A 144,179-nucleotide genomic window follows, 5' to 3' on the forward strand; every position below is an offset into this window, starting at 1 on the left:
ACTGAGTCCTCCCGAATGGAGTGAACAAGGAAACAAAAACAAAATTCTTAATTGCGTTGTGAATTGTAATATTTGAACATGCCAATAATAAAAATAACACAAGATGTATGCAGCTAAAAAAGGAGAATATTAAATAGATAATAATAAACACCTGATTAGCTAAAACTAAATCCAAAACTATGAAAATAAAAATAATTCAATTGTTGATTAATTTTTATGCTAGTTTTGAAAACAAAAAAATCATGATTTCCTGCATTTCCGACGCCGCCTACAAACTTTTCAATGTGCTGTGTAAATACATACCTATACTTCATATCAGCCTGAATGTATGCAACAACATTTTGTAGTATGCGATTTTTAGAAGCCTTATAACTAAATTTTGATTCTAGTACTCGGTAAAATACTCGTATATATGTACATGCATGCATAGCGTTGGTAGCATTTGTGTGGTGCTGTGCTTCGCAGTCAGGATGCTTAAATGGGCCAATTATCCTGCGCGCACGGCCACTTAACTTAACCACTAACACACATTTAAAATTTATTTTGTTAGTCTCTTTCTTTTTTTGTTTTTGTTTTGTCATACACTCAATCTGCTCTCATTTTGTTGCTTAAAAACGTAATTTGCATTTAATTATTTTGAATTTGTGTTTACTTATTTATTCATATTTTTTTGCAATTCTAGTGTCCTTTTTTGTTTTGCTTATAAAGTATGCATGCCATTACTTTATTTTTTGTTGCGGCATTTTGCTTTTATTGTTGTCATCAAATATTTAAATTAATTTCATTATTATTATATTAGTTTTGCATTATTCATATAATTTGTTTATCATTTTTTGCAATTTTTTCATATTTCCATATTTCCAGTTTTTAAATGAAATATTTATTTTAATTTATTTCTCCTTTTCACAATTTTCATTTGATAAGCAAAACCAATTTTTATTATTTGCAATTTATTTAGTTTTGTTGCGGCTTTTTGTTACTGCAATTTAGCACTTTTCCACTGATGTTAGTTTGTATGCCGAGCTTGTATTTCATTTCGCCTGCATTCGCTGTTGTTGTTGTTATTGCGGTTGCTGCTATGAGTATTTACTTCGCTGTTGTTGTATTTGGTTTGCCATCACTGAGGTTGTCACTAATTTATGTGCTGCCACGAGGTCACAGCTGGCGCCTTGTTTGTAGCCCAGCAGCTGATGCTGAAGCTGCTGCTGCCATCGCTGTCGACGCCACCGCAGCAATTGTTGTCTGACTCAGCGACAAAGTCCCCGCCACAGCAAGCCGAATGCCAGCAGCAGATATTAGCAAGATACCATCTGTGAGATCATCGAACATGGCGCCATGGCACACACCTACCGCCAACAACGCGAATGCCATACCAATGACCTCGCCTATGCCTATCCGCTTGCTGCTGCTGTTACTACCGCCGCCGCCAGTGAGTGCTGAATTGTCTGGATCGCCGTTGATGCGTTTCGAAACCTCCAGGCCGAGCAGATTTGGTGAGATGGTGGTGGGCGGCACTATGCTCAGCAGCAGACGTTGTTGCACGTTCTTGTGGAAGACATGCAGTATGGAGACTTCGCAGAGCAACAGAATGCTCGTCGTTTGGTATTTGGGCACCGTTTGGAAGAAACCCTGTATCACTTGGCTGTGTGGATAAATTTCAAGGGACGAGTAGGTGGCGGATCCCTCAAAGGCGACATGATTGATGCGCTGGAAAGGGGTTTTGTAGATCTGTGGAAAAAGAGAGGGCGAGATCGAAGGAAACAAATTAAAGTTCATGTTAAAGTTTTGATATGATTTTCAGTATTTCAGATACTCCTTTCGGCAGCAAAATATGAAAATTGGGCGCTAAGATTAAAAAAAAATTAAAATTAATTAAAAAAATATTTATTAAAACCTGAATTAGCTACTCCGAAAATCGAAAAAACTAAAGAGAGCATATCTAACCTTATATAAAATAAACCGCTAAATTGAATGGCGTACTCAGTTTTTTCATGTAACAGACCCCAAAGTTGCCCACACGGCCGAAAATGGCCGTTTGGCACTTTTTTCAGGAATATTCAAATTCACTTGTTAGGACTGACCTGGTAGTATTAATTTTAGCAAAATCAAAATACTCAAAATCGTTTTTAATGTAGTCTCTAAAAATGTAAACTGCTTTAAAATCGATTTATATTTTCACAATTTGCATATTCTGCTGCCGGAAGGAGTATCTCAAATACCTTTAGCAAAAAAGGGCATCAAATGTAAAGGCATTAGTTCACATTTTACAGTTTACTCACCTTGCGGCCATTGATGTACCAAGTTATGTTGGCTGGCGGATAGGATGGTCCCACTGTGCAGACGGCCTTGAAGTTGTCGTTCGCCGTGATGACTTTCTTGTCCACCTGCATGGCCGGCTCATCTTTGGGCAGTTCGATGACCTGCATGTGTGCGGCACGAATATCGGTGTGAAAGACCGGCGCATCCTCGGACACTTCGCATTGATAGTTGCCGGTTAGTTCACGGTTTACACCCTTCAGCGTCACAGAGGTGGCATCTGAATTTGTAAGCTGCAATGAGTGAGAAAAATATAAAATGAGTTAATTATTTCGGCTTTGAGTGATGGGTGGCGACAGCGCGATCTGACAAAGTTTCTTTCTTGAATTTTGCCAATATGAGAAAAAAAATTGTACAATGAAAGTTGTTACAAACTTTTCATCAAGTCAGTGTCGGATTTAACAAATTCACTGACTGAGGTTGTGGCAGAATTTTGAGCTGAAGTTGAAGAATTTTGAGCTGAAGTAAAAATGAAATTAGAAGAGTTGGGTAGAGATGGCAAGACGTTAAGTTGATTTTTTGGTTATAAGGTTAGCATACTCGTATGCAGACACTCGCACAAGTTCAAGTAAATATTAGAGACCAGACATTCAAAACATCATTATCTTTTTTAAAACATACAAACATTTAGCTTTCACTTGAAAAAAAATAATTCAGTATCTCAAAAACAAAAAACAAAAAAAAAAAAAATGAGAAATGAGAAACGGAGTGTTAGATCGTAAAAGGCTTGGCAAAAGCACTGATATCCACACAAAAGCACCTTGTTGTTGGTAGAAAAAAACATTTATTTCTTAGTAACATTAAACGGTTTTGGTAGTTTTCACTTAATATATAATAAAATACGAGAAGTTGTTTAAAGTATGGGAATATTTAAAATTCGGAAGGCCTGGAAAATGAAAGCCCCGCTATATTATCAATAACGTAAATTCCCCATATATCGATAGGAGCGGAGCCTGGACGCAGAAACCTGTTGTGTCAATAGACATAAGATCGGATCCACTTTGCAGAAATGCTAGGGTCGAAATCAGCGAGGAAGAAGAATTTTATAGGGTTAGCGAGCGCATATATATGTTTCTGATATACCAAAAAAAAAAAAAACAAAAACAAAAAAACTTGGTAATAACCTTTATCGTGCCGTTGGGCATGTGTTTGTCCTGGTAGTCTATGCAAGTCCTGGCAACAGTTGCATAGGTTACCTTTGGTCTGGCTAAATTTTGTCAAAAAAAAGGTTGTCTGTAAAGTCGGTTTACTGACGATAGTTTAACGTGACAACGTCATAAGAAAATATTGATGTAAGGGTTGCAATTTTCAAAACAAAATTTTAATTTTATTTGTTTGATAGATATTTTGTATGGATATAGAGGAGGAGGTAAATGGAATTGCAATGGAATAGGTCAAGTTACATTTACACAAACGTGAAAAATGACGAAACATTTATCAAATTCATGAAAGATATGTTCAATTTCGATTGTGCATCAGACGTTAATAAGTCAACAACACTAAGAGACATCATCATCGATTTGACTTTCTCAAGACACATTACACTTGAAACACTCCCTTTCATTTCCTTTTTTTCCTATCATCGTTTATTCTCAACAGAGAAATGGTTCATTACCATGCACACAGGAAGAAGGTATATGCAAACACAAGTATGTGAATTTATATACAAATGCGCATATACATACATATACATACATATATATGCTCACTCAAGTAGGACAGAGCCAGATGTCGAACGTTGCCGAACGCGGGGACCGATTGTGCTCTTTGTCGTTCGTTCCGTGCTCTCGCTTGCAGTTCAAGCATTTTAGCTTACATTTGCTTGCGTACGGAATAGATTCGTATATTTGATATGTTCATATGATTTGTATGCATCTTTACATATAGATTTGTTCTTTTTGAAAATTGCGCGAAATTGTATATGTATATGCATGTTTATATACATATATTAGTATACAACATATCTTATAAGGTATATGGTAAATATTAATATACCATACATTTTTTCCTTCATATATAATAAAAAAATTAATAATTATAACATTAAAACAACAGGTATTATTAACAAACTTGGTTTTATTTTAAATTCTTCAAGTAAATCAAATTAATAATTGAGAATAAGAAGACATATGCAAATACAAATACGTGAATTTATATATGTACATATGCGCATATATGTACATACATATATACGCTCACTTAAGTAGGAGAGAGCAAGATGTCGAACGTTGACGTTCGTTTGCTTTGTCTTTCGTTCCCCGCTTTTGCTTGCAGTGCATTCAAGGTAACGGCAATGAGCAAGGTAACGACAATGAAGAAGGTAATGACAAATGAGCAAGGTAACGACACATTTTTTCGTGCGTGCAGCCGGCTAAATCGAATTATAAGACGTTATCACGTCAAAATATCGGGAGCTGTCCATTAAAAAGCGCGCTTTACACATACAAGTATGTCTGATTTTTTTTTGCTGGAATGTTGGTACAACTGCCTTTTATAGGGTCGCAGAGTTTGAGCGTGATCTGTCAATTAGTGAGCCGAAACGCAAAAAACGACTTCAGAGTCGGTGAAAAGTGAAAGTCATCCTACTAGTTTTCTTTGATTGTCATGGTGTTGTGCACTCGGAACTCGTTCCAAATGATTCTACGGTCCAATTAGTGGAAAGAAAACTCAAAGATCTTGCACCATGATAACGCACCGTCTCACAAGGCTCATATTGTGAACACCTTTTTGACCAAAAATTCGACAAACATCATCGAACAACCACCGCATTCACCGGAATTAGCCTCCTCCTTTTCCCAAAACTTAAATTGCTGCTCCGCGGACGCCGCTTTGAATCGATAGAGGCACTAAGAAGAATTCTCTGAAGGAGCTGAAGCAGATCTCTTCAAACGCGTTTAAAAGGCCCATTGATGTCTGGACTAAACATTGGCATCTCTGTATTGTTTCGAATGGAGCCTATTTTGAAGGCATCAAAATAAATTTTGATGATTAAATTAAATAAAACATAATAGCGTTCTATTGAACAATTCCCGGTACTTTTTGACAGAATGTATATGTATATAATTGGCGCTTAAGCCCTTTTTTGGTGTTTGGCGGAGCTTCTCCTCCTGTGGCCTCTCCTCCTTTGTGGCGTGCGGCTTAATGTTGTTCCACAAATGGAGAGACCTACACTTTTAAGCCAACTCCGAACGGTAGATATTTTATATGAGGAGTTTTTTCATGGCAAAAATCCAGGAGCACACCAGTTACCCCAAAACTTATTGAAAAAGAACTTTATGAATATTTTAGATTGTAAAGGGTGGTTAAACTTCAAGGGCCGATGTTGAATGGGAACGACACCTAAACGTCAAGTTTTTTTCTGCATTTCATTTGATATTTTTCAATTCCAGACTAATATCAATTTGAACATTGAAAAGATACACAATCGAGCAAAGCGTTAAAGTTATTCAGGTTTATTATGAAAACGGGCGTTCAAATTAAAATGCATATCGCGCACTTCGTGATTTTTTTCGGTCAATTTAATCGTCCAAATGTGCGTACAATCGGAAAAATTGTAGAAAAGTTTGAGCAAACCGGGTCTGTAGGAGATTTGAAAACACCAGTGCATGCTCGTACAGCTCGTACTGCAGAAAATATTGCTGCTGTTCGCGATAGTGTGGTTGAAGAGCCGTCCACCTCAACTCGTCGTCGTGCCCAACAATCGCACCTCTCCCGCTCGTCGTTGATGAACATTATGCATAAAGACTTGCATTTACACGCTTACAAGGTGCAATTGACTCAAGAACTAAAGCCTCTTGACCATTTCAAGCGTCGTCAATGGTCAGAATGGTGGCAGGAAATGGCTACAGTGAATGACCAAATTTCGATCAAAATCTTCTTCAATGATGAGGTACATTTTCACCTCAGTGGATTCGTTAATAAGCGGAATTGCCGCATTTGGGCGAATGATAATCCAAGAGTGATTGCTGAAAAGCCAATGAACCCACAAAGAGTGAATGTTTGGTGCGGTTTATGGGCCGGCGGCATCATTGGGCCGTATTTTTTCCAAAATGAGGCCGGCCAGACTGTTACTGTGAATAGTGTTCGCTATCGTGAGACGATAACGAACTTTTTATGGCCCGAATTGGAAGATATGAATGTGGGCGATATGTATTTGATTCAAAATTAACACCGGTCCTTGAAATTTAGCCACCCTTTATAAGTAAAAAAAAAAAGCTTTGTTCAAGTTTGGTTTTTATTTTTAGACAAATTTATTAGTGCTCTTATTCAACGAGTGTCATTTAATTTCACATTTAGTTACTATTATAAAAAAAAATAAAAGGGTCAACTAAAAAGCTTTATACTAATAAAAAGTTGACAATACTAAAAAACCAAAATAAAAAAATTGCGTTTTGAACAGAAGGTGCACAAATCAATTTTTTACACAATGAGTACGCTGCCTTCGTCATGCCGTGTATCTGATAGGGCAGAAGGCACACATTTTTCTTTTATTGGTTTGTTTTGGAGTTGAGTTACCAGGTGTTATATTCTCAAATGATTCTGCTAAAATATCTTGGATGTTTTCAGGTATGGTTGACTGCACATTGGGTTGCTTCAAGCGCTGTTTCATATGCGGTGTCATCTGCGCATTGTGAAGATTCTTCATAAAATTACGATGCGATAGGGGTTTTTGTTCTCACTTATCATATGATGAGCATAGATCTCATAACTGTTCACAAAATCAATATTTAGTATGCCAACGAACATACACATAGGCTACTATTGTTTCGCAAATTTCCTTTGTGCACTATATAGGGTTGCCAATATTCGACGGACCCATCTGGCAACCCTGTATCTTTTGGCAGAGACGTGATGCTCTTTCTAATCCAAAGAGGCCAAATCAAAACCGACCAAGGCGTCGCCAAGGACATCCCAAAATCGCCGTTCTCAGCAGTTGGGCTTTGCTCGGACCACTTTACAACGAATTATCCGCATTGATTTGCATTTATTCCTGGTTGTGGTTTACTAAAAGGAATTTTGCATCTTCTATCCAGCTTTCTGATTTTTAAAATCTCTAATCCAGAAGACTTCTTTTTTTATGACAATTTTTGGCAGATAATGTGTCAGCCGTTTTTCTCAGTGCACAAATAAAATACTGCGAATATACTTAAAGTTAACAGTTCCAAAGTGAATAAATGATTTTCTTGCATGCCAGTTCCAAGAAAAGTATTTATGTAGACATACATATGAAATGGTAGCTTCAGATTTCGCTTTACAAATCAGACTAGTAGCTTTAAAAACTGAAGCTCCTTCGAAGAATTTTTTTATATTTTTAATTTATCTTCTCTCAGTTTGTGAGCTGAATTATCTAAGTTACTATTTAATACCAGTTGCCAAACTGTTCTGTGAAGAAAACGCTCAACGCAAACATGTCCAAAGAGAGGAAGACCGCATGAGGTGCAAACCTTAAGCAGACAATCTTGTAACTGCAGACTGAGAATTTTTAGACATATGTAAGTTTGTATACATAAATATACATTCTGTCAAAAAAGTACCGGGAATTGTTGAATAAAAACAAAATGTTTAATTACCAAAATTTATTTTATCCCCTTCAAGATAGGCTCCATTTGAAGCAATACACATACGCCAACGATTAGTCCAGTCAGCAAAGGACCTTTAAACACGCTTGAAGAGATCTTCTTCAACTCTTTTAGAGAATTCTCTTTAATGGCCGCTGTCGATTCAAAGCGGCATCCGCAGAGCGTCAATTTAAATTTTGGGAAAGGGAAGAAGTCACAGGGGACTAAGTAGGTAAGTAGGTGGATAGGGTAGTTGTCGTAGCGACCCACTTAGACCTTTCGCAGGTCAGGATTGTGAACTTATCCTTACCCTGCGTGTTCCTTTTCAACACAGGGGACTAAATCCGGTGAATACGGTTGTTGTTCGTAAGCCACGCTAAGGTCACGAGCTACTTCCCTCAAACTTAAATGATGGTTTTGTCTGTCTGACGTAAGGATTGGACCAACCCTACGCTCTATAAGAGCTACAAAATGGTTTCACGAAGTAAATTAAATGAGGTTTCTATGTGGTCCACAGTGGTAGCGCAGCCTATCGTAGCAGTTACGCATAGACCGACTACTACCATAACCAAGGCGGCCACTCTTTGCTGCGGCTCTACCTGATATGTAATGTAGGGTAACGTAAATAAATATATATAAAATAACTTAGTTATGAAAACACAACATTCCACTGGCCCTGCACTTGGCGCGATATCGGTGCTTAAACTCCGGTTTTCTTGTATGTCTACCAGATTTGGAATCGGCAGCCATCTACAGTATTTTGTCGTTTATCTGAGATGCGAAATGGTTACACTGCATTGGGAATTAGAGCGGGAAATTGAGTCCAAACTAGTAATATTAGAATGTACCGCATGGCCTAATTAGGCACCCTCTGCAACCAGAGTGATAACCAACGTAACCTAACCTAAGATTGTTGTTGTAAAAACATTAAGTACTATGCGCAATCCTAGAGAATGCTGCTGTTTTGACAGTCCTTGGGCGGATATTTATCTGGGTCACTCTGGCAACGTAGAACCGACTGTCGTGGCAGGGAGTTGGCATGTGATTTTTAAAGAAATCCCAATCACAGGTCTAATTATCGAGTAAATTTTGAAAAAAACATCGATATTGTGTAGTTAATATTTATGCCAAACTTGAGCCAAACCGGACTATAAATCCCATTTTTAGAGAAATCTCAAAGACAGAGCCAATTATCGAGTAAATTTTAGAACGAAGTATTTGCTTTGGGGTAGCTTATGCTTGCATGTTTCAAATTTTAACCAACTCAGACCATAAATACGCCATCTATTGGCTTGAAGGCAAAGTTATCCTCTGGATTTGAATTCAATCGGCTGGCTACTTTTTCAGTTTACCGGCCCCAAATATACGCGGAAAAACAACAAAATTGCTTTATGTAAGAAGAAAATATATAAATATGTTAATATGTATTAATAGAAAATATGAAAATTCTCACATATGCTGCACCAAAGTCTTCGTAAATTGCACAGTTTTACTCGTAAATCGGCTTATTGATTTTATGCATTTCTTTAAACCAAACACTTTCTCTTTACATATTAATATTCCAGTACATAAATATGTGTATGTATGTACATTCACAACTTAATGGATTTCATTGTTTGTTCATTCGAATTATTTCAATTAAATAAGAAACTCTCACAAAATTGCAGTTGCTTTTTAATTGCAACTTGAATTGCTGCTGGCGCACTTGTTTACATACACTTTTGCATGCGTGCAAGTGTGCGTAAGTATATATGTAAAAGAGCAGCGCATATTTTCATATATTTTATGGTTTTAAAAATTCAGCCAAAACTGCAGCTGCAATATCAAACACGCAACTTGAGGTGGCATTGAATGCAGAATTTACTGAAATAATAATAATATTAATTTTACAAAAAAAAGTGTTATTAATGAACGGACGCATTGAAAGGCGCCGCAGGCAAACTTGACAACGCTTCGCTGCTTTCTTCGTCTCTCGCAGCAGCTCTGCCGCTACTGCTGTCACTGTTGCTGTTGCTATTGCTGCTGCTGCTGCCTTCGGCTAAGTGGTAGTGCATGAGTTAAAAAAACAAGAGAGCATCAGTCGAATGAGCAGCATGTGTGCAAGTGCAACAACAACGATACGGAAAAATTATATACCTGCAAGTTGTTGATATTTACCGTTTGTGCTGAGCTTAATTGAGTTGAAATTTAAATTAACAATTCGTCCATTGTTCTCCCGCAGTTTTTGTACTTCTCGAGAAAGTATTGCGAAAAACAAAAACAACAATGAAAAAGACTTGCATATTTGCAGATGATTAATTAATGAATAAACGAAGAAGAGAGTCGAAAATAAGTGGTAGAATGAATAAAGCGTATCAAAGAGATAAGATGTAGAGTGAGGAGCGCCTGATTCCCGAACTTGCCGAAGTAGCCCGGAACATTTGCGACGTTTTTGGAGAAGGTGTCATAGGTGAGTCTACAGCACAGAAATGGTTTACAAAGTCCAAAAATGGCGACTTTGACACGTTGATGACACGTCCCACAGAGGAAGGCCTTCTGAATTCGAAGAAGAAAGTCTCAAATCACTTTTGAAGGAGAACGGTCACCAAACCAGTCGTGAATTGGTAGAGAAAATGAATTGATTCTCAATAACCTTCATTTAATGAAAAATTGGGAGCCTGGGTGCCTCACGAGCTCAACGAAAAAAAAAAAGAAAATCGCCTTCAAATTGATTCTCAGCATCTCGCCCGCCATCGAGCAACACGCGATCATACCATCATACCGTTTTGTACGTAATCGACACGGGAAATGAAAAATGGTGCCTGTACATCAATATGAAGCGAAATCCGAGAGTCGCGTCAAGCCGGTCCTTCATATGTTATTACGTATTTGATGGGACTAGGAGCGCATGGTCTACATTGCTCAGCTACTCCGCGTGAATGAAGCTATGCTACTGAAAACACCTGATTGACATGGTCAAACCATGTTGTCGTCAAAGCCGCACTCCAAGAGCTCGAATGGGAAGTCCTTCAGCATACGCCGTATTTTTCAGACCATACACCGGCCGAATACCATCTTTCCCGCTCCTTGTTGAACCATATGAAGGGCATTGTCTTAGATATCAAAGAGGCCCTTAAAAACTGGCTCGACAACTTCTTTGACACCAGACCAGTCGATTCTTGGCGAAACATCAACTTATTGTAATTGATTAATATATTTATATAATTAATGTTTTTTGGTTAAATGAAAGTAAATGCGCTACGAACTTATTCCCTAACATAATTTATAGAAAACTGGCTGTTGGTTTATGCAAATATTTTATGGCTCAAAAGCATAGGTAAGGGAATTTGAGTTTGTGATATTTTACAAACAAACTTTTGTTTACCCTTTCAAATTATAAAAAGTTGGAGATTTATTTTTGTTAATCGTTTTTTTTTTTTTAATTTTGCACTGTCTTAACTTAGTGTCTTCGTTGTTTCACATTTTTTGTTTTTTTTTTGGCTACTCGCTTTTTATGTTACATTCAAAAATTACTATATTTTATGCATTTCTATATAATTATTAATTTCGTGTTCATTACTTTTGTGTTTGATTATTGAATAATTTCATTTAAATCTTAATTATTAAGTTGTTTGCTTGTTAATGTGTTTTATACTCACTGTGTCGATTTTCGTTAAACTTATAAGTAGGTTGATAGCTGTAGGTGTATACAGATCATCCGCCTACCTTGCAACCGCGCATTAGATACTAACCTCAATGGTGGTGTAGAAATTGAAAATTCCCAATTTTTGTTTAAAAAATTCAGAATTAATGTTTTTTCCGGTGAGCCATTTCTGACAAATGTTTTAAAAAAATCACATTTGGAAGGGTTGTCATATGGCGGCCGCCCTAGCCGAATGGGTTGGTGCGTGACTACCATTCGGAATTTAGAAATAGAACGTCGGCTCGAATCTCGCTGAAAGATCAATATTAAGAAAAAGTTTTTTCTAATAGCGGTCGCCCCTTGGCAGAAAATGGCAAACCTCCGAGTATATTTCTGCCATGGAAAAGCTCTTCATAAAAAGTATCTGCCGTTCGGAGTCGGCTTGAATTTGTAGGTCTCTCCATTTGTGGAACAACATCAAGACGCACACCGCAAATAGGAGCAGGAGCTCGGCCAAACACCCCAAAAATGGTGTACGCGCCAATTATATATATATGGGGCATTCTTCGCCAACCGGACACCCCCATCTGCCCAGAACAGTTTTTATAAAAAAAATTTTTCCCTATGCCGAAATAAAAGCTTATGTCATGTACTTTAATTTGTCATGTGGCACTTTTTAAATATTCAAGATGGACGACGAATATTGACAAATATGTTGGAAAACACCAAAAAAAATGAAGTAGTTTGTTAAGAAAAGTAGAGAGAGAGATTCTGGTGCAACGTTCGACTGTTTCATTAACAGCAATAGTTCTTGATGTATTTCACATGTCAAACGGTACAGAAATAATTTGAACAAATTATAGAAAAGTCTAAACGAATAAACTATTAAAAATAAATCTGTCAAACAGTTCTTTTTAGAACTATTATCGCATCTGTTGTCGATATCGCTAAACTTCGTAAAACATTGTTTAACAGTTTTATTGACAGCACAAGTTCTGTATATGTCTTAATCGTTAAACTGTCTGGAGATTATTATAAAAAATTCTGAAAGAATAAATTAATATCTAATACCTGTCAAACAGTTCTTTTCAGAACTATTATCGCCTAAAAAATGTCGGGAAAATCGAGAAGAGATCGATGCATTAATCCCTTTAGAAAAGTAGGGCCATCTTGAATATTTAAAAAGTGCCACATGACAAATTAAAGTACATGACATAAGCTTTTATTTCGGCATAGGGAAAAATTTTTTTTATAAAAACTGTTCTGGGCAGATGGGGGTGTCCGGTTGGCGAAGAATGCCCCATATATAAAACTTTTGAACTAATACCAAACAATTGGCTTGAAATTATAGCTCTATATTTACAATTACCTCATGCCAGAGACAAGAACAAGTTTTTTGATATACTTTTCAAGTTGAATCTAAAAGATTACAGGTGTTACAGGTGAATGGAGTTCGCTATCGAGAGATGATTAACGATTTTTTATGGCCGGAATAGGATGTTATTGATATGTACAACGTTTATTTTCAACAAGACGGCGCTACGTGCCGCACAAGCAACGATCTTTACTGGAAAAGTTTTCGGACCGTGTTATTTCTCGAAGAGGTGATCACAATTGGCCACCGAGATCTTGTGATTTAACACCTTGTGACTCTTTTATGTGGGGTAACGTGAAAAAGAAGATCTACGCCAACAGTCCAGAGTAGATTTAAGACCTCAAAGATGGAATTCGTGAGGCTATCGAGGACATATGGCAGCCACTTTGCAATTTGGTTATGGAAAATTTCATGAAAAGGATATTGTCCTGTAAGCGTGGTCGTGGTGGTCATTTGCCTGATGTTCTTTTCCACTAATAACGGCGTACCTTCCTTTGTATAATGAAATAAACATACGATCATTTTTATTAAAAAATAGCTTTTTTCTTTGAATATGAAAATAACACTTCTTATTCGAAAACCCTATATTAAAGTTGGTATCGGTAAATCAGCTGATTTGTTTTTTTTTTTCTTTCGCCGTGGCCATGTGGCTTTTAGCCCAGAATGAAACAAGGCAAATTCATTCTTTGTTTTCTACTTTGCCAAAACTTTGATTTGACAATCAAACGTAAAAAACATTGTTGTTTGTGTAGTGGCCTAATGTATCGCACACAAATCGCATGTTTTGACTAACTTAATTCAGTTTTAAAAATAAAGCATGCATATTTGGATAAGCCAGTGTGTAAAAAAACAAAACTAAAATATTTATTGTATCAACTCTTAGAATTTTCAGTATATTTTCGATGCAATTTTTTCTTTCACTTCTCATTTTACTGAAGCTAAATATTTCAATCCATAGCATATTCAATTAATCGTGGTAAAGGGAATTAAAAATCAATTTTGGATTTTGAATTTAAAGTCAGCCATTTCCATAGGATCCCATGCCCGCATATGTAAATATCAATTCATGTATTTAATGCTCTGGAAATTAAATATGTGTAATTCGACTGTTGCGGTATTGGTAAACCATCTCATCTGCATATATGTACATAAATGCATGCGAGGATACACATACATACATATATGTTGACTCGCGTCAATACAAACCCTGTAGGGTTAAAAACGCTTGTTGAGGACTAGTACGTATTTGTCGATTGGGAACCACTTCCGAGTGTGACGGTGCTAAGGCGAGAAGGTAAATGCAAACAATCGCCGTAATCGCACGCAAAAATCGTGGCGTCCTTGTCTATGCATAAGGGGTAGTCAGACGCGCGGAAAAATTATGATTTTTAATCAATTTCAATTTTTTTTGCTAGTCAATTGCTTACTTAACAAAAGTAAAAATATAACATTAATACATCATGTTTCGACTTGACTTCAGCAAAATTTCAAAAATAATTAGAATTGTAAAAGTTATGGCTGTTTGTGTGGAGCCCGTTTCTCCAGAAGTCCCTTGGGGTGATCATCACAAGCCTTTGGAAATTCAACTAAAATAAATCGTTCAAGAGAAATTAGTTTTAAATACATAATCTTGTGCCTGATCGAAGATTTGTTTTCAAAATCCAGATATCCAGATTTTCGAGAAAAAAACGACAATTAATTGCCTAAAAAAATCGATTTAAAAAAAGACAATTCTTGGGTCAGGCACAAGATTATCTCTTAATAAAACATATTTTATTTGCCCGATTGATTTTGGATACAATTTACCAAGCGGTTTTTAAGTTACAGTGATCACTAGTTCAAAAAACATAGTTTTGAGAAAAATGCATTTAAAGTTTTGCTATCGGCTTCGGATCACCCGGGCGCTCATTTTTAATTGTTGGATAACTCAAAAAGTATTTGTCCCATTCACTTAAAATTTTCACACAATATTCTCAATATATTAGTCCTTAAGAAAATGCAAAAAAAATTTATGTTTTTGAAAAATCTGAGTACCCCTAATCCCATAATAAGAGCTCCGAGGCATTAATGAAGGTTTCGCTATCATAAGAACAACGAACGCTACCACTGGCTCAGGCGTTCATCAGAATCGCAATCACAATCACAATCACCCAAACTGTTTTTCCCAAGACTTTTTTCCCAAAAGTCATTCTTCCCAAAACTTTTGTTCCCAATAAAATAAATTCTTTAGAGGAGTTCTACGCAAAAATACGGTGGATTGCGTAGCCGGAGCTGGACTGATGAGGGTTATTTTTTTGAAGCGCGGCCGAAGGCCGCCCACGCGAAAAAGAGTTCTACGCAAAAATACGGTGGATTGCGTAGCCGGAGTTGGACTGATGAGGGTTATTTTTTTGAAGGGCGGCCGAAGGCCGCCCACGCGAAAAGGAGTTCTACGCAAAAATACGGTGGATTGCGTAGCCGGAGTTGGACTGATGAGGGTTATTTTTTTGAGGCGCGGCCGAAGGCCGCCCACGCGAAAAGAAGTTCTACGCAAAAATACGGTGGATTGCGTAGCCGGAGTCGGACTGATGAGGGTTATTTTTTTTGAAGCGCGGCCGAAGGCCGCCCACGCGAAAAGGAGTTCTACGCAAAAATACGGTGGATTGCGTAGCCGGAGTCGGACTGATGAGGGTTATTTTTTTTGAAGCGAACTGTGAACACTGGACAATGACTTCTAAAAAATTGAATCTCCAGTGAATCTAAGAGTATTCGAGCGAGAAGTGCTGCATAGGTTGTTTGGTCCCCTCCAACTGCAAGCTGATATCTACCGGGGAAGAATTGCCGCAGCCATGTAAGGGCGAGAGCATCGCGAAATACGTCAGGTTCCCACGGCTGCGATGGCTGGCTCATATTGTGTGCATGAGAGATGTCCGTCCCCAGAAATCAGTCGCTTCATACAACTCCGTAGCTTCTAAAGCACGTGGACGTCCAAGACGAAAATGATTTGAAAAAGTTCTAATGGACCTGAGGAGACTGGGTAATAGAAACTGGAGAATTATTACTGAGAATCGAGATGCAAGCAAACGAATCGTGAACGAAGCTAAAGGTCAGACCGAGCTGTAATGCTGTGCGATAATGAAGTCGCACGAGTTCAGCAATACATTTAAGGATAGCTCACTCCGAACTAATTACTTTGCCAGGAGGTTGCCAGTTCTGTTTTTGCGCGCATTCGATTTTTGTTAAACCGTACTTTTAACGGTTTACTGAGTGTTAAATTATCGAGCCGTATCAAATTATCCTGAGACCGAATTCCTTAGAAGCCTATCAGCTCGCTGATAGTGGCTTTCCTACAGGGAACTCGCTCAGTTTGCTGTGAATTATTGTTAAATGCGATGGATTAGGCTTCGGTAGAATTTTATTTTGAATAACCACAACTGATTACACATAGCATACGATTTCACTGTAGTAATTTCGAGTTCGCCTGTAAGTTAATTATTTCGGGAAATAAATACATAGATTCTATTTGATAGATTTTAACTCAGCATATGGCTGTCAATTCGAAAGCTTTATAATAAAAGGAACATACATATCGACAAATTCACAACGAAATCGACGTTGTCGTGGTCAGCAAAGTAAAATTAATGAATTTGCAAATTTTACTGGATTAAAAAAATCCATTACTAATTTTCAATGTTGCATTATTACAACAGCACAACTAACTGATTAACTAACAGGTTGTGAGATTAGCACCAAATATGCAAGTATCTGTGTGTGTGTGTGTGTGACTATTTGTGTGATAAGCATTTTGTGCTTCGAGTCTGGCGCAGTTGTTGCCGGTTGTCGGAGCCGCACGCTGGTTGCTGGCTATAGATAACATGGAAATGATTCATTATCAGAAAATACATCGGCTTATAAATATTTAATTAAATCAACAAATATGCGAGTGTGTGTGTGTGTATAAACTTATTGAACTATTCTGAACTTTTGGTTTTATTTTTTGGTTTTCAATTTTGCTGATTAATAAATTTAGTTTTTTTTCGCATCTTTTATTATTTTTAAATTACCAGTAACCATTAATCTTTGATTAATTTTTTCTTGCTTCTATTTAGAAAACAAAATAATAAAAATACATTTCTTATCATAATTTTTATTTTGGCATTGAAAGTTTTAAAGACAAGGTGAACTAGTCAAGACTTAAATGCAGTAAATAAACTTTCGAATATTTCATAATTCGAAGTGAGTGCTTTGAACTAAGATTTGAGCTAAGCAAATCGATTCACTTTTAAGTACAAAAAAGGCAATAACTCGTGAGCACACATCTAGCCCCGCCCTGTTAGCTTGGAGAGAGTGGCGATGTACACAAAGGAAGAAGGCGTAAAAAAATTAAGTGTTGCGTAAATTTATTGCCCTACAGATGCGTGTTTATTTATCCAGCCCAGAGGCACACGTCAAATTCGTTTCAATAGCCGGCTTCGAGTTGGAAATATGAAGGAAGTTTCATAAAACCATGGTGCATCTGACTTCACGGGAGGAATTCCCTCTTATCAGAAATTCATCGAGCATAAAGGGTCTTTCAAAAGAGTTGCCTAGATGCCAGTAGTGAATAATTTAGGTGTACCCGCAAAACTAATACGGTTATGCAAAATGACGTGGCTCAATATCAGCAGCGCCGTCAGAATTGGGAAGGACCTCTCCGAGCCGTTTGATACGAACAGAGGTTTCAGAGAGGTACTTGGCTTCAACTGGTGTTTCCAACTCTCGCCGATTAGCAGGAGAAAGAAAACACTTGCGCGCTATGTTAAACTCGTCCAAAATCGCGTAAGGGATTATCGCGCCAACTATGAAGCGAAGAAGAAGATTAGGTTGTGTATAAGCTACGTGAGGCAAGTAGCGTTGTCACTTCAAGCAACACGAGATGCGTTGATAGTCTGACATGTACAGCTACAAAAAGAATTTGGCCAAAATGGTACGTCAGATGCTCAAAGGCGCAACTTAATCGGCCAAGAAAAAGCGCCTCTTTGTGAGTTGCCTTAATCACAAGACACTGTCTCGACTATTTTAGTAGATATATGAATTAGGAGGAGAAAGATTCTGTCAGACTTCTGCTCTGCGTAGCAGGCCACTAGGTTTAGATACAAGGAATGCAAGAGCTACCAATGTATCAAGAAAAGGTCACAGATTGGTGCGGTTTATGGGCTGGTAACCTAGAATGTGTGCTTAGGAACACTTCACTGCTTCAAATCGTTTTTCATGCGCTGAACTAATTTTGTAAAAACAATGCAAAATGTCACAAAAATTAAGGTAAATTTTGCGTATAGAAAATTATTAAGCGGATAAGCGATTATCGAAATGCTTTAAAAAGTGAACTTTGTTACGACAACAGAGCGAGAATCCAAGTTTTAAGTGAGAAAAGGAAGCCTCAAGTTGAGATTGCCAATTTGCGGTGACAAAAACCCACACCAAATAAATGGAAAAGTGGAAGAAAACGCTTCCTTAGTGTACAGGAAGACCGAAAACTTATACGCGAGTCTCTCAAGGATCGTCAAAAATTCTCTTCTGCCCTTGCAGGTGCTCTGATGGTAGAAACTGGAGAATCTGTTAGAGCTCGAACAGCTAGACGAGGGTTTCTAAATACAAGCAGATTTAGATGAATGCAAAGCCTGAAAAAAGGTGTGGCTTTAAGAAACAAATGAGATAAATCGTTTGCAAAGGGTTCTGATGGATTGATTGAATGTTCTCTGCTCTTATGAATCGAATTTTGAAACAATTTTTCAAATTGAGCGATTGATTGGCCACCAGTAGGCAGCACTCACCACAATGATTTGAGTCGCTGTAACCGCAGATGGGCGCTCTACAATCGTTTTGATCGCGTCTGGCGTCAAGGTAAATGTGAAATATTATCGGAAAGGTATTCTGGAGGGTGCTTTGAAGCCGTGGGTAGACAAACATTTCGGTGGCAGATCATGGACGTTTCAACAGGACTCGACACCGTTTCTCAAAGCTCGAGTGAGCCAAGGATAGCTAAAAAACAACGTTACGAACTTCATAACATCCAAACAATGGCTCTCGAATTCAATAGGCGCGAATCCAATTGATTATTGCCTTTAGGCCATTTTGAAGAGCAAAGTCCAAACTAAAAGATTCACCAGTCTCGAGGCGCTGAAAAAGGCATTGTCTGCGAGTGGGCCAAAATACCTGCAAGTCACATTCGGGCAGCTTGCATTTCGTTTCAGGACCGCTATAGTCAAGGCAAAATGTGGTCATATCGAGCAAAAGTAAATTGATTCTTAATTTTCTATTATTTTCACACTTTTTTTTACTTTGAATTGAATAAAGTAATTAACTAAATTAAATGTATGACCTTTTTAATAGGTACACTTGGAGTGGCGGTCCCTGAAACACAAATTTTATTTTTTTTCTTTCCCACAGGTATTTGGAATGTGTGACGCACGTGACGCGACTGGTTGTCGAGGAATAGCATCCAGATTGCGTGGTACCCACATTGTAAAATATCGTCAGATATCTGATTGGGAATCATGCAAGGTGGTGCAAAATTAATCATCCAATTGTGTTTTTTAATAATAAAATAAATTATAAAATTATTAATAAAAAATTATTAATTAAGTATAAAAATTATTTTGAGTGTTGGAAGTCTTTATTTTGACCTTGACGCACGCGCTCTGTTGCATGTTTTTCTGTATACTGCAGCTGGTCACAAGTATCAAATATGAATGGCGTAAGACGCCACTTGCAAAAATTATAAATTTTCCGATAGGATGATTAATTTTGTGCCACCTTGTATAAATTCCATACGCAATATGAGTTATTTTATTAAAAGTCCACGGAAATTCCGATTAAGTTCTACATAACCAACAACTTCTTCAATGCTAAGTGCAAAAAGCCAAACAAATATTCAATCTTCAAATGGCTTTTGTTGACTCAGTTGAGTTTATGTGGCCTTTCGTTCAACAAACTACCGAGGAGGCATATTTTTATAACACTCGTTGTGAAAAAAAGAAACCAGCGAAGAACTCAATTTTGTTAATACTTCCTGTACATAATAAAATCTGCTAGCCCGTTTGCAACAACTAATATTGTAAGAAATGATGTTAACATTCGTTTTTTCGGCATATAAAATAAAATAAAATAAAAAAATTGAAATGAAAACTAAACCAACAAATATTGAAGAATTTTCCTCCTTATCATTGGCCTACTTTTGCGCCTAAACTAACTCGCAAATCTTTCTATGCCAACATTTCGACAGCATCAACAACAAGAAAAATAAAAGCCACAACAAAATAAATACCGCAATAAATGTAACAGTAATAAAGTTGCAAAAACCAGAAATATTGTGTGCCACATTTCTAAGCTTTAATTTACAGTTGCAAAATAAGCACCAAAAAGTAGTCGCCAAAGGATTAAAAATTTGAAAAAATATACATGCCACACATATAATTAAAAAAAAAACAAATAGAAGAGATGGGTAAAAACACAAATAAAAACAAAAAATAAACAAGTAAGGAAGTGCTGAATTCGGTTCGGACCGAACTTTAGATACCCGCGCACGTTTTAGTTAAGTTTTACTTGAGCTGGACTTAACTGGACTGGGCACTACGCTACAAATTGCGCAGGACAAAGTTTATGTATCTATGAACTTAGCAACAAGTAAGCTGCACATAAATATGATAGATACATCTTAAGTATTGTCAACAATCGCTGAAGACAATTGCATGCCTGTAGCCATGCCATTAGTAGACAGACATAGCCAGAATGGAATATGGGTTGCACTAACAGTATACTTGAATTTAATAGAAAAGACTTAAGAATACTAGTAGGAGTCCTTTTTGAGAAGGCATTGGGGAAGCATATTTTTACTTTTGCAGAGGCATCCAGGATGTAGAACAGGAAGAGACAATTGAACACCTTCTATGCGGTTGCATGGCTCTGTGCAGAAGAAGGTTGAATTCGCTCGCAATCGCTTTCCTGGTTAGCATCGCGGATGTTGCCGAAATAAAATTAGCTAGTCTAAGTAGATGTGGACTTTCCATAGCATGGTTTAAAGAGGACCAAGTGGAGTGATAATGGGTACCAAATGAGGCCTCTAGTTGGCTCAGGTGCGTTGTACGACAGCCACTTTACCAAACCTAACCTACTTGAGCAGGTTACTAGGTTTGAGAATCAAACAATAGACAATGAGATTTGTTGCTTATAACAGTTGAGGGACGTACGTAAAACCAGTTTTAGGATATAAAAAGTGGCAGTCGAGCTGAATGAGTTGCCGGCAATGAAACACCTGGAGCATCTCATTCCTGAATCGAAATATGAATTACTCCAACGAATAATCGAGGAAGAAATACAAGGGGAAAAGGATCATAGGGAGAAAACAGATGTGCTGGTTGAGAAACATACGCGAATGGATAGTGTTGACGATGATTGGGGAACTCATCCACACGGCCCAAAACAGAGAAGCATATTCCAGTTTTATTGGCAATATAATTTAAATATAAAAGTGTAATATAAATAAGTTTGTAATAAGACATAATTTTATTAATAAATGTGACTGCCAACATCCATCAGTGGATAGGCAGTTGAAGAAGAATGAAACATGAAATGACATGGTAATTAATGGGACTTTAAGGCTTCTAAAAAAGGTCGCGATGCCTTCCACATCTCTTTAGAAGCCACAGCGTTTCTCTTTTACAAAATTTGGTTCCAGAGTAACGGAATTAGACGGATTCATATTCGTTTAAGGACAGTCATTTCAGCAGGGTTGGTGCGTGACTACCATGGAGCACCAAATGATAGAACAATTTTTTCTAATAGCGGGAGCCCCTCGGAAGGCAGTGGTATAATCTCAGAACATCTTCTGATCCGAACGTATTTCTGCCACGAAAAACTCCTCAGCTCATAAAAAACCATTTCTCTTTCGGATAATGCAATGGCATAAAATTGAAGATCTTTGTATTTGTAGAGAAACATCAAGACAAATAAGAGGAGGAGGTCGACCAAACACCCAACAAAGAGTGTAAACTCCAATTATTACTATTATTATATTAAAAGTGGGCGTAGTTCTATCCGATCTCAATAATATTTAAGTCAAATCAAGGGAAAGCAACACGTGTACCAAGTTTGGGCGGATTTTATTAATAATTAGTGCACATATGACTAAATTATTTACTTTTTCGAGCTTAACTCCTAATCCGTAATTAAAAAGATTACCCATACAAAATGTCTGTCCCGAAATCTGAGGATATATGGTAATATAATCTAAATATGTGGTCGCAAATAAACATATTAAGAACAAGACAAAGGATCAGCTTAGCCTTTCAAGAGAGGTATTCTTGAAGGTCGTAACTTATAAAGGGTTTTTCAATAAGGGCGGGTAGATGTTGAAATGGAATAAAACAAGCTGTGTGTTAGTTATTGACAAAATTATTTTTTTATTTGAAAGGCGCATATATGCCATTAAGTGTGGAATATGACATCATTCAAATGCCCGCCTCGGCTTCATACGGTGGAACCGATCCGAGTGGTCCAATTTTCAATGACTCTTCCGCATAGATCCGGCTGAATTTGAGCGATGGCCTGTGTTATGTTCACCTTTAGAGCATCGGTCGATTGTGGTTTATTTGCATAGACCTGAGACTTCAAGAAACCCCACAGGAAAAAGTATAGCGGGGTCAAATCGCATGACCTTGGTGGCCAATTCACATCACCCCTGCGAGAGATAACCTTACCCTCAAATCGTTCATGCAGAATGTCAATCGTGGCGTTTGCTGTGTGGCACGTAGCGCCATCCTGCTGGAACCACATGTCGTCTAGGTCCATATGGTTCAATATGGGCCATAAGAAATTGGTTATCATCGTTGTGTAGCGCTCGCTGTTGACGGTGACCGCCTCACCAACGTCGTTTTCAAAAAAGTACGGACCAATGACGCCGCCGGCCCAAAATCCACACCAAACGGTTACCCTTTTGAGGATGCATTTTCACCTGGTGCACCTCGTGTGGAGTGGTGTCGTCCCATATGAGGCAGTTTTGTTTGTTAACACTGCCATTCATCCAAAAATGCGCCTCGTCACTAAAGATGATTTTTCGCCCAAAACTGGGGTTCTCTTCCAAACCATTCGAAACCCAGTCAGCGAACAAACGGCATTATCTATGGTCATCAACTTTGAGCTCCTGGGTCAGTTGGATCTTGTACGGGTGTAGGCCCAAGTCCCGACGCAAAATTCAACTAGTGGAAGTCTGCGAAAGGCCAAGTTCTTGTGCACGGCGAGGAATAGACTGCCTCGGGTTCTGCTGTACACTTTCACAGACTGCGGCAATGTTCTCGGCTGATCTTGCGTTCCTTGAACGTACAGGTGTTGGCTGATTGTTTACTGACCCGGTCGTCTCAAATTTGGCCACCAAACGTTGAAGAGTCGACTTTGAAGGGCCACCACGTCTACCGAAAAATGGGCGCAATGCGCGCAACGTTTGCGTTAATGAACATTCATTTTGATAATAAAGTTTTATCATTTGAACATGCTGTTCAATCGTGTAACTTGCCATGATGATTTGGCATAAACAACTGAATAATAAACAAAAGTTTGACAGATGTCACCAAAATGGATGCCACAGGGTGCCAAAATCGACCCGTGCCAATTGAATAATCCTTTATAACCGGTCATTGGTTATTTGACAGGCATTCCTTGCGACTACCAAAGAAAACATGTTTGTAGACATAATTCCAATAAAATTATATATTCATTTAATAGAAAAATGTATGTGCCTATAGACGCCTTGGCCTGTTACTGCTTATTGTGAAATGTAATCAAAATTCGCATGTGAATTGCTACTATAATTTTTTGCAACCTCAGTAGACGTCGCTTAGAGATTCCTCCAACTGTCTGTTACTAGCAGAAAATTGTGCATTTAACTTAACTATTGCTTCTCTTTACCTTTTTTTCATACCATTAATAATAAATAAACAAACCAAAAACACTAAAATATTCCTCTGAAATCATGTCCAAAAAACTTTTCAGCTGACAGCTGATTGCCAATTGTGCAGCTAATCTGGTATATGTGAAGGGCGAGCTAAATTTTATTGAATATATTGGTAATCACAGCATATCTGAATATACTTTAAGTCGTTATCAAGAAGTGAGCATTGAAAAGTGGGCTTTACTTTTATTTCAAGGCAAGCTGCGATCAAGACCCTGTCGTCGCCATATTGCAGCTCTCTTCTGGTCAACTCCAATAAGAGAGATCAAACATCTCGAACGTGCAGGACACATTTCTCTTATCTGGGCTCCAAGGCATCGGAACATAAAGGGAAATGTGATTGCCGATGAGCTTGCTAGGAAGGAATCGACAGAGGGGCTATTAGTTATCCCCATATCAGGCATCGTTGTCCCCTTGACCGTTGCTAAAGAGAAACTGCATAATTTCTTTCTCAAAAAAGCGCAAGATAGATGGAGTTCTATCTTATCTCGTGCTATGTCAAAAATACTTTGGCCTTAGTGCGACAGAAGCAGGACACTTGAAGTGCTGGGAATTTCCAAACTCAGAACAGTGTTCACCGGTCACTGAATGAACGGAACTCATGCGAAAAAGCTTGGATTTCCGTACAACCCCCATTGCAGAAGTTGTGAAGACCCGGCACAGCAAGAGTTTGTTGAATGCTTTCTTTGCTAATGTGTGGCTTTGGGGGATAGAGTGGGCCAGTTCTCTAGTCTAGATACTTTTTCCCTTCCCTACTATGTCAACAGCACTGGATTCCTGTAGACGTTTTTCTTCATATAAGTTTTGTAATTTTTGGCAGGTAGTGGTCGAAATTATGGTATCAAAACGGCACTTTAGTGCTACTCATAGTAATATATCCGTGGTACTCTTGCAATCTAAACTATATATGCACCTACTTTTATTTTTTTAGGTTCATCAGTTTTACCAAATTTTAGTACTTTTTTCAGTTATAACAGAGTTGTCACGCTTTTTTATTTTCTGGCAATTACCATTATATGGCAGGTGGGCGTGGTTAGCGACCGACTTTGCCTATTTTCAGCAACAAACTACCTCGGGCACTACCATAATTTTTGCTCGAGTTATCGGCACAGACGGACGGATCGATAGATATGACTAAATCGACTGCTGTGTCATCATTCTGATCATTTCGACACACATATTTCATATATCTATCTCGATTCCGCTATGCTGATACATACAACCGTTATGTGAACAAAATTATAATACCCTTGGACACCAGTGCGCGGGTATAAAAATTGGGAACATTTGAAACTCATTCGTCGCGCACGTTGAGTGAAGTAGCGTGCCAGTAGTTATTGTTGTTGTTGTTGTTACAAGTGCGCTGTTTTATTTATTATTGTCGCTTGCATTTGATGTTAGTTGCTGTACTTCTACGTCGTTATTTGTTGTTCTTAGTGGTGATGGCGGTGACGGTGTAGGTTGGTTGGTGATGCTGCCGTTTCGGTGATTCCGGTTTTATGAAGTAATAACTTAACTGCGAGGCAGCCAGGCAAGCACCAGCAGCTAGCAAGAGCAATCACAGTAGCAAGACAATAACAAAAACAACAGTGACAAAAACACAACAGTGACAGATTTAGTTGCGCACAAAAAACAAAGGCAAAAGTAAAAGTTAGAGTATTTGTTGCAATGAGGCACAGTGACTGCCATAAATATACGTACAAATATGCATGTATGAACGTATGTATGTGTGAACGTATATAAGTATGTATGTATGTTTGTTTGTGTGTGTAATAACAAAATGGCAAACAATGAGTTACGAGCAAATTGCAAACCGGCAACTGGAAATGGGCAGCGAGCAACTTGCAACACATACAGTCGAAATGAATGTGCATATGAACACTCACATGTATGCATACAGATGTGTGTGTGCGTGTGTGGCGCAATTTTAATTTCGGTTGCAGATATTCAGCAACAGCGCGACACGCTATGCTTGCCAGCGCCACTCCCAGTGCCATAGTGGAAGCCAATAGTCCACTTGCGACTACCGCTACTGCTTGCTGCTTGCTGCATGCAACACTTTATGAATTATTGCAATAGAATGCCGTGCCACAATATCTCTCATCTACAATGAGTTCACACACACACACATATATATATTCATATGCCACATATGCACGTGCGTGAGTGTGTGCGGGTTAGCTAGAGTTGATATATTCGCAGGAGCAGCCACTGTGCGGACTTACCAGCCTAACTGTGCCACATTATGTCGCTGCAAGCTTCCGCCAACCCAACTGCTGGTCAGGACTTGCCAAATGGTCACTGATATGGTGCACAGGGATGGCGATTGTGTAGCTTAAAGATAGCGAGGGAAGAGCAAGGAGGAGGAAGTGGTTGTGTGTTGTGAAGAAGGCAACCACGAGTTTAGTCAATGAGTGGCTTCCTGTGTGGTTGTGGTGCGGTGATCACCACCGAAGCGTTACCAGATTTATATGTGTACAGCTATTTTAATATATATATACAAACATACAAATACGAATGCAGATTCACCCACATCTATATAAATATAGACACGAATGTATGTGTAGATCCCATTTATTGCCAAGCCGGAAATTTTTATTGTAGAAAAATTTGAGTTTGAAAAGTGTAAAATTTTAATATGAGCGGAATAGGTTTTCGGAAGTGCGATGAAGAATTTTGAATTGTGTGCTGTGTTGAGTGGGCCTGTGAGTCTCTGTGTGTGCATGTGGTTGGAATCGTTACTTACTATATTTCATTCGCGTGAGAATGCTGATGCGCTTGCAAGTAATAAATTAGAATATGCAATTTAACGGATTTTTAGTGTAAAGTACGGACATAAAAATCACGAAATGAGGCAGCCATTTTCATGGTTGATAATTAAGTATTTTATGCGCTGGCATCCCCACCCCAAGTAACAGGTCAAAAATATATTTTAAATATTGGGTAGCCTAAAACGTTTGGTAGTTAATAATCGAAACGCGCCTTCAAACTGTAATAAAAACTCGCTAAACACTAATGACTGACAGCCGTTTAGTGTGAAGCCTTCTCTTCCTCTCGCTTCTATAAATAGCGAGAGTAGGACAGCTGCGGCTCAGGTGCTGAGATAACAAAGAAGTCGGGGTAGTACGAAGCCTTTCTATTATACACTACTGGTTTTTAAGGGAACCCCAATCCTCTCATTTTGCGTGCAAACCACCTCAGAATCTCTTGACTAGCTAGCACATCTATCCAGTAATTTTCCGCAATGTGCCTTGGGACCAGGAACATGAGAGAGCTTAATTTCAAAGTATTCGTATGTGTTCGTATGCTATTCAAAAAGGCAGATCTGTAGTGTTTGCACCGACAGCAAAGCTGACCTTAAGACATTAGGCAGCTCTCTAATGACTTCAAGGGTAGTTGAGTCTTGTAAATCCAGGCTCAACTATGTCGGTAGACATAATATCCTGATGCTAACATAGGCCCCGGGACACGTGGCTACCACGCGTAACGAAATATCTGAGTCTTTAGCTAGAATGGACTCTGAGCTCAACTTCCTTAACCTGGAGCCCGTTCTGCCACTCCCTTCTGCAGCCATCAAAGACACGGTTAACAAACGGTATACTGATGTATTAAGAAGCCACCACAATGGCTCATTAGCGCCACATGATCTACTCAGATCTCCAAAAGTCATATATCTACAGCCGCCCAAATCTGTTGATGTAATGGAGAAAAGTTCTGCGATTTAGGTTGGCGCACTGCCCCAGGTACTGTTGAAGAAAGGAGCACCAAGTGACCTCACTCGTCCAGCTGCCAAGCCCAGAAATTTACAGAGGAAGTGCACAACAGTTTAGTTCTCAGAAAGATCACCACAGCTTCTGCAACGGAGGTTAAATGGTAAACCTAGCTTTTCTGTGTGAGTGCCGATCGTCCAAGAACCGGTAAATACAGCTACAAGTTTGGAAATTGTATGGCATAGAGGCCCCAGGACTTTATAGGTCTATTGTACTGGGGCCAGAAGGTTTTCGAAATAGCATCCGAGGAATAAGTTGTGCAAATCCCCTTTAACAACTGTCAAGTGAATGCCGTTGACCGGGTGAGATGTCTCTGAGACCAATTCAGTCCCCTTCCTTGCAAATTCGTCCGCAGTCTATATTCTTATGTCCTGGAACTCTGATTATGGAAATGTTACCTCCACACCCAACAAATTTGACCTCCTTCTTACAGGAGTTAACCAGTTTGGATCTGTCCCATGGCATTGCCAGAGTCTTGATTGCGGTTTGGCTATAGGAAAAAATGTTAATATCTCTCTCGCTCCTATGTTCTGTAAGCCTTTTGTATGCCTCCAGGATTGGAAAGACTTCTGCAAAGAAACTAGTATTCCCAATTTTAAGGAAATAAATAAATTGGATGGATAGAGAAAACCCCTGCATCGACTCCCGATTCCATCTTGGAACTGCCAGTAAAGACAGAGTATCTGCCAGTAACGACAGAGAGATCTGTCCGAAATTTAGAGAAATACGGTGTTAACTGCCATACTAGCATGTTCCTTTAGAGATTGCCTCCAGAGCCCGACCTCCTTTAACCTGGTTGCAAGTATTTCAAGTATCAGACAGACTTAACCCTCCTTTCAATCCAATCTGCAGAAGCTGTCAAGCAGAGGGGGTAAGAGAAAGTCGTCTTTACTACTTATGCGAATGTCCAGGTTCAGCTAGAGCACGACTTCGCTCTTTCGGTAATCCTCTCGTACAGGAAATTCTTGAAATCTCAGACATGAAGATAAGAAATTTGCTGCTATATTTGGATCTCAAATAAAAAAAATAAAAAAATAACAAAAACAACTAACGTAACTAGGCAGCACACGAGAACAGTGTTAGTAAAACGGCGCTAGTCGCTATTTAGGATTATTTCAGTAGGAACAAAAATAATTACAACAAACCGGAATAGCGTCAAAATAAAAAATTTAAAGGTCGTATGTTCCTGAAAGAGCTGGAAATTAATGATTTTTTCTCAGAAAATATTACGCAGACCTACCACATATCGTCCGAAAACGGTCCTGCTAAACTTTTTTTGAGTACCTACCAAAATATCGCAGAAAGTTTTGAAACAAACTTCGAAAAACTCATTATGAGGCATCGATCAGGTGCATTTGTTGTTTTAAACAAATCCAAAAGTCTACATTTTGTACTTTTAAAATATAATTTTTTTTTTATTAAATAAAAAATTCTACAATACTTGAATTGTAATCAAAAACTGTCTTTCTTATATTTGGCAATTTCGACCCATTAACTTCACATACGTTTCTTTTTATGAGAACAGGACAAAGGTTAAATGTTGTAAATGCAAAATCCGCATAAATCACAAACTAAGGATTCTAAAAATGTTCGTTATAGTTTTGGACTTCTTTATCATAATTTTTGAACAGTTCTCGCGTATGCCATTTTATGGCCCATATAATTTTAGTGTGATAACCATAATTTTTTTAGCAGCCATTGGCGATGCAAGGTAAATAGAATGCTTCAAATCGTCAATAGGGTAGCAAGACATAACTTTACAAAGTATTCGATATTTTACTGATGCAATTTATACAGGCGATATTCATGGAGTATTGATGCGACACTTTTACTTTGTATACATTCGCTTTGGTGTAGGTCCTTTATCTGCAAATATTTCTGATGCAATATGCATAGACTTCGAAAATCAGTGAAAATTATTTATGCAGTGTTTCAAAATGCATTTGAAATTCGTTTGAGTGATGCTATGTTAACGGTTTCATGTCGAAGAAGCGAGCGCGACATAAGAAAAGGTTTGGAATTCTTCATTTTTATTCACAGAAGCAATTAAAAGGAAAACTGAAGAAAAACCCATTCAAAATGTATTTAACAGTTTCATATTTGATAAAACCTGTTGTGTGCCACAACATTGTAGAGTTGAGCATTTTGGCACTGACCATTAAATTGCACCTCTTCTTATTGGTTGGTGCGATAACCGCTTACCCGATTGGACTTGCATTTCCTCGGCTACCACCAGCTGGTACCCCATTGAATACTTTCACAGCCAGAGCGTTTGTATCCATTCGGATGTCAAAGAAGCTGCTGGATCTTTATTCGTTGCGCTATGTCTATATCGCGGCTGCCGTAGCCGAATGGGTTGGTGCGTGATTACCATTCGGAATTCATAGAGAGATCGTTGGTTCGAATCTCGGTGAGAGCAAAATTAATAAAAACATTTTTCTAATAGCGGTCGCCCCTCGGCAGGCAATGGTAAATCTCCGAGTGTATTTCTGCCTTCTGCCGGCTTGAAACTGTAGGTCCCTCCTTTTGTGGAACAGCATCAACACGCACACCACAAATAGGAGGGGGAGCTCGGCTAAGCACATAACAGAAGTGTATGCGCCAATTATTTATTTTTTTTTATGTCTACATATATCGCGGTAAAGCTCTTTCAGCTCATTGTTCAATCGCCTGCGATACTTGTAGTCGTCAATGTGAAAAAGTCCACAAATCTTCCGCAGAATCTATACGGAATCCACCCGCAATATCCGCAGGTGTAGTAAAAAGTGAGATGTCTGAATCTGATTCCACCTCACCCTCCAGACAGCTTCTGCAGAAAGGACTTGAAGGAATCTCAAGTCTCACCGCATGGATACCTAACAGACAATGTCCGGTAAGGATACTTACCAAATTCGAGAGCTGGGACTTTGTTAGTCTTAAAAGTTCCCCCGAGAGCACCCGATCTACTCGCTGCCGGAAATATCTCACGACTTTGCACGTTTCTGGCTAAGTTGACGCCAAGCCCATTCTTCCAGGAGTAGGCCAAGGGATCTGCAATCCCCTTCTTTGGCGATGACACCGTCTAGCCAGCTCATCAGCACAACAGTTTCCTCCTATAATGCGGTGTCTGTGTTCCCGGATTATTGAAGTATTCATATGCAATCGAGAGAGAAGTAAAGCATTCCCTCTACTAATTTCGAAGGCACAAACCACGAGCCCAAGACCCAAATTGCCGCTTAGCGGTCGGAGTAGAAATTTACGTCCTTTACAGTTATTACAAAAGTAAGCAACCAATCCACTGTTTCCTTAATTGCGGCTACCTCCGCCTCTATAAGGCCAATTACAATAAATGGATGCAGAACGTGAGTTCCGGCTCTTTTGAGCGGGAAAATTTTGACGAGCTTTTTTCGTCCTGCACGAGAGCCTGATGGGTCTGATAGAAGAAAGCATAGCAATGAGATTGGAAAACTGATAAACGGATGAAATCTGAAGATGCTTCGTGAAGGCGCAACGTCTTCGATGTAGGTAGGACACACATCTCGAATGCAGGGCAACATAATTGCAAATAAGACTTTTAAGTCTTGTATTTTGAACGGCCACCAGGAAGGTGGACAGATTATGTGTAAGATGAGCTGTGTAGTAGGAATTTACGAAAGGGTCAAGCAATGAACCGAGACGTATGGAGCGCAATAGTTAAAGAAGCACTGATTCGCCCCAAGCTATAAATGATAAAAGAATCGTCGAAAATGCTAATAAGGTCAGGAATTAAAGATGGGTTAGGAAATGCTCTGGTGGAATGACAGGGCAAAGTTAATATGAACATTTTTCTCCGTATATTTGAACTGCTTCACTTGCTAAATTTGTTTGCACCGTAGCATTTAATGCAACCTCTTTTTTTCCCGTATGCTGTGTGCTAACAGTGGAGAGTTTTTAATATTGTAATGGAACTCACGCGACCGTAACATTTTCCGTAACTATAATTTAGTCGGGAAGGATTTTAGCATGAGAGCCACGCGTTAGAAGAATTAATTGGAACGCATTTCATTATTTTTTTTTGTTAATTATTTTTACTATTTTAATTTAAGATTTTTTTTCTCTACGGACGCTGCCTCGGGCACGGAAAAAGAGACGCAGCAGAATGAAATTAGTAAATAGAAGTAGAGTGCCCGGCACACACAGGCCACACACACACACATCTGCATATATGTAGATGTAAATTAAAATACCAACACAACTTTAAAATGTTAAATGGCATTTGTAGACATTTGACTTTGGTGGCTTGGTTGGGATTTGTGGCAGGCAACAGTTTCCTGTTGTTGCCCTTATTGTTGTATCAACAATTACTAACCGCACGAGTTAAACAAAAGTTGCTGCACAACAACAATAACAACAACAACATCAACAAAACAGCATAAAAGGCTGGAAAAAAGCTAAAAGTTTCACACACACTTCAAGTGGCAACATTTCATTTCATATGTGCGATGCGCTCAAAAGCAAACACATGCGCGCCTGCACGCACACATACACAAGTACGTATACGTGGTGCGCAGTAACGCTAATAAATGCCGGCAATGGCGCGCAGTTTCAACTTAATGCAAAATTCCAGCCACATCCGGTGATGTCAACAACTTTGCTAACAATAATAAAAAGCAACAACAACGATACTTGCAGCAAAGGAAGTTTGTGTTCAGGAAGCGTACCATGCACCGCTTGGGTGTATTGTGGGTATTTCGGATAAGTTTTTGTTTATGTTTTCGCTTGTAATTTTTATTAATTTTTTCTCATTTCCTTTTCTAAGTTTTTAATTTTTAAAAAGTTCAAAATTCAGCGGTGCTTTTCTAACGATGCAGAAAGTGTTGAAGTTGCGTGAGTATGGATCAGCTTGAGAGCTTCCTAAAATTTTAGCGCATACAAAAACAACAAGAATTGCTCGTAATGCATAATAAGAACAGGGCATCTAACGTTTTTAGTTACTTCATCACTTACATCCATCAGCAGTTTAAATTTTATGTGAAATTCCATTTGAGTTAAAGAAATATTCTTCGACTTTAAGTAGTTGTAGCTCATGCAATGGAGTTAAACAGGAATAAGTACATGCCCGTGTCTTCATATACAGGGCCCGCCATCTATCGTTACGTATTTGATCTAGGTATTGTTTGAAGAATGGTAACACTTAGCTGTCATCTGATTTGACAGAAAATTAGTTTTATTCTTCCGCTGAACGAAAATGGTTGTGTGTACGCTCAAAGAACGCTGGGAAATATTGCGACATTACTTTGAAAATCATGGTAATGTTGCAGAATGTGTACGACAATTACGTACGGCAATGGGATGAAGCTCATTTCTATCTCGGCGGGTATGTTAACAAGCAAAATTGCCGCATTTGGGGCTCAGAAAACCCGCACGCACTCGAAGAAAAACCGATGCATTCACAACGAGTCACTGTTTGGTGCGGATTTTGGTCGAGAGGCATCATTGGTCCATTTTTCTTCGAAAATGAGCGAGGAGTGGCCGTAACCGTCAATGGAGAGCGTTACCGGGTCATGTTGAACGAATTTTTGTTCCGAGAAATTGAAGAGGAGGAGGAGAAATTGAAGGTGGCATTTGGTTTCAACAAGATGGCGCTACTTATCACACAGCAAATGCTACGATCAATCTCTTGCGCACTGTCTTCGAAGATCGCATTATCAGCCGAAATTCTGATATCGTTTGGCCGCCTTGGAGCTGCGATTTGCCGCCGTTGGATTATTATCTTTGGGGCGCCGTCAAAGACCAGTGTTATGCCAACAAACCAGCAACAATTGATGCACTGAAGACCAACATACGCGATGTCATAGCTGAAATACAGCCGCATACAATCGAAAATGTGTTGAAAAATTGGACCGATCGTATGGGATGGTGCATGGCTAGCCGAAGCAGCCATATGAATGAAGTTGTGTTCCATCATTAACCGGAAGGATTGTACTTCAAAATAAAAAAACAGTTTGGAAAAATATTGAGCAGTTTCTTCCTTATAACATTTTTAATTCCGTAAAGTTATATGGCGGACCCTATATTTATTCTTTCCACTCGACAGAGAAGATTAAATTTTTCATTGCAGATAAATATTTCTTCTTCATTTTCGGTATTTAGTTTTCGGTTTGAGCAAAGAAGGCGACATGACATTGAAGCGTGTGGGAGATATCTCTTGCTGCTGTTGAGAATCAAAACGCACTCAAGTAATGTGGATGAAAATATATAACACCTTCAACAAAAAAAAATTAACAAATATCAGCTCGAGCTTTGAGTCGTTTTATACTGTTAAACACTGTACGGAAATTGGATGAGCTACAAAAGTGAATACTCAGATTTTTTTCAGAAACCAGACAAAGTGTTTGAACTTTTTATTACATTTTAAGCCGTCAAACATCGGTGTTATGCTTTTTATTTTATTTACAAATAATGAAAGAAGACGTATTTAAATGAAGGAGGTAGATGGTTAACAAACACAAGTTATAAGCCAACCCAATTTTTTTATTTTCCACTATTACTTTTAAAATTTATAAAATCTTGATGAGAGGCACATTTTTATTTCCCAAAAAATCAATTATTTTTTAACTCAAGTATAAATTATTTTTTTTTAATATAAACAATTAATGCATTCGTGTGCCCTTAGAGGATGGTTCAACATTCACCTGGGCGTAGCCAGGACTATTCTTTTGAACACAGTTCGAGCAGTATATCAAAGTAGGGGCTTCTCTCAAATATCTTCTGGGTAGCTTCCGAACGCCGATCCTGGATATCTGGTTGTGCGCTGGATTCGGGACAGTCACGCATAAATCATTTGCCCATGAAAACACAAGGAATCTCTCATAATCCCTACTCTCATGAGGCCTTTGCACGTTGGCGAAGGCGAGTATTGTAAACGATAGAACAGTGAGCTGTATGAGCTTTACGAGACCCGAAACAAAGCACAGCGTATAGAGATCCAGTGGCTGCGGTGATTGGGCAATGTCGTCCGAATGGATACGAACGCTCCAGGTCCGGCTATAAAAGTATTTGATGTGATATAAGCTGGTGGTAGCAGAGGAAAAGGCAGGCCTTCTTTACGATGAAGAGTTGATGTGGAGAAGGAGTTAACTTCAGTTGCTGTGTCCAAGTGGCCCCGGTTAGTACGAGAATGAAACGTCTGGCGCGCTTTGTTAAACTCTTCCAAAATCGCGCCAATTGAAGAAATGTTAAAATAATCGTTTATCTCGAAAATGGTTAAGTTTTTGGACATGATATCGTAAACCAAATAAGAAGAAACTATCCAAGTAATAATATTCTTAAATATCTGGGACGATCTTCCGATATATATAATATTATATTATATTATTTAATATTAGCCCGGTGGAGAAAAATCAACTACGCAGTTTCAGATTCAAATCAGATCAGGCTAACCCCACCACGGGACTGCTAAAAGCATTTCATCAAGGTGAGGCTGCGTTTCTGATTGTTACAGACATTAGTTACTTGTGTCCAGATTCCTCTCCTAGATGCGTATGGGAATTATACCCTATGAATAGACTTAATTACCATGATACTTTGTGACAAATGGGGCAACGAAAAGAGTCTGTTGGGGTTCGTCTTGGGGCTTACGTCAGGCGTTCTGGCTTGCCCTCTGATGTGAATACAGTTACCTGCACAGGAGATCTCCGGTCACTTTCGCCTTGCTTCCGCTTAGCGTCTCGTTCGCCATTTTGACCCTACTGGTGTAGCGTACAGCAGAATAGTAACTGTTAAAAGCGTCTTTCTTTTACTTCTTTGAGGTCCTCCAATATTTGCTAGCACACCATGAGTGCGTAATTTAGTCTCATTGTCTGGCAAATGGTTATTTTTAGATGTTCCTTGAATGCTAGCTTCTCATCGATATGGACTACAAGACACATTACCGATGCCTGGGATTCGTTATCATGCACTCTAACCTCTATCTCTATCTCTATCTCTATCTCTATCTCTATCTCTATCTCTATCTCTATCTCTATCTCTATCTCTATCTCTATCTCTATCTCTATCCCTATCTCTATCTCTATCTCTATCTCTATCTCTATCTCTATCTCTATCTCTATCTATATCTCTATCTATATCTCTATCTCTATCTCTATCTCTATCTCTATCTCTATCTCTATCTCTATCTCTATCTCTATCTCTATCTCTATCTCTATCTCTATCTCTATCTCTATCTCTATCTCTATCTCTATCTCTATCTCTATCTCTATCTCTATCTCTATCTCTATCTCTATCTCTATCTCTATCTCTATCTCTATCTCTATCCCTATCTCTATCTCTATCTCTATCTCTATCTCTATCTCTATCTCTATCTCTATCTTTATCTCTATCTCTATCTCTATCTCTATCTCTATCTCTATCTATATCTCTATCTATATCTCTATCTCTATCTCTATCTCTATCTCTATCTCTATCTCTATCTCTATCTCTATCTCTATCTCTATCTCTATCTCTATCTCTATCTCTATCTCTATCTCTATCTCTATCTCTATCTCTATCTCTATCTCTATCTCTATCTCTATCTCTATCTCTATCTCTATCTCTATCTCTATCTCTATCTCTATCTCTATCTCTATCTCTATCTCTATCTCTATCTCTATCTCTATCTCTATCTCTATCTCTATCTCTATCTCTATCTCTATCTCTATCTCTATCTCTATCTCTATCTCTATCTCTATCTCTATCTCTATCTCTATCTCTATCTCTATCTCTATCTCTATCTCTATCTCTATCTCTATCTCTATCTCTATCTCTATCTCTATCTCTATCTCTATCTCTATCTCTATCTCTATCTCTATCTCTATCTCTATCTCTATCTCTATCTCTATCTCTATCTCTATCTCTATCTCTATCTCTATCTCTATCTCTATCTCTATCTCTATCTCTATCTCTATCTCTATCTCTATCTCTATCTCTATCTCTATCTCTATCTCTATCTCTATCTCTATCTCTATCTCTATCTCTATCTCTATCTCTATCTCTATCTCTATCTCTATCTCTATCTCTATCTCTATCTCTATCTCTATCTCTATCTCTATCTCTATCTCTATCTCTATCTCTATCTCTATCTCTATCTCTATCTCTATCTCTATCTCTATCTCTATCTCTATCTCTATCTCTATCTCTATCTCTATCTCTATCTCTATCTCTATCTCTATCTCTATCTCTATCTCTATCTCTATCTCTATCTCTATCTCTATCTCTATCTCTATCTCTATCTCTATCTCTATCTCTATCTCTATCTCTATCTCTATCTCTATCTCTATCTCTATCTCTATCTCTATCTCTATCTCTATCTCTATCTCTATCTCTATCTCTATCTCTATCTCTATCTCTATCTCTATCTCTATCTCTATCTCTATCTCTATCTCTATCTCTATCTCTATCTCTATCTCTATCTCTATCTCTATCTCTATCTCTATCTCTATCTCTATCTCTATCTCTATCTCTATCTCTATCTCTATCTCTATCTCTATCTCTATCTCTATCTCTATCTCTATCTCTATCTCTATCTCTATCTCTATCTCTATCTCTATCTCTATCTCTATCTCTATCTCTATCTCTATCTCTATCTCTATCTCTATCTCTATCTCTATCTCTATCTCTATCTCTATCTCTATCTCTATCTCTATCTCTATCTCTATCTCTATCTCTATCTCTATCTCTATCTCTATCTCTATCTCTATCTCTATCTCTATCTCTATCTCTATCTCTATCTCTATCTCTATCTCTATCTCTATCTCTATCTCTATCTCTATCTCTATCTCTATCCCTATCTCTATCTCTATCTATATCTCTATCTCTATCTCTATCTCTATCTCTATCTCTATCTCTATCTCTATCTATATTTTTTTCCCTTTTCTTTACATTTCCCTTTACCTTTGCCTTTAAATTTACCTATTTTAATTTTTATTTTTACCTTGATTTTTGTCGATTTCTTCATCTATATTTGTATTCATCATTGCCTTCCTCTTTGTATGTAGTTTTTTTTTTATTCCTTGATATCTCTTGTCAAATTAACAATAAACGTGAGCGATTCTTGTGCAATTTTTCGAATTTCATGCCAGGAACATCTTGATTGGTATTCCGCGTGTGTCGATCGCACCCAAGTTGCTCGTGGTCGTCCTCTTCTTCTGGAGCCTTGTGGATTTCATTCTAGGGTCATCTTTGCGATGTCATTGTCTTCTTTGCGTAAGATGTGCCCAATCCAACGCCATTTCCTTTCTTTGATATCAGCTGCTGAAATATTTAAAAGATTTTCGTTGGTGATAGCTCTTGGCCAAAATATACGGTCCAGGCTATTGCATATGGTATCTGTGACTTTCCATGTTTCGCACGCATAAAGTAACACTGGTTTGATGCTTGTATTGAAAATTCGCAATTTTGTTTTTGTGCTGATATGTCTTGTTGACCAGATTCGATTCATCCTGTGGAAAGCGTGGCGGGCTTTGTTTATGCGGGAACTTACATCAGCGTCCGCTCCACCATTTTTTGATACTATGCTGCCAAGGTAGCAGAAGTTTTCGATGTCCTCAATTGTAACCAGTGTGCCACCCACTTCAAGCGTCAGTGCGTCCTGGTTTGAAGTTTCGATACGTATAAGCATCGTTTTTTTTTTTTTGAAGTTTACTCGCAATTCAACTTCGCTTGCATATCGTATTAAGGCAGTAAGTTTAGCATGTCCTTCAGACAATTGTGTGTATATCATCGGCATAATCCAGATCACAGAGCTTCTGATATGGGCACCAATGAATGCCCGATGGAATATCGATATTTGTTTTTCTTATAATGTCATCAAGTACAGTGATAAACAGCAGCGGCGACAAGACACAACCTTGACGCACACCATTGTGAATACTGAACAACACGCTCTTTTTGCCTTTGAAGAGTACACTACACACAGCTCCCTCATAAAGTTCTTGAATGATGGTGACGATTTTTTCCGGTACTCCATTAGTCCTCAAAGAAGACTAAATTGCGCAGGTGTCAAAAGCGCGCTCAAAATCCACAAAGAGTAGGTACAGTGGCGACCTCCATTCTGCTGGCTGCTGTATAATTATACGCAGCGTGTTAATATGATCTACACACGATCTTTTGGGGCGAAAACCATTCTGTTCGGTGCGCAATATGTTGTTGAGAACTGGGGCGATTCTCTCGAGAATGACAAAAGCCAAGATCTTTATTACAGCATTTAAAAGAGCTATGCCACGTCAATTTGCACAGCGACTTAAATCGGCCTCTTTCCAGTCGATCGGGATGGTGTTTATTGACCAGATTTGAAGTAAGAGGGGACGGAGTAGTGGGGTTATTTCATCAGCACCGAATTTTAATACCTCAGATGGTATTCCATCCGAGCCAGCAGCTTTGTTGTTTTTAAGCTTGTGGATTGCGGTTTTTTTTCTCAATTATAATAATATGTTATTCTTAAACCGCAGCTTTAATTCAATATCAATATTAAAGCATACATTTAGGGGCACGTATAAGAGTTTTGGCATTTGGATTAGTCCATTTTGAAATTGGTTGTTTGGCTTTATATTAAATACTACATTTCCTTTTTGCTTCAAATTTCAAAATTGGCAGCATCAATTATTATGATTTCTAACCTGCCTCATTCAGTAACAAAACTAATCGTATGAAAATGAAATAAAAAATTACCGAAATTTATAATTTTCAATGTTGCAATGCAACAACAGCAAAACAAAACAAAAATAAGTCATTCACTCTTTGTTGTAGTTTTAACGAATGTTTTTGTGTTTGCGTTTGTGCGGTCATTGGCTACATTTTTGAAAATTCAGCAATTTTGCAAACTTTTCGCTTTTCACCACTTTTTGGAATGAATATAATGGAATTTGCTCATTAAAAATGATTGCGCGAAAAATTTTGAGTGGTGGCCATACACAACAATGTTTATTGTCATTAGAAACAAATATTTGAACAAAAAGTGAACTAAAGTGGCAGATGGAAGCCAACAAAGAGAATTCCAGCTACACACATACATACATACATATATTTATGTTCGAATTATGCCAGCGGGAGCGAGTGAGCAAGAGCAATAATTCGAGTTTAATTTAACACTGCAGGAAATATTATATCATTTTCGGTTTCATTAGAAATTTAATTAATTAAAATTGCTCAACGATGACGAAAGTGAAATATTGCGCGTGTGTGTGTGTGCGAGTGCGTTTTGATATGATGCCTTTTTTCCTACAACGCGTTAAAATGTTTTAAATTTTAATTGGCGCAAAATGGGTAGTGAAAAATGTTGTGCAGTGAGCGGAGAAGAATAGTAAGTGCTGGCGCAGAGGCAGAGGCAGTGAGTTATTCATTTCTGTTGCTCGCATGCGTACATGGATATAATTAAAGGAGTGTATGCATAATTAAGTTGGCATACAAGTAAGCATATCTCACACACTTATACTAACAAATCTTCCGCGCGTGCATGTGTAAAAGCATGTACACTTCCTCAAGTACTTCTCTCTTTCATGATATTCACTTAAGCTTCTCTCATTTCATTTTCATTTTATATTTTCTGCTTAAGTTTTTTTTTCGTGAGCAAAATTGTGCATTGAAGTTGCAACCGGCAGCCTGAATGCACTTGACGACGCGTGACAGACAACTAACGAATCAGCAGCAACAACAACAAGCGTCTTACTTCAACAGCCAGACTGACGTTTGAGTGCAGCAACATAAGCAACAAGCACGTAAGCATTGGTAGTGACAGCCGCAGCAGGCACACACACACACATATGAATAGTATAACAACAAAAACAATGATAGTAGCAGCGAAATCGGCGAAAGCCGCTGTCAGTAACAGTAGCTGCCATCACTGGAGCAGCAGATACCTGCTTACTTACATCTGTTTTGTAGAAGCGTCTGTGTATTTGTGTTGATATAGCAACACTTGAGAGAGTATATACCCCTAGACTTGCGTATGAATATGTTTGTGGGCATGAGTGCATATACATAGATGCGTTTACTAAAGGAAACACTGGCCGCAGCGGATATTGGGGTCAAATGCCCCCGTATAAACTCAAGAATGCTCAAACTAGGCAATAATTTATGAAGCTTACAATGCTTTTTTTGGTTTTCTTTGTTTTTAGAATAAACTGAATGAGGAAGCAAAGCGGTGGCTGAACTTAGCTGAGGATCAGTGCTCTGAAAGCAAATTGTCGCACAAATTTAATGTGAACGGGGATGCACGAGGATGCTGTTAGACTATAATGCCCAAGGCTCACACATTCAACTCCTTCTTCTTGATTTACTTTAAAACTTCTCTACTTCATAAGAGCAGGCATCACATTCAACTGAAAGAAATATTCTTGTGCTAGTAAAGCTTTCAAAAGCTGGCTATGTTTGCCATCAAAGAGGAACCGCACATGGTCCCAATGGTATTACTGCGTACAGAAGCTATTTTCTAATAAACTAAAGGAAGTTATCTAGAATTTTCAAAAAATCGATTTTTTTTTTTGATATTTCGAAACCTGACCCTTTAAGTATTTTTGATTCCACAGTCGTTTTAGCAGGTAGAGTCAGTTTCGTCACGCGGCGGCATCAATGGTCGCATTTTCTATTCTCAAAACTTTAAGCTCAATTTCTCAAAACTACTTCTTTCGGCCTAGTGTTGTCAAAAAAACAAAAACTATTCAACCGAATTGTCTATCATCCGTATTAGAATCATGTTATTATTTCAATTATTTCGTATTTTTTGATTAAAAAACTGAAAAAAAACCGATTTTTAGAGTGTCAAATTCAAAACCGCGCCATTTGCCAATTTTTTTTTCTAGTAGATGGACATAGCTGCAGTCATTCTGATTAATCATTTTTTTGGGTTTTTGTGTTTCAGATAAATAGAAGAGCGAAACTGGACAACAACGTCCAGGTCCAATTTTTCGGGACGGTCAACTTCAGTGCCATTTTTTAAATTATTGAAATTAAAAACAGAAAATTTTTTCGTTTTTATAATTATGTAAAAGAAGTTAAATAAAACGCCTGACAAATTTAAATATCGTTTTTAATTTTTTTATTCTAAAGTCTGAAAATAGCCTGAATTTTTGAGCTCTAGACCACCGGGACCCCTTTAATCATTGAATCTTATTTCACAAAACTCGACAAATTTTTTGGGCTTTTTATTTCTTTTTTCTTACATCTTTGCTCACAATAATAGCAGCGCAACTATTGGAAATTTTGACTATTTATTTATCTTATTTTATTTATATTTTTATAAAACATAGCATATATTACAACAAAAACTTTTTAACTCAAAATTTAAAACTTTGGCACGAAATTTAATAAAGCTTATACAATTTTCATCATCATTCCAAGCATTTTACAATAAAAGAAAGAGATTCTGGGTATACACTCTGCAACCCACGCTATTTTGGTATAATAACAACAACAACAGCTTCGCTTTATTCAGAAAAGAAAGAAAGAGAAGCAATACCTACTGCTTACTTAAACTTTGAAGAAATCAAATTTTCAAAGTTTAAGAAAGCAGTAGGTATCGCTTCTCCGAGGCTTTGCTTCCTTTTTCGTTCAGTGAGACTTTTACGTGGCAGGTTCCAAACCTAGCGCACAACCAGATATCCTATGTTGCTTAGCCTTGTCACATTAGCCCGCTTTCGAACGGATGTTTGGAAACTACCCAGAGGATACTTAGGCGAAGCCCGGAAGTAGGCAACTGAGCAGTAAAGTCTTATTTCGACGAATAAAACTAACACTCTACAAGGCTCTCATCATATCTGTCCTGACGTATGGCGCAGAAGCTTGGACGATGACAACATCCGATGAAGCGACGCTTGGAGTGTTTGAGAGAAAGACTCTGCGGAAGATTTTTTACCTTTGCACGTTGGCAACGGCGAATATCGCAGGCTATGGAACGATGAGCTGTATGAACTTTACGACGACATAGACATAGCGCAGCGAGTAAAGATCCAGCGCCTACGTTTTCTGGGTCACGTCGTCCGAATGGATACAAACGCTGTAGCTCCTAAAGCATTCGATGCGGTACCAGCTGGTGGTAGCAGAGGAAGAGGAAAGCCTTCTTTGCGTTTAGTTGAACTCGGCCTAAGTCGTGTAAGCTGTTATCGCGCCAATCAAGAAGAAGAAGAAGCTATTGTTACATGGGTTCCTGGATAGTGTGACATTGAGGGGAACTGCAGGGCCGATGAACTAGCGAGACTTAACACCAGGTTGACTGATGAGTCCACATGAAATGACATAGGCATAACGTGACAGACTTGTAAGCAACTTATTTTACAGGTAACTGTAAGAGCACCGAGTAAAAGACGACGGAATCACCTGACAATTGTAGTCGACTCTCAATGTTAAACGTATAGAATCTTTGCTAAGCCAAAATAAGCATATCCTTAGCAAACTGGTTTCCATTGTAATACCGCACTCTCTAAAGCCTCCTGCAGAAGCGGTCTAATTGAGGAAGAGCAACAGACGATCTTGCACCTTCTGCGCTGCTGTTCTGCTCTATCCAGACGTAAATTCACTGCTTCGGATAGGCAATTTTTTAATGAGTTAGAAGATCTCAGTACGGAGGAAATCAGTGGTTTTTGGAGCAGAACTCAGAATAAATGAAAAAAAACGAGCCGCATTGTGAAAAGACTAATAAAATGATTTCCATCAGGATAATGTGGTGGCCTTTACAGAGTTGTTTTTGAAAAAGTTTCTGGCCATCCACCAAGTCTTGAGCCATCTTATTCGCCATCGTCTCGTTCATAGTGTGACTTCTGTTTGCCGTCAGAGGTGAAAGCTTTATTGGAATTTATAAGGTTTGAAACTTTTGAAGCAGTGAAGGGGAAAACGCCACGATTGCTAAACGAGCTGACAGAAGCAGAATTCAAAAATTGGAAACTTAATATGAAGTGTTTTAGGAATCTAAGGCACGGTAAGCAAAGGTTGCCCCCTGTCGCCCCTTCTCTTCGCCATCGTTCTAGATGACGTTGTGAGCCAATTGACCCTGAAAAACTAATCACGCTGGCACGCACTGTTGGATTGGAGGTCAACGCCGCCAATACCAAGGCTATGAGAGTCAACCAGAATAAAGCAAGCCTTTAATGGTTGACGTGTGCACGTTGGAATTTTTCTGAAGCTTCTGCTACCTCGGCTACACTATCACGACAGACGGCTGAGCTGATGAAGATTTTAATTGCAAGGTTAAACAAAGCAGACTCGGCGTTCGGGCGAATACATTCAGTATGGGCGAGTTCGCAAATCTCCAGGCGCTCTAAGTTGCGAATATTCAGGTCATGTGCGAAATTAGTATTATTGTACGGAAGTGAAACATGGCTGCTCTCTACCACCATCACATAGGGGCTACAGCCTTTCGTCAACAAATGCCTTCGCATCATCTGTAGAATATTTTGACCAAACCACGACGCGTTGCGGAGACCAGTGAATGAGGAACCAAACCAATGGAAAATGAAACACAGAAAATGCTAATGGATATGCGGCACGCTTAGAAAACCACCAGGCAGAACGAGAATGGTACTGGACTAGAACGCGCAAGGGAGTAGAAGTGGCGGTTGGCCAAAGAATACTTGGACACATGGAACGGCGTAGAAACAATAGCCCAGAACCGTGTACGATGGAAAAGTCTTGTCGAGGCCCTATGCTCCCGAGCGGAGTGAATAAGAATATAAAAAAATAGAGGAAATCAAAATAAAGTATTGGACAGAGTCAGTCTTGTTAATTAATAGCCACACTTCGTATATCTCAGCACACTTTTACTGCAGTCTGCCCATAAATCAGCACTTGATGCCTCTGGCTTTAATAATGATTTAAGTGCATACTTACATACAAGTATATATACACACACATGTACACACATATGCATACAACAATCATTCTGACGTTTGAGCGCGCACGATTTTCATCTGACAGTGGCGTTGACAGCGTTGAGATTTAAAGTCAAGCGCTTGAACAATTCTTACATACTTACATATGTGTACTGTTATCTGTATGGTTGAATGTGCCATATGGAAGGCGCTCATTCACATCTCTGCAGTGGGCATCCTGACGCTGAAGTTGACGCCGCCGACATCACGGAAACGTCAGCTACAGCAGGTACTTCACAGTGCTGGCACCTTCTAGTGCGCGCATAAAAACGGCCATCAAAGCACACATACACACATACATACACTTGCTTACTACTACATGCGCCGTTATCTCTTTTAAAACGTACTAAGTATTTAACATTAATTAATTGTTATTAAGCTCTCTGTAAATTACTACTTATTTAAATGGTGAACGGAAGAAAAATTGCACTCATTACCGCCTCGGCTGCACAGCCATTGACGACCACCGTTTGCTGGCCAGCCAGCCAGCTAACCCTCACCACCACCAATCAGTTTTAATCAAATCAATGAGCGTTAAACTTGACGTTGCACTGGCTGCGCTGATGTATTTTATCGAGTGCCATTCCAATCTCACACTTGCTCGTAGCCCTACGGTAGGGCCACCCGCGGTGCTTCCGCATCAAAGGCTTGCCACATCTTCGATTATTCTTAATTACTAGCTTGATAGTAATGTTCGCTTTAATGAAAAACTTCAAACATTTGGCGAGGCATGCACACACACACACACATAAACACATTCTCTTCTTACACAAACACACACACACATGCGTATGGCGCTTAGTGGAGTGGGTGGCGATGCGCTTTTGTTTGGGCGCCTGCCTCACTCAATTGACAGCGACAGCTTGGCGCTGTTGGTTCAGCTGATGGTGATGCAGATGCTGTTGCTGTTGTTGTTGCTGTTGCTGCTGCTGTTGCTGAATGCTGGGATGGATATCCTCATCGCATTTTTTTTTTTACCTTTTCCTTTGATTTTTTTCTTACATTTTCTGCGATTCTACTTTTAGCATGCGCAAAGTGGAAATTCCTCTGCCGGGAATTCACTGCTCCACGCTTACTTTGTATTATTTCTCATTCTTCTCATTCGTTCGATCTCAGCTTAACTGCATCCACTTGTGCTTCAGCGGAATTCCGCACTGTTACTTCTTTCGTTCTCCTCTAAGCATTTTCGTTGCTTTCCTTACGCACTCGAAATGACGGCACATTGTGGACAATTTAAATCAGACTCATCCGTTACTGCCAATGCCAGCAGAAATGCAATGCTGGCACGCGCGGTGAAGCAGCGGTATTTTAAACCATTAGCAGCGAAATCCTTTCGTACCATACCACGAATTTCCCACTTCTCTTTCTCAGTTTTTCTCCATTCACTGGCGCGTAATTTTTTGTTGCTGTCAACTCTTCGCTGCTCCACTTTTTGTTCACTTAATATAATCAATCATGAATTCTGTAAAATTTTCATCCTTTTGCCGCATCCTCTGCACTTTCTTACAATTCCTTCAAGTTGTGTATTTTTATCACATGCCGTCTCTTCGCTCGCCCTGATCGCCAATGGTTTCGATGTGGAATGAAGCGCGAAATATGGTTGTTTAAAAATTTCATAATTAAAGTAAAAGTGCAGAAAAACTTGAGCGCTTATAAGGATGATGTTGGCATAGCCAGATGATTGCAATTCGTATGAAAGACTCTTTAGGATTTTACTCAAAGGTTTTTTCTTATTTTTCCTATTACAGCAGCATTTCGAAAGAAAATACTTGAATGTAAAGTGCAAGAAATAAGCTGAAACATATGTAAAGATAGAAAAAGTTTACAATGAAGTTCCGCTGCGCAGTCAGTTGGCTGCATCTTGGACGAGTACAAGCGAGCGCAGGCGTTACATGGGTATTTGCTTGAAGAATGGCGCATATAACGCAGACAGTTAAGACTAATGAACTTTAGCTTTGGTGTTTTGGAAGGAAGTATAAAAAAATAATTCGTTTGTGCGAAAAAGCTAAATGGACGTAGTTATTGCAGTTGCAGCTGTGCGCAATTCACAATTTGTAATTAAAATGGTTTTCTTTTTTAGACTCGTAAATAAGAAATTGATTGGCTTCAGCCAGAATAGTAAAGAAATTAATTATTATTTATTAGCAATGACACAAAGCGTTGGATAAGTTGCAATGCAAGCAAAAAAATGTTATACAAGTGTAGGTTATAATTTTGTGGCAGTGGCAGAGCAGCCACCTCACTTAGATCACGTAAGCCCATTGCAATACCACTGAGTAACACGGAAACCTCAGTTTTTATTCATCATAGAACCACTTAACGCTTGTATGCAGTGTAGGATAGGTTTTATTCCAACACCGGATAGTTCCGTGAGAGAGTTAAAATGGTATTTTCCTGGCAACCTTACTCTACTCCCAGCTAAAGCTGGACAATTACGAGGAAGTGTTCTACTGTTTCATCCTCTTCCTCATCTCTACAACTTCTGCGGTATTTATGAGAAAGTATTCTTAGCCTAGAAGAGTGCCTACCTAACATCTAATGACCGCTGATACAAGTCACGACCTTCGAGATATTCTCTTCTTCCGATCTTTTCTTATCTACTATATGCGGCCAAACTAGCCTGGTTGTAAAACAAGTATTCTCTTCTCTCTATGACCTTAAGGTATTATTTTGTATTCTTAATTTGCAAGTTACCATAGGGTTTCCAATATTGGCTCTATTTTCAAGAAGTGGAAGATGAGTACCCTTTCTGGCTAACTCATCGGCCTTACAATTTCCTTCAATATCTCTATGTCCCGGAACCCATATAAGACTGACCTTGAAGACAGTGCTAATATCATTTAGAGCTGCCTGGCATTCCTACGCAACCTTTGAACTTAGCATAACTGTCTCCATTGTGTTGATGGCCACCTGTCTATGCGAAAATATATTTAGTCTTTGTTACGGCGTGTGTGCTAAGGTATATAGTTACCTCCTTTATCGGTAAGACTTCTACCGGGTAGACGCTATGGTAGTCCGGATGACAGACAGATAATTCATGTCTTACTTCTTTTGAAAAAAACTACGTGTAAAAACTTATTTCCCCTCTCTGCCTTTGAAGTTTGCCACTCTCTTCTTAACGGGATGTTAGTTTTGAATAGCCTGTTGAAGGTGCGCTTAGGGAAAGTGGTCGATCCGCCGGGTCTTCCGCAGCGCCATACCATAAGTATTAAGTTTAAGCGCTGACGCGGCGGCCACGTGTTTTCCTACTAGATTTAGAGCAGGCAAGTTGACTGGCGCCTCGCGCGCTTTATTAGAGGTGGTGCGTCGGTGATGCATAGAAAGGCAGGTCTTTAGACCTTGCTCAGCAGTTTCGTATACCTTGTCTTTTGAGTTGACAGCCACCACACAAGTATTCCATAGGCCGAACTGTCGAAATGCCTCTGTGTAATTCGAGGTGTTAATCCCCATTTCATTCCGATTATTTTTGGTATATGTGCAATGTATTATTGGCTTTTCGAATCCTCTTCTTCTTTTTCTTCTTATTCTTTTGTTATAGGTCTTCACCTGTTTTTCTTTACACAATTACATAGTTATAGATTACAAAGTATTATTAAAATTCAAAATGACGAAATGATATTGTTCTTCCGCTGATGTCGAAATCCAGCTTTCTCACTACCTCTTTGGTGCTCTTCCAGGTCCGCGCTTTCCATATGGTATATAATCCCTCGCTATTTGGATAATTCTGTCGCCACTAGCTCTAGAAAGGTGATCATTCCAAGCTCGTCTTCTTGTTCTTATAAACTTCACTACGTCATTAACGCCAGTTTCGTCACGAATGACCTCGTTTCTAATGAAGTCAAGACGTGGTTTTCCTACGATGGATCGTAGAACTTGCATTTCAGCTGTACGCAGTAGCTGTTTTGTTTTTTCGTTTTCAGGTCGTGCTTCGGCTCCTTAGGTCAGGATTGGTCTTATTACAGTCTTGTATATACGCGTCTTGCTTTCAGTGATCATATATTTGTTTCACCATACAACATCCTTAATGCAACCTGCAATACGTGCGCCCTGCATACATCTCTCTCTGACTTCCTTAATAATGTCGCGGTTACTGGATATTTCGAATCCTATTCTCAATAATAGATTTCCACGTAAGTTTCTTACGAGTCTAAATCTTGCAGTACTCCCCTATTCCTTTTATTTGAATATTGAGAGCGTCTACCGTGGCCCCCTTAGTACATGTTTCGGGATCGCAAAGTACATATATAACTTTTAATGATAGTAAATTCTTCTTCCATAAAAGTATCTCTTGTGAATAATCTGATGCTAATTGAGAGCCGAAATGTTGTATGTCATGCAGATTTTGCAAAACTGATCACCGAGGAGTAACATTTCTCTCATTCTTATCAATAGAATACCATTCCTTCCCTTTTGAGTTCAAAATAAAGACCACCCTTCTTTAAAGCCTCGTCATTACATCCATAAGTATCTCTTCTTCGAGAGTCGCAACAAACTGAGCGCGCCCTTCAAACAAAACTCAATAGGAGTACGCTTTGACTGTTTCCCTGACTCATTCTAAAGGAGGGATAGACATTTAGGCATTTATTCAAAGCGGTGATCACTCAAAACGCGATCCTTATCGATGTGCCATTGCGGTGTTGTCATTTTCCGAGTAAGAGATCTTTTAGCACACCATCATGCAGAAGGCCCTATGCTAGATAAGTAGGTGGAATGGTTGACGCACCAGTCCGGCAATTCCGTTTTGATACCATTTTGAGACTTCCAATGGAAAGATATCTACAGCTAACCAGAGCTGTTGATGTAAGGGAGCATCCAGTAATTTTAATCATCCAGATGCCAAACCCGGACATTTACAGAGAAAGTGCTCAACAGTCTCCTTCTTGGAAAAGTCCCCACAGCTTCTGCAATTGGGATTAAATGGTAAGCCTAGCTTTGCTGTTACGAGTTTGGAAATTGAATGGCGTAGAGCCCCCAAGGCCTTTCTGCGTCTATTGTACACTGGGTTCTCGAAATATCTCATGAAGAAATGGAGCTCCGTATGTTCTCCGCTTTCTTGGGAAATAAATTGCGCAATTCCCCGGATGAGAGATCTCTGAGACCAATTCATTGAACCCCATCCTGGGAAGCTCATTTCCGTCTATGTTCCTATATCCTGGAACTCAGATTAGAGAAATGTTACCTGCACACACAAGAGATTTGATCTCCTGCTAACAGGAGTTGGCCAGTTTGGATCTACACCGTGACATAGACAAAATGTTAATTTCTCCTTCGCTCCCATGCACCTTAAGCATTCTGCATGCAGGATCACAAAGACTTCTGCCTGAAGAACACTAGCAGTATTCGGCAGTTTTCTGCTCCGACTCCCGTTTCCATCTTGAAATCATCAGTGAGGACAGAAGTGCCAGCCTCGGTACAGATTTTCCCCTCGTTCCAATCCTGCCTATTTGGAAAGATTGCCCTGGCACGAACCTCAAATTCCAGTTCGCGAAAAGGGAGATCTGTACGAAGTTCAGAGAAATACGGTGTTAACTGCCCAAAAATACTACCATGTCCCTTGGCCTCTTGAGGCCAACCACCTTTAAACTGACTGCACTTTGAGCAGCGACGGAAATAACGTAAAAGCCGATGGGAAGTAAGTGCAAAACGCCCTTAAGGGCAGCTCTAGAGCAAATTCTACGTGCTCCGGTGATGCCAATAAAAGCAGTTCTTTGCACCCTCCGGAGTTTAATGATATTATAACCCTTCCGAGGAGCTTCCCACCAAACCAGGCTTCCGTACATTGAAATACAATTTTCTATGATATACAAGGTGAAGTCCAAAACAAACAAGACTGGTGTCATACAAATGTTTTTGATTCCCCATCTTCTTAATGAGTTAGTGCGTTCGAAGTTACGTCTCTAGCTGACTTCCAATGAAAGCTTGGTGACATTCGGTTCAATGGAAGTGAAGTTATTGCGTCTGAAGTGTCAGTATGTTTGTGCCATCGGTGCAAAAATGAGTTTCAAACAAAGAGCTAATATCAACTTTTGTTTTAAAATCGGTAAAACCTGTACCGAAACATTTGAATTGTTGAAACAAATTTGTGGCGATGATTGTCTCTCTAGTGCCAGAGTTCATGAGTGGTTTACACGTTTCAGAGATGGTTGTGAGGACATAAATGACAATGAACATACAGGCCGCCCAAAATCAGTAATCACCGAAAACTCCATCGAAATTGTTCGTAAATTTATCAAATAATGAACCGAAATCATCGTTGAAATTCATGGAATCGGAGTTGAATATCTCCTAAACATCGATTTATCGCACTTTAACTGATCGTTTGGGCTTACGAAAGGTCTGTGCACGTTTCACTCCACACAAGTTAACTGAGGACCAAAAATGGCTCAGACTTCAACATTCGAAAGACCTCATAAAATCGTTTTTGGAGAAGTCAAAAATCAAGACGATGCTTATTTGTTTTTACGATTCCAAGGGAATTATCCACAAGGAATTCATGCCAATGGGCCAAACTGTCAATGCAATTCTCCGTCTTGGCGTTTTGAAGCCTTTGTTGTTCGTAGTCGCGGCTAAGATACATATGCCGGAAATCATAATCAAAAATATTTCTGGTTAGCATTATCATTTGAAATTGTCAAGCTCAAAAATGCCCGATGTACATTTTGACCAATGATTGCATTCTGTAATTTTTTCGTCCTGATACGAATGACGAAAAGAGACGTCCTTTATTGGGTGCGCAAATGTTACATAGGTATGCGTGATACACAATAATAAATATCTTACATGAAGGTAAATATATACCAATGTTTATTAAAAATTAAATTAAAGTTCAGCGTTATGCCAAATTTTGAATTCGCAATATGCATCTCATTTCATGATTTGTTTTGTTTAGGTCAAACTTATATTAAAAGTTTTAATTATACAAATACAAATACAAAAGTTTTTACAAATATGTGCATATGGGCGAAATACGTCAATGCACATTTAGGTTAATTGCAAGTAACTCAAGGACCCATAAAAAATGTGATGATGTGATGAGTCAGCGGGTGTACATGTATGTGTTGTGCATACGGCTCTGTATCTACCTACACGCATACATATGGATGTAAGCGCTTATTTCACGCAAATGAGTGAATGTTATAACTTTGCTTATTTAAATGTGCAGCTACAAGAGTACCGAATAATTAAAAATACCACGAATAATCGTTCAAAAATGCTATAAAAGTAGAGGAAGGGATGGGAAGAAGCATTCGCTTTTACAGAAACGCTTTTCTATACGACTATTTTCTCTTTCTTTTTCTTCTTCTGCTGACATATGGCAGAACCACTAAACTGTTGTACGCGATCGTATGCATATGATTTAGGAATGCCAAGCGCGGTACCCTGGGATCCATGTATTTTTCAGGTTTCGGCAGTTTCGGGATTAATTCGGCACCCCGAAAACTTTAGAATATTGACTTGAAGTAAGTAGAAATTGGTTTAGCACAAAAGAAACTCGTTTTACAGTACCCCTTGATTTGAAAATTGTATTACTAATATTTCCAAATCAATTAACTAAACTCAATACACTTTCGTTTAAAAAAAATTTATATAAAATCTCACTAAAATAAAAATTTCCTAGCACTTAAACTTTAAGTACCAGGTGACGCAGTATTAGTAATTCCATTTTGTTTCGGAATAACTTTTTTACTAACAAAACAAAAATGATTTTGAGAGATGAAAATCTTTATTTGGACCTTTACGAACTCCAGCGCTCGTCTGCTTGTGTGTTTAGTTCACAAGTGTCAAATGTGATACATACACGATGCCGTTGCCAATAATAATGAGTCTTCCTTTGGGGTGATTAACTTTGCGCCACTTTGTTTAAACAACTCGAAAGAGCAAAAACAGATTTTGTTACAACGAAAAAACCAACAAAAGCCGTAACTAATTTGAATAAAACTCGACAAATGTGCAGGATATCTAAAGTACATAGTATCTGACAAATCCACTGATGATAGTAGTTTTGGTCTAGTTCATAATAAACGTGAACGGTTGTTTTCAAGTAGCGATGAAGAGTTGCAAAATTGGTTCTTATTCCTAATTTCAATTTTTGTATGATTTAAACTTATGGATTGAATTTTCACTGTAGACTAATTTTAACTTTTTTAGTAATAAAAAGAATTGTTTTTGTTTTATAAATACTTATGAGATATGGATTTCATTATTACTTCTTTTGCATGGTTTTTTTGGAAAGAATTCAGATTTTTTCTATTCCACATGATTTTCTAAAAGTTATGGAACTTATTGCCAAATTTATTTTCTAAGGAAGATATCTGCCGTGTAAAAACAGAGTTTTGTGTAGATGATTTTTAAGATTAGCTTATCTTAAGTGTTTTCAGTTGTTGGGTTTTGATTCATATTAAAAAAAAAATATGTCCGTAGATCAATACTGCGGAGAATGCCGGAATATTGATATATATATTATATATATTGAGTCCTGCCATAAGTTCTGTTACAAGTTAAGTCCGCTATAGATGTGAAACTATAATATAATACTTTTTTTAATGAAGTTAGCTTTATTAAATCTTAAATATTAGAGAAAAAAACCTTTTTTTCATTCGAAATGGCCACCATTTGCTTTTACACAAGCATTCAAACGATTAGCTACGTCGCTGCTCCAACCAGATATTGTTTGAGTCTCCCAAAATTTCTGCGAGGTCATCGCCAGGTCATGTCCTCCAATTCTGACTAGAAACTGTAGTCCAATATATTCAGACGGCTAATCTTCTGCGGCTATGAAACCAGAAATATTGTTTTTGAGCCACTGCATGATGGTTTTTGCCTTATGGGCTAGAGCGGAATTTTGCTGGAAGATCCAACGCTCTAGATTGAATAGAGTACTGCTCAACTGCTTCACCATGCCTTCTAAGACATCCTCCTGGTACACTTTTGCCTCGGTATTAACCCCCTTTTTGCAGAAATGAAGACAAGACACTCCTCACCAAACCATTTTGGAGGCTGGATGGTAGCGACGCTGAACCCTTAGCCCTGCCATATTTTGCGCCTTTAGAAGTTTAAGCATAGATTTTGTCGTTTTGCTTATTAAAAACTTCTCCAATAGTGAACATTTTCTCATCTGCGAAAAAAATATTTTTATGGCCGTTGACCGCGTGCCACCAGTGAAGCTGCTTGTATCTGTCGAGTCTAATTTTATTCAAGCGCGTTGTGAAATTATTAGCAGTTGAGCGATGGAAAGCTTTCATGCGGAGGTCATCTGTAATTAGTCTGGACATGGATCTGGTCGATACATTAATTTCTCTGGAAATGACTTTTTGCTTTCTAAGGGGATTTTTGCGAATTCTTTCTCCAACGAGAGGACAACCACTTCTTTTTCTGTTTGTCCTTTCAGACGTTTGAGAAAAACCTTGATTGTGCGGTAAACAAACATTCTCGAGATATTAAGTTCTTTCAGCAATTCGTAAATTTCATTCACACTTTTACCACATTTATGTAATGCAATCACTTCAATGCGATTTTCTTAGCTCCTCACTCCATTGGGAAACTTGGTATAATTTACGAGTATAAAATTCATACGAAATTTTTTTCTATGAATTCGTTCTCGCCGTATGCATTGTAAAATTTGTCACAGAATTTATGGCAAGGCTAAGTATATACATACATTTTTGGCCGAAATTTTTCTCAGATAGTTTTTGTGACTAGCTTTTTCATGACCGTCATACACTCATAAGTCTGTTATTGCCTGCAGACTGTTAACTAAAGAACGACGGAGCATCGGCTTTTAAGGGTGAACCGAAAATGAATCGAAATCCGGCCGATTTCAGCCAAAGCTGAGCCGAAACTAAGGCCAACATTTCAAAGAGTCAAAGTGATAAATAAGCATTAATTTTTTAAAATTCCAATATTTTTTAAAATAAAAAAGCAAGGGAAATTAATCACATTAATTTGAACTCATAATATAATTTAGGCCCTATGTTACATACGGGAATAAAGGATCAAATAATATATATGTAATAAATATCAAAAAAACTGAACATTTAGCATTTATTTATTTACAATATTACCCATAGCGCAATAATTTTTTATCGTAATGTAAAATCAATAGCTTTTTAGCATTTTCACCTTACTAGCGGCCCCGTATACCAGTATAGAGCTCACCTCCCGCACAGAATACTTGCTCACTAGGCACACTCGATGGAGGATCAGATGATCTTTCAAGAATAAAATATAAGCTGTGATACCAGCATTCTAAATATGTTACAAGAATTAAAATTGGTAAAATTCGAAAAATGTAAAAAAATAATCAGTCCAAGTTCGGCTCTTGACCGAACTCGAATCGAGACTGAAATGCAATTCGTCGCCAATCGTAGCTGAAACCGAGATTGAAATTCGGTCGTTCTTTAGTGGTTACCATAATATTTTATTTTCCAACATTTGCTGCTTCATGCCCACTGTGTGCATCAAACTGGCGATGAACCCTACGGCAGCCACGTACAAATCACTTTGGCTGCGATGGCCGCGATATAATTACAATGCCCATAAAATATATTGCTAATTAACTGGCGCGTTACACCGCTCATTCGCGAAAACTTTATTATACCCGCGCACTTCTGCACAAAGCTATTATAGTTTTGCTCACATAACGATTGTATGCAACAGCATAAAGCAATCGAGATAGATTTAGAGATATAATATGTACAATATATCAAAACACTCAGGATGAGGAAACGAGTCGATTTAGCCATGTCTGTGCGGTCTGTCTATTTTAATGCAGCTTGGTACAGAGATTACTCTTTGTCCAAGGCAGGTAGGTATTGAAAATGGCCGAAATTGTTCAATAACCCCGCTTTATTTGATGGGCCTTTTATAAATAATGTAAAATTAAATAAAATTTGGTAAAAGTGATAAATCCAAAAAACAAGTAACCGTCTTAGATATTATTGAGATCGCGAAAAAGTTATTTAAACTATGTTAAAACTAAATTTCCGGCTGTGCCTCCGATATGATGAAAAGCTTTAACTATAGTACTGTCTATACTAAAGTCTATCACAAGAGATTGCCCGCAAGGGGGATTACCCTCTCCTCTTCTGTGGACACTGGTAGTATGATAGATAAACTTTTCCACAAACTGAAGAATCTAGAATTCCATACTCAGGGTTATGCTGATGACCTGGTAGTATACATAGTGGGCTGGCATGAGGAGACCCTCTCTGACCGCATGCAACAAGCACTCAACATGATAAACAAATGTTGCACAGACAAAGGGCCCTCTATTAACCCATCTAAAACTGCGCCAGTGCCGTTCACCAGGAAAAAGAACATTAACATCAAATGCCCTATCCTAAATGCATCGACTCTTCAACTCTCCCCAGAAGCGAACTACCTTGGTATAAACCTTGACCAAACGCTCACTTGGAACTCTCATTTTGAAATAGTTACTGCAAAAGCCACAAGCGCATTATATGCCGGTACAAGATTTTTTGAAAAAACATGGGGTCTAAGCCCTAGAATGATTTAAGGGACATTCACTACAGTTGTTAAGCCTATAGCCACTTATGCTTCTATAGTATGGTGGCCCAAGGTTAAGTAACGAAAGGCGGCAAATGATCTCAACAAATTGTACCGCCTCATCTGCGTCGGTATAACATGAGCAATGGAAACGTATCCAACTGACGCATTAGTAGTGCTTTTATGCATACCACCGATTCACATCTTAATTAAAAAAGAAGCACATTTGAGCGCCTTAATACTAAAGGGCAACTCCTGTCTAAAAAGGGGCGATATGAGAGGGCATCTATAGATCTTAGAAGACTTCCATCACACTCCCATTCTTCACACGGTGGATACATTAACTCCCGAACTCATTCTCTTCAGGAACTCACAAGTTCTCATTAATGAACGTGCAGCCTGGAAAAATAATTCTATCACCTACAAACCCGGATCACTGATATGGTACACTAATGGATTAAAATTAGAAGATGATAGAACAGGGGCGGGAATAAATGGGCCCAAATTTAAAAAATAGATTGCAATGTGTCTCTACCCAACTATCTTCCAGGTAGATATACACGCCATTGAGATATGTGTGAGGGAATGTATCCGTAGAAAAATGAGAGGAGCTCACATTTATTCACTTTGAGATAGTCGGGCGACTTTAAAAACCCTTCAATCACCTCAAAAATGGTACATGACTGCCTGAACCTTCTTATATGCTCGGAAACTTCAACACAATACTATTGGGTTGGGTTCCTGGATACGAAAGACACGGAGGAAACGAAATAGTGCACCAACTAGCAAAAAAAGGGGCAAATATGACTCTTATTGGTCCTAAACCTTTCTGTGGACTTGCAAAGGTCCACATCAACGAAATACTCATCAACTTTCGTTGAACACTGGCGAAACTCTATCGGTCAGCTACAAAGGAAACAATTCCTAACCCCGGACAGAGGAATTTTTGTGAAACTACTTTCACTTGGCAGAGTGGACTTAAAACCCTTAATTGGTTACTTCACTTAAACTATTACTTAAACAAAATTGGTCTGATACCAATGCCGATTCTGTGAAATGGACACTGAAAACTCAGAACACATTATTTGCGAATGTCTTGCACTGGGCAGAAAACGGCTACAGCATCTTGGAGGCACCTCCATACTCATAAGTACAATACACCCCAGAATGTGTTACAATTTTTAAAAAGCCTCAAAATATAAAGTATAGTACTATCTATGAGTTGGTTTGATTCCAAAAAGCTAGCCATTAGAACTCCACTAAAATGTGCGCGGGTATATAAAATGCGTTCGAACCGAATTAGCCTCCCTTAGATGTTTTTTAGTTTTTTTCAATTTATTTCCTATATTTTTTCATTGCTAACACTGTACAACATTTTTGAAGTCATCGAATGTGCACTCCGTTTTGACTTCAGTTTCTGAGAGTACTTGTCACAACTAACAAAATTGCGCTTGGGTTTTTTTGTATTAGCTCGGATTCCAATTTTATAGTGTTTTGAATATATTTTATCTAAAACTTTATTTTGAGCACTTTCTTCAATGAAAATGTAATTTTTCTCACTTCTATATCGCTTAAACCGATTGCAATTTTATTTTCCTTTCTTCAACATAAATGTAGGTAGAGACTACAAAAAAATCTGTTAAAAAAACTACATCAAATGCCTTAAAAATGAAAAAGTAGAGAGAAGTTAATGTCTATATAATAGTCTAAGCAATCAAAATTTTCTTTTTTCTTTTAAATATTGTAAAAATGATTTTTATCAACAAAAATTAGTGTATTTAAACAGTGTTAATGTGTATCCAGACTACTATTTTAGTGTGAATACTTTTAAAGAATTTCGAATTAAAAACAATATTTAAGGAATTTAGTCAAATTAAACATTTTTGACGATAGATGTTATCAAATTTTTCATTCGGTTTTACTATTACTATTACTATTACTATTACTATTACTATTAATATACTACTCAACGCTCTTTAATCATCAACAAATATTTACTCTTTAATTTTAAGGTTTATTATTTCATCTTATAATAAAAAGTTTCCATTTATTTTACTACTATTTTATATTTAAAATTTAAGATGTTACTTTGTGAAAAACACAATGTTAGTCAGCGTCCATTGAAAGCGAAGTGGACCTTCTCGATTTTTTCACTGGTCGTTCACATTGATGGTCTGAATCTGCTTCTTCATCTAAAGTTGATAAAACATTTAAGGGCATATTTCTTTCATCATGTCCTTCAAATCTAGTGTCTTCGGTACCTTTATCTTCATATTGAGATACCTTATGACTCCACCAACACACTTCAGCAAGTAATGCATCCAGTCTTTTTCCTTTGTAGCGTTTTTCCATTGGCATGGTAACTTGATGAAAACGTTCTCCTTGTTCGTCTGATTCAGTAGGCAACTGTTTTAATTTCAATGTCATGGATGCTTTGATTTCATGAAAATAATGGAGCATTGTTTTCACCAATTCCTGTGCCTTGTCTTGCTGTACACGATTTTTTCCTAAAACTTCCTCGATTACAGCTTTCAGTGCGTTCCAAGCTTTTCGGAAATTGTCTTCGATGAATTTCTTAGCAATTCCCAATTTTATATGGAGTGGTGGCAATAGTATATCTAAATTTGGTAACCAATCGGGGTCTTGAAAATTTGATGCATTTGTTAAACTGTTTGTTGTCATCCAAGCAGACAAAGTATCCAGACTTGGAGCTTTAGGGGGTTCGAAATCAGCAGAGAGTGACACTGGAAGGGAAGCAGTGAGAGCAGCAATATATTTTTTGTTTCTTAACTTTTTTTTATTATTCCCAGCAGAGAAATTGATACACGCATAGCATCTGGATTCTTCATGCCCGTTTGAGTCTTTTACCCAGATTACGGGCTTGGAAAACTGCAACTTTGCTCTTCGTCCATGTAACCAATGTTAAAGATTGCTATAGCAAACATTACATACTGTATTTGGCGTAAAATCTTCACCACTTGTATCAAATTCATCGAAATATTTCGTATAGGCCAATTTAAATTCTTGAGGAAACAAATTTTTTCGTTCTTTTCCTTCAATTTTAGGCACTATATGACCACACACATAACAGAATTCATTTATTTTCGGGCACTTGTTATTTTCCATTTTCACAATCGAATTTCTTAATAATACTAAGTACTAATACAAGTGCACTAAGTACAGAAAAAAGATGTTAAAAAAAAAGACGAAAAAAATATCTTAGTCGATGAGTTGCAAATTTTTTCTCTCTTTTCACTAGAGCAGTAAACAAACCGTTCCGAAAAGCTCTTTTCGTACGTGATGAACACTGTACGTACTGTACTTTATGTAGCAACTACTTATAATAACGAACTCAACTGCTTGGTAACAAAAGCACGGGAAACATTAATGACAAAAGGTTCGAAAATTGTTAATTTCTCGATATTTGTTCAATTTTAAAGCATTAGATACAGCTTCAGCAAACAACTTGTTCGACACTTTGCCTCCTCAAAGAGAAAACATTGTGATGGTGTCAATTTTTGATTTTCCAAAAATAGTTTGAATCAAATCCTTCTTATCTAAAAATGAAGTGTACGAAGTTTTAAGCAAATTTGTGTGTGTGTGTGTGTTTGTGTGTGACACTTTTTACTAAACCAAATATTTAGAAAACGATTTCAATGAAATTTTGTCAGAGTTATTGCCCTCAAAAAAATCTAGAAACGAAAACAGGAATTTTAAGAAATACTAAATCAACAAATTGTGAGCAGATTTTTGTCGCAAAAATAATTTTTGTCTTAAAAATAAGTTTTCTATAAATTCTTTATTTATTCTAAAAGAAATTTTAATTAGTAAGTCAAAAAATTAAATTCCTTGAATAGAAACGAATCGATTGACTTATATAAAGTGTATATTTTACCAAGAACTGTGAGAAGAATTACGTTTTCTTTAAAAGAAAGACTGCTCAAAATCAAGTTTCAGAGGAAATATTCATGACGCAATAAAATTAGAATCCGAGCTAATCTAGAAAAACCCAAATGAGATTTTGCTAGTTTCGATAAGTACTTTCAGAAACTGAAGTCAAAATGGAGTGCACATTTTATGTGTTGCACTGTGTAATCAAACAGAAAACAAAAAAATATGCTTTATTTCTATCTACATTGTTTTGTAATTACAAATACCAAAAAAAAATATATAGAGAAGTAAGAAGGGAAGTATAAAAAATATTAATTTGCTTTTATAAAATTTGGATAATTCTACTAATTCGCTGTCAGCCATTTTATTGTGTTGTTGTTAGACGACAAGAACGAGGGAAAAGGGTGGCAAAAATGGAATAAGTGCCAACGCAAGAATGATTGTAAGTATTTATATGAATTTATGTGTGTGTGTGTGTCAGAGTTGTGAAACAGTTAGTTACTTGCGCTCGTCACGTTCAATGCAATATTTAATTAGGGCGAAATTTCACTTATGTTAATTACCTATGCAGTTGCAAAGTTCTGAAAAGGGTTAAGTTGAGAGCGCGAAGTAAGGGATTACATACAACCAAATACAAATATATATATACATACATAATATATAAATGCTACTCAGCAAACAATTCTAGTTGATGAACTGGTATTTAATGGAAAAAGCCATACTAGTCCGAAAGTGACTAGTATTGTACCAGTTGCAAAATGTCTAATTAGATTTGTATCCCAAATAAATATTCTTCTAGAATTTTTGTTATTTTTTTGTATTTTGTACTCGTTATGATTATTATGAGCAATGTTTAATAATTTTTATTTGTATCAAAAAGTAAGTATTAAAAAGCAGCAAAATTTTGATATATGGAATTATTAAAAATTAAATCAGTTTGAGCCGAACGTGAAATTTCAACTTAAGAAAAAATGTTTTTTTTAATTCATAATAAAATATTTTTAAAACGTGCATTTATTAATTTTTCTTAATTTTTTTAAACTGGTCCAAAACTAGTTTATTTGCACCCCAAATTGAACCAGCTCTGTACTTCCCTCTTATGAACTAGTTAATTAACTGTTAAACGGTATGATGCTGTTATATAGGCCGACGACTGACACTTCTTAGGTCATCGCCATGTAAAAACTAGCAGTTGCTAGCAATCGAAAAATATGGAAGACGAATTACTTCAGCTGTGAACCAAATTAGAGTGGTAAAGTAGTTCGGAACTTGTAGAGTTGGCAGCAAAGTATTTGTGTTAATTTATTTAAATGCATAACACGACCAATACATAAGGCAACTCGGTCATCAAAATAGTAATTTTTCTATCCTTCAGAATTAACTAAGTCTGCACTGTCATGCAAAAGTAAGTGAATGGGACTGATATACAATCTGTGTCAGAAGAAAAGAATCAGCCTTTTTCTTGTATATTTCGTTTTGCTTTTTGCTGCATAATAGTCTCACTTAAGGGCTACGACGCTAGTGCTAACTCAGGTTAGTGTCGTTCGAAACTTTCTCGTACCAAACAAAAATTAGTGAGAAAAGCGCGAAGCGTTTTGAGGCGGTATTTTTATGCACGCATTCGAAAGGGCCAAAATTATCTTACGCCGCCGCTGCAAAAGTGATTAAAAATCAAAAAAGTTTGACAACAAAACAGGATAAGGTGATCCTCCAACTTTTTAAGCGGGACCCTTTTTGCGACTACGCCAAGCACGCTCAGTTCTTGCTAAAAAGTGAATAGATGTGAGTATCAACACCATCGAACGACGACGGAAGGAGGCAAACATATCCTACTGTCCCGTCCCTACTGTCCCACCACTGCTCTCAGAAAAACACATTGAGAAACAACAAAACAAGAAAATGGCGTCACAGTATTGGACTGGCCTTCCCGGTCCCCAGACGCCAACCCCATTGAAAATGTATGGAGAACTATGAAAACGCATCTTTCCGGAAGGCCGGTCTATAATTTAAAGCAACTCGTGCGTCAAGTTCGCAAAAATCTAGTCCTGTTTGTCGAGGAGCTACTCAGAAAAGCTGGTTCAAAGCATGCCGAGAAGATATCGGGCTATACTTGACAATGCTCGTGGTTTTGTACATACTTTCATGTAAAAAAAATTTTAAATATTATATATTATATATCGTTTTAACTTCATGAATAATCGCGATTCGCGCAGACTGCAATCCTGTCCATAGCTTAGCTAACTTTTTAATTAACTCATATTAACATTTTTAAATATTTCTTAGTGGTCATAATATAATACTACATTTGAATACTTTCACTTCAGAAATATCTCTGGGTTATTGGAGTATTAGATTCCTAAAAATTGATGCCTATTAATTGACGCTTACACCCCTTGTTGGGTATTTGGCCGGTATCCCCTTTGTAAAGGCAAATCAATTTAGGGGTATTACATTTTAAATTGAAATAAAACAACGAAAATTCAAATTGATTGAGATTGCCCATCTTTAATATTTTTATGTAGAACCATTCATAAAATATGCTTACTTTTTTAAAGATAATCCCTTTCAAATGTTGGTCACAACGTAAACATCAATCTTGGATGATTCGCTGGAGAACTTCGGTAGGTATCTCGTGAATAACTTTAATAATGCAGGCTTCTAATGCCTCAATCGAAACCGGTTTATCCTCAAAGTATTTAAACAAAATAAAACTCCAAAGGTGTGATATCACACGCTCGTAGTGGACAATCTACAGGTCCGCGAGCAGAGATAAATGGCTTACCGAAATAACGACACAATAAATCCAGTGTTTCAGGGGCTGTAGGACAAGTAGCGCCATCTTGTTGGAACTGAATGTTGTGCAAATCACAGGCTTCAATTTCCGGCTTCAAATGTCGTTTGCCATGGCGCGATAGCGTTCGTTATTTGTTGCTACATTGGCGTCAGTCTCCTCTTTGAAGAAATATGGGCCGATGATTCCTCCAGCCCATAATCCGCCCCAAATGGTTATTTTCAATGAATGTAATGGCTGTTCTTGAATGACTTCAGGTTGATTTTAAGCACAAATACAGCACTTTTGCTTATTGACGTAGCTATTAAGCCAAAAATGGGCCTCATCGCTGAACACCATCAGTTGGCGAACATACTTCGGCGAAAACAAAATTTGGTATTGCATGCGAATGAAATAGCATTCTGAAGAACTGATAATCTACCACCAGACAGCAGGAAGCTTGAAACATTAAGCGAATTCTCGATTTTTTTTTCAAAGAGCATAGCTGCTTTTATTGCAGAACACACAAATCGAGTAGCCCTCTCAGAAAATATCAACAACCAGTTCTAGGCCGAAGTTATGGGAATATACAGGGCCCGCCATCTATCGTTACGGATTTGAACTAGGTAGTATTTGAAGAATGGTAACACTTAGCTGTCAACTGATTTGACAGAAAATTAGTTTTATTCTTCCGTTGAACGAAAATGGTTGTGTATACGCTCAAAGAACGCTGGGAAATATTGCGCCATTACTTTGAAAATCATGGTAATGTTGCAGAATGTGTACCAAAATTACGTACGACAATGGGAAGAAGAAAAGCACCGAATGAAGCGTATGTGCGGAGCGGGTTACCGGGCCATGTTGAAGGAATTTTTGTTCCGAGAAATTGAAGAGGAGGATATTGGTGGCATTTGGTTCCAACAAGATGGCGCTACTTGCCGCCACACAGCGAATGCTACGATAAATCTTTTGCGCACTGTCTTCGAAGATCGCATTATCAGCCGAAATTCTGATATCGTTTGATGGGATGGTGCATAGCTAGCCGAGGCAGGCATATGAATGAAGTTGTGTTCTATCATTAACCGGAAGGATTGTACGTCAAAATAAAAAAAAAACAGTTTGGAAAAATATTGAGTAGTTTCTTTTTGTAGCATTTTTAATTCCGTAAAGTTATATGGCGGACCCTATACAAGTGCTGGGGCATACTGTTTTACATGTATGTATGACATTATCTCCAATTTGATCGAATTGAAAAGACGATGCCTGAGAAAGTATTTGTCTTTTGTTGATGAAAGTAAGAGAATTAAATAAGATCAACCAGAATAGAATCCACTTTTTGGAGTCCGGAAACTGTCCGATGAACACCTCGCTTGGCTGCTCAGTTGAGTGTATAAGCGACTTTTATGGAGTTAATACCTATGAGCACCGTGCATCGGGCATCAACTTATGTTGAAGCTCAGGTATTTAATTGAACAAACGAAAATAAGCAACCCCACAAAGTCAAATTGCCGCTGTCCTACAAATAAAAATGTTTCTTTTTTATGTTTTTGATTACCACCATATGGAAATAAAAGCATTTCTGTAAAATTACTTTAAACTTGTTTTAAATTTTTAAAGCAGCTATTTATTGATTTGATTTAATTGCCTATCGGCAAGGTTGCCTTGAGGAGAACTTAAATTTGTTTGTATGAATTACAAATTGTAGGAATACAAAAACCAAAACGCATTAGATAATGACTTTGCTAACCTTTTTCGGTCCCTCTATCACTAAAAAAATACCATATCTTTTCCTCTATCATAGCAGGCAAAAGTAAGAGGCTGAAAATCGTGTAGTAAATTTCTAAATTTTTCTTTTTCTTCAGGGCTTAGGGGTACTTAGAAGTCCAAAGAAATGATGATTTTCAATAATTTTTTTTTGCTAGTCAGTTGCTTTATTTTACAAAAATAAAAACATAGCATTAATACATCAGGTTTGGACTTGGCTTTTTCAAAATTTAAAAAAGAAAAATTTATTGTAAAAGTTATCGCTGTTTGTGTAGATCCCGTTTCTCCAGAAGTCCCTTGTGGTGATTATCACAAGTCCTTGGAGATTCATCTAAAATCAATCGGACAAGAGAAATCAGTTTTATTATAGATATCTTGTGCCTGATCGAAGCTTTTTTTTTTAAATTAATAATATTGCGGCCTCAGGAAATATTTTTCAGATTTTCGAGAAAAAAACCGACAATTATATTAATTGCATAAAAAAAATCCATATTTTTGAAAATATAAAAACCGTCTATCAGGCACGAGTTTTTCATGTTTTTCAAAAGCAGTATAAATTTTATTGAAATCTACCAAGCGGTTTTTAAGTTACAGTGATCACCGGTTCAAAAAAATCACCGGTCGAGAAAAACACATTTAAAGTTTTCCCATCGATTTATGTAGAGTTATACGAATTATTTAATTACTTACACTGTGTCATCTATTCATGGGCCATATAATAGTTCTTCAACCGTTATAGCAGCTTTCAATATCAATTTCGTATTGCCTATGTAGCATTCCTCTTTTTTGAGTGTTATCGTTAGCGCGGTTATCTGCCAGTTTCATACGTGCAGCATCCATTTTTTAGCATACGAACGCTCCGGAGCGTCCGAGCGCCCTTTGTTAATTCTTGAATAACTCGAACAACTTTCGTATTTGTCGAGTTCACTTCAAATTTTCACATAATATTTTTAAGATATTATACTTTAAGAAAATGCAAAAATAAATCCAATTTTTTTTAAATTTTATTTTGCCAGCTTATCAACTCTTACCACTCGAGAGGTGAGTCTCACTCACCACTTTCTTTGGTGCGGAAATCGAGGCGCTGTGTAAACTATTTATGTTTCCCTATGTGGCGATTGATATTTGTTTATGCTTGTGATATTTTCTTTGAAGTTCGGTCCTAAGCACTGCTTATATAAATTTACAAAAACGACGTAATGTCCCTTTCAAACTACCGAAATTTATCTTGCCTGAGATTAGCGCGGAACGCTTCGAGTTGCTGGTTAGTCCGCGCGGACATGGCCTCCCATGCAAAGGATTAACTTTCTGCGCATTTACTGATTTTCACTCGAAAAAGTTCCTACTTGAATAATTTGTATACCATAATAAACAGCCAATCACGCAGTTGGTCGAATAAATCAAATACTCCAGTATCAACAACAAAATTTCAGCAGCTGGTCAATAAGAAGAAGGCAAAAGAAAAGTAAAAAGCAGATGCAAAAAGTGAAGCATTCAAAACAGCCATGAAATCTGAAAAATCGTACGCTACAAATACTTCTTATAATGAGTGAGAAAAATATAATTCCTCATTTGTCTGCTTGCGCATAAAAACAAAAAAATTAAAAAAAAAAAATATATAAAAAATAAATAAACATCTCTTGTTATTTGCCAAGGTCTTTTTTCTTGATTTTTATCTACGAGTTTTATTTGCGAAGAGCTTTTTTCCGATTTCGAATTTATTTGCTGCACAAATATCCCACGCCACCCTTCAAAAATCTCTCCAACCACTCGCTCAGAAATATCAATCATCCACTCTTCGAATGAATTGATCTACTGCCCCACAAAATTCACGTACATAAATATGTACATAATAACTTGGGTGGAGGCGCAGGGAATGAGATTTGTGTTCTCGCGGATGTAAATGAGAAAGCAATTATGAGCAGTCGAATGAATTCTGTATTGCATTTCAAGTGTCGAACTCATAAAAAACTTTTTTTTACGCGCGCATTCGCTCATTAAAGCCACGCTTCTGTGGTGGATGCAGCAGGAACAGGAGCACAGTTGCGTAAAGAACAAATGTTTGCGCATTGGAAGCGCATTTTGCACTTTGCATTTTTCGTAAAATGTCGATTGTATAACTTTTGTTTTTAATGTAATTGTCTCCATCAATGACGACTGCTTTAATTGCTGTCATTGTTGGCTCTGTGGATTTTATTATTATGTGTCATTTGAGAGTGCACATATACATACGTACATATTTATCAATAAATGTTTAATGGGCATAATTGGCATTTATGCTATTTATAATTGAACTATTGAGATGCTTAATGAACACCTGAGGTCGAAGTGAAAAGCTCTCGCCTTTATTGTGCCTGTAAATTATAAGAGCCGTTTTAACCGCAACTTGATTACTATCTCGAAATAAAGATATTCAATTTGGCAGACACTTAACTTTACTCTGAAGTCGAAATTGCATGTGTACACTAAGCGAAATAGCTAACACATGTGCTGAAAAGTCCCGAGCCTAACAAAGAAAGCACTTTTTTTGTTCAAAATTAGCTTTATTCGTCAACGTAATTTCCATGAAAAACAACGAAATCATTCCAGCGCCGCTCTAACATTTCAATACCACTTTTGTAGAACGATTTATCTTTTGCCTCAAAATAAACCTCAAGTTCAGCGATAATCCTTTCATGCGAGCCTAATTTCTTAGGCTAGGTAAGGTTTTTGTGGCAGTCAGCTTAGAGTAGCCAAACTCACTTGGGACAGTTACAAAAGAAGTGTTCTACTGTTTCTTCCTCTTCCTCGTCTCTACAACTTTTGCAGTATTCATGAGAAAATATTCCTAGCGCTTACCCAACAGCCAATGTCCGGTGACACAAGCCACGACCTTCAAGATGTTCTCTCTTGAGAAGTTAAGCAACTCTTTTTATCTTCTCTTATCTATTTGCGGCCAAATTAGCCTGGTTGTAACACAAGTAATTTCTTCACTCCATGAACTATTGGCTCCTAGAGAATATTGCTTTTTATCCTTAACTTGCAAGTTGTCATAGGGATTCCAATGTTGCCTCTGTTTTCAAGAAGTACCGTTTCTGGCTAGCTCATGGGCCTTGTAATTTTCTTCAACATCTCTATGTCTCAGAACCTATATAAGGCTGATCGTGAGGACAATGTAATATCACTTAGAGCTGCCAGGCATTCCTAAGCAACCTTTAATTTTAGTATCTCCATTGTGTTGATGGCCGGCTGTCTATCCGAGAAGATATTTATTTTGTGTTACGGTGTGTGTGTTACCTCCTAAAACTTCTACCTGGTAGACGCTACAGTAGTCGGGAAGTTGGACAGATAATTCTTGTCATAGTTCTTTAGAAAAAAACTCCTTATCCTACTCTATTTTCTAGCTTGGATCAATCCGTAAAACAATTTACTTCCCTCTTCTCCATTGTCTTTGAAGTTTCCCACTCTCTTCTTGACGGGATGTTAATCTTGCAGAGCCTGTGAAGGTGGGTTTAGTGAAAGAATTGTAGATTTCTTGATTTAAACTCCTCATAGCATGTATGATAGTACGGAAGCGTGACTGAACAACCGGGTGTTCCATAGCGCCATATTTTTAAGCCGAAGTGCTGAAGCGGTGGCCACGTGTTTACCTACCAGATTTAGAGCAGGTAAGTTGATTAGCACCTCGAGCGCTTTATTAGGGGTTTTCCTTAAAGCGCTGGTGATGCATAGAAACGCAGTTCTTTGGATCTTGCTCAGCAGTTTCATATAACTTGCATGTGTGCGATGCAATGTTGTCTTTTTGAACCCTATTGTCAATATGAGACGTAAGTTTTCTGTCTAATAGGAAGAAGACGTAAGACTGATAGGTACGAAGTCCTTAGGATTAGTGTGTGAGGACCTGCCTGCCTTAGGTATGACGGAGACTTTCGTCTCTCTCCAATTTAGTGGAATGCAGCCCCTAGCCTAATTTCTTACTGACGAGCATTTTTTTAAGTCTGCGAAAAGCCAATAGTCATTGGGAGCCAAATCTGGCGAATACGGTGGGTGTGCGAGCAATTCGAAGTTAAATTCATGTTGTTTTGCTATTGTTTTGATTGACTTCTTTTTGATCAACAGTAAGCAAACGCGGCACCCACTTTGAACAGAGCTCTCTCATAGTCAAATGCTCATGCAATATAAAGCCAACAAGTTCTTCCGATATCTTTACGATGTCTGCTAATTCACGCAACTTCACTTTTCGATCATTCAAAACGATTTTGTGGATTTTTTTGATGCAAATCATCGTTTATTGTTGTTTCTGATGGACCGGGGGACTCCAGTTTTCAAGTCATTGCATCGCTTGGCCTGTATTTTGGTATTTTTTCCCATCAAGAAGTAGAGTAAAATTAAAACACGAATTTCTTTTTGATCTATTGCTTTGAAAATAACTCAAATTAACGTCACTCTTAGCACAATACCTCACGAACTAATGAATAGAACATCATGAAATTTTAACAGCTGCCTTTTTAAGGTTAGTACTAACTGCAAAAGAGGTGAATGCAATAAATCTAGTGCCATCTATGTGCTAGGCACTAGACTTTTCAGCCCGTGTGTTATATGGGACAAGCCAATTTTATAATTTTTTTCTAGAATGGCTGCATTAAATTTTTTTGTCGTATAATGTTTTAATTGAGTGTTTAAACTAGCGGTAGTCTTAAACTATACGCTTGAACGTTTCTTGAAATTTGAGTTTCGTGAAGGACATTTCAGGTATAAGGGACATTTGACATTTTAAGAGATTTCTTAAGGAAAGGTGAAATTTCGCTTAATGTTACGAAGAGCGAAATGTAGTAAATTTTGAATGCAGATTCGAATTTCAAATATCGAAATAGATTAGCTGAACCGGAGCTGACGCCTCGCCACAAAAAGTTGGATTTGAACTCGCCTAGAATCTTAAGTTCTGGGATAATGCATGACAATTCATCAGTTTTAGCGTGAAATATATTTTTATCTCGATCAATCAGATGATTGTCAGATGTATTGGAGAGATATTCGCGAATCACGGCAAATGTGTCGCTCCCGAAACTTGCACGGTGACTCTCTTATGACCTGGAGTCTTTTAGCTATTGTGGTAATACCCCACTGGGTTTAATTTCGCATAAGATGGACGCAGAAAACTACGACCTGCACGTAATTACGTTGGATAATGTTTTATTGAATTTTGCCGAAGAATTTCACGGTGAGTCTTGGACGTAACAGCAGGATAATGTTCCAATCCACAGCGTTAGGAGTGCAAAGGAAAATATGCCTGTGGCCCGCAGTTAGTCCAGAGGTAAGTCCAATGAAAATGATTAAATTTGTACAATAAATGTTAAATCAGTTGACTAAGAGCTTCACCTGGCTGTTGTTCCGGGAACTTTTTGATCAAGGTGGTATCTCAGGGCCGACCACGGCTAGACTACCAACTATTTAAATGGAGAAACCATCTCACGGGTTCTCTGTCTAGCCTCATCTCTAGCGGAAATGTTTGAATGTAATTGAAAAATTAAATTACATGAAATGCAAAAAAAGTCTCTTCAAATTTTTTGAAATGATGAAGATTAAATACACGCGGACAAAATTTATTAGTCCGCACCTAAATATCGCCGGTGAAAAACAACTGCCTTTAGAAGAAAAACACCCATCAATTTATTGTAATGCAGATTGAAGCTGATAATCTCGTGTGTGGGCGCGAATTACATTCCACGCTACTGATTGCTCTTAACTAGAGAACAGAAAAAAACAACAACGGCATTTGTAGTATGAGTGTATGTATGTATGTATATAAAATATATTTATGAAGCGAGTCCTGCTTCAGCTCACAATCGAAATTAAAAACAATCAAAGACAAATTCAATGCATATTTCACAAAGGAAATAAATTGGTGGCGGTCAAGGATGGCAATGTCAACTGTGAAAAGAGCGACGGCATACATAAGTAAAGCGAGGAAATGTCACAAGGAATGCGCATTCCAAGGCATACAACAAAGAAGAAGTAAATGCGACAAAGTGTTTTGTGACTGAAAGCGACGACCGATTTATTTTCACATTCCAAAGCCAAAACTAACAAAATGACTGCGCTCACACACACACACATATATATTGTTTGGGGGTGTTGCTGCATCTACTTTGTCGTCTATTTCTTGCAAGCATTCTCGGTATTTACTTGTTGTTGTTTTTTTGCTCTTATTGGCCATGTCGCTGCTACGTGTCATCGCATGAAAATGGAAATTTCTTGCGAATAACATAAATATTGAGTCACAAAAACAACATCAACTTAACGCTAGAACTGCAATGATAAAAAAGTTAAGTAATATTTTGTTCAGCGAAATAGCAGACGCAGCAGGCTACGCGCTGTATAAGCAGGACGGTAAATAGGAGGTAGATTAAAAAATGTCTACAACTTACATCGACATTAATGCCAGACACCGGAAAGACCAGCGTGGGCGGTGACACCTTGGGCACGTAGCGATAGAATTCCTCGGAGCCGAAATACCAGCGAACTGAGTAGAGCGCAGCCTGAAAATATTGTGTGAGAGCAGAAAAGAGTATGGATGAGAAACGAGCAAGCACAAAATGAAAAACAAAAAAAAAAACAGTTAGGAAATATGAAAGTGGAATATAAGTAAAAACAAGTGGAAAACTACGCAGCAGGAGCATTGAACTAAAGGAGCCACTAAGGCCAGTGGCATGTGCCAGCAGGCAAGTGGTAAGGAATTAGAGACGAATTACCGTGTAATTATTTTAATTGAGAAGCTCATAGTGAGCAGCATGCAGCGAGCCAGCAATACCAAGACATATAACATCGAATTAAGCAAGCGGGCAGCGGGTGGAAGAGCGCGCCACTAAACGATTGCAGGGCGAACGTTACCAAGTGACAGGCGAATATTATACTCGCAAAAGCAGCGTTGGCATGTAGCATGCGACAAGTGACAAGTGGCAAGTTATGTTTACGATTTCTAAGAGCACTTGATTATACTTGCTGCAGTTTGTTGCGCTGAATTTATGAAAGGAAGAAGTGCCACATACTGTGGGGCATGCGCGGGGGTATATATACGTATATAAAGCAACAACTACATATGCAAAGTGCGTTCTAAAGAATATATAAATCTTTAAAAAATAGATAAAAGTATACTTTAATTTAAAACAACGAGGCACAAGTCCAATCTTAGGTGGTCAGTTTTGTTCGGCAAAATGCGTGGGCATTTTTTTATGGCTTTCGTACAAAATCTTTCTCAAAACTCTTTACTCCCATTGGAAAATACATTTTTACGAAGAAGTTGCATTCGCTCAATGTCAAGTCAGCTGAAAAGGACACTTTCGCTTTTGTTAAAAAGTGGTCACCAGTGTTGCTCGCTGAGATGTCGCTTTTCGCTCAACATAAGCCAATTTCAGTTTATGCAATTTTCCGGATAACGATTACCGCACCAAATGAATGAAAGCGCGAAGATACTGAGTGATTTGTGAGCACCGCGTTGGTCTGTTATCTATAGTTCATATCTACAGACTACTTTGTCGAGAATTCCATGAGAACACATACGTTTTTTACACTATGATGCATATTCAACAAACAAATTACGAAAAAATTATTATAAACAAATTACTTTAAACAAAAAAACAAATTTGAGAAAAAATTATATATTCAATATAAAAAAAAATCAATAGAACCTTTTCTTTTTTTTTGTACAAAAACTTATTTTTGGTTTTTATGTATAAATTAAAGACGGTAGTAGACTCGCTAGAAAAATCAAAAACAAAAAATAAAAGTTGGAGCAAAATTAGTTAATAAAAAACCATTGAAAAAAAAGATATTTTTTTTAAATAATAAAACAACAATTGGAGAAAAAATTAAAAAAACTGTAGAAAAAATATTTTCTTTTTGTATAAAATAAAACAATTGGAGAAGAAATTATTGAAAAAATTCGAGACATAATATCTCCTTATAAAAAAAAATTTCGAGAAAACATTATATTAAAAACAAAGTAAAACGGAGCAAATTACAAATTATACTAAAAAAAGGATAAAAATAAAATTTTTATAAAAACAACAAACATTGGAGCAAAATTATTTAAAAAAAAAGTTCGAGAGGAAATTATAAGGTTGTCAAAAAAGTATTTCCGCAAGCTTGTCTTTGCAAGCGCGTAGTTCTAGTTGTATTCGTCGCATCGGTTCACACTAGAGCCTTTTGGAAAACTCTTTTCACGTGCTAACACGTGTTTGATTAATTGTTGTTTGCTTTTAGTCGTTCGTGAGTTATAGCGTCGCAAACATGGAGCAAAATAAAGAGAAAATACGGCATATTTTACAGTACTACTACGATAAAGGTAAAAATGCATCTAATCCTGCCAATAAAATTTGTGCAGTTTATGGACCCGATACAGTTTCCATTTCCACCGCACAACGATGGTTTCAACGTTTTCGTTCTGGTGCAGAGGTGATCGAAGATGCGCCACGGTCCGGAAGGCCTGTCGATAAAATCGCTGAATTGATCGAAAGAGACCGGCATAGTAGCAGCCGTAGCATGGGCCAAGAGCTGGGCATGAGTCATTAAACCGTTATAAACCATTTGAAGAAGCTTGGATTCAAAAAGAAGCTCGATGTATGGGTGCCACGCGACTTAACGCAAAAAAACATTTTTGCCAGTATGGATGCATGCGAATCGCTTCTGAATCGCAACAAAATCGACCCGTTTTTGAAGCGGATGGTGACTGGCGATGAAAAGTGGGTCACTTACGACAACGTGAAGCGCAAACGGCCGTGGTCGAAAAGCGGTGAAGCTGCCCAGACGGTGGCCAAGCCTGGATTGACGGCCAGGAAGGTTCTTCTCTGTGTTTGGTGGGATTGGCAGGGAATCATCCACTATGAGCTGCTCCCCTATGACCAAACGCTCAATTCGGACCTGTACTCCCAACAACTGGACCGCTTGAATGCAGCACTCATGCAGAAGAGGCCATCTTTGATCAACAGAGGCCGAATTGTCTTCCATCAGGACAACGCCAGGCCACACACATCTTTGGTGACGCGCCAGAAGCTCCGGGAGCTCGGATGGGAGGTTCTTTTGCATCCACCGTATAGTCTGGATCTCGCACCAAGTGATTACCACCTATTTTTGTCCATGGCGAACGAGCTTGGTAGTCGGAAGTTGTCCACAAGAGAGTCCTGTGAAAATTGGCTCTCCGAGTTTTTTGACAATAGGGAAGCGAGCTTTTATAAGAGGGGCATTATGAAGTTGGCATCTCGTTGGGAACTCGTCATCGAACAAAACGGCGCATATTTGACTTAAATCGCATTATTATAACCAATTTTATGAACAATTGAAAATTCAATAAAAATACCGCAAGACTTTTTTGACTACCTTATATTAAATATATTTCAAAAGAAAAAAAAAACAAAAATAGAAAAAAAATCGAGAAACAATTTTTTTTTATAAAAACCAAACATTGGAGAAAAAATATATTAAGAAAAAATTCGAGAGAGAACTACAAATTATATTATAAATAAAAACAAACATTGGAGCAAAATTATTTAAAAAAAAGTTCGAGAGAAAATTACTAAATATATTTCAAAAGAAAAAACCAACAGCAGAAAAAAATGGAGAAACAATATTTTTTATAAAAAAACAAACATTGAAGAAATAATTCTATTAAAAAAAAATTGGGAGAAAATTACAAATGAAAAAAAATTCTAGAAAAATATTTTTTTTAATAAAATAAAGAAAAATTGGAGAAAAAATATTAAAAAACAATCTAGAAATTAAAAATTGTATTTAAAAAAAAAAACAAGCAAAAAAAGAAAAAACTTGGAGGAATAATATTGTATTTTTTATAAAAACAAAACAATGGAGAAAAATTATATTAAAAACAAACATTCCAGAAAAATTACAAATTGTGTTAAAAAAACAAAAAGTCAAAAAACAAAAAAATATGTTTTTATAAGAAAAAACATTGAGAAAATTACAAATTATATTTCCAAAACAAAAAAAAAACGAAAAAAAATGAAAAAACAATATTTTTTAATGAAAAACAAAAAACATTGGAGAAAGCTATAAATTAAAAAGAAAAATGCAAATTATATTTACAAAAAAAACCAAAAACAGAAAAAAATTGGAGGTAAACGTATATATTTTCTTATAACAAAAAGTTTGAGAAACAATTTTTATCAAAAAAGTATTTTGTGACAAAATTAAATTAAAAAAACAAAAATTTGAGAAAAACTTATTTTTTTGTATAACAAAAAATGTTGAGAAACGATTTTATTTTAAGAACGAAAATTGGAGAGAAACATTTAAATAATATGAAAACATACATATAATAAAAAAAAAATTGCAGAAAATATATTCAATTTGTTCAACAAAAAAAAAAAAATTTTTGGAGACAAAATTATATTAAAACAAATTGGGGAAAATTAGGTGTAAAAAAAGGAACATTATATAAAAACAACATTATTACTAACTATAAGAAACTTGGAGAACTACTTTTTTTTTTTTTGGATTGTGAAAATATTGGGGATGAGAATAAGTTTTCGCTCTTCCTTTGCCAAAGTTACGAATTATTTAAACAATCAAATAATACATGACATTATGTGAGGTATGTGCCATTGGGAGCGTAAAGTATCTTTCACGCAGCATACGGATTCCTCTGACGAACAATTCGAATTCTTTTGATTTGATCCATTCATTGAGCCAGTTTGCGATGCTCTCGTAAGAAGTGAACCGCTCTCCAATAAGGGGTGACTGCATTGATCGGTACAGATGGTAATCCGAAGGTGCAATGTCTGAGGAATACGGAGGGTGGGGTAAGATTTCCCAATTTTCTCCCTCTAAATACGTGTGATCTGACGTTGCCATGCAGCAAAATCACTTTGTCATGTCGACCGTCCCATCCTGGCAGCTTTTCTTTGAGAGATCAATTCAAACGCATTAGCTGCAGTCGGTAACGATCGCCAGTGATGGTTTCAGATCATAATAGATGACACGCTTCTGATCCCACCAAATGAACAACATAACCTTTGAATATTGAATTTGAATAAATATTTTTTTTTGCTGTTGATGGACCTGGTTCACCTGGCAGGCTCCAACATTTTCGACGCGTAGGGTTATCATAATAGATCCATTCTACATCGCCAGTGACGATGCGATGCAGGAAACCTTTTCTTTTTTGCCATTCAAGAAGCATCTCACATATCACCAAACGTCTCTCGATATCCCTCTCTTTCAATTGATGTAGTACCCAGTTACCCGTGCAAACGTTTACCGGTGGTTGATTTGCCAACATCCAACTCTTCATACATATCATCAAAGGTTCGACATGCTTCTTTATCCAATAATTGTGGTAGTTGAGTATCTTCACATCGAATTTTTGCGTTGCCCCTTCGCGACCTTTATCACTCACGTCGAAATTGCCACTTTGGAAGCGTCGAAACTACTCATTACGAGTTGTATTTGATGCAGAGTGATTACCGTGAATATTGATCAATATACGACGTGCCTCAGCTGCACTTTTCTTTAAAAGGTAATAATGAAGCATGACTTCCACAAATGCTGTTTTTTCGGGACGAACGTAGACATTTTTGACGTCAGATAAAAAAGGATCTTCACGCTTCAAACGAATGTGAACTATTGCGCTCGAGACCTCACATATACACCTTCAAATCACCAGTATACTACTAAAGCGAACACAAAACTAGTATCAGCAGCGACACCTCTTTTACGAAGGCGGAAACATGTTCCCATATCATCATTTTTCACATGAAGCTCGTTTCCTTCAAACCAGAGTTTTTTGGATTTCGAACTTCTCTGGAGTTTTGACGAAAATTCCACATTCCATCACCGCTCAAAATATTCTAGTATAAGTTTTAATGTACCGTGATGAAATTTTTGGGTATACAGTCAACTTGTCATGCCCGTCCTATCGTATGACGCAGAAGCGTGGACGATGACAATATCCAATGAGGCGTCACTTGGAAAGTTCGAGAGAAAGATACTGCGGAAGATTTTGGAACCTTTGCGCATGAGCGAGATTATCGTAGGAGAGAGAACAATGAGCTGTATGAGCTTTACGACGACTATCAACTTTTGCGCAGCGAACAAAGCGGCTTCGTTGGCTAAGTCATGTCGTCCGAATGGATAGAAACGCTCCGCCTCTGAAAGTATTCGATGCGGTACCAGCTGGTGGTAACAGAGGAAAAAGCCCTTCTGTTCGTTGGAAAGATCATATCAGACTTGGTTTCGCTTGGAGTTTCCAATTGGCGCCTATTAACACGAGAATGAAACAACTGGCGCGCATTGTTAAACTCGGCCAAAGTCGCGAAAGCGAAAGCAAAGAAATATTGCAACAATTAGCAATGTTATCAAAAGCTCTCAAATTCTGTCAGCTGAGAAATAAAACAATTTGATTCAGCAAGCAAGTAGTATTTATACATTGCTTTGCAGCGCAAAGTGGTCAATTGAAACGTTTCTCAGTTAGATTACGTTTGGTTATAAACAGTTCTAGTTACTTTGGAACGCACTCTGTATACTGTAAATATATATCAACATACCTGTCCAAGATCATATTGGCACGAAAGCGTCGCAGCATTGCCCATTATCACCGCTTCCGGCACGAAAATCTTCAGGTCCTTCAAGCAGTGTGCTATTGGACGACATGGCGTGTGAGTAACCAGTTTGCAGCAAAGTAATGGAAAGAAACAGAAAAATATGCTACATTAGTAAAGAAAGTGTTTATTTTAAAGCATACAAGCAAACTTGTTGTAATATATTTTATTTTTTTTAACTTTAACTTATGATGTATTAGTAAATTTTGCACTCTATGTTTTTCTATGTGTCTACTTTTTGTTTGTTTAAAAAAGTCTGTTGAAGTAACTACCAAAAATTTGAGAGAAGTAAAAACAGTTATGCATTTTTCTCTCAGAATATTATTTATATACCTAATAATACGAAAATGTATATTTAATTAAAAGAAAGATAATGGTGTACAATTTCTACTTATACGTTCCGTACAATTCTCCTCGTAAGTTGAAAGTTAAACCATCTTTAAATTTTAATATAAATTCTTGCTACTAATTTGAGATGCAAAAATATGCTATTATATATATAATATAATATATTTTTTTCGTATTAAATTTTACTGCTATGCACGATAACGGTAAATGCGATTATAGAAATTAATTAAGCTTGAATTATGTAAATTAATTTTTATTATTGCGTGCCAACGCAGTGTGGCGATAAAAAAGATTGCTGAAAAAAAAAAAAAATTAAAATACCAACACATGCATACCCATAAATGACGCACGGCCGCTGTCACAATGGGCGTGTAGGCGTCAGTAGCAGCAACATCGCAATTTGCGCCATTGCAGCGTCAAAAGTGGAGTGACATTAAATGCAGACAACAAACGACTGACAATTTGCAACACTTACAGAAACACACACACACATACATATTTACTTACGTATGTATCAGATTATTATGCGGTTTTGTACGCTCATAAGCCCACAAAATGTGTACTTGTAGCAACAATAATTAGCTAAATTGTGCGAAAAGGCTAATAAAAAATTTAATAAAATATGCGTGCGATTGGGAGAGAGAACAACCACAACGTACGAGTAATATAGAGGAAGGCAACATGAAAAAATTACAAATTCTGAGAAATACTATTAAAATAATTTAAAATACTAGCAAAAATTGAAAAAATCAGCAGCACATACTTATTCGTATATATGCGCATGTGTTTCTGTTTGTGCAACATTAGCAGTGGCTTGCTGCGTTTGACACATAATTAAGTGGCTTTCATGGGCAGCTATTTGCTAAGCTTCTATAGGCATGTTGGCGTTGTCATCGGCCCTAACCGCGAAGCAAACGAAACCTAATACGTCTCAGGCACACAAACTGTGGGTGTCTAGCAGCCCATTGATTGAAGGAAGAGAACAAATTTTAAGCAAATTTAAAACGTAACAACTGATGAAATACTCTTTTCATTTCGCCAATATTTTTTTTTCTTAATTACTAAATATTTCATTTTTCATTTTCGTAGCCTAAAAGAAAATTTACAAAATCAATTACTAACTTATTTGCCTCATAGCTAGCAATTGCACACTTCGTTGGGTGTTTTGATCCAGGTCCTCCTCCTATTTGTGGTATACTTCTTGACGTTTTTCTACAAATGGAGGCACATACAGCTTGGCGTGACTTGTAAGCGTCAGGTTAATTTTTTTAACAGCTTTTTCCTGGCAGAAATAGACTCAAAAAGCTTTGCTATTGTCTGCCAAGGATTTCGACTAGCAATGGCTTTCGCCTGAATATCAGTAGCTTTCATTGAATATGTAATCAGCTGGTTAGTCTATGCGTTTATGTGATTTTGGGATTTTAAAGCTGAGTTCAAATCATTATTTTCATATCAACGCTTGGGGTTATCATTATAGATCCAGTTTTAATCACCAGTGACGATGCGATGCTGAAACCTTTTTTTTCTGCCGTTCAAGAAGCATCTCACACGTCTGTCGATATCCATTTCCTTCAATTGGGCACCCAGTTACCTGCTTTCTGGACCACTCCCATCGCGCGCAAACGTTTACCGATGGCTCTGTCGGATTTGTCAACATCCAACTCCCTAGACATACTATCATCAAGTCTCCCCATATATACTCTTATCAAAGTACTCCCCATCAACTGCAACGCGCTTAAGCCAGCCTTTGATCCAGCTCTCGAAACATTTCTATTCTATTCTATTATCGGTATAACCATCAGAGTCGTCTTGAATTTTTCCGTTTTCCAAATAGAAAAACAAAAAACGCAGTTAGCCATGTCAAATGAATTCAATGACTGTTGGCTGATATTTGTTTCGTTCTTGGTCAAAACTTTCGGGACAATTATGTCACTGTGCAAAATCCACGAGTAGTTTTCCCACCAATCCTTTCTCCTTTGACCAATTACTTCCTTAAACGCATCATCTCTTGTATCACCCAAAAAATTGTCCTTATTAGGTGTCCAATCTTTTTTCAAAAATTCGTGGTGTAGAATACCGTTGTATCCCATAAAAGCTATGAGCTTTTTTGACTGAAAATGACGAGGTTTTATGGCCTTGGTTCACTTGGAGCTTTCCATTCACTTGGATTGCATGTCATACCCATTAACCCACGATTCGTCTTCAGTAATAAAGCGTTTGATCAATTGTGCGGTCGGATTCACCCTAGGAAATCATGTCTTAGCGATATCAAAGTGGTCCCTGTTTTGCATGAAATTCAGGTCCTTTGTGATAAACTTTTGAACAATACGGCGCAAATGCAAATCATTAACTCCAATGTCCTCAGTGGGTGCATTAGAAATATCAAAGTGTTTTGCCAGCTCTCTGACGGGGAATTTGCGATTATTGATCAACTTTTCCTTCATTTTATTGATGTTTTAATCAGTTTTTAATGCCGAAGGCCTTCCACTATATTCGTCATCCTCAATGAATGATCTATTTTGAAGTATTCAAGCCACTCGTAAAGAAAATTACCGAAAATTCCTACGGTTTTCGCACCATTAAATCCATTTTTAATAAAAACTTATTATTGGAAATTCAAATCCATTTTTTGATTTACTCAAGACGGCTTAACTTTTACAAAGGTTAAATAATGGCGATAAATTTTTTGTAGTAAAACCAATGGTATTCACAGATGTAGCAACCAACAAAAAAAAACAGAACTCAAACCAATTGAGCTACAGCGTCATCTAACAGTTGTTCTAGGAACTTAAGGCGATCAAGTTGGTATGCGCCGGAATAGCAGTGCGTTTTTTTTAGTGTCCGTTAAGAGTTGAGCACAGGGAAGTAGCTGGCGTGTTAAGTTTGTGTTTTACGAATCTCCTTCTCAACTTCTTTATTGACGTTGTGAAAATGAGAACAAAAATCTATATGAGTCGAGTCATTGTTCCCTATTCAGAGCGGTAACAAAGGTTGAAAGAGCAGTGTAGGCACTGACGGTGATATCTAAAAATTCTAATATAATCCCGATAGCGCTAAAACAAATCAGTAGTAGGTGGAACAAAGTTGAAAAAGTGATATCCTCAGCTTTGAAGGCGAGGATATCCAAGTTGCGTCTGAAGGAAAAGTTGATCATTTGTATGCGCTATTTGGAGCGTCATTTAATGTGCATATATTTCTGCTGGGCTAATAGTGACTAATTAGTTCGATGCTAACGTCTTTTAGCAGCTGTGGGCACACAAGTTTTTGCGATCAAAATTAAGGATTTAGGATTTAGATCTTGCCGAACATAACACGCTGGTACATTCCTCATTCATTTTGTAAGAGTTTTCGCCAAAAAGGGCATTTGAATATTGGGGAACCGATCCTATAGCCAAACATAAAACCGAAGTCATCCTTATGACATGAGGTCACATGCCACTCGAGGTCAGCAATCAAATAGGCAACACGTCCTTAGTGACCCAAAAAGCAGTGAAATACTTAGGTATTCAACTTGACTGCAGGCTTACTTTCTGGGCCCAGATACGGCATGTGGCTACGGAAGCAGCAAAGGTCACGGGTATGCTAAGTAGATTAATGGCAAGCATCGATGGGCCACCACAGAGCAAAATAAAGCTTATTATGGCGGCCGCAAGCTCAATTCTCCTGTACGGCAGCGAAGTATAGGGAATTGCCAAAACTGCAAAGCCAAGCGCAAAGCACTGTAGGCTGTGCAACGAACAGCGGCACTCAGACTTACCTCAGTCGGCACTATCTCAGGCGCTGCAATTTTCGTGATCCGCGTGCAGATGCCCGTCGAACGAATAGATGCGTGGGACTCCAAGAAGAAACACGTCACGATGACGCTGAACACACGTTTTTTAGTTGTGACAGATGGCTCGCGGAAAGAGATACTCTGAGGGAACAGATTGGCGACATCACGCCGAGCAACATAATAAGTAAAATGCTCGAACGCGAGGACAGCTGGAATGCGGAAAAAATATATATAGAGAAGGTACTACGACAAAAAAAGATTGACCTCGGTAAAGTGCAACAAAGCGAAGCCACACAGATAGAGACACAAGAAGACGAGCCTATAGCATAAAAGCTGCCTACAAAAATGATGGCCCCAGATATGGGTGAATAGAATTGGTCTTTTATGGATGCCGCTATTTTAAATCGTTATGTGGTGCAGGGAGATGCCAATGTGACTAAGAATTTTTGCTAATCAGTAGATTATTAAGCTGATGTTCGTTGGTTTCTCTGACTTTTATTTGCATGCAAGATTATTAGACCAGGTTTTGCCAAATACATTTCTTTTACAAAACTATTAAAAAGTAATTAAATAAAACGTAAGTTACAAAAATAAAAACGTAGTAAATATAGAGGAAAAAATTGTATGTTCTCCACGAGCAATCACTGGTTTTCATCGCTTTTTACCTACATGCGATGCTTTCAAAGTTGGAAACAAGCAAAAGCAAATTGCGTACACTACAATAAACATTTTAAATAAAAGCTTATCAGCCATTAATCGCTCGCACACAATAACTTATATGTGTACTTGCACACATACACGTGCAAATAAAGGATTAACTCGTCACTTGCAGTGTATAAATTGCTATGATGAGCGCCACGCACACACACACACCCATGTACATACAAAACTCGTTCGCTGCAAGTAATGAGTGATAAAAATATGCAGATTCCTTCATTAAGCAACACATTATGCAATAAGCAAATGTCGCTTGCAACATTGCGGCACATGCCACATTTTAACAAATTGGCCGTTCTCATTATTGGCAAATTTAAAGCAATAAGGCAACAAAAAAAGCAGTAATAACAATAATAAACAACAAAATGCAGCTAATGATAACAGTAGCAGCGACAGCCATAAGGCAGTCTAGTGGTATGTGTGTGTGTATGTGTGTGTGTGCGTGTATCGCTGAGTTAATGCAATTGCTTGTACATTTAATGTGTTAATTTCACGCTTACGTTTCGCAGGAGCGATGCATAAAAAACAATGGACTTTTATGGCAAAGTGCGCTGATACGTCGAGAATGTGGCATGTGCGGCATGTGCAACACAATATAAATTCAATTCAATTGCGCGATTTCCACTTTACTCGCAGGCGTACAAAACTTAATTACTTCGATACAGCAATGAAAATGAAAATAAAAAAAACGAAATGAAACCAAATAAAATAAATTCAGAAAATTAAAAAAAAGACTACCATGCGACTGTAAGTGGGGCTTAGTAAGAGCGTGGGGAAAAGGGGCATTATTAAAACACTCGACTGTCAATCGCGGAGTGATAAAATGTGAAGTACGCTTCAGAAATAAATATCAATAAGAGGAGATAGAGTGAGAGAATGAGAGAGATAGAGAACAGAGTTGAAAGGGGTATTGAAGTCAATGGGCTGTTGAAGTGAAAATATGGAATATTTGAAAAATGGACCAATTGAGAAATTATTAAAAGAAAAGTAAAAAAATATGGAGAGCGGCGCTGTATGACACCTGACCACCGATGCTGTCACTTACAAGCCCTGCACACCCAGCACAACACAAATGCACATACATTTGCATAAGTAAATTTGCATTCGCATTAAGTGCCCCCCATTTCGTTCCACCAAAACAAGGCAGCCGTCCATGTAGGGGTTTCTCAATAAGAACTGGTCAAAATGGAATAAAACAAGCTATGTTTGAGGTATTCATGAGATCCCTATTTGCTGTTAAAGTCCCATATGCACCGTTTTTACCGAAGACTTTATTTGAACAAAAAACAATAATTATATCAATCAGTTAATCAATTATATATTCGCCGTTGCTGTTTACAACCTCTTCCCACCTCTCGACCAATTTGCTGATGCTGTTCCGCCAAAAGTCGCCTGGTCTGGTGTCAAAGAAGATATTGAGCCAGTTTTAAGGACCTCTTTGCTATCGAAGATGACGCCCTTCATATGGTTTGACTGGGGGCGGAAAATATGGGAATCGGTGGGTGCAAGATTCGGAGAACACGCTGGACGGCGGCTTTGCCGACTTATGCAACATGGGGCCTGGCGTTGGCGTGAAAGACTATGACTTGCCTATGTCGAGGAGGTGTTTTCAATCGGCACGTGGTGTAGCTGGGCGATATAGAGCTCATTATTGATAGCGGCATCCTGTTTGACCATTCCCCAGTGCCCCATACCTCCGTGACTGTGGATGATTCTCAGCTGTTGCGTTTCTTCTGGAGCTACCCACTCCTTTCTTTGCTTCTTATTGATGTACATACACTTTTTCTCATCTCCCGTGACGATTCGGTACAAACCGCACTTTTTACGGGTGCGTGTTGCTCGATGGCGGGCAAGATGCTGAGAAGCAATTTGAAGCCGATTTTCTTTGTTTTTTTCGTTGAGCTCGTGAGGCTCCCAGGCTCCCAATTTTTTGGTAAATCCCGAACGAAGGTAATTGAGAATCGTTTTATGTGCGCAGTTCATTCTTCCTCCAATTCACGACTGGTTTGGCGACTGTTCTTCTTCAAAAGTGATTTGGCGTTCTTCATCGAATACCGAAGACCTTCCGCTGAGGGATGTGTCATCAACGTCAAAGTCGCCATTGTTTAACTTTGCAAACCGTTTCCGTGTTGCAGCCTCGCCTATGACACCCTCTCCGTGCACGTCGTAAATGTCGGCAGCTTTTTGACCTCGATGAAAAGCAAAGAAGAGCAGATGTCGAAAATATTGGTTTTTGTCTCCTGGGAGTTCCATTTCAGAGCCTAAAAACTATAATAATAAAAAATTAAATAACTCAAAAATACAATTAACATAGTTTTGTAGAGCAGAAATAGTTCTAGCGCATGAATATTTACATTTTGCCAAACAGCAAACACACCATCGTAATAAAAGGAAATATAAAAACTTATTCCCCGACACAATATATGAATTATGGCATCGATTACTATCGCATGGATGCTTCAGGCCTAATTTTCTATGAATCTGATGTAGACTCGTAGATCTTGCCATTTGTGGCCTAGAAAAGAGCAACTTCCGTTTCTTAATCGGGAAGTGCAGGAATATCCAAAACGATTGTCTTTTTAGGCAAGGATTTGTCTGTGCACAAAAAAAACCTGTACGGCGTTTTTTGACGCACAGTATAAACTTTCCATAAAAACTGTAGCCTAAAGAAGTAAACGTTGTCCGATTACACTAAAACTTAGTATATTCGCTACTTCTATTTATAGAGGAAGATATCAGAAATGCATGTGATAAAGGGCATCCTTATACAACGTTTAATCCTCGTTTGGGTGCAAATGCTAATTTGAATGCTCGATTTGAGAAAATTTCATTTAGAAATTCGTTTATTCCTAGAAAGGCATAGATCTGAAAGATGACGAAGATTGACCCACGGGCACATCCATTTTTTATTCCTTCTTTATCTGTGTAGAAGCTTTGCTTCTTTGGCAGTTAGTGGAGGCTCTGATATAGATGTTGAGAAAGGAGTATGCAAAGCGAAGTCTACGTTCTGTATTCTCGCGTCTCTATGGCATAACTACAAAATTAAAGATATTCAAAGCGTGCGTTAAATCTGTTTTGCTATATGGGTGTACCACTTGGAAAGTTACTGTAGCAATCACAAAACCAAAAAACGCCTACAAACTTTCATAAACCTTTGTCTCTAACGCATACTAAGAATCTTCTGGCTCCAAAAAATAAGCAACTCCGAATTGCTTAGGGTAACTAGTCAGGTCGAGATTGCCTGTAACGTGCGAAGAAGAAAATGGAAATGAATTGGTTACACACTTTGAAAGCATAAGCATGACAATGAGGCCAAACAAGTGTTACGGTGGACCCCATTTCCAACAAGTAGGGCATGCAGTTGGAAGACCTCGTATAACCTCTGGAGAAGCAAACCTCAAAGATTGTTAAAGAATATAAGAAGAAGGTTAGTTCTATTATATATATAGGTATAACTGGCGCGTAAACCCTTTTTGGGTGTTTGGCCGAGCTCCTCCTCCTATTTGTGGTGTGCGTCTTGACGTTGTTCCACAAATAGGTCCCTCCATTACAAGCCGACTCTGAACGGCAGATATTTTTTATGAGGAGCTTTTTCATGACAGAAATATACTCGGAGGTTTGCCATTGCCTGCCGAGGTTCGAACCTACGTTCTCTCTGATGAATGATAGTCATGCACCAACCCATTCGGCTACGGCGGCCGACATAATATTTTAATTAATTCTATTGCAAGACAGAATAAGTTTGTACTTATATGGGTTCCAGGACACTGCCGTATTCAAGGCATCTAAATTGCCGATGAATTGGCCAACTGTGGATGAGCGGTTGACCCACAGGGACCAGAGTCAATAATCGGAATCAGTTCCATAGGAATCATGAATTGGATCAACGATTATGAATGCAATTTACATAAAGAGCGATGCTCCGGTCTAGAACGCTGAAGAACTGCAAAGTATTTTGTGACAAGTCCGAACAGAAAACTGTCGAACTTTCTTCTAAAGTTCTTCCAAAGCTTTGAAGAAAAGACGTTCGGTTGATGGTCGGTATTATTATAGGATACAATCGCATGGGGTCAGCATATGACCGCCATTGGAATCATTGAGAGCCCGGTTTGCCTGTATTGCTCAGAAGAACCCAATAGTACTGAGTATTTTTTCCGTGAGTGTACTGCCTTTGCTAGAGAAAGGCTATGCATTTTGGACTCCGATGTCATCAGAATGAGTAGTATTTGATCTCAAACTAAATGACGCTCTATGCTCCACTTGGAGTTAAAGGAAACTAGCAGCGCCCGGAAGGAATTAATAGCGTTGCTGCTGATGATGCCGATATCATCTGCATGCGCCAGCATTTGCACGCTCTTTTGAAAGATTGGGCCAGCTCGGTGCAGTTCTGTAGCTCATACAAACTTATCTAATACCTGTTTAAGATTAAAGAAATCGCACGATAGAGAGTTGGATTGTCTGGGGCCTCATTTGATATCAAACTGGAGGTCCCTTGCAATTCTGACGGAGTGTACAAAATATTGACACAAATTTAACAAATTATATAATTGTTTTTGAATTTTGGGTTAAACCTTGATTTTTCTAAGAAAAACGTTAATCCGGAAAATGTTTAACATTTGGCCATTACTATAAAAAATTTTTGGCGCAGTAGTGAAGGACGATTCTAATTGACCTTAGAAATGGATTGGTGCGATGGATGGTGAATAATGTTCACTGGCACTGACTTCTGATAGTTCCCATTAAAAAAATGGCTAAAAAATAAACGTGATTTGATTTGAATGAAATTTGTCTTAAATTGGAGTTTACCACTAAAAAAGAATGGTAATATCACAGGAGAGCAAACTTTTCATGTTTCCGATGTTTAAAAAGAAAAATTTTAATTCTATTAGCTGAATCGTTAACATTGTAAGACTTTCTTTTATTTCTTTTCAAATTAAACAAAAACTAAAAGGCGAACTTAAATACTACACATAACAGCTTATGCTCTTCTGACAACAACTCCGCCTATTGCTGATAATTATACCAGTTTTGCTGAACATTCGTTCAGATTTCGTGGATGTTGTCGGGATATAAAAGATGTTTTCGCACTCTTATTGGGACCAGTTAAGGACTTCTCAATGCTCAGAACCACCAACAATGAAAAACAATCAAAAATAATCAGAAACTTCATCATATGATAGATTCGGTATATCTAAACAGCTGTTGGTATTTGGTTCCTTATTCAATGCAGTATTTCTTTATGGCATGAAATAAAAAAATGGGTTTCAGACGAGAAGCAGCGTTCGGCTTTTTCTTTAAGCAAAGTAAATCTTGCCACAAATGCTTTTAGAAGTAAATGTTGGCCATTTGGAGCAAGCAGAGAGATTTCCCGGGACCCAAGTTATGCCCGAAATTAATCTGCTGTGTAGCAAGACTCTCAACTTTTCGGAACTTTTGTGTATGGAAGTAGGCAAAGCTTCCTATTCTAGCGTAACCTTTACATTGGAGATATAATTTTTGGTTGACTGTAATGAAGTGTCTAAGTAGATTATGCACCACAAGCAAACATATGTCTAGCCACATGATCCATGTATGGCTTCGGGTATGACACTATACTGCAAACCCCATCAAAAACAACTCGACTTTGAAAACTCCACACAATAAAAATATTGAAGCGTCACTATGAAGCATTCCACGTAACAGCTCATACCATAACATAAAACCGAATAAATGCCACACAATTTTTATTTTTTTATACGCTAATTGTGAAGTTTTTTAAATTTATAGCTTTAATACCCCAAAATGAAAGGCCTATATGTATATTTTTAAATCAGAGAAATTGAGATTGCGGCCACTTCAGCCGTTTGCCTGCACAAGCTTTTGCCCTCAACATTTTTATAAAATTTATTTCACTGGCACTTTTTAATCAATAATTCACCGTAATTAAAATTTCTGCCCCCATTTTCGAGATGCGTACATAGAAGAACGCCGGTGCGGCATCTGAGGCCGCGAAGAGGTTTTGAACTCAGTACCCTAGTAAGCACCTGTTCTCCTTATAATCCCTTTGCGCAGTAAATAATAAAAGAGACAATACCATCACCCAGTAGGCCTCTGTCGTGCGCGCTTCATTACATTTTTATAACTCAATAACCTACAGCGAGCACCTGTTTCATGCCAGCTTATGTCCGCCCGTCAGCCCGACTGTCTGCCACCAGATTTGTCGCCCAGCGCATTGCACTTCAATTGGCGTTAACTGAATTTTGCATACGTTGCATTTCGCAAATTCTTCACATTTCCCCCCGCATTCCAACCGCTCAATTTTAATTCTTTATTTCTTGCTTCCTTTAAATGATTGCATTTTTATGATTATCGATTGGTGATAAATTTTGCTGTGGATGTTGACTATAGCAGCAATACTGCCGTGAGGGGGGAAAAAAGCCAGAGAAAACAATTAAAAATGAAATAACCCGGCATGTGATTAAAGTTAAATTAACTGCCGCATTGCTGGTAAGAACAACAACAAATGCAGCAGGAATGGCAGGAATGATGAGATTGCCGTTGTTATTGGCATTCATACATATGCGAAGGTATGTATGTATGTGCGTACATTAGGGCGGATCAACGTTAGTAACGGAAAGACATAGATCTTTCTTTTCCATCCATTTTTAATCCTCTGGCCGAGTTCAACAAATTACGCAAATCGTTTCTTTCTCGTGCTAATCGACGCCAGTCAGAAATGCCAAATGAAGCCAATCCTTCTCCATTTGGTCCTTTCCGTATCTTACCCTGAATCTGGAAAGTTAATATCTAATAAAATAATAATAAAAAATTGATTTTATTTTATAAATTTTTTCAAGGTGGCAAAAAATTAATCATCCAATTTTGTTTTCGAATAACTTTTTTACAAAACGTTTTTTTTTTTTTTTTTTTAACTTTTTATTTGTTTATTGAATCTGCCTTTTCCCTTTTCAAAGGCCTCACAATAAGTATTCAAATCTTAGAACTAAAAAGAAAAATTTTATTTTATCTCATTTTCTACAATAAATAATTATCAAATGGCCCTCTACTCATCGGGGTGGTAGGTCATTTCTTCGAAGCCTGGTCGTATGTTGCGTACTCAGGAGTTGACGTGCGAACGGGTTCGGGTGATCTTGCAATTTCAACTGATAGTTTTCACGAACAATTGGATTCCATAAGTCCAAATTGGTTTCAAAATTGCCTTGTACAAGAGGACTTTACAGTCAAGGCTCAATCTTGATTGCTCATTAATTAGCCAGTGAAGGTTTGAAGTTTTGATTCTCATATTAAGCCGCTTTGCCTCGATGTGGCGTCTCCATGTTAAACGCCTATCTAGGTGAACGCCAAGGTATGTGACGTGATCAGACTGTGGTATGCATACGTTGTTAAGGGTAACCGAGGGACAGTCTCCTCTTCTAAGCGAAAATGTGACATGTTTACTTTTTATTTCGTTCACTTTTATTCTCCATTTTTTCAGCCACTTTTCTAAAAGTCTGAGATATTTATTTAGCTCTCTAGATGCCAGAGACGGATCATTTTGAGAACTAAGCACAGCGGTGTCGTCAGCGAATGTAGATATAGTCAAACTATCGCACTCGGGCAGATCAGAAGTATAAATTAAATACAAAATTGGGCCTAGTACACTGCCTTGAGGGACACCAGCTTCAATTTCATATTCATGAGTCACAAAACTTTAACTTTAACTTTTACAAAACTAAAGAATTATTTAGAGTAAAGGAAATTTTTATTTTGCCCTTTGCGCACTCTATTGATTGTCTTGTCTATTGGTATATTGCAGCTGCCTCGTTCACAAGTCTGAAATTTGATTGACATACGACGTCATTTGCAAAATTATATATTATATATGTATATTCCGATAAGGTGATTACTTTTGAGTCACCTTTTATAACTAATAATGGGTTTTTCAGTAAGAGCGCTTCAACTTTTGAACTTTTTGAATAAAACACAAACGGTTTGACTTTTTTAACTAATTTTTTTTTTATTATCGAGTTTGAACATATATAGATTTAAGTATGAAATTCGATTTCTTTTGCATGACCACCGCGTGCACGTTTTACGAAGTCCAATCGTTGAACCCAATTTTCGACCACTCTTTTCCATAAATCGGCCGAAATTCCAGCAATTTCGCGTTCAATATGGGCTCTGAGCTCACAAATCGTCGCCGGCTTGTTACTGTAGACCAATGACTTCACATAACCCCAAAACGGGATGGCTTGTTAAATGGACTGTAAAATGGCCGTAATGCTCTTAAAGTAGCAGCAACAGAACGATTATTTTCATAAAAAATTTGCACGATTTGCAATCGTTGCTCAAGTGTGTAGCGTTCCATGATGAAATGTATACTAATGAAGTTTACAAATGACAAGCGAAAAATAAAAAATATTGCGTCGTTCGCCCTCCCTATCAGAAAAAAGTTGAAGCGCACCTATTGAATAACCCTATATTAACAGTTTATTTTATTTTATTTAGAAAAAAACTGCAAACGATATGTTTTATGACTTTCTTTGCCCTCCCCACTTGGCAGCCCTGCTTAAATATCTTTTTCGGAATCCCTCCTAACATCTGACTATGAACACTTTTAAGCTCTAAATTGGATTCAGTCATACTTATATAAAAGAAATTGCTTTGTAACAATTCAAGGCATTTCTTCCGAATCTTTCTTTGCCCCTTCTGGCGCTCCTCAAGGGATAATGATATAACTAGCTGATTTTGTTTCGCGAAATTTTTGATTTATGCTGATGATTTAAACAAATTTTTCCAAAATTTCGAAACCAGCTAAAGCACATGCGCTTCAAAATGGCATTGACGTTATGGAACTATTGTGTGTTACTTCTATGCTGCCTTTATGCTTAAAAAAGTGCTTTGAAGTCCCGTATTCGAAGACTCGCAATATCTTGCCGACGTCTTACAATACTTCTCATTCTTTGTTGCAAAGTTTGGAGGAAGTTAAAGCTCTTTCGAGTAACTTTTATTTTCCTTTGATCCAATTCGGAATACGCTACTTCCACTTGAAGACCAAGTTATTAATCCAAATAAACAGAATTAAATAGCACACACTTTTTTTTAAATACGCTCTAGGTTCATTGAGTTTTGCTGTGCCAATTCTCACCTATCAGTCTTATCTGCTTTTGGTTAACTTAAAGCCTTTGGAGGCAGGAAGGTCCCAACGACAGTATTGACCGCTCATTTCTCTTGGAAATAATATTTGTATTCTATTTTTTAGGTACAATTAGTCTATAGATGTTTGTGTTCTTAGACTAAATAAGAATAATAAATAAATAAAGAACGAAATTTAGTTTGGTAATTTACTTTTATTCAATTCAAAGTAAAAAATGTGTAAAAATAATACAAAGTTAAGAATCAATTTACTTTTGCTCGATATTATCAACTTATGCCTTGACTATGGCCTTAAGATGGCCCAAAAACGAGTCCCAAGCTACACGAATGAGACTTGTAGGTATTTTGGCCGACTCTCAGATAAGGCTTTTTTCAGCGCCTCGCGATTGGTGAATCTTTTAGTTCGGACCTCTCTCTCTCTCCAAAATCGCCCGAACAGAATGATCCATCGGATTCACGTCTGGTGAATTTGAGAGCCATTGTGTGGACGTTATGAAGCCACCGAAATGTTTGTCTGGCCACGACTTCAAAGCAACCTCCAGAATACCATACTTTCCCGATAATATTTCGCATTTACCTTGACGCCTGGCTCGCTGAAACGATTGGAGAGCGCCCGTTTGCGGTTACAGCGGCCCAACCCATTACTTGTGGCGGGTGCTACCTTCTGGTGGCCAATCGATGACTCAAATACTCGTATGAACGGTCGGTCAAATAATCCCTATCGATTTGGGAGTTTATGAATTGCTCAATTTGAAAAATTTTCTCTTCAGAAAATACAATGCTCGGAAATTGACCGCTTTCGGCCAAGCGAAGCAACTCCCTCGCTTTTTCAAGTCGGATTTGTTACTGAATTGGTGTGAGATCATGAGCCATTTCAGACGTATTCTCATACTCTTCTAATCAGCCTTTGCTTTATAACATAAGTGAGTAACTTTTTTGTCACGATCTGAATTGCTGGCAATCGTAACCGAAAAGTATTTTCGCAAAACCTTTTTTAAGGCACTCTTTTGTTTCAAGTTTGAAACTCGTTTAACACTTGACGGCTCTTATCTTTTTATTGGTTGGGGGGAAAATAAATCCATTATTTCATCGGTAAATGGCTGTAGTGATCGATATGTCGCAAATTATTGATCAAAGAATTCTAAGTTTATGCTCGTTATTCAAGCCGTCGTGTTACACTAAAAATTCAGTTGTGACTTACAGTGAATTACAATTTATAGTTTTTCTTTGTTAAAGGCGAAAATGCGAACCAGACCGCTGAAATTATAAATTGTGCTAATGGTTCCGATACTGTAACATATAATTACGTGCAATTTTTCGTCGATTCCGTTCACACATTTGTAATGTTGAAGAAAATGTTAACAAAATCACAAAAATAATTGAAGTGGACCGATAGTAGTCATAGTATCGCGCAAGAGCTAAAAATCGACCATAAAAAAATTTAACATCATTTGCGCAAAAATTATACGCAAAAGTAATGGGAATACTGGATATCGTATTGGAAAAAAGTCGATCGACTGAAAAAGGTTTAGTAAGAGCCTGAGGTCTCTCATTGTCCAGTGTAAGCAATATTTTTACTGAAGATTTTGGGTTTCAGAAAGCTGTGTGCACAACGGGTGCCGCGTTCGTTAACAATGGAACAAAAACACATTCGAATGCGACTTTCTCAGCAACATTTAGAGCACTTCTGAAAGGATAAAATGGATTTTGTGCGTCAATTCATTACTAAGGATGTGACTTGGATCTAACACCATGATCCTGAATCGAAACAAGAGGCTAAAGAGTGGTGGAGTCGTGTATAGAAATCGGCCAAGGAGGTGGTGGCATCAGTTTTTTGGGATGCGAAAGGAATTTTACAGACTAGTAAAACAATAAATTCTGAATATTATTGTAACCCTTTAGACCAGCTGAAGGAAAAAATTCATGAAAAAACACTCAGCGAAAGAAAGAAAATCTTTTTCATCAGAACAAAGAACCGAGTCACAAGAGCATTTTGACAATGGCTAAAATCCATGAATTAAAGTTCGAATTGCACCGTATTTGTCCCCTAGCGACTTTCATTTGTTTCCATATCCTAAAAAAAATTCATGCGTGGAAGGTGTTTTTTATCAAATGATGAGGTCATAACAAGAAGCGGATTTTGCAGCCCCTCCAGATTCTCACTTCAGGGATGGAATTCATAAATTGGAATCTCGTTGGAACAAGAGCATTGATGTCCAGGGAGACTATACTGAATAATAAAGTATATTTCAAACCATAAAATTGTGTTTTTTCTGATCGAACGGTCAAAACTTATTGAACAACCTCGAAAGTATCCATATCAATTTCTTGAATGAACTGGCTGCTAAGTATAAGTTGCCTTTTACAATTTGGGCCAATGCATCACTGCATGTGATGAGCAGTAATTCTTTGTTTTTATCAAAGAGTTTGGCTTTTAATATTTTATTTTTTATTGTTTTCACTTAAGAGTTTTATATGGCGTTATCAGTTTGGTAAGCTTCATAACCGGCAACACCGAACGTCGATTAAACAAATTGTCAAATCTCTTTGTGATTTTGTGTATATTATTTGGCGTTTTTTTTTCAGTGAGTTGACAAATTCAGGTCGCCCAAGAAATAGAATCAACTCGGGAAAATTTTCGTGCGATGATTTATTCCACTATTTGACATGGATTATCCAGACATGAATGCGTTGATCAATGCGTGAAATGCTCGAATAATGAGTTTCATCATGGCCGTCAAAAAGGGACTCGGATTCGTGTCTATTGGTGTAAAGAAATGTTGAAGAAAGTCAGGCTCTGCGGTTTAAAGATCGTTTATCACATTTTAGATTTATGCGTATGAGCTGGAAACAAAACAGCGATCGATAGTATGGGAGTTCCAAGACAAACTTTTTCCAACAAAAGTTATTTGCGGCAAGGCAAATGGTCGCCTGTGTTTTTTTTTTGTAAAATCTGATCATGTTGCAACTGTGCCATAAGAAAACTTTAAAACAGCCACTTTCGAGTGGTACGCAAACAGTTCTTTGTCAGAAGTTTGTGGAGAATTACGGATGGCCAACAGTTGAAGACGAATCATCCTTCATTAAGAAAATTGGAACTCTCACTCATCGGTTCACACAAGAGAGCTTTTGAGAACTCAAAAGATCGAATTAATGGGTCATCCGCCTTACAAGCCTGATTTGACATTTAATAATTTATTTTTGTTCCCGAATATGGGAATAATGCGAATTCACCATTGTGCAACACCTGAAGAGGCTTTTAACAGATTGTTTTGGAGGCATCTACTTGTGAGTGGCAAAGGTGCTCTGAAAATTGGTTCAAGCGAATGCAGAAGTGTATTGGACTTTTTCATTAATATTTCACTGTATTTTCATTACGGGGAGCATAATATTTGTTAAAAGGCAACGCGCGTATAGGCGCAATTGACTTTTCCTCAACAGGCGGGCCAGGGAACTCACATTTTGTAAGCAAAACAAATCTTTAAAATATTCTATGAAAGCATAAATTGAAGAGCGTTGATAAGCATCTCAGCAGTGACAAAGGAAACGATTTGACGTAATGCGAGTACAGGTGCGCTGTACGTACTCGATTATAACTCGAAAAGTTTTTAGAATCGCGCCGTGAAACTTTCAGAGAGCATGGCCTTAACTTTTAATAAGAAAATAAGAAAAAAGAAACTGAGAGAGGGGATTGTTTCTCAAAAATGTCGCTAAAAATTGTTTTCCATAAAAATTTTGCAGGAAAAAGTAAAAACTGCCTACGAAGTATATTGAAAATTAAAAAAAAAGATATATAGAAGCGTTAAATATATTTTTAACAAACAAATAAAAAAAATGTATTTGGTATTTTAAACATTAAAAAAAAAACATAAATATTAAAATTTTAACAAGAACCGAAAATACTTCACTTTCAAAAACTTTATATCAAAATTTCATAAAATCAAAATTATTAAATGTTTTTTAAAAAATCAAAATTATTAACTTTCCCAGCTTACTTTTTCTGGAGTATATGGAGTATATGTAAAGCATTTTTTCAATATTTTTAGTTTTTTTTTGTAAACTTGTTTTCGTGTTCAACCCATTTACCAGGTGGCATAAGAAAAATATGTGACATTTTTTTATCAGGTTCCTTAAGTTCGTGCGTTTTTTAAAGGTGGTTTAGAAGTAATAAAAAAGATGTTTAAAGTATTTATTAATCAATAATATATTTTCCTTCAAATTTTTAATTCACTCCTCAAACAATTTTTTGTCCGTGGAGCCAATATTCCTTTTATAGCTTCTTTTGAGGAGTAGTTCTTGTTACTCATATGGGATTGAAGTTCACGGAAAAGGTGATCATCACAAGGTGCAATATCCGGAGAGTATGGTGGGTGCGGCATTAGCTCCCATCCGAGCTCGTTCAGCTTGCCTAATGTTTGCCTTGCGGTATGAGTTCTTGCGTTATCGTGGTGAAACAAAACTTTGCGTTTATTCACTTAACACGGTCGATTATTTTTAAGTGCCTCATTCAGGTTTTATAGCTGATGGGAATAATAATCAGCAGTTATCGTCTGGTTTGGTTCCAGAAGTTCATAATAAACAATACCGGTCATATTCCACCAAATAGATAGGAGAATTTTCTTGGGTTGAAGGCCATCTTCTGGTGTTTCATCCTTATCTACCCATTGGCGTTTGCGAACAGGATTATTGTAAAGGACCCATTTTTCATCACCAGTAACGATACGGTTCAAAAAACTTTCATTTTCAAGCCATTGCAGCACCTGAGAACACACATTCACTCTCTGCTGAAGGTTGGCGACGGAAAGTCTATGCAGAACCCATTTTCCCAGCTTTGAAATCTTTCCCAACTGAACCGGGGGACTGTGAACTGTTTCACGCGATGAATTTAACCTCTGAGCTATCATATCGACTGTCAAATTCGGCTCAGCTTACACGAGTTCGAGCAAGGCGTCGGAGTTAAAGACTGCAGGACGGCCAGCGCGCAGGGCATCCTCCACGTCGCAGTTACCACTTCGGAATTTTGAAAACCACTTTTGCGCAATCCTTATACTCACGGTATCCTCTCCGTGAACAGTGTTTATTTCTGCAGCAGCAGTTGTTGCATTTTTACCACTTTTATAAAAAAAAATACAAAATATGCCTCTTATACGCGTTCGAAGATTCCATTTTATTTTTGAACATCAAGTGCTTCTATCCGCGATTAAAATCACTTGCTGAATGCACAATATATCAAAGAAAATATAAATAGTTCCGTTATATTCCGCGAATAATTTTTTGTATGCAAAAATCGTACAAAAGTGAAATTATGTGTTCCGTTATATTCCGCGAATAATTTTTTGTATGCAAAAATCGTACAAAAGTGAAATTATGGGTAAAATACGCACGAACTTATGGACTGGCCGATATATTAAAACTTAGGAAAATAATATTAAAAAGGAACAGAAAATATTTCAAAAATGCATTGCAAAATTTTCAGCGTTGAATGAATTTCAAAATTATTAATTCTATTTCTAAAACTTGTTCAATTTATCACTTATGGCGTGTAATAATAAATAAACCATATTTTAATATTTTGTGTTTTTTTTGGTGTGGATTCATTTTTATGGTCAACGCATTTACCAGGTGGCATATGAAAAATAATTGGCATTTTTTACATAAACAGTTAAAAAGAACCGAAAATGTTTCGTTTTAAAAAACGCACAAAAAAATTTTCTAGACAGAATAAATTTTCAAATTATTACATTTTTTAATTTTTTCAGTTTAATACTGATGGAGTATAATAATAAATAAAGCATTTAAAACTTTTTTTTTTTGTAATGTTTCTGTTTGTTTTTTTTTCTTTTTGTGTACATTCATTTTGGTTATCAATTCATTTACCAGGTTGTGTATGAAAAATACATGGCATTTTCTTATATTAAAATTGATGATTTTTTAAGAGCTATAGGAAAGTTAAAAAAAAAAACACACGTAAAATTCAGAAAAATGCATGGAATTTTTATTTAAATCGATAGTACGGTCCATATAATTTAACGTTTGAAGATTATTTCATGCAAATGTTGAACGCGACTGCGCTTCAAATGGTCCATCCGCTTAGTCCAATTTTGGCATACTCTTTCCAATGTTTCGGCCGGTATCTTACATACAAATGCTTTAATGTTGTCTTCCAATGCGTTAGTTGAAGCAGGCTTGTCTGAATAGACATGAGCTTTAACATAGCCCCACAAAAAATAATCTAAAGGCGTTATATCGCCCGAACGTGAAATAAAATGTTGATCGACCTCGCCTCTCAACAAGTCTATTGTTACGCGTCTTGCTGAAATCACGTATCATGCAAGTCAAGCTCTTGCATTTTGGGCATTTTGGCTCACCATTCACAGTTACGTTACGATTCGCAGCATCTTTGAAGAAGTAGGGTCCAATGATACCTCCAGCCCATAAACCGTACCAAACTGTGACCTCTTCTGGATACATTGGTAGCTCTTGGAATTCTTCTGGCTGATCTTCACTCCAAAATCGACAATTATGCTTATTTACGTACCCACTGATCCAAAAATGAACTTCGTCGCTGAACACAATTTTTCGACTTTAAACTTTCTTTCTTTCTTTTTATAATAAATATCAATGATTTCCAAGCGTTGTTCGTTTGTAAGACGATTCATGGTTAAATTATAGAGGAAACTGAAGAGGTTTGACAGTGAAACAAAACACGAAACGTTCGTCAGCTGTTCAAACCAATTGTTTAAAAAAATAATAGCTAAAAAATCACCCTTTACTACTAAATTTTAAGAATAATTGAATCACTTCCCTCATTCTAACTAATTTTTTAGTTAATTAGAAACTTTGTCATTAATCTATTTTTGTTCCCTCAAAACATTAGTGACAGTAATTAAAAATGAAATTGATATATAGAACATCTTTTAACTGCACAAAAATCTTTACGCACCACCAACATTCGTTGAATACTTTAACCCACGTCAGCCAAAGTAAATTTAAACTCCTCGGATTTGCGTAAAACTTGTAGAACAGTGCAGTTTTAATTGTGTAGCCGATTTTAAACTTTACTTTAAACTCGAAGTAATCAAAGTTTGTAAGTTTTTCACTAATTCCGGTGACCGGTGGACCGCCCTAATGTACGTATTTCGAGATTTCGTTACAGTATTGCAGGATATTTTTGTAGTTGCAGCTGTTGTTATTGCTAGTGCTGGCGCACTGCAATGCGTTAAATTATTGTCGCACTCTCACTGTCGATTATTTATCGTAGTTCTGCTAATGTTTCACAACTCAATTTTTTCGTATTTAAATATTTAAAAAAAAGTTTTTTCTTCACAGCGAGCAAAGTAGTAAAATACAAATTTTCACTTGTGTTTACGTTTACTGAGTAACGCATTTAATAAATTGCGATATTTGGAAATTTAATGGCATAAAAATAAATAAATCCAGCCATTTGCAAAACGCGCGATTTAAAAAATCTGCGCACATTAAAAAAGTAAGCAGCACACGCTAATGGTTTATTTAATGTACGTATTTGTGCAGATGACAGTTAAAATTTGTGTTTGTCGCTCAAAAATACATTTTAAAAGTCTATTAACACATTTAATATTTTTTTTTTTTAAATTTTATTTTTATGCTGTTCAACTTACGCTATTCTACTTACAGTTACTTTTTTTCTGTATTTGTATAAATATGTGTATATATATGTGCGTGTGTATATATGCATGCATGGCTTACCATTGAAACAGATGTCTGCGATGATCATCCAGATCAGTGCGAACAGATTGAACCATTCATGAAATAGTCTCTCTCTTCTACTCATTGTTGTTTTTGTAGTTATTTAAGAGTACCGAGTATTGATCTCTGTAAAGAATCGGAATAAATAGAAATAAATAATTTACCTCTTTAATATTTTAGCAGTAGTAAATTGCGGCGATCCTAAGCTTCTTTACCAACGAAAAATCAACTGCCAAATAAATATATATTAAATGCTGGGTTAGGTTAGTTTACGTTGGATTAAGTTAGATTAAAAAAATTTAGGTAGACTTTACGAGCAAACCTACGCACGTAATTATGGCCTATTATAAGACTATACAGATCAAATTCCTCCTCCTAAATTGCCAGATTACAAACCTAGCGGCATTGACAGATCTTCAGCAAAATTCTGAGACTGTGAAGCTGTGAGTTCGTTCCAGAAAGCAGATATACGCATAGCCAATACTTTGAAGTTTCTGGTGGTTTTTTGATCCTACATTTTTAACAGAAGTCGTTTTGGAAAGCCTAGCCTCTATGCACGTCTCCGATAATCAAATCATTTGGGCACTTAGCGTTTTCATGGTCGTGATTAATGCTTTTCCAGTTCTTATAACCAGTTCTGGTCACACGGGATTGGCTATATTGCAGGCGAAAAAAAAATGTCAAGAAAAAATTGCAGTTGCATGCCTTTCTTCCTCACCAGTATTTTCTTGTAAGTCTGAACAGGCGAAAAGCGTCGATGCCAAAAATAAGTATTTTACTTGGATAGCAGTAGCTGTTGCACCACCTATCGACCGTTCCATTGATTTTATGTTCCTTTGAATCTGAATTAAATTCACTCAATTTACATATCGAGCCATTACTGTATCGAGCCATCACCATAATCGATTTTTGTTTTGTTTTCGAAATCGATAGTTCAACATGATTTGCATCATCTGTCAAAATTTCATGGCTATAGATTAAACCGTTATGATTTTATAACAAAAACAATTTTAATGTAAATGCATATGGTGACTTGTTTACATTTTCTTTGAACGCTTGTGTGGGATACAATTAAATTCTCTTTTAAAATAAATGAAACACAAGGGGAAAAAATAAAAAAAAAAACAAAATTTTTTGAGACTTTAATTAAAGATAAAGCTTTAGAACAATATGTCGAAGGTATGAATTTGTTTTTTTTTGCAAAATATGTTTTTGTTTTCAATTATTAGATATTTTTACAGCTCTCCCTGGTACCGTATGGCGATTCAGATGAATCTTTCGTTGATTTAAATGGTTTGGAAAGTTTAAAAGAAGTCGAGGAGGAAACATTTCACAGGCGTTACTTCCAAATTCAGTGAAAATTCAATTTACAAAATTACGCTCTGTTACATTGAAAAAAAATGTTCCAAATATTACTCTTAAATATGGCTACTTTGATGAATCTGAAACCATAAATTATGATCTAGATTCAAATCCACAATCCAGACGAAACTCCGAAATAGTTTGTGAGGGACCTACTTAATTCAAATTTTTAAATCAGATGTAATTTAATTTTAAGGACTAAGTAAAAAAATTAAATAAAAAAAAGGGGAAGTCACTTCCTTAAAATAAATTTTTGTGTAACCCACACACTTTTTTAATAATAGGTTGCCAGAAGGAAAGCAAAAAAAATGTATCCCACAAAAACAACCCTTATGATGCAAATATCTATTTAAAATTATTAAAATTAAATGTATTACACAAAAAAATATTTACATTATAAATTTTAAAATAATGGCTTAATTCAAACTGATTTAATTTAAAAAAAACCTTCCCCTGTAAAATTTCGAGTTTGTGGGATACATTTTTTCGGCGGTTATGGCTCGATATAAACAGCTGTTGAACTCATTGAGTTTTCCAAAACGTTGCATGCCTAATTCAAGTATTGCACAGAAGCATATTTTTTTTTGTGTTTCCTTGGGAGCATAGGGTCTCGACAAGACTCAGCTTGCGTTGGTTTTGTTAATCTATTTTGATTTCTGACAGGTTAGGTGATTAGCCAGTCTGCCGTTACCAGCCCTAAGTAGTGGGAATGCTCACCTGTCGTTGCTTAGGAGCAACGCCTTCTTACTGCATGGGGCAACGCCTTCTTACTGCATCTATGTTTTACATTTTTCTGGTAGAAGATTGGCACAGATGGTTGAGGACTTCGCTAAATTTCGTGTGCCTGCGCTATTACCGTGGTCGCTCGCTTCCTCTTGCTGGTGCCACTGATGCAATGTGTGACTGTGTCTTTTTCTTTGTTTTTTCTTGTTTTAGCAGCCTCAATGCAAATAATGCGCTGACTATTGTGCGGGAGTAAGGGTGGAAAGGATAAGTTTTTGGGTTCGAAAAGTGAGATTTTTTTTCTTGTTTTTAGAAACGGGGAAAGTAGGTAAATTTGGAAAAGTGCGAGAACCGTGCTTTATGTGGGATTCGAATCCACAACCTCTGGGATGGCAGTCTAGTGAACTTATGCTAGACTACCGAGGCTACAAACAGATGCAGATACACAGAAAATATTCCACCGTGCTGTCGCATTAAAGGGACGAAGTGAGAATGGAGTTATCATATATACAATATGTTTACGTTATTTGAGGACAACTTTGGAGTGAAAAAACCATAACATCTCAAGCACTTTATCACTCTTTAACTTTCTTTAGAAGGCATTTTGATGGAATAACTCGCAGTTCTCGTGGTTGCTCCAACATAGACTGTCTTCTGCGCATGACATCGGACTTATACCGGAGATCTTCATGGACAACTCAACGGATAAGACCTTCACAAACATTACGCTTCCTCGCAAGAGCTCTCATTGGTTTTGAAGAGTCCGCATCTGTGATCGCTTGTATTTGTTTAATAATTTCTGCAGATCGGACGGGCCTTCGCACTTTTACGTTTTGCAACAGACTCTGCCTCGCGGCCTGATGTGTCCAGTTCACGGCGAATTAACGGGCGCACTTAAGAAAATTAGAGATTTCTAAATCGGTATGATTTGCATTTATAGTGTCGACAATGTCTTTTCATTTGTTGAGTTCAGTTGTAGTCCTCCATGTCTTATCGGAAAACGAGCGAAGAGGAAAAGAATGATTTAACCTCATATAAGCATGTCCCCAACTCATTGAAAGGCCCTGGAGCCTATCAATACCCCCTTGTTATCACTGAGTGGAATAAAAAAAAAAATTGGCGCGCACATTTTTGTTAGGAGTTTGGCTGAGCTCCTCATCCTATTTGTGGCATGCGTCTTGATGGTTTTCCACTGAGTTTAATATTTCCCATTTTATTCTTCTTTTTCTTAATTGGCGCGATAACCGCTTACGCGATTCTGGCCGAGATTAACAAAGCGCGCCAGTCGTTTCTTTCTCGTGCTAACCGGCGCCAATTGGACACACCAAGTGAAGCCAAGTCCTTCTCCACCTGATCTTTCCAACGCAGAGGAGGCCTTCCTTCCCATTTTATTGCCAGTGGTGTATTAACATTAGTCCGATGCGGATAGCGCTGCAATTGCTAGCAGACCTTTAAAAAGCTTTTCTCAGCCGACTCCAGGAAAAGGTCCGATATGTTATTTCTGGATACGTAACAAAGAAACCAAAAACAATTTTTTCGAAGTGAAATGCATTTAATTTTGCAATTTCTCAGCTCAGGCTCAGGCTCAGACAATTAAAAACTTCGGCTTGATAAAGTTTTGAATTTACTATTTTTCACTAAATGTTTCCCATTTCACATCACTAAAATTAATAGAATAGATGAAACCTATTCTACAAATTATTTTAAAACTTAATATGCCTTTTTAGCTATTCCATATTCTGGTAACCCTGTATTCCTCCTTACGGACATCAATTAACAACACAACAAATTAGCAACAACAAGTAGGGGCAATGTGAGCGCAGTTGCTCCATGCACTTTTAATGTTGTGTTTATTATTATCTTTGCTTCTTGGTGCCTTGTAGTCCATTCATGTAAACAGATTTTATCTTAATTCAACGCAAAATTAACAAATTGTTTCGGGCTAAAGCCACAAAACGGCTCAATTTGGCAACAACAAAATGGATTGTCATCTTTAACGCACAAATTACTGCATTTTTATTGATAAACTCTATTAAATGGATAATTAGTGGTAAACGAGTTCAGTTCCATGATAGTTTGCCATTGAAAGGAAAATATATATTTATGCAAATAACAAATAACTAATTGTAAAATAAATAACATTTAATTTGATTGATTTTGGAACTCTAATTAGTTTATATATTTCTTCCACCTATGTAGTATCCGAAATGGCTAACCCAATTGTTACGGCGAGTAGACCTTAGCGTGCGTTTATGCCATACAGCATACAACAATCGTCCACCTTCCAGTGGGGGTATAAAACTACAGGCCGAACCTTACATTTGTAAACTTCACTTTGTTAAAGAGTTTCATGCTCAACAGCTCTCGAGGATTGAAGGAGCAGAGCGTAGCATTGAAAGGCTGTATATCTTAAAGAAAAAAGTAAAATAGGGGTTCGGACACAGAATACTCTGGATCGGAAATAATAATTTTGTATAGTGTTAACGAGTTGTTATTGCTTTCAACTGAGGTAACTTCCAATCCATGGCTTGAAACGGTAATTTCATTGTCACCAATCTGGTAAGTTGACGCTGGGGTAGATCAAACTACGTGAATATTTTGCAAACGAATTTATCAGCTAAGTTTAAAATTAAAAATTATTTTGTGTATCTGTAAGTGAAGCATTCTTAGGACTGGTCCTCTATCCAAAAAACTCGATATTTACCACGATTGATAACATTCAAAATAAGTTGTCCAATCAAAAGGCAAAAATAAAAGTTATGTGGTGCTCAGGACACAGCGGAATTCTTGACAACGAAAACGCCGATAAAACAGCAAAAAATGTTAGGAATATGCCTACACTCTCCTTCAAATATTTTTTAGCGTAGTCTTTAGTCTCTATTACTCAACTCTAAGGGAGAAATTGAGTACCTACCAATACAGCTAGAAATCCATAAATCCAGAACGAATAAAAGAAATTATTTCAACAGGAGCGACGTTGCAGCAGACAAAAACCTTTACCTGACTCCGACTAGGGCACACAAATATCACTCACCAACACCTTCTTAAAGGAATGCCTGCCCCAATTTGCTCAGCGTGCAACTGCCCACTGTACATTATTCGCATAATAGACTACTGCGCCAAGTACAACAACGGCAAAAACAACATCTTTAAAGGCAGAAAGCCTTCAGATTTATTACGATAAAAGATATTTCTCTAGAAAATGTGTCAAATATTTAAATTGGACTAGTTTAGTTTTTTATAATTTAGTAAAAAATCTATTAGTATTGTAGGCCGATAGTTTTAGCTGCTAGTGCCTTTCATATTCAGCCTTATTGTAAACTTCATGTGAATAAATCAATCCCATGAATTTTTTATTTCCCATGAACAAAAAATTCGTATCGTTAATTTCATGTGAATCAATCCTTATATTCGAATTTCGAATATGCTATTGTGAACATCACTCATGTTTTGTTTACAAATTTTTCCAGAAAAAATTGCTGTGTAAAATAAATTGTGTAGGCAAACATTTTTATTTCTGCGTTAAATATTTAAATTAAAATGATTAGTGCTTACTTGCGCCTTTGTTTAATTGAAGAGGAAACTAATACCAGTCAGCAATTGGCTGAACGAGTGTCCAGGAGGATATTACGCGACAAGAGTAATCCCCTTGAATTACCCAATGCAAGGTAAACATGCAAATTATTATACTCGTAAACCAAATAAATAATCGCGTTTTAACTATTTATACATGTGTAGCTTTCACCAATTGTATAGAATAAATAAGCCGGCGTTCAAATATTTGTTGGATGTATTGCACAGTGGTCTGCCAGTGGCACGTAAACGTTTTGCAATAGACACAGTCGTAAAGCTTTCAGCTGCTCTAAGATTTTTTGGTGAAGGAGCATACCAAAAAGGAGTAGGGAGGCAAGTGGATGTTGGCTTATCACAGTCAAGTTTTAGCCACGTCTTATCTGAAGTATTGAATGTTTTTGAGGAGTGCCTTTGCAATCAGTGGATAAAATGGCCTACTAAAGACGAAATGCGTGAAATTGCTTTGGATTTTCATCAACAATTTAATATCCCAGGCATTATTGGCTGCATAGATGGCACACACGTTAGAATTATAGGCCCTAAGAATAATAAACACTTATATTATAACAGAAAGGGTTACTATAGTATGAATGTTTTGCTGGTAGATTGGTAAAATTTGTGTATGCTTTTACGCATGTTAATAATTTTATCTGCAGGTATGTGATAACAAAATGGCAATAAGATATGTCGATGCTACACACGCTGGAGCCTGCCATGACTCATTAATTTGGAATACCAGTGAATTGAGGGTTTCAATGGAGCAGGATTACTTGCTAGGCACTAGAAATGTTTGGCTGCTAGGTAAAATTTTAATGAAATCTGTAAGTCCCAAAATCAAATTTTGTTCATAGGTGACGCTGGATATCCACTGGAGCCTTGGTTGCTAACACCCCACAGATCAGCGGAAGAGGGCTCCACAGAAAGCAAATTTAATGAGGTTCATGCACGTGGTCGTAACATTGTGGAAAGGACCAATGGCGTCTTAAAAAATAGGTGGAGGTGTGTACTAGGAGCCAGGGAGCTACATTATTCGCCTAAGAAAGCAGTTCAAATTACTAATGTCTGTTGCGCGTTGCACAATATATGCTTAAAGTATCGATGCGATGACACACCTTTTAGTTCAAATAGAGCTTCTCAACCGGAAATTTCTGAACCCGTGCAGTTTGAAGAATCTGAATCGCATTCATCATACCTCAATGAGGCTAAGCGTATTAGAGCAAATATAGGCAACTGCCTTATGTAAATTTATGACAAATGTTTTTATAATTGAATGACACTCTTCAAAGAAATGTCCGATTTGTAGATATTAGCTCAAAAGCGGCTTTATTGTTAATCTTGCTTTACCAATTTCCAAAAATAAAGTACATAAAACTAATTTTTTTTACAAAAACGTTCGAAACATTCTAATTAATGCCTAAGCTTATCTTTGCAGCTAGTATTTTCAAATTTTGAACCTCGATTTGGCTGTTTATAAGTATGAGTTTACGGTCAACTTCAATTTTTCTGAGCCGTTCAATTTCCGAATTGTGGCGTTTTGTTTCCTTTAGTAAACTGTTTTGAATATTTTGAAAGTTTTCGAGGCCTTGGTTTAATTCCTTTAAGTGGCCTTCTATTTCAGTATAGTGATGACTCTGGATTTCCAATCCCTTTCTGACGTTGTCATTCATTTCTTTTTGAACATCTAGTTCAATGTTTAATAGCTCCGAAGGGTTAATTTTTTTGCGAGTTTGCTGGCTGGTTTTTTGTGCAGGCAAAGCACTTTCCCTTTGCGTGTCACCGGCAGTTTCGGTGCTATTTTCGTCCAAGCACTTGTCCATGCAACTACATTCCACTTCAGAGTCCTCACTAGAGCTGTTATCTTTATCACTACTGTTATTTTCACGTTGCTTACCAGTTAATTTCGTTGCATTCAAACCAAAAGGCTTGCCATCTTCGACACCTTCCGCAGCTGCTACTGACGCAGTTATATCCAAAATTGACTGTTCTAATACAGAAAAAACATGTTGCTTGCAAGGTCCTCCACCGGTCTTTTTCCTATTTTTGGTATTTTCGACAGCCTTGTTTCGTACGTATCGTTTTTGATCAATCCAAACCTGTAAGCAATGGCTATATAAATTATGGCACATTCCATAGCCACATTGCATTGATAGTCACCTTTTTCCATTCGGAGATTGATTTTGATGGTGGGCCCATGCTATTGAGGGAATTGTTCAATTTCTTCCAAAAAGCCAGCACTTTATCTTTATTTTTTTTTTGGAAGCCCTTTCCTATTTCAGGATTTTCGGCCATAGTGCTTACCAAGAAAGTCAACTGTGTTTTGTTTATAGACCTAATGTGATATAAAATAATTCTTAACTAAGTTTAATAAGCAATAAACAATCCTTACATTTTATCGAGTGTTGTTCCCCACTTTCAGTTTTGCGAACAAATTCTATACATTCACATGGAAATAAATTTGTTGACGTTTAGGGTAATTTTTCGAAAATGGGAAATTTTTCACATGTGAAGTTCAGAATAAGAACAGAACAAATGTGGGAATTTTTCCATTGGGAATTGCATTCACGCGAAGTTTACAATAAGGCTGATTGAAACATAATTATTCAGAATTATATTTCTAATAAATAAAGAATAAAAAAAATAGAATGAAATTTATTCTGCAAATTATTTCAAAAGCATAATAGGCATTCTTGGATAATATTCTAGGGGCAACTAAAAACAAAAACGATAGATCATTGAACTGACATTTAAAACAAAGAGGACGTACAAGCAAACAAAAAAAAATTTCCAAAATATATTTTAAAACTGAGTATCTCGAAAATGTTCCCTGAGTATCTAGGAAGACTCTTCCGGTGGCGAAAAATTAGTCATCCAGTTTTGTTTTTGAATATTTTTGAAGTGAAAACTTCTTTAGAATCGTTGGGAGTGATTTGAGACTCGATGAAACGAAAAAGCGACACTCTTGGCTACGAAGCGTTATATGTTGATATACGTATATGTGTGTGGCTGCGTACTGCTGATCACGCTAGTATAGTGAGTATTGTAGTATGTATACTACACTGCCTTTTACTTGCTTTGGTGTTTAGTTCAAGCGTCATACGTATGTATGTCTGTATGCTAGTACGTATGTGTGAGCGCCTGCGTATTGCGGAGCCACGGTGAGCGAGAAGGCATGATGTATACCTATACTACACTACTTAATACTTGCTTAGACCAACCGTCCTACGAATGTTTGTATGTATGTTAGTACGTCTGTGTAATATACGCGTTACGACGCTCATAATAGCAACCACGTGTGCTGTATTGCGTCCGTATTTTTATATTCGTAAATATTTTAATTTTTAAATATTTACCGCAATTATGCCGAAAAATAATGCAGAAAAGTGTCGTGAATATCGACAGAAAAAAAAACAAAAAGAAAATAAAACTAAAAAAACCGCAAAGACTTCAACAGAACGTGTACGTGAATTTCGTGCACGCCGAAAAACATTACGAAATGCTTTTGTATCATATTTTAGCTATCATAAGCCACTTGTATCATTTGTTGAAATTGAAAACATTGAGGATAAATAATAATAAAATGAAGAAAATAAAATATGAACTTTATAGCAATATTATAATGAACCTATAATTATCCCGCTCCTAATGCTGCTTTCGTCTCATTCTCATTTAGTTCGTTTTACGGAAGGTTTCACTTCTATCGCGTCTAACCGTTAGACTGGTATTTTTTTTTTTTATTCCATGATCATGAATACTATGAGATAACATTTTTAGGAACTAAACAATTACTATATAACTTTTAGAGTGAATAAACAGAAATGAAATGTTTGTATACTGCAGCTGTTTATTTGTTTGTTTTGGTGTTTTTCGTAGGACAGACTAGCAAGTACAGCACTCAGACAACATTAAGTCCATTGTACTGCTGCTTATTTTTTAATTTTCTTTAAATCTTTCTGACCTCCGAAGAAATCTGAGTAGATCTTGTGGTGTCAAGAAGCCAAGGTAGTCACTCCTTGCCATCTCATCGCCCTCTTTACAAGTTGGGCAGAGTGCACTGTCAAAGATGCCTACCTTTCCAATGTGCTTCGCCCACAGAAAATGGGTGCCTATAATGCCTTCTGCTCAATGACGGATGACAGACGGACGGGCATGACAGGTAACATAAGTTTGGCCATCTGCAGCCTCTCTCAGCCTGCCAGGCTCGCTTATGGGTTAGAGTATCCCGCTTTGATGGCTGCAGAAGGGAGTGCAAGAACGGGCTTTAGGCCAGGGGAGTTGGCCTCAAAGACCATCCTAGGTAAAGAGTCGAAGATCTTATTAGCCGCGATACCCACATGTACCAAGACCTATGTTAGCATCAGGATATTACATCTAATGATATAGTTCAGCCTCGATTTACAGGACTCAACTACCCTTGAAGTGGTCGGAGGGCTATCTAAGGCAATGAGCTCAGCTTGTTGCTGCAGACACATATAGATCTGCCTCTCCATCTGTTTTCCACAACAAAGTTCATGGCTTCTTGAACAGCATACATCTCCGTTTGAGACACAGGTGCGTGAATTCCAAGAGCAAAGCGTAGTTTTATCCCGCTGGCTTCTACGTAGACACCAGAGCCGGAACCATGCTCGGTCCTGGATCCATCCGTGAAAATGCGAAAACAATGTTTGCGGGGCTTATTTTCAGAGTGTGACCACAATTGAGCCGGTGGCAGCACCACACTGTATTTCTTTTCAAGAACGACTCTTGATGGCATGGAGTGAAGGGGCATGGCGAGGATCGTAGAATCGACGTCCATGCATTCTCTGTTGTCCAATGCCGAGTAGAGGCCGTACCAATTCCCATTGTATTTCACCCTACAGATGGCCTTCAATGCCTCTCCTTGGATGAAGTAGTAGTAGACCAACCAGAGCAACTAATTCCGGACTTGAAAAGCTCCGGTGCAGCAGATGGTCACAGTGCGTTGAAGTCCCGATAAGGTTCTCCTTTCTTTTTATGCTGTTTTATTACTGCCTTACATATCTTCACATATACGAGTAGTATTTAAAAAAATTCAGTTTGGGCTGGCTATTATATTTCGGAATTCAATAAACTCGTAGCCAATGAGGGTTATAACTTCACCAGACGGGCAGACGCAAATTTAGGGTTGACACATAAGAAGTGTGCGAGTGGAACTTAAGCCGTATGTGGAAACCGTTAACATGTACCAAGTTTGGACAGGTTTCACTAAGTCGTTGTCCGATACAAGCTTTACCCAAAACTGGGTGAGTGATTGTTTATCTTTAAAATTTTCACCGTCTCCTTAATACCTTTCTTCGTTCATCATTTGCACCTAATTTTCTTAATTTCTCTTCATTTATAATATATTACTGTTTTTTTTTTTTTTTTAACTATCGATGGCAGGTGGGTTATTACCCTAGACAAACAGTTTTTGCTTGAGGTATCGTACGTACGGGTGGTTTAGCCGTTCAAAGGAAATTAAAAACCTAATTATTTGATCTCTTTATCTCTCTCAAGTAAATGCATAATTTAATGGCTTTTAGTCACATATTGTTTTTTTGTCTGATATGATAATTATAGAGGAACAACCACTTCAGCTTATTAGTTCGAACAGATATCAATCAAATTCGTCTTCATTTTACTGCCACTTAGCCCAATTTATGTGAATAGCAAACCCATTTTCCTGCAACTCTAATGACCAAATCAACAATTCGTAGCAAAAGCCGAAACAAATACCAACAAAGTAAACAGACTCAGTGAACCACACGTTTACATACAAATATACATTGTGTATGTGTGGGTGTGTGCGTGTGTGTACGTTGCTAACTTATGCGCATTTAAGATGAGCTGCAACTTGAAAGCACGTATACTATCACAAATGCACACAGTACAGTAAGGCCACTGAAAATCGCACAGCTTCTTTTTTGCCGTGTTTGCAATATTTTGAAATTCTACTTTGCAATATATTGAAATTCTACTTACTTTTATTACACAACACAGCACTTTGAATCCAAATTATCCTGAAAGGGAAACCTACAGCAATAGCCCTACATCAGGTAGTATGGACTATGGAGGAATCTCTAGAAGGGAAACAAATCACTTTGGCGGTCTTTATAGACTACCAATAATATTAAGACTGAGTCAATTGTCATTGCACTAAATAGACCAGAGGTGGAAAGACTTATCCCTCTCTGGATCTCGTCCCTGCTGGGCTGTAGAGAAATTAATGGTAAGGCGGGAGCAAGCAGAATCACTAGACTCGCGCATAGGGGTACACCGCAGGGTGGTATCCTCTCGTCTCCTCTGTAGCTATTTAGTAGGTATTAACGAGTAAATGTAGTAGTAGCATAAGCCGATTGCGTGGTTCTAATGCTATCGGCACCGTTTCCCTCAGTCATGTCTGAGATTTTTGGAAAGGTCAGTGGCTGTACCCAGTCGTTGGACTGCCAACTCCGACAAAACGGTGCTGGAGATATTTACCAGAAAATATAAACCTTCACGCTTCGAAAGGACTATAATATCACTAAACGGGGGAGGGTACAAAGGACAGCATGTATTGGCATCACGGGAGCATCTAGTACTTGTCTCAGTGCTGCCGTCGTTTTGCAATCACTTCCCATCGACTTTTACGTTCTTTCCATCGCAGCTGAAAGTGCAATCAGGTTAAAGGAGATTGGCCCCTGGAGGCAATTTCTCAAGGGACATGGTAGCATTTTTGGCCAGTTAACTCTGTATTTCTCCGATATTCGGATAGATCCCTTCACCCACAAACTTGGGTCGAGGGTCGTGCGGGGGCAATCTTTCCCAGTAGGCAGGATTGGAACGAGGAGAAAATCTGCACCGAAGCTAGTACCTTTGGCTGCACTGATGGCCTCAAGATAGAAACGGGAGTCGTTTTCGTCGGAAGGGATTTCTCTACATCAGCCAATTTATCTATAATATTTCCTCAAAACTGTCGAATACCAGTAGTGTTTTGCAGTTAGAAGTCTTTCCGATTCTGCAGTCATGGAAAATGCTTAGGAAACGTGGGCGAGATATTAACACTTTTACCGATAGACAAGCTGCGATCAAGGCTCTGACGATGCCATATTGCAGATCCCAACTATCAACTCCTGTAAGCAGAAGATTAAATCTCTGATTTGGGTTCCAGGGCATGTGAATATAGAAGGAAATGAAATTGCTGATGAGCTTGCAAGGAAGGGGACTGAATTGGTTTCAGAGGCCACCTACTCGGCCATCGGCATCCCCCTAACTGATGTTAAAAGGCAATCAATCGCACAACTTATTTATCAGGAAAGTGCATACAAGATGAAGCTCAATTCCTTTATAATGCAAAAGACGGAGGACTCAGAAAGTCTTGGAGAATCTTCACTATTAAATTTCCATTTGTAAAAAGCCAGGTTTATTATTTAACCCTCATTGGAGAAGCTGTTGGGCTCTTTCAGAGAAGGAAACTGTTGAGCACTTTGTCTGTAAATGTCCGGGTTTGGCAGCTAGACGATTAATGTCACTGAGTACTCCTTTCTTCGACAACCTAAATCCTATCAATCCTCTCCATAACATCAACAGCTCTGGCTGGCTGTAGATAGCTGCCCATTGGAGGTCTCATTATGGCATCAGAACGGCGCTTTAATGCTACTTTCGAAAGTTGCTTAGAAATTTTGTGCTATTAGTTTTTTGCTATTTTTATTAAAATACTATAGTTTTATAACAAATTTCCTAAAAAGGTGAGTTTTTAAATATGTACACACATCACAAAATTTAACTGTACGATTTTCACTAACGCTCACTGTGTGTGCGTTTATTTTGCGGCAAGACAATCGGACCATGGCCAACTCAAATGCAGTTGCAAGCATTGGTCAGAGCCACTAAATCTTTATTTGCTGTACTAAATGCACAAATCCAAAAACAAATAGACTACGGTATGTGTACACGACATACCTACACACACATACATGCGCTTTTGTGCATTATACTTCCAAATTGTGCAAGGATTCGCAAGAATCTCAATTGTGTTCTGTACTTTTTTACTTTTTTTCTCTTTGCAGTAAATCCAAGGCGATTTGGTTTTCCTTGCTTTAGTTCTTCTTTGCCATATATTGCAATTTAGCACTCGAAACACAAATTCTCAAAATATCTGTTCAAGACGAAGAAATACTCAGTTTCAGAAAAGACAATTTTAAGATACACACACATGCACATGCATGTATCTAGTTTCACGAAAAATGGTTTTCAACATCGCATCACTTAAACCGAATTTTCTAGTTCAAATATATAGTTTGTCTAGAAGCGTGGCCGCCAAAATTCGAACTTAGAACTCGGTTAAAAAAAGTAAAATTGAAATGCTGCTAAATAAGCGTAGCCTCTTCGCAATCCGTGTTATTCAATTTGCTATTTTTGTGAGAAATTTCTAATTCTAATTCCTGTTTGCCTGTTGGCTTTTTTAAGAAATACATTAAAGTGCCTATAATTTTGAGTATTTTAATTTGGGGAAAATTACTACTACCTGGTCAATTCTAAAGAATGAATTGGAGAATTCGTGAAAAAGCATTAAGTGGTCAGTTTAGGCCTTGCGCGTAACTGTAAGTCTAGCTAGTAAGTCTCGACTAGCTGCCAAATCCGAACATTTACAAAGAAAATGCTCAACAGTCTCTTTCTCTGAATGGTCTCCACAGCTTTTGTAATGGGAGTTAAATGGTAACCCTGTCTTTTCCGCGTGTGCGCCTATCGTCCAGTGACCGGTAAACACAGCTATGAGTTTGGAAATTGAATGGCGTGGAACCCCAGAACTTTCTGAGCCTTCCAAATATCGTTATGGGGCCAAAGGGTTTTTGAAATAGCCCACGAAAAAATAGAGCTCTATCTTTTCTGCGCTTTCCTCAGAAATAATTTGTACAGTTGCCCTTTAACAGGGCCCTTTCAGGGGGATGTCGATGACCGGGTAGAAGGGCCCTGAGGCCAATTCAGTCCCCTTACTGGCACGCTCATCAGCAATTTCATTTCCCTCCATGTTCCTATGTCCTGGAACCCCGATTAAACAAATGCTACCTGCTCACACAAGAGATTTGTCTCCTCTTTACAGGTGTTTACTAATTTCGTTCTGCACCATGCACAATTGTATCTATATGACTTTTCTCACCAATTCGAGTCAATTATGTGCGCCGCACAACTGCTATTTTAAGTCTTATAGATTATTCCTAATAATATTTGCTTAATTTTAAACACCAAACTTTTCAAGACTAGCTCAGTGAGCGTAGGAAAAATTCATTTATACTTTTTAGTCCATTTATAGGATCAGGTGTGGCTATATAAAATTTTTTATTTCATTTTTATTTTTAATTAGTTTTTGCTCGTCTTGTCTTCGTTATGCCAGTCCTTATGAATATTGCATACAAATTTTTAAGATTTCCCATTTTTTTGCCTCTTTTCCGGAACCAAAAACAAACAATTTTTAAGTGGAAATAATGATGGCAAACATTCATGGTTATCGGAAAAGTCATCTTATTTTAGATAATTAAATGTACTACTATTGGGGTTAATTTATTTTTACTTGACATGATGTCTTGACTGTTCTCGCGGTATTCGATTTTAAGCGTTATTTAAAACAAAACACATTTTTAGGTATTATTTGCTTGTACGCCCACTTTTTTTCAATGTTGGCCCATTGGTTAAATGGATCGATTTTTTTTATTTTTAGTTAAAGGATATGTAAATTAATAAAAATGATCAATAAAATCTGAACTAAGCCCAGGCAATTAAAAATGGCTGCTTAATAAAATTGTAAATTTACGGGTTGTACTTCTAACTTTATAATTGAAAAAAGTGTGTGCAAACTAATCAACAAATTATTTCAGAAACTAAAATACTTTTGTAGCCATTAAAAAGGGCATACACTGCATAGGTGGCTGTTGTGAGACCAGGTTATAAATTTATGTGTCTCGACATCGGTGGTTTCGTCAAAAGCAATGATGGCGGTTCCTAAATCAACACTGCTTGGGACGACAAAATTAACCCTGTCCGCATACTTAAATTGAATTTGAAGCTTTTGCTCTTAAACTATTTGAAGGGGCGACGCAAACTTCAATGTGGCTTTCGCGGTAGCCCTCTTGCCTTTGCCACATCTGAAGTCTCCTTAACCAACCAACAATTTACTTTTCTTTGACTTTCGTAAATTTGTCACAACAGCGTGGTTGTTGTTGCACTTGCCGTGTTAATTTACTTCATTTAAGTAATTTACTTTATTATTGCCTCTTACAAATTTCCTCTTATTTGTATTGCTATTGTAGTTGTGCTTGTTGTCACTCCCTTACAGAAAATATTATACTTACGACTTTTGAAGCAGATCCCTAGTAAAGTATTAATTCGTCTTTTGCCGATTTAGAATCACAAGAACATGAGAAAAGTAACGGTTTCACGTTTAATCATTGCTTCAAAACTGACGCAAGAAAGATGCGAAGCGAATGGTGCAAAGATTTTTATAGGTGTGGTTCAAGGCGAACTGAATACAGAAGGGGGCGTCTTCCCAAATCAGTTTCTTAATTTTTCGCAATTTTGACAAGTCTGACGTCAGGCTACTTTCCAATACGAAGCAAACAAACAAAATAAACAAAAGGAGGGGAATCTACATGACTGAAAATTCAATGAATGGCTCGACAATATTGTAATTTGTGAAATTTCAACAAAACAATCTAGTGCCGTGAAGTGCCGCGTGTTAAACTGTTAAAGCAGAACTCAATATAAAGCCGTTTTATGCGGAAGACGCCGTGGCAAGAATGTGGATGTATGTGTATATAATTTCTTCGTATTTATAATAGTAGATTAAGTTAGGTAGTGCTGATGATCTCTAGGGTCCATTGTATTTGGAATCGAATTATTTTTGTATGCAATTCGTGATGCACGCCTTCGCGAGTCTTAGCAAGTCGTTCAGCTTTTTGCCAGTAATATCCTTCAAGGATAGGCAAGTAGGTGTTCTAAAGTCCCCCTAGCATTCAATTCGGTGCAAGTGTTACCCATATCGCTCTGGAGTGATAAAATTTTGCTTGTAGTTTTCGTATTCCAAGTCCTTAGCATAGTTTTGGCATTTTTGAACGAGGTTGAGTGTTCCCATATTGACTGCTTCTCCAGAGCTAGTTCCTCATTTAGTTCCAACTTCAGAAAGGAGAATGATGAGTATATTTCTGAGGTTTCGTTGTTATGCTGCTCTTGCCTACTCTTCCTCTTCTCAAACAAGTATTTCCTCTTCTTTTTATTTGTTTATTCATGGAGCCTGATAACACCGGGAATTCGGAAGGCTTAACCTTGTATTCTGTTAAGAGCGCCATATTATTGCAGCATACTCCAGCTGCGAGTGAACGAACGATGTATAAAGAAGTTTAATGGAGTACGGATCGGTAAATTCAGTGCTCTTACGCCGTACAAAACCAAGCGCCATGCTTGAAACGACAAAATTAATATGACTGATGAAAATCTAATATCAAAAATAAAGCCCGATCGTTAAATTATTGGAGGGGATGCAAGATTTCTCCAGAGACGCTGCATTGGGTTTTTAATAAACTGCGCGATTAAAAAAAAACATGGACGCATTTTTTAATATTTAAAGAAATGTGATATCAAGCTCCAAGAATATAATTCATATAGCTCGGAGTATTCTTAACGACTGAATACATCCTCAGATCGTTAGCGTATGCAATTTATAAACATAATGAACAGCAGTGAAGCCAGAATGCTACCTTCTGATACGCCAGAGGTGGCGAAAAGAGGTTCAGATTGAACATCATCGAGTGTGACAACGCATCGCCTTCGACTCAAATAGGATTTCAGCCATAGTAGAAAAACACAATGAAAACCCAGAAAACCAAAAAACCAAACTTTGTCGAAGGTTTTAGAAAAGTCGGTGTAAATGCTAACAACTTGGCCCCCAGAAGAGAATTCTGATATACAGTACGCTCTAAAGACAGCCAGGCTTGTAAGTGGATCGATCCGATATACATACGTCTTCATTCTGGCAAATTGAACTCTTAACTGAGAAATATATTTTATTTTTGATGACGCATTCAAAAAGCTTAGGTCCATTATTGAGCTACGAGATAAGTCTATAATTACATATATCACTCTTCTTGCCACTTTTGAGTATAGCGGTTATAGAAGTGACTTTCCAGGCATGAGTGAATTTTCCAGAATAGAATGGTTTATTCAAAATTATTTTCCGTGGAGCCGCCAGAGCAGTGCGCCTTTTAAATAAAAAAGCTGAAAGACCTTCAAAGTCAGTTTGGATGGAGTTTTTGAGTTTTGAGATCGCAGTTGGTTGGGTAATAAGTTCGTAGCGTCTTTATCGAAGACTTTAATTCAAACAAAAACAATAATTATATCAATAAGTTAATCAGTTATATATTCGCCGTTGTTGTTTACAACCTCTTCACACCTCTCAACCAATTTGTTGATGTCGTTCGGCCAACAATCGCCTGATCTGAAGTTGATGAGTCAGTATTTAAGGACCTCTTAGTCATCAAAGGCAACGTCCTTTATATGGTTTGACAGTTCGAGTTCTTGGAGTGCGGCTTTGACGACTTGTGCAACATGGGGCCTGGTGTTGTCGTGTGAAGGAGTATAGTTTGACCATGACGACCAGGTATTTTAAGTCGAATAGCCTCATTCATGCGGTATAGCTGGGCAATGTAGAGCTCCCTGTTGACCGTGGTATTCTTTTCGAGCATTACCCAGTGCACTATGCCCTTCCATCCCCACCAAACACACATCATGATAGACACCATTTCTCATCTCCCGTGACGATTCGGTACAAAAATCACTGTTTATGACCTCGTGTTGCTCGATTGCAGGCGAGATGGTGAAATGCAGTTTGAAGTCGAATTTTTTGTTTTTGTTTTCGTTGAGCTCGTGAGCCACCCAGGCGTCCAATTTTTCAGTAAATCCCATTGAGTAAAAGTGAATGAGAATCGTTTTATGATTGCAGACATACCACAAATGGCAAACCATTTTCGTGCTGTAGACTCGCCTATGTTACCTTCTCCATACACGTCGCAAATGTCTCGAGGTGCTGCAGCAGTTTTTTGACCTCGATAGAAAGCAAAGAAGAGCGGGTGTCGAAAATATTGATTTTTGCCTTCTCATGCATTTTCCATTTTTAAGCCTCAAAACTAATAAAAGATTAAGTAACTCAAAAATACAATTAACATCGTTTTGTAGAGCAGCAAAATGAATACTTACCCATGGCTAAACAGCAAACAAAAATTGTAAAAGTTGTAAAATAAAAGAAAGTATAAAAACGCTACGAACTTATTCTCCAACCAAATTTGCATGTTGAATTATATAGAAATTTTTCCAATTGGCGTCGGACATCAATCTTATTTGACGCTTGTGGACTAATCAGAATAGCCCAGAAATGTTTAATCATGAGATATCTCGTAAAATGTCTGTTTTAGACTTGTTGCTGTATATAGGAAGTACAGCGGGATAATCGCAGTTGCAACGTTTTCAAGGCTTTTTTACTTTCATAAAAGTCGTCGTCGATTTAAATTGACTACACGCTTTTAGTGCAATTCCTATAAAGCCACGCTGCCTCCTTTCTTTCTCAAGTTGTTTTTGTTTCGGTTGTGCTTCCGTGTATTACGAGCCGATTTTTTTCTTATTGGTTTTAGCAAAAAAAAATTTAAATAGAAAGCACGCCACAAGAAGTTACATTGTTTAATGTGGTCGCTTACGTTAACGTCGGCGTATGCGTCGGCACTGGCGTCAGCATCTACAACATTTTCCTTCTGAGTCTATGAGCCATGCGTCTTTTAATCTTCTCAAAGCAGAGTTGCACCGGGTATGTGGAAGTACACCTTTTAGAGTCCTTCCAACTGCATTTGAGTGGATATGTGTTCGTTGTTTTTTTTTGTTTTTTTTTTCGTCTACCATTGTGTTGTAGTTGTGACATTCGGTTTGTCTTTATTTAAATTGCATTGAAATTTCAAATTTCTTCTGCGGTTTGTTTGTCTGGGAAATCTGTAGTCAGTTCGCTGGCCAAGTTGCCGGGTTGGGCTAAGGAATGTATGTTTGTTTTGCTATTGTTGTGGTGGTGCGCTACAATAGGACGCGCAGACATGCTGTGACAGGTCTTGACCCTTTGATGGCAAACAACGAGCAATGGTATTAAGCGTTTGCAACAAACAACACCAACAACAATGAGTAATGGAAATTAAATGCCATGCCTTTGCATTGTACACAGCTTGTGCTGAAGGGGTTAGGCGGCGTCACGACGGGTGCTCTTTTGGCTTGAAGGCCATTGACAATTTGTGCTTTGCGGCTAGAAATATTCTCCCGACAACTCCACTTCTTCTGTCACTACCACGGCAACTAAGTTCTAGTGCAACTATAAAAACATGTACTACTGTACGACACTGCTGCGAGCACGCTGTTGAAGTCACTAAGTCGACTTGGGTTTTTGAGTTTCGAATTAAAATGCGACGCTCGACGTTATGCAAATATTTCAAGTTCCATTCACTGTTGGTGGCGAATAGAGCGGCGCCAGGTGTTCATGCTCGTGGGTTGTTGGGCTTCTGTTTTGCAGTTAGATTTCCTGCGGAGATTTATGTAAATATGGGCATGCGAATACGGGCTGCAAAGTCTTCCGGAATATTTGCAATGTTAAAAAGTAGTTATTTATGCATTCAGAAATATCAGAAGCCTTGGATTTTTTTTTGGGGTTATGAGTCAAGTTGGTCTTGCTTGCTTTGACATCAGGATGCCAAAGGGCATTCTAAACCTTATAAATACGTGCACACGTCTCCAGACGGAAACTTATTTTATGTGTGGGTATGTATGGACACATAATTTGATTTCATTTATATTTCTTTAAGCGACCACTGTGGAATGCACGTCTGGTGGTTGCTGTATTTTTGCACCTGAGTATGTTTGGACGAAACCCAGCAGAAATGGCGAAAGCCTTGGCATACCTCGTATGACCTTCCTGTCTCATCATAGATAACCATGGGACCATTCACGAACACGTACCCTTTCGCATTTGGGATAGCGGCTCCAAGTCGGGACCCTTATAACATAAATACAAGTAATAAGAAAATTCCGAAACGTTTCGATGCTGACGGAGCAAAGAAAGGACGGACCAAAGGGCAACGCTTCCAAGAAAAAAATTGATGGCTGCCTACCGAAATCGTTTAGCAAAGTAGCTAAACAAGTAAGATCCTTGAGATAGTGTGCAAAGGTGAGGCATACGGTAGCATTTCTTGGTAGGAATGGAGGATGGTGGCGTCCGCCTTTCCGTGGTTTTAATGAGAATAGTGAGAGAGAGGGTTGGACTTTCTTTTGCTGGGAAAGTAATCTTGGTGGAGGAGGTTTGAAAGGAAGCGAAAAGGAGCATTACGTCATACTTTAACTGAAAAATTCGACTTTTTTAGTTTCAGATGATTCTACGACGAATGCCGATTGGCACCGCAGAGCACCTCTCGAAAAACATATCTCCAAAAAAACTCTGTCATGGGCTTATTTGTCAATATTTTATTATTAATTTTTTTTTAAAAACTTATTGAAAAGATGTACAATAACATGCAACTGATTTTATTAAAGTATCTTAAGCCATATTTCTGTAAAAAATTCAAAAAAAAGTGTTTTTTTTTTAGTGCTAAACCCTACCACCCCCTTAAAGCGTTCAGTTTTAGAAGATCAGTTTTAGAAGATTAGTTTGTCACGTTTGTCGTAAACATCGCAAAACAAATTTTGGAATTTTTAAAAAACAAAAGTAACAAATTTTAGCTCGAAAAATATTATAGATTTTAAATTATAGATATTATATAAAAAAAATTAAAAATTGTTTTTTTAATATACTTTGCAATGTTTAGAAAAAGTAACATTATAGATATAAAAATATAGATATACAAAAATTTAATTTTTTTTAACATATTTTTTAATGTTTAAAAACAATAACAAAAAAATTTTTACTAGAAAAATTAAAAAAAAAAATTTGGAGTGCTCAAAAACTAGTAACAAATTTTAAATAAAAAAATATTATAGATATTAAAATATAGATAAAAAAAATTAACATTTATTTTGTAATAAAAGTTTGATTTTTTAATTAAAATTTTTGTATAAATAAAATTTTTTTTTTAACATATTTTGCAATGTTTAAAAAGAAATAAGAAACAAATTTTTATTCAAATATAAAATTCAAATTATGTATGTATCTATAGATCGACTTGCGTCCTAAACGCATAAACCGATCGTAACCAAATTTGAAACACGAACTGGATACCTTACCGGGATGGTCATGGGGTAAAAAATATTTTGATATATAGGGGGCGTGGCACCTCCCATACAAATGGAATTTTTAACAGTCCGTATTTCTGGAAGTATTTACGTTAGACTACTGAAATTTGGTAAGGGGTTATATGACATTAATCCTTACCACATCCAGAAAAACTGCGTATAACGAAAAAGGGGGCGTGGCACCTCCCATACAACTGGAATTTTTTATAGTCCATATCTCTGGAAGTATTTAGGCTAGACCAATGAAATTTGGGAAGGGGATATATGAGGTTAATCCCTAACACCTCCAAGAAAACTGAGAAAAACTAAAAAGGGGGCTTGGCACCTCCCATATAAATGCAATTTTTCATTGTCCATATCTCCGGAAGTATTTGGACTAGACAACTGAAATTTGGTAAGAGATTATATTTATAAGGTTAATACCTAACACCTGCATGAAAACTGGTGATAGCTAGAAATGGGGCGTGACACCTCCTATACAAATGGGATTTTTCATACTGCATATCACTGGACGCATTTATGGTAGAATACCAAAAATTGGTAAAAAGTATAATGAAGTTAGTATTTAGTACTCCTAGAAAAAATATGAGCTTAGAGAAAAATGGGGGTTAGACCATTTGATATAGAAACGAATTTATATTATCAACGATAGAGGTATTGCTGAATTGAATGCATTCTCTTATTGGTAAAATATGTTTGCAAATATATGAATACGGGCAGCGACATGGCAGTTCTGGGAATAACTAACGCTAATGATGAAATAACGCAATTCCAAATGGGACGATACATTAACAGCAATGAAGCAGTTTGGCGCATACTCGGCTTTTCCATCCACGAGAGGTATCCACCAGTTGTTCACCTGTCAGTTCACCTTGAGAATGGTCAGCGTATGTATTTTACCGAGGCAAACGCGTTGGCACGAGCTTGAAATCCACCCGACACTATATTGACTGCTTTTTTCAAGTTGTGTCAGCATGACAGTTTTGCCAGAACATTGCTTTATGTGGAAGTTCCTAAGTTTTATACCTGGAATTCCTCCAAAAAAGAATTCATAAAGAGAAAACAAGGCGCAATTGCGTCCGGTACAGATGAATTACGATATCGAGGCTCTTCGTACTTTTATAAGCAAAAGCAAATCTCTATTGGTTACGGATCAAAAAGTCGCATACGAAACTATTCAAGGAATGATTATTGAAAATAAGGGAGGATTGATTTTTTTGGATGCGCCTGGAGGAACCGGAAAAACATTTCTGCTTAATTTGAAATTGGCTGATGTAAGAGAAAAGAAAGAAATCGCTGTGGCAGTTGCTTCTTCAGGAATAGCGGCTTCCCTTTTGTGTGGCGGACAAACAACTCACTCAGCTTTTAAGTTACCACTGTCTATGCAAATATCTAACACACCGATGGGCAATATAAGCAAAAACTCAGGCCAAGGTAGGGTTCTAAAGATATGTAAGCTAATCGTGTGGGATGAGTGCACAATGGCCCATAAAAAGTCACTGGAAGCTTTAGACCGATCTCTGAGAGACTTGAGAGGTAATGATCAACCCATAGGTGGTGCCTTACTCTTACTGGCAGGGGATTTTCGACAAATTCTTCCAGTTATTCCGAAAGGAACCGCCGCAGATGAAGTGAATTCCTGCTTAAAATCGTCATACCTATGGAACTACGTTCAAAAATTGACTCTTTCTACAAATATGAGCGCACTTTTGGGAGGAGATGCTTCAGCAGAAGTTTTTTCTGAGCAAATATTTACAATAAGCAATGGAAAAATACCAGTTTCTTTACCACCAAATTTAATTTCTTTTCCTCCAGGTTTTTGTCAACTTATGTTATCAGTCGATGCTTTGATAGAAAGGGTATTTCCAAATATTTCTGCCAATCACACAAACTATAGATGGCTTCGAGAAAGGGCCATTTTGGCACCTAAGAATGACGATGTAAATGTTATTAATTCCAAAATTCAAGAAATACTACCAGGAACTGTCACAACTTATTATTCCATTGACACAGTCATCGAAGAATCCCAGGCTGTTCATTATCCCGTTGAGTTTCTTAACTCCTTGGACCCATCAGGAATTCCTCCTCATCGACTGATGCTTAAAAAGGGGGCGACGATAATTAGGCTGCGTAATTTGGATCCTCCACGTTTATGCAATGGCACAAGGCTAATCATCACGAAACTTTTACCGAATGTTATAGAAGTTATGGTTTTATCAGGAAATTTTGAAAACCACAAAGTTTTCATATCAAGAATTCCAATGATACCTACGGATATACCTTTTAATTTTAAACGCCTCCAATTTCCTATTAGCTGGCTTTCGCAATGTCCATAAATAAAGCTCAGGGACAATCATTAGCTGTAGCAGGAGTCAATCTAACCAACTCATGTTTTACCCTTGGCCAATTATATGTAGCGGCGCACCGAAAAACCTTTTTATTTATACTCAAAATAATATAACAAAAAATGTCGTATATCCGATCGTTTTAAATAATACCTAAACTGGCTTAAAAAAGTTAAAGTTGTTTTATTTACATTGCATACTTTTTGATAGAAATATGGGGTGAAACCCACGGGTATAAGCTAGTAGATAACAAAATAGAATAATCGTACACTCAGTTATGCCTGCTACAGTTTTTTGTTTTTTAACTTCGCACGATGCTATTACCTCTTCCTATTAGACGGCGTATTTGTTAAAATGACTTTTGTTAGAACCAAGAGCTAAAATTCTACCATTTTGCACTTCTACAAGTTGTGTACCACGCGGAATTTTGATATAAAATTACAAAGTGTCTTCAAAAATCCACGTACTTCACTTTATATTTGTCTTCTTGCCTAATATCATACAAATGCGGTTGTTTTTGTTGTTTTTCTTAACACTTTTGTTCGAACAGTGCATCTATAAATATTTTCTCTAAACCTCGAAACAAAACAAAAAAATACCAATCTAACGGTTAGACGCGATAGAAGTGAAACCTTCCGTAAAACAAACTGAGAGAGAATGAGACGAAAGCAGCATTAGGGGCTGGATAATTATAGGTTCATTATAATATTGCTATAAAGTTCATATTTTATTTTCTTCATTTTATTATTATTCATCCTCAATGTTTTCAATTTCAACAAATGATACGAGTGGCTTATGATAGCTAAAATATGATACAAATGCTTTGGTTTCGATGTTGTCAAAAAAAATACCCAAACGGACCGAAGAAACAGACTTACAAATTTCTTCCATTTTCGTCTACTTGTATTCATATAAAAATTTATGTCTCTTCCCACCAAAGCTAAATGTATTAGTATATTTCTTCTTGTATTTATTCAAGGCCGAAATCCCGGCGGTACTGCAATACCGGGCCAACCCGTGGCAGAGGTGGAGCAAGCCCCTAAAACACTCCGCCCATTTCCAAAAATCAGTTTAACATTTGTTGTCCTCCGATGGAGGATATATCAGATATTAAGCTGATAAGAACCTTTAGGCCAGCACCGGCAGCATGGCGCGGTAGCCGAGCGACTAGCAATGTGAGCTTCCGATCCAAAATCCTTGGTTCGAATCACAAGAAAAAATAAAAGTTATTTAGTTCGTCGCTACGTTTATATCAACATATAATACAACGCTTCGTAGCCAAGAGGGTCGCTTTTTCGTTTCACTTTTTCTCAAATCACTCCCAACGATTCTAAAGAAGTTTTCACTTCAAAAAAGTAAGATAATTGTGCTCTTATTATTATGCAACGAGGTCTATATGTACGTCAACTTCTATATAACCAAACACATTTTGAATTGTTAATCTCAATTAGTTGTAAATAATTGAAAAATCATAAATTTAATGCCTTCGCATTTGTGTCATTTTGCTGTCAGGAAATATTGAACTTTAAATAATTTATATGTCCACTCTGCATATTTCATCGCTTATCTGCATCTGTTTGTACAGTTTTTATGCCACGAGGCGTTCTAGTGCAGTTTGTGTTTCAGTCTATTTGCCAACATAAAATCACTTAATTTTGTTTGTAATTGTGTGTATTTCGAAGAGCACTTCATTTATTAGAAATTAAGCATAAATGGTAATCACACATTTTCATTTTCTTTATTTATCAACTGCAGCCTTCCACCCCACCGCAACTGGCCAATTCAATCATTTTTATCACACTTCACTTCACTACACTTCTGACAAATGCTTTTCAAATTAAACTGCATATCTGTGGCTTGTATGTTTTCATAATTGCGTGCATGTATGCGTGAGTGTGTGTGTGTGTGTGCCTTTGTGTGAAAATATTTACATTATTCCACAATATGCAAATGTGTTTTTCAATTGATAGCTAAGCCATATTTTATGTGTGCAAATACACCCGAAAGCAAAGAACACTAAAAAATTATGCTTGCATTATATGAAATATGCACATATACGCATGTATATACACATACACAACCACACCAATGTGCGTATGTAAATATGTGATAATCCTTATTTACGTAGTCCTCACTTACTACATATGGACACCATCTACATTCATACATTTGCATACTCTACTACACATACACATATCTATATGTGTGTATGTACGTGCAATCATGTCGCCAGCTGTGCTAAGTAAATTTCAGCAAACACAAATTCAGCAAAAATTCAGCAAATGTTAAAAATTTTCGGTATTAATTTTCATGATTGTTCAATTTTCGTCGTTGCATATTTACATTTGTACTCAGCCGCACAAACACATGCACGTATACACATACATATGTTTTAATAGATTGCGTTAGACTTTTATACGCACATAAAGGCTCAGAAACGTAAGTGTATTGGTGTAGTTGGAAATGCATGAAAAAAGTAAAACCTTTCCCTGCTCATAGAAAATCAGAAAATTTCGTCGGGCGACAATTATTCAGTCAACCAAGAAACGTCTACGAGTACTTTCGGGATTTACCCAGCACAATCAAGTATCGCATTATGCACATCTAAGCGTTAAGAATGGTTTCCAGCTTTTGGTCAGGAATGCCATTGTATCTGTTTGAGAGCAGTATAACACCGGTGCAAAGGCATGCATACGTATGTATATATATATATATGTGCACAAATGTGTGTATATGTACAGTGAGTGTGCCCGAAAATCGTACCGTTGATATTTTGTGTGTTTACTTTTGTTTTCAGTTATTAGAAAACTGTAGCTATTATTCTGATCACCTGAAGTGTAACCACTTAAAAAGGCCATACATGTAGTTTAAAAATAAAAAATGTTTGAAAATGATACAAAATTAAAAATAAATTTACTTTTGCTCGATATGACCGACTTTTTCCTTGACTGTGGCCTTGAGATGGTCCAGAAACGAATCGGAAGCTGCTCGATTGTGACCTGCAGGTATTTTGGCCCGCTCTCGGACAATGGCATTTTTCAGTGTCTCGATGAATGAATCTTTTAGTTCTTTCCTTGGTGAATCTTTTAGTTCTTTCCTTGGCCTACAAAACCGCCCAAACAGAATAATCCATCGGCTTCGCGTGTGGTGAATTTGAGAGCTATTGTGTGGACGTTATGAAGTTCGGAACGGTGGTTTTCAGCCATTCTTGGTTAACTCGAACTTTGTGAGACGGTGCCGAGTTCAGCTGAAACGTCCATGGTCTGTCACCGATATGTTTGCCTGTCCATGGCTTCGAAGCAACCTCCAGAACACTTTCCCGATAATATATCGTATTTACTTTGCCGCCAGGCTCGATGAAAACGATTAGCCCAAACTATTACCTGTGGCGAGTTCTGCCTCCTCGATGAAATCAAATAACCCCTATCAGTTTGGGAGTTTATGAATTAGTCAGTTTGAAAAATTTTTTCGTCAGAAAACACAATGCTCGGAAAGTGACCGCTTTCGGTCACGCGAAGCAACTCCCTCGCTCTCTCAAGTCTGACTTGTTGCTGCCTTGGTGTGAGATCATACGCCTTTTGGGTCTTGTAAGGCTTGACTTTGAGATCAGCTTTCATTATGCGGCGGATGCTATATACAAATATTTCAGTTCTTTCGTCATTTGATGAGCACTTCGTCGGGGATTTCGCTCAAGCCGCTCACTTTTTGAACCATTTCACGTGACGTTCCAGTCTTTTGATGGCCACCCCCATGACGCTTCGCGATAGCACCAGTATCATTGTAACGAGCAATGGTGCGATGAACAACCACTTTATTTATCATGCTTTAAGGTGCTCGAGCTCACGAACAATCGCTGGCTATGACGTTTCCAGCCAAATATAATGCAATCACACTATTACGTTTTAAACTACAATACCCTACACTTCGTGAGCCGGTTGATTACACTCCAAGCGTATGCTATGGTGGAACGTTATTTATTATTATGCCATTGCAATTGTTTGATGTAATATGAAATAAAGAACATCAAAATACAAATACCTACATTAATTTTAAATACGTTTCTACTAAAATGTGAATTTCGAACTTCGAAGACCCATACCTCGATTTCGGGGGCTAACTTTGAAAATCGTAAAAATTACTTTTTCACTTAAGGCTCAATCTCTTAAAAAATCGCTTCGGTCTAACTGCCACAAATAAAGTTGATTATGCTGTAAAATTTTGCTACTGCGCTAGCTTTGGGTTCAATTTTTTGGTTTCAGTAACAAATTTTAATCCGAAGTGATAGGAGCTCCGCACTTTTTCTAATCCATACAATTTTAATATTGTATTATTCGATACCAATTTTAAACTCAAAATGTTAAAGCAAATATATTTCTTGCAATAAAAAAGCAGCTGTACGATTTTCAGTAGCACTCACTGTATACAAAAAGTTACTTATGTATTTGTATCTGCGGTATTGTATCAGATACGTATTTAGTTGAGGTGCTCAAATTATGTGAATTTTTTAGGGTAATCCGTTTGGGATTGTCAACAAAAAGTTTTGTTAAATTTCTATAATTTTTTCTCAATAAAGAAGCCGCCATAGCCGAATGGGGTGGTGCATGACTACCATTCGGGAGTGCGTAGGTTCGAATCTCCATGGATGAAACAGCAAAATGGTAGTTTTTTTAATACTGGTCGCCGCTCTACAGGTAATGGTAAACGTCCGAGTGTACTTTGCCACCTAAAAGCTCTTCATAAAAATATCTGCCTTTCGGAATCTGCTTAAAACTTTAGTTCGTTAAGTTCGATAATTGTGCCATGTTGATACCTTGTAGCTGCAATTTGACGCAGTTAGACTTTATTTTACAGTGCCGTGAAGGACAGACATTATACGAACAATCCATTAATAATTCATTGCCTTAAGCGAATATCGGCTTTCGACGGATCTGTGTGATTATTGGTGATAATCGAAAATAAGCAGAGTAGCATAGAGCCAGCTACTGAGCAAAAATACAAAGGGGCACAAAATTAGGGGGTATATACAGTTAGAATTTTCGAAAAATCGATTTTGTTTTTATTTTATTTTCTTAATGTACATATACTTTAGAATGCACACAGAAAATTTAATATCGTTTCGGTGAATATTTTCGAAGTTACACGCCAATTTGAAAAGACGTTTCAGAGAATTTTTACTCTATGTAAAGTGCTTTTCAAACTTTTAACGCATTTTTCTCAAAACCGTGTTTTCGAAGTCGATGGACACGATTTTTCAAAAACGGCTGAGTTAATCGTCTTGAAATTTTAACACAACCTTCTCAGACATATTCTCCAGGTATTATTTGAAGGAATATGAATTCTGATGATTTTTTCTTTTTTTTCAGGCAATATTTCGCGAAAATTTTTGTAGAAAATTCGATTTTTTTCCTCTAGCCGCCATTTTATCAAAAATTAAAATTTTGACCATTCCTTCGATTAATACCTAGCTTTATCTATCCGCAAAAATAATCTAATTGACTTTTTGATTTCAGGTAATCCAAACCGGAGATATATTGTCTACCGCCGAACGCTTTTTTTTGGCGGACGCTTGGGAGATCATCTCCAGGAGCCGTGCACATGAATATTTTCACTAACTTTATGTACTATAATTAACTTTAAAGTAGACATTATTTGAATAATTAAAAAATGTGTTTGTTTAATAATGTCGTTTTTTATAAAAAATTCTCAAAGAACGTGATTTTTCAGCCTTACAGCCTCCTTAATCACCTTATGGAAAGATTTATAATTTTTTGCCTCGAACTAGACATCTGCAGCATACAAAAGGTCAAAATAAAAATTTACATCCCTCAAAATATTTTTTTATATTTCATACAAATTTTTTTCAAAAATAAAACGAGATGATTAATTTTACGTGACTTTGTATACATGGAAAAGGAAGTTTGTCTTTAGAGAATGCCGTTGGCTATTTAAACGGAATTTGTAATAGGTCTATGAATAAGTTCGTGCGGTTTTTTTTTCGAAATTTGAATTTCGGATCATTCCCATGGCTTTTAAACGTTTGGAAATGGTTGATTGATCAACTCCCAAAGTTTTTGCAACCTCTTCTTGCGTTTGAGCCGGATCTTGATCGAGCAATTCCACCAATTCGGTATCCATGAACTTTGGCGGCGCACCCTCGCGTTCTTCGTCTTCCAAGCCAAAATCACCACTTTTAAAGCGTGCAAACCACTTCTGGCACGTTCGCTCAGCTAGAGCATGCTCACCATAAACTTCCACCAAGATACGATGACTTTCGGCTGCTTTTTTCTTCATATTAAAATAATGAAGAAGAATTCCCCGCAAAAACACATTATTTGGCACGAAATTCGACATTTTCAAGTGTGGTAAAAATATTGTTGTTTACGCTTCAAATAAAAAACTTATACTGACGTTTGTGCCTTACGACAGTAGCTCTCCAATGAATGTTTGGAAATGTGGATCGATGGAATAATAATCAAGTTACGCCATCTGTTGTAAAACCGCACGAACTTATCCATAGACCTATAGTTTTCTTGAAAGAGAAAATGCGAGAGTTCCTCAAACGCTAAGAAATTAAAATAATAGAGCTTAAATAAAAAATCGCGTGCCAACGGCACGGCCGTGATATTTTCATGAAGATTTAATTCCCATAACACAAAATGTGTAACCCTTTGACACAACACCACTGGGAATTATTCTCGGTTAGGCTGGCTTCATTTCTAGTTGTGTTCCTGTGGTTGTATATGCCAAATTGCTCTGCAGTGGAAAACCACCAATTTCACCGCTTTCCCCTCATTGTCTCATTGCAGTCGCAAAATATTTGCACCCAAAACAAATTGAGACATTTTTCACTCACTCACTAACTTACTGCACCACCAGTGCCACTCATTCACTCACCTCACTAGTTTGAATGCCTGAGCAGGCCATCTTTTTCGAACACATTTTGGTTACGGCTTTCGACCAAACCTTTTATTAAAAACCAAAATATTTTCAGGAACCACTTATTCGCTTGTTGTGTTTCAGGGACCACAACTATACACCCCAGCTCTTGACAAAAAAGAAAAAAAAAATAAAGAAACAAATACGTAAACGTAAATTAACGCAAATAGTTGGAGGTAAAACCTTGTTGGGAGCTGTCGGCAAGGGGGACGGGATTTCGTATGTATGTATGTACGTATCTATGTATGTGTGTTAAATGACCATAAAAGCTCTGCGGGACGATCAAATATAACAACTATACATACTAACTGCATCAACCGCACAGCCTCCGCTCATCTTCGTTCGTTCCTTCGCCTATCTCTGATATTTATATTTTTACTGGCAGAATCCTGAATTTTCCGTACGAAAATATTTTCAATGTAGATGTGGCATCTCATGTGAGCATTAAAATTAATATTGCTGTGGCAGGTGGTCGGTCGGCCATTGTGTGAGTTAAGGTAAAGTATTTGGGGGATGCTGGGCTTACAGTGGCAACTGGGCGTTGATTAAGTTCGAGGACCTGAGCAATGCCAACAAGCAGACAAGCAGACATTCAAAGCAGCCAACAACCGCAAGCACAACGAAAGTAAACACAAAAGTTCAGGCAAATGGCTGTTTGTGGCGAAAGTGTGAGGCAGAGCATGGGAGCGGTTGGCAAGTATTCAAATGAAGTTGACATCTGGAATACTTGGAGCACAATTAAAAATGTGATGTCAATTTTATTATTGGATATTACGCTTTAGGGTAAATTTTAGATTACACAGATGTGTCTGTGTATACATCTGTATATGTGTGGTCTTAATGTAAAATGCTGCAGGCACCAGCTCATCGAAACAAAAGCAAGTTTCATAATGGCAATAAAAATCTCCACAAATTGCCCTTTTGCGTGACCCGAAAAATAGCAATCAAAATCCTTAAAATCATCAATGCTTTAATGGAATTAATCGAACCTTTGGAAAAGATAAAAGAGGAGAAAGAAGCCTGTAACGATGAATGTTTAATTACTGCCTATAAATTTTGTAATTCTTAAAAAACAAAACTTTATATAAACGTAATTGAAACTTTATTAATTCAATAATAATTCGAATTAGGGGAAAGTTTTTGAAGCTGCTACAAAAGCATGAGATGCATGGAGAAAGTGGATAAAAATACAGAGACAAGACAAAGGATATACAGTAGACTCGGAGTAGAGAAAGCCCCGCATTGAGAGAACTACTAGGTCAAGGACGTCACACAAATTCCTTCATTGGGTACTCTCTCGAGCGAACCTTTAATCTGATAAGTACTCAGTAGGAAAAACTTCGGAATTTTTGTGTAATTTCAGTTATGTCAGCATACACATACATGCATTGTATACATTTTGCAGTGTGAAGAGATTCAGTACAGTCCATTTGGGTTAAAGCAGTTGTGCGAAATTAGTGATACATATTCTTTTGATAGTTGATTGCGAAAGTTAAAACGTTTCCAACAGTTAAGCCGTTAGTGGTAGACAGAATTAAAAAAATAGAGTTTTTTGCATTTTCTTAAAGTATAGTAGCTTAGAAACATTGTGTGAAAATTCGAAGGGAATCCGGCAAATACTTTTCGAGTTATTTAACAATTAACAAAGGGCGCTCGGCGCTCGATAGCAAAACTTCAAATGCGTTTTTCTCCAAACTATGTTTTTTGAACTGGTGATCACTGTAACTTAAAAACCGCTTCTTAGATTTCAATAAAATTTATACTGCTTTTGAAAACATAAACAACTCGTAACTGATCGAAGGATTTTTTCCTCTAAAATTTTGATTTTTTTTTAATAATTAATTGTCGGTTTCTTTCTCGAAAATCTGCAAAATAAATTATTGAAAATCATAATTTTTCGGACCTCTGACTACCCCTCACCCCTTAAAAGAAAATACGAAATTATACAAAAGCTCGATAAGGGCTTTACAATAAAAGCATTGCCCGATCAATATCGTATGACCAAATCGACCATTAAAATTGTGACCACGCATTAAAAATCTTATAATAGAGCTTCTAAAGGCAACGTCAGCGAGCACTATAAAATGAAAATCTTTGAAAAAGGGACAGTTTGCTGATATGGGAATTTCCTTACCTTAATGGTTCATCGCACAAAGAAGCCGACACACTCCAATATCTGGTAATCTTATGGAAGAAAATACTAAGCACCTGCATAAAATGTATGGAAACTGAATTGCCTTTAATGCACGTTCAGGTTGGCTTAATGGATTCAAGGCTAGATTCGGAATTAGCTTGTTAGAAATTTGCGGTGAAAACCCGTCTTCTGATCAAGAAGCAGTGTCAACGTTTAAAGCAAGTTTTCGATGAACAAAAAATTGATTTGCAGTTGAATGAAAATCAAAATTACAACGCCAATCAAATTGGGTTATTTTGGAAATAAAAATTAAAATAAATAAATAATTTTCGTCCACATTTCTGTTACGTGTTTGGCCGAGCTCCTGCTCCTATTTGTGCATGCGTCTTGATGGTGTTGCACAAAAAAAGCAGTCTACAGTTTTAAGCCGACTCCGAACGGCAATTGTTTTTATGCGGAGCTTTTTCAAGAAAGAAAATTATAAAGAGATAAAACAAACGACAACCGCAAATGAAAAAAAATGCTTCCGGAAGAAAAAGTGAAACGTCGCGAGACACAATTTTTGCTTGCACTAATACAACTGGCAAACAAAAATTTAAGTCATTAATAATAGGCCAAGCCAAAAAATCACGATCATTCAGAGATTTTCATCTTTTGAACAACAAAAGCTGCAAAATATCATGGATGACTGCCAAATTTCTAAGAATGTTTCCACAAAATATTTGTACCAGGGGTAAGTTAGATTCACTAAATTGTGTTTCTTTATTCATATGTATGTTTATTTATTTAAATATATATATATATAAATATGAACAACAAATTCTTACTGACTACTAACACAAACTAAATAGGTTTATATACAAAATTTCAGAAGGTAAATGAAAAAACTTTGGAAAAAGAAAGCGCGAAAGGCTCGAAAGAGATGAGATCCGGTTGAATTTATTAAGAGCGGATACGGATATAATTTTTTTTTGTTATTACTTGCATTAAAAGGGTAGGGATTTCAAAGTTATGTTCTTGAAATTTTAAAGTTTATTTTTTTTGAGAAATGCAGCACAGTCGAGCCAGCCACTTCTTTTTGTCATTTTTATCACTGACATAAGCAAATGTTTTACTTTTCCTAATTTCTTGCTCTTTGCGACTGATTTAAAAATCTTCTCATTTGTTAAGGACCCAGCGGATATTCAGAAGCTGCAACTCGGCTTAAACAATCTTCGTCGTTGGTGCAAAAGATCGCCTCTGTCCTTAAATATAAAAAAAATGCTTTCATTTAACATTTTCGAGGCGTCAGTGCATGTTAAGCACATCCTACCCCATTTCAAATGATGTACTACAAAGTGTGACAGAGTTTAAGGAACTTGAAATATTATTCAATACAAAATTTTCCTTCAGTGTCCACATTAATTTTATTCTTTCAAAATCGTATTCGATTCTAGGCTCCATTCGCCGCAATACAACTGAATATTCTGATCCGTATACCTATAAACTGCTGTTTAGGTATCTTGTTCGTTCTCGCCTAGAGTACGCTGTTATCATTTGGATACCTTATGACTAACTCTCGATTAATAAAATTTTTCTTAAGCAAGCATTACGTTCTCTCCGATTTGAGTCGCCTGTTCCATCCTTTAACTCTCGGCTAAAGCAAATTCATCAAGAATCTCTTGAAAAGAGAAGGACAGTCCTTTCACTTTCGTTTATTTTCAGTGTTGTTAATGACATCCTCGACTGTCCAGATCTACTTTAGCGGATAAGCTTTAATGTTTACCAGAGAAGTCTTCGAAATGTTTATCCTTTTTATGAAGAAAAGTTTAAGACTAAATTTGCGAATAATACACCCATTGCTCACGCACTTCGAGGCTATAATTCATTATGTAATACTAGTCTGCTTGATTTTGTATTATCCAAATTGATTGCCAATATAAATTATAGTTGTCAAATTTGGCCTACTTTTCTTTACATTTGTGTCTGTAAGATAATTTGTACTGTAGATTTTTAAAATAAATAATTGATCACCTTTACTTGCAAGTGGTTTCGTACGTCAATCATATTTGACACTTGGGAACTAGACAGCTTGAAAGGGATTATCTTTAAAAAATAAATATAGTGAATGGTTCTACACAAAAATAATAAGAAATTTCGCTGTTTTATATGAATTTATAACCCGATACCTCTAAATTGATCAGCCTTGTACACTTGTACAAGGTAGCATAAAATTATTCATCTAATGTTTTTTTTAACAACTATTTGATTAACTACACGAAAAAACTATGTTTTGAGAGAAGGAAATTTTTATTTTGATATTTACATACTTCTGCTTGCTACTACTTGCTTATTTGTTTGGATACTTCAGCTGTTCGGTTCATGGGTGTGAAATATGGTTAACGTACATTTGCAAATAGGCGATAGGGTGATTAATGTTGAGCCACTTTGAACATATCTTATAAATACATAATGGCATAGGAATATATCATCCCGCTAATACCGATTTTGAGTTATGGGTTGACTTGATTAAGGGGACCCGGTGGTCCAGAAATTTCAAAAAATCGATTTTTTGTTTTTTCGATATTTCAAAAGTATAGTATCTTAAAAATATATACTGTGAAATATTCATGCGGGAATTTCCAATACTATCGCTTCTGCCGCCCTTTAACTAGGTAGAGAGCGTGCTCCTGTACCTCAAACTTTAAACTCATTTATCTCGAAACGACTTTTTTCGGTTTGGTGTTGTCAAAAAAAAAAAGTATTCAACCGAATCATCTGAAATTTTAATATTGTGTTCACAACATCAATTTTATTATTATTTCAATTATTTCGTATTTTCTTATTATTTTGTAAATTTTCCTTGTTTTATTTCAGTACGGCTCATAGCTACAGTCTTACTGACTAAACATTTTTTTGGCTTCTGTGTTTCAAATAAACAGAAGAGCTAAAATGAACAACACCGTCCCGGTCCAATTTTTCGGCAGTCCAATTTTAGCGCTATTTTTTTAATTATTAAAATTAAAAAAAATTTTTGTCATTTTTGTATTTTACTACAGAAGGTGAATAAAAAGCCTAAAAAGTTTAAATATCGTTTTTAATTTTTTTTATTGTAAAAATTCCTGAGAATACCCTAAATTTTCGAGATGTAGACCACGGGAACCCCTTAACCTGCGGATTTTCTCTATTATACATGAACTCAGAAACTATATATATAAGTAAATCACAAAAAAATTTTCGTATCGACAGTCAAAGTTTAAGGTTTTATTGGAGCAACAAACTTTCATACTTGATTTCCCAATGCTTTCGTTTTTACACCCTCATTTTTTATTAAAAAGTTAAAAAAGGGGTGATATGTTTCCGCTAAGTGGTTGTGATACTCCAAAGACTTGTGATTGTGAATGTGATTGGACTTTTCTAATGGACCATATTCTATTCAAAGTTTTTTTGTGTAAAAAGCTCTCAAAATTTTGATGATCTACCCACTGATTGTGAATTGTGAAACAACCAAATTTTAGTAGAGCACAATCGGAGAAGCTCTACGCTTCACTTTTTTATTTGTTACCGTAAGCATACTCGCCAAAATCTTCAAAATTTGAAATGATATGGATTGAAGAGCCTGTAACCTACTGATTGGTATTTTTCGTACAGAAATTATTTCGGCTGCGATATTTTCAGTACTTTGCACGATACTTTGTTTCACTGTCACAATAAAACTCAGCTATTGAATCGAGCTTTGGTTTTTATAATATATGCCAGCAATATGCTGGTGGATGATTATTTTGATCGATTTAAATCAATGCAGGTCGAGTTTTAATAATTTCCCATCATCACAATGTAGTAATTAAATTCAACTTAATAAAAATATAAACCTCGCTGGACGAAGAAAAATAAGAAGTTAAACTTAAGTGCTGAATTATTAGGTCCCTATTTAAAAACCCGTTATATTTATGTACGTTTATGGATGTTAGTGTAACCTGAGGCCAGGTTTCGGGTCGGCCACCATACAACCTAAAAACCATCCATAAAACACACACAAACCTACAAATAATATACAAGCGGGCTTGCAAACATATTTATTGAGGCCCAAATATAATTTTATTAGACAATTTCTGTGTTCGCATTCATAAAATTTTCAAATTGGTTGAGTGATTTGGATGCGAAGTAGCATTAATTACACCATAATAAACTGTGTTATTGCATTTTATTAAGTCTAGAGCTAGCCGCAACACACAGAGACACACACACAAATCCATGCTCCCGCATACTGGCTGGCAACCCATAAGGGTACCCTTAAATTGAGTGAGTGCTGAGCGAAGTGGAAAGGAGTGTGGCGGCAAAGTTTCGGTTGAATGCTAAAAATGCTGAAAAGTTCCTTTTTTATTACACTTGGTAACTTTTTTAATTATCCACTTTAGTTTGAATGTTGGTTGTGGTTGTTGCTATATTTATTCTTCTTATTATGAATGTAGTGATTGCGTGCTGTTACTTTCAATATGCCTTTGGATGATGATTTTACTCAGCTACGTATATATAAGCATGAAGATGAGCTGTATAAATTTGAGAGCATCACAGCAACAAAGGAGGGTTAGAGATGTTGCCGGTGAATATGAGAGATCAAATAAAAGGAGTTATTAAATTTTATTACAACAACTAGCAAGAAACTGCTAAGGCGAAAGTTGGTTTATTTTTATTTTAAGTAGGTATACATAAAATTTTGATATTTAACTTCTTTTCAAAACAAATAAAGTTACTGTTTCTGGCACTCGAGATATACAAGTATAAATAGGTCAGAAGATTAAATTAATCTTCTTGTGCTTTGACTTTAATACAACAGACATAATAAAATTGACAATCATACACATTAAGGAGGCAACGGTTCATGCTTGATATCAAGTATGAAAGAATGCAAGTTCCTCACATCCTGACTGATTCTTAAGAGTTTTTGGGAAACTGAGTTTCCTTGCTATGGGGCAACACATCATCAAGAAAAGCTTAGAAGTGAAGAGCTAAGGCTAAGAGACGCTAGCTGACAATGAGCTGGGCTGATGAGCTGGCTAGACAGGGAACTTTGGAGATGGTTTCGTCGCAAAATGAGAGGATTGGGGTTCTCTTAAGCACCTGTGGTCCGATCCTGGGAAGATAGGCCTCGAGTCAACTCAGCGAGTGCTGGGCTAGTGCGCAAACGGGCAAGGTGGCGAGATCCTTCTGGCCACGGGTAGATCGGGGACGCTCGAGAGTACTCCTAAGGTGAACAAAGCCGCAGCTCTCGATTTTGGTGGCTATCCTTACCGGGCATTGTCTGTTAGGTGTACATGCGGTGAGACTTGGGATCGCTTCAAGTCCGTTCTGCAGAAGTTGTTTTGAGGACGAAGTGGAATTATCTCAACATCTTCTTCTTAGCTGGTCTAGCAAAGATATAGACATCTGGGCTCTCACTTTTTCGCTACACCTGCGGATATAGCGGATTTAAAAATCACACATCGGGTGAAGTTCATTAATAACTTGATGCGACTAATTACCAACGGAAATCAGCCACAGTCAGCGTCATCGTAAGTGCATGGACATTATTCCCTAGTCCCAAGGCTCCTTCTTCCTTCCTTTCCTTCCCTGTGTGGTATCAGAACGGACGAATTTTGAATATTTGTCAAATGGGCCCCAAGCAAGGGCATCCATTAAAACCTAACCTAACCCAGCTGGCACTCCCTAGCTGACTCCCGTAGTTTTTATGAGCAATCCTAGGAGACTCTAATACACCTTCTTCTTGAATGTAGCGCTATAGGCTTGAGACATTAGCTGCATACTGCAGCTAGAAGAAAGTCATATACAGGTATGGCCAGTCCAGCCCAGTTCTATCTGAAGTTTAATAAGGGAACTGGGTCTGGATGAAGTACTGTGATGAATAGAAGGCACAAAATTCATAAGGTCGAAGAGCAAGCTTCAAATTTTAAATTTTCTGGTCACGGTTACGTTTTGGGTATGGGTGGACCGTCTTCAGTTAACCACCTCCAAAATTTTGCGCATGATATGATCAAAGATTGCAAGTACCTCATTTCGCCTATTCCAGAAGCTGCACGAATGAGTCTTTTACTATCCTGCGTGGCACACTACTAGGTTTAAGTACTTTGACTCATCGCTCTTGAATGACACTGATGAATGTGGGGATATAAGTGTCAGTCAGATTCATTAAAGAAAAAAAAACGAGAAGTAGCACCTAAACTGCTGGATCGCTGGACTGGCACTTGTAACTACCTGTTTACCCACCTTGATTAGCATCAGCGCACTTTATGTAGCCTTTGACAAATTCCGCCATAATTCAAAAATCGAATCGAGCTCCAGAATCAGGCCGCTGCTAAAAATATAAGCAAATCTTACCAAAAACCTGTTCTTATTTACTACAGGGAAAATGGTTCCTGCTGCCCAAGTAGCGCCGTTTTGATAAATTATGAATCCTCCAAGAGGCAGATATCTACAGCCAGTCAGAGTTGTTGATGTAATGAAGAAGGTTGATGGGATTTATAGTAGGTTGGTCCACTACCTCAGGCTGTCGAAGAAAAGCGCACCCAGTGGCCAGTTCATCTGCCAAATCCGGGTATATACAGATAAAGTGCTCAACAGTCGTCTTCTCTGAAAGGTCCCTACAGTTTCTGCAATGGGGGTTAAATGGTAAACTTAGCTTTCCTAACTGAGTGCTAATCGTGCAATGGCTGATAAAAACAGCTACGTGTCTGGAAATTGAATTGCGTGGCGTCTTCAGGACTTTCTAGTCCAGCATGCATTGTATTAGGGTTTAAGGGTTTTCGAAATAGCACACAAAGAAATCAAGCACCACCTGTTTTGTGTTTTCCTGAGAAATAAGTTGTGTAATTCCCTTTTAACAAGAGTTAGGGGTGACCAATGCAGTCCTCTTCAGCCCAGATTAGGAATGATTTATCTGCACAAGAGATTTGATCTCCCCCTTACAGGAGTTGACCAGTTTGTATCTGCGCCATAGCATCTCTAGAGCCTTGATGACGCCTTGACTATGGGAAAAAATGTTAATATGTCACTCGCTTCCTGCAGGATAGCAAAGACTTCTGCCTGAAAAACACTAACAGCATTCGGCTGTTTTAATATATAAATTGGCTGATTTAGAGAAAGCTCCTGCTTCGACTTCCGATTCCATCTTGGAGCCATCTGGATGCATCTCTAACGTACTGTTAATATTCCATCTACGCATTTTTCGTACAATAGCTCAAGTGTCTGAATGTGAGCAGTGATTATGTAAAGTTATCTCTTTAGAATAGAACGAGACATTTGTTTTCCATCTGCATTTACCAGGTGTGAGCGTTTTCAAAATATTTATTAAAGGTAAACCGCTAATACGCATAAACATTTTTTCCTGATTTACACGTAACAGTAAAATGGACAATATTTTTTTAAGTACTAATAAAGCTGCTTTTATTTTCTAAAATTCCTCTCAACAAGAATGGTTGTGGGGTGGGGTGGAATATCCTGCGGTGAAAGCACCAAGTGCGATTTTTTCTATGATTACACAAAAATAAAAAAAGTGACTAGCTGAGTGCTATATTCATATTGAATAATTTATCTTATCATTCGCAGAGCGAACAACAAATGTGAATTTATTGATATGGTAATTGAACAAAACCACAGGAAATTTTAATTTTTTTTTGGTTTTTGGCCAATCAACTGAAGTTTACAAAAATTAACGCTCCACTGAATTTATAACAAGTTTTGACATTTTTCGTTTTCGTTCTTTCGTTACTAGTTTTTCACACACACACATACATAAACAATTCATTGTTGTATAATATGGATTTAAGGATGTGCACAGCTCTACATTTCTGATTTTTCGTTTGGATTTTAGTTTGTTATATTTTAGCCTTTGGCACTTCATTTCACATTGGCATTTCAATTGGCTGCTCCATTCTGTGATATTTTAACTCCACTCAAAAAATGTTACGTATACGCCATGCCGAACGCACAACTAAAATCAATGTGCTTAGCGAGTTTTAGACGAAATAAAAAGTACAAAATACACGCGCTTAGCAATTGGAAACTTCAACCGCGATAGCAATGCTACCAATCAAAAACAACATAGCGCAGCAGCAAAAAAAATCAAAGCAAAAAAAATCGAAAGAAGATAAAATAAATTTGTATACGAGTATGCTTCCTGTATTGGGCAGGGCAAAACAATCAAAATTCGTAATTGACAACATTTCCGAATTGTCGATGCCAAAATGTCGACAACGTAAGCCGTTGTTGAAATAAATGAAATCGGCCAAATGAAGAGGATTGCACGCGAGGCTGGAGATTGGTGATTGGCCGCTATATATCGTACGTACGTATGTTGGTCGTGGTGGGTGTGTATGGTCGACCAAAGTGCAGAGGAAGGGAGGAAAATGAATATACCAGGTTGACGTAGGGGAGCGCTGAGGCAGAGTTGTTTCGGCGAGTTGAATGTTATCAGTGTAGCGCAGCACGATTTGTGGCAAATCGCTTTGTCAGCGTCATATGAAGTGACACAATCTGGTATCAGCACGCGTGCAAGCAGGCATACAAATATAACACGAGCTAAGAGCTAAGAGTAAATTTCGTGCTGAACAAGGTAAAGTGGACATTGAGATAGACTGACTGGCGCATCGGTCTGACGCAACGATATTTGCAGCAACTGCGAATTGATTGTCAACTCTACGACTATGAGTATCAATGATCAGAGATCACATACGAATGGTCGCATACTCGGCACATATATCACATTTACGTTTACTTGACAACGCGTATGTAGGTATGAAAGTAGCTTTCAAGTAGTGTATATATGTATGATGTGGAAGACTTTAAGGGGAAGGAAATTTGGCAGTAGGCAGTGGTTACGCTTGATTTGATTTCATTTCAATTCAATTCGATGCCAATCGACTTGTATTAATTTGCTTGTATTCCACTATGAACGCTTTTATCCACGCATACCCAGGTATGTACATATGTGTGAATGGCTCCGTGTGTGTGTGTGTTTTTGACTAATACTAATATTATACTACTACATATGTACAACAATTGTTTGTACGATTTGTGTTGTATCCAATTTGCCGAAACCTATTTGCCATTTGGGAATCGACAATGAGCCTCATTTAGTTGAGTTAATAACTGACAAATCGCATGCAACGCAAATGCCGCAAGCTACAGCAGCTACTCGTACTCGTACGCGTACATAGACAGAGCATAGAGAGAAACAATAGCTGGCGTGATTGGCGCTTATCAGTTTCAGTAAATCAGTTTAACTAGTCAGCGAGTCAGCGAATCGGTTATGTCCGTTTGGCGCCGTTGGACCACTCTGATGCTAGTTAGCCGCATGAAAGATAATGTAATACACATACACACGCATATTAAGGTGGTCCGGTTATGAATAATTTCTTGTTACAGCAAATTACATTTTTTTAATTCACTGTAATTATTGCACTTCTAATCCGTTGGTTTCGAAAGCACGAGAGCGCCCAACGTTCACTGCCTAGACCAAGTCACCATTAACCTGAAAAAGAAAATTGTGATTGAAGCTAAAGCTCATCCCGAGCTGAAACGCTGCCTACTGATGATGATAATGAATTATTGCAATAAATAACACCAGAGATGTGTAATCGTGCTGTGGGTAAATCCTACTCTCTGTCACACCCTGGGCAATGTAGCAGACGATGAATGAAATTCTACTCTACAAGAGCAGGCCAGCAGTGTGTAGTAGTCTAACCCGAAGAGAGGTGATAACGGGAGAGGTACATGATCTCTGGGGTCATGCGGCTGAGCCAAAAGTCGTGTCTAGCGTTAGTTCAAAAGCCGAAAATGGTAATTGGAGGCAATTGAGACCAGCTTGCTGTGTTCTTATTCTGAGCCTCCTTAACATTGTTGAAGTCGGGCTTAGAATAAATAGTAGGGGTTACATTGGAGTATTTGGTTATATGGAAATGGCATCGAATTAGCCCCTTGTGGGTCAATAGTGGCATTCCAAGCCCAAAAGAAAGTTACTAGTAAAATAAAGCTGCCGAGAGTCTGTAAGGTAGTCCTCTCGACAAAACTAACACTCTACAAGGCTTGCATCATGCGCATCCTTACGTATGGCGCAGAAGTTGGGCGATGACAAAATCCGATGAGGCATTGCTTGGAGTATTTGAGAGAAAAATTCGGTGGAAAATTTTTAGAACTTTGCTCGGTGGTGGCGACGAGTATCGCAGTCGATGGAACAGTGAACTGTATAAACTTCATCACGACATAAACATTCCGCAGCGAATAAAGATGTAGCGGCTTCGTTAGCTGAGCCATGTCGTCCGAATGGCTATAGATCATCAGCTGATGGTAGTAAAGGAAAAGAAAAGTCTCCTCTACGTTGAAGAGATCAGTTGGATAAGATTTTGGTTTCACCTGGTGTTTCCAACTGGCGCTTGTTAGCGCGAAAGAGAAATGACTGGCGCGCTTTGAGAAACTTGGCCGAAATTTCATAAGCGCTTATCGCATCAACTACGAAGATTAAGAGTCTACACGGAGAGCAGGTTCTGCCACCGTAATAGAGATAAACAGGCTGGCGTCCAGTTTTCCTCAAAATGTTTGCTCTAACGAAGCATAAATACCCTATGTCCAACGAGTGATTGAGGACCGGAAGAAGAATAATGCTGTTAGTGCCACCAACGGTGCAAGATGTATAGAAATAACAACTCAGCTTTAAAGCAAATGTTTTGCTAGCCATAGGAGTTGTAATTAGGGAAGTTTGACTCAATTTTTCCAACGCCATTATGTTTTCTGCATCAAAAAATCAGCTTGCAAGATGAAAGATCTCTCAACACAATGAAGCTGATCGTCTTCACTAGATCCCAAAGTAGCTCGAGATCCTAAAAAGCTGTAGTTTGATGTGATTGAAAATGAAATTCATTAGGAAGAAACCCATGCTTTAAGGCGAATTACAAGTCAAGGAAACTAATGTTAGAACACGTCAATTACATAATGTGTCGCTTCGTTACTATGGTGACCCTCCAACTCAAGATCCACCAAATGACAGTCACGTATAAACTCATCAGACCCAATTTTGATGCAAAAAAGCCATAGTGTCAGGGAACTATTTTTGCAACAAATGGTGAGTGGATCTGGAAGGCCTCGGACAATTTCAGTCAGACCAGAAAAAGGGCTAATAATAGAGTTACAAATTGAAGAGGTTCAAACGTTTCTAAAAAGAAAATTAGAGATAAGCCGAAGTGCGTATAAGGGAGTCTCCATTATTTGCATTTAAATTTTCTCCATATCTCTTCATCATCATAGCTTAAAATGATAGCATTCGGTAGGCTTTAGTTTGGCCAGAAAGCTTCGAGGTTTATATAGAGCGTCAAAGCCGATATGACGTATTATTTGAGAGGGAATACTTTCAAACGCTGACCGTAAGTAGAAGATCTTAAACAAGTAGTAAGTGCTGAGATAATTCCTTCGCTATTTGCAAAAATTACTCTAAATAACGTTTAGCCTTGATGCATGGACACCAATCGGATAGAGTCCCATTAACGTCTGCACTATTATCGTGAATTGCGACTTTATTTGCCTCATAAGCACCTCGAGCGCCCCCCATTCACACATGGCTAGAATCATCTGATGACTTTACACTTCAATGTTCTCATTTAGTTCTAGCTAAGTTGAGTCGGTAGATCTATCAACCAGCAGTATGAGCATTATTGCCACATTAATCATTCTAGATACTGAAGGTTCATCATCGTCGCAGCGATTAAAGCTCAGGGTGAACCAATGCTTAATTCCCAATCGCGCTCTATGCCACTCGGTTCATTGCGTTGCTTCTCTGGCGCCGGTTTCATAAAGAGCACATTTGCAGCAACATCTTCTGTCCATCTTTTTGGCGGTTTTCCATGCTTTTTACTGCCCATAATAAGAAAGCTGAAGATCTTTTCCGTAATCCTGCTGTCGTCATCATTGTATCTGATTCTGTAATATCCATCAGCATCCCTTACTGGTCCAAATATTCTTCATAAGATTTACGATCAAACCGGACAAGGTAGTTCTTGATGTTAGATGTCGGCATCCATGCTTCATATGTTGCTACTGATCTTATAAGCGTCCTGTAGATTTGTAGCTTACATAACCTCGATAGTAATGTATTTTTGAGGTGAGCAAAATAACTTCTATTAGCACATTGTGG

At 37.5% G+C, this 144,179-nt stretch overlaps 2 protein-coding genes and 1 pseudogene across 2 annotated transcripts; all 3 read right to left on the reverse strand.

Annotated features, from left to right (window-relative positions):
* Positions 1 to 1,155: 1,155 nt before the first annotated feature.
* Positions 1,156 to 98,762, reverse strand: LOC129237069 (uncharacterized). The gene is made up of 5 exons (XM_054871471.1): positions 98,678 to 98,762; positions 76,924 to 77,015; positions 70,795 to 70,905; positions 2,280 to 2,549; positions 1,156 to 1,728 (listed from the first exon to the last, which is right to left on the reverse strand). Exons 1-5 carry the CDS (start codon positions 98,760 to 98,762, stop codon positions 1,156 to 1,158), a joined length of 1,131 nt encoding a protein of 376 aa, XP_054727446.1.
* A 6,976-nt stretch (positions 98,763 to 105,738) lies between these two features.
* LOC129237077 (uncharacterized) lies at positions 105,739 to 106,624 on the reverse strand. The gene is made up of 2 exons (XM_054871481.1): positions 106,490 to 106,624; positions 105,739 to 106,428 (listed from the first exon to the last, which is right to left on the reverse strand). Exons 1-2 carry the CDS (start codon positions 106,622 to 106,624, stop codon positions 105,739 to 105,741), a joined length of 825 nt encoding a protein of 274 aa, XP_054727456.1.
* A 17,298-nt stretch (positions 106,625 to 123,922) lies between these two features.
* On the reverse strand, positions 123,923 to 124,102 carry LOC129236501 (U2 spliceosomal RNA; annotated as a pseudogene).
* Positions 124,103 to 144,179: the final 20,077 nt, after the last annotated feature.

Source organism: Anastrepha obliqua, chromosome 1, assembly GCF_027943255.1.
Source record: "Anastrepha obliqua isolate idAnaObli1 chromosome 1, idAnaObli1_1.0, whole genome shotgun sequence".
Taxonomy (NCBI): domain Eukaryota; kingdom Metazoa; phylum Arthropoda; class Insecta; order Diptera; family Tephritidae; genus Anastrepha; species Anastrepha obliqua.

Bases quoted from the DNA above. Each gene is read 5' to 3' on its own strand.
- LOC129237069 (XM_054871471.1), bottom strand. From the start codon at position 98,762: ATGAGTAGAAGAGAGAGACTATTTCATGAATGGTTCAATCTGTTCGCA. The intron at 70,906-76,923 runs GTATGTTGATAT...CAATATTTTCAG, and splicing joins GCCAATATGATCTTGGACAG to GCTGCGCTCTACTCAGTTCG. The intron at 2,550-70,794 runs GTAAGTTGTAGA...CACTCATTGCAG, and splicing joins TGTCTGGCATTAATGTCGAT to CTTACAAATTCAGATGCCAC.
- LOC129237077 (XM_054871481.1), bottom strand. From the start codon at position 106,624: ATGGCCGAAAATCCTGAAATAGGAAAGGGCTTCCAAAAAAAAAATAAA. The intron at 106,429-106,489 runs GTGACTATCAAT...CATTGCTTACAG, and splicing joins CAATCTCCGAATGGAAAAAG to GTTTGGATTGATCAAAAACG.